The sequence below is a fragment of the Lithobates pipiens genome, unplaced genomic scaffold (genome assembly GCF_037356315.1).
Source record: "Lithobates pipiens isolate NorthernLeopardFrog02 unplaced genomic scaffold, aLitPip1_a1.2 Scaffold_10, whole genome shotgun sequence".
NCBI lineage: Eukaryota > Metazoa > Chordata > Amphibia > Anura > Ranidae > Lithobates > Lithobates pipiens.
In genome coordinates this window covers 43,732,466-43,876,644 of record NW_027507686.1, presented here as the reverse complement: position 1 = coordinate 43,876,644, position 144,179 = coordinate 43,732,466, and positions in this window count along the sequence as shown.

Below are 144,179 nucleotides of genomic sequence, written 5' to 3'. Positions count from 1 at the left end.
ATTCATACAGCCTCACACAATTCCTGGTAGAAAGAATCACCAGTAGGGGGCTTTGGTGCATGTAAATAGCCTAGGCCCTGGAACAGCAGGGTCATTGTCCTGTGGGAGAAGACATAACCTGAAGGCTGTGGCCCTCTGGCTCACTTAGCTGAAGTTTAAAGGAGGCCATGGGGGCCCCAGCTCAGGGAAAACTCATGTCCAAAGTTTGCAGGAAGTCCACAGAAGATCTGATCTGGAGGCACACAGTACAGAATCTCTCTGGTACTGCAGGAGAGCATTCAAGTACCCAGGGCACAGTGACTACAAGCCTGAAAGATATCCTAGAGACTGTCCTTTTTAACCCTTGAAGAGACTGCCCCAGGCTTGCTGGCTCAGGTTTGCTCTTGCATTGAGTCCCCTGAGCTGGAGTTCACTTATCACTGGCCTCAAGAGGGGTTTACCCTGAAAAGACAGACATAGTCAGAGAGTGTCCTCTAATACATGTATACTATATTTTGAGTATCCCAAGGCACCCTAACCAAGTTCATCAAACAATAAATCTAAAAAAAGACACTTGCTGCCTGGTTCTTGTGTAGATAGGCTGGGAAGCTACTGTGTGCCTGACTGCTTGTGCCAACTACGGAATAGAATTTGGGACAAACAGCGGGACCCATCAGGAGTCTGTGCTCTACAGTAGCACTTGTATAACTTTCCTCTTGAAGCCTTGCCAGGAACTTATGTTAACCTCTTGGCGCCAAGTGCATGCAAATATGAGGCCCCTCTTGCATGCATTAGTGCAAATAGTATAAAAAATAAATGCAATCAGCACAAAAAGATATGTGTCTAAAAAATGCAGCTGAACACTTAACAAATATTCACAACATTTATGTAAAATGACAATATAACAAAGCTCTATGTCTATGACTCTATGTTTAATCCTCTTTTTGCACTGCACTGTTTTGTCATATTAGTGCAAATAGAGTTGTGCCAAGAGCACACACCCTGCACGTTCCCACCGCTTGTGATCGGGAGCTTTTTGATCAGGTAATCACCGTGACAGCCAATCACGGCAGTCACATGACCATAAGCCCCACCTCCTGGCAATGGAAACCCCTTAAAGGGAGGGCAGGTGCTGGCTCCAAGGAGTTAAATATCTAAACAGAGTAATGTCATTAGGGGACAGTGGGGTTCCTTTCACCCGGAATGGGTACAGTGGTGTGAAAAAGTGTTTGCCCCCTTCCTCATTTCCTGTTCCTTTGCATGTTTGTCACACTTAAGTGTTTCGGAACATCAAACCAATTTAAACAATAGTCAAGGACAACACAAGTAAACACAAAATGCAATTTGTAAATGAAGGTGTTTATTACTAAAGGTGAAAAAAAATCCAAACTATCATGGCCCTGTGTGAAAAAGTGATTGCCCCCTAAACCTAATAACTGGTTGGGCCACCCTTAGCAGCAACAACTGCAACCAAGCATTTGCGATAACGTGCAATGAGGCTTTTACAGCGTCCTGGAGGAATTTTGGCCCACTCATCTTTGCAGAATTGTCCTAATTCAGTTACATTAGAGGGTTTTCGAGCATGAACGGCCTTTTTAAGGTAATACCACAACATCTCAATAGGATTCAGGTCAGGACTTTGGCTAGGCCACTCCAAAGTCTTCATTTTGTTTTTCTTCAGCCATTCGGTGGTGGACTTGCTGGTGTGTTTAGGATCATTGTCCTGCTGCAGAACCCAAGTTCGTTTCAGCTTGAGTACACAAACAGATGGTCGGACATTCTCCTTCAGGATCTCTTGGTAGACAGCAGAATTCATAGTTCCTTTTATCACGGCAAGTCTTCCAGGTCCTGAAGCAGCAAAACAGCCCCAGACCATCACACTACCACCACCATATTTTACTGTTGGTATAATGTTCTTTTTATGAAATGCAGTGTTCCTTCTACGCCAGATATACTTGGACACACACCTTCCAAAGAGTTCCACTTTGTCTCATCGGTCCACAGAATGTTGTCCCAAAAGTCTTGGGGATCATCAAGATGTGTTGTGGAGAAATTGAGACGAGCTTTGATGTTCTTTTTGCTCAGCAGTGGTTTTCTCCTTGGAACTCTGCCATGCAGGCCATTTTTGCCCAGTCTTTTCCTGATGGTGGAGGCATGAACGCTGACCTTAACTGAGGCAAGTGAGGCCTGCAGTTCCTTGGACGTTGTTGTGGGGTCTTTTGTGACCTCTTGGATGAGTCGTCGCTGCGCTCTTGGGGTAATTTTGGGCGGCCGGCCACTCCTGGGAAGGTTCACCACTGTTCCATGTCTTCGCCATTTGTGGATAATGGCTCTCACTGTGGTTCGCTGGATTCCCAAAGCTTTGGAAATGGCTTTATAACCCTTTCCAGACTGATAGATCTCAATTACTTTCTTTCTCAATTGTTCCTGAATTTCTTTGGGTCTCGGCATGATGTGTAGCTTATAAGGATCTTCTGGTGGACCTTACTGTGTCAAGCAGCTCCTATTTAAGTGATGCCTTGATTGTGAACAGGTGTGGCAATAATCAGGCCTGGGTGTGGCTAGAGAAATTGAACTCAGGTGTGGACAACCACAGTTATAGTATGTTTTAACAAGGGGGGCAATCACTTTTTCACACAGGGCCATGATGGTTTGGATTTTTTTTCACCTTTAATAATAAACACCTTCATTTACAAATTGCATTTTGTGTTTACTTGTGTTGTCCTTGACTATTGTTTAAATTGGTTTGATGTTCCGAAACACTTAAGTGTGACAAACATGCAAAGGAACAAGAAATGAGGAAGGGGGCAAACACTTTTTCACACCACTGTAAATGCTCACTTTGTCTAGGGCACTTTTAAATGTAGTTTTTCCTTATCTTATCTCTCGCTCCCACAGGATTCCTCCATGCTGGGTGACCAGTCCCCCATAGCCTCATTTCCTTCATCTGCCATCTGTTGGTTGCATGTACTATACAAGACCAGTAGACCTGCATTGTAATTGAGGACACTAAGGGCCTGCACCCAACACAGAGCATTGGTGGAAGAGGAGAGCACTCGCTACAGTAGATCAAGGTATAAGATAAGGTAAGTAAAAGTGCTTTTTATAGGTACTCTAAATAAAATGGACATTTAACCCTTGCAGCACGAGGGGAGCTCCACTGCATTTTTTTTTTTATATTTTTTACAAAGTTTAGCTTTAAAGTAGATGTAAACTCTAACTTTCTTTTGGTGGTATTTGATCACCTTTGCGTTTTTTATTTTTTGTGCTATAAACAAAAAAAGCAACAATTTTGAAAAAAATGCATTCTTTTTTACTTTTTGCTATAATAAATATCCCCAAAAAATATATAAAAAGTTTTTCCTGGTGCCTCCATGGCAGCATACCTGTGACAAGCTCCGCCTTGGCTCCTCCCTCAGGACTAGTGAATATTATAAAAGAAAAGGTTAGTACAGCCCCCGCATTCTCCTTTTTTTCCTCATACCTCATGGCAGTGAATCCTGGTCGGCGTCCTTACCTTCTGCATTCGGCAGCGTCCGTCCGGGTTCAAGCCTCTCCCGGACGCAGTTCCTTCTCTTGGGCAGCTAAACGCGCTTATAAGGTTGGAAGTCCCTTCTGTAGGATCTTTTGGGACAAGCAGTTTGTCTCTTAAGTAAGAGCTTTACCTGCAGTATGGGCATTCAGGCTCCAGTCTATGGCAGCAGAGGTGGCAGCTTTGCTCTGTCCCTGAGACTTGTTGTTCCCCTCCTGTCTCATCTGTCCTTTCTCTCTCTCTCTTTTGCGCTCTGTTCCCCTGGTCCCCATAGTTTTAGGAGACCCCCTTCCCTTCCCACGTGCGTTTGTTATCCTCAGCCTCACTAGGGGCCCGCGCGCGGCGAGTCTGTGTCATTTTATAATAGATCGGCGTTCCCGCCGTCGTCTGCGCATGCGCCGGCGGGTCGTATGTTTCGACGGCCAGTCTCGACGTTCGGCGCATGCGCGGTAGCGTCGGAGGATTCGACGGCCATTTTTACTGAGGGCGAATGGTTCTTTTTGCCCTCAGAGTGTCAGGGGAGGAGCTCAAGCGTGACATCACTTCCCCTCCTCCTATTTATTTCCCCAGCAGCACAAGTGAAATGCCTGTGGTCAACAAGAGAATTACACTCTAGAGTTCCAGGCTATACCCACCCCTGTTAAGGTAAGGCATGTCTTAATGCATTTGTCTTCTTATTCATGTGAGCATGCGAATATATATATATGTATAGCTCTGATGGAACAACTTGTTCGTTAAAAGTGTATTAATTTATTAATTGATTTATTAATTTATTAAATTATTTAAAAATTTCTCTTTTCATCGGAGCCTCCTAAAAAAAATTAAAAAAAATAAAAAAAATAAAAAAATTTTTTTGGGATGTTTTAAAAAAAAAAAAAAAAAATACAGCACACAGTAACAGTGGGGGGAAGTCGTTACTTATGTAGGCAGATTCCCTTTTTTTCCGTGAATCAGCGCACGACCGGTTGACGCCTTTTCCTCTGACTCTTTCCTAGCCGTTACCTCTGCTTAGCCGCCTAACATGAGCCTTTCGCCGCCCGCTCAAGATCCTACTCTACTCCCAAGGTAAGGACCTACGCCCAGGTAAGTTTAAAAAAAAAAAAAAAAAGAGTGCACTAAGGACGATACTTTTTGTATTTCAGTCCTGTACGCCAGAAGACGTCTAAGAAGACCTCAAGGCGATATGAGGATGACGATGATGATTCCTGTCACAGCAGGGACAGGTCGCCCAGACATGGGCATTACAGAAGTGGCAGGAAAGCTTCAGCCAAGAGGCGCCGTCATTCGCGCTCCCCGAGACCTAGACCTAATAAATGTCAGGCCTGCGGAGGCACCCCACTTCCGGACAAACTAATTTGTCGAGATTGCCTTAGAGACTATGCAGCAGACAGAGAGTCTGAGGGCCTACAGGTGGCAGATCTCCTTAAAAAGGCAGTAAAAGACTCCCTTGCGGAATTGGTCGCCACAAGGCCAACGCAACAACCGGCATCCCCTCCTCAGGAACAGATGGCCGAGGCCTCCATTCCCGTTCCATCCACGAGTGGAAGTGGTCGTCCGTTCCCTCCCTCCTCCTCTAAGCATCAGGACGAAATGGCCATTTCAGAGGATTCTTCAGATGACACAGATGCCTCTGGCTTTGCCTTCGCCATGGTCCAGCCCTATGTGCAGGCTGTTAAACAAGCAATCGGTTGGGAGGATTCCAACACGGAGGTCAGGAAGTCCAAATCATACTTCCCCTTCCTTAAGCGCCAGATCTCCTTCTTCCCTCTTATGGAGGAAATCAGGGAAGTGATCGAGGAAGAATGGGGGAGGACAGACAAAAGACTTTCCATCAATCGATTGGGAAAATTATACCCTTTCTCCGAGGCAGATTCCAAAATGCTGGACGGCCCTCCGGTGGTAGATGCCGCAGTGGTAAGGCTGGCCAAGAATGTCACTTTGCCCCTAGATGATTCAACCTCCTTCAAGGACCCTCTGGACAGGAGGATGGACCTCGACCTTAAGAAGGCCTATCAGATGGCAGGATATGCCTGTAAACCTGCAATAGCTCTGACATCAGTGTCCAATGCATTACGCGTCTGGACAGATAATATAGAGTCGGCAATCCAACAAGATGTCCCTAAAGAAGATATAATCAGGGCATTGGATGAGCTGAAGCTCTCAGCTGACTTCATTGGGGAGGCCGCGATCGATTCGATTCGTTGCTCCGCAAGGGCAATGCTTCACACAGTAATGGCCAAAAGGGCACTGTGGCTAAAACCATGGGCAGCGGACGTTGCCTCGAAGCAAAATTGGTGCAAGATACCCTTTGACGGTAAAGCCTTGTTCGGGGAAAAACTTGACAAAGCCATCTCTCGGGTCACTGGCGGAAAGTCAGGCCTACTTCCTCAAGACAGGCGCTCCAGACGTTTCAGATCATCTGCACCAAGGTTCCAATTTTCCAAAAATAGGGACTACCGACAATCCAGACAAGGGAAAGGCTTCAGGCAAAACTGGAAAAGCACACAGTCTACATTTCTCAAGTCCAGGAGGCAGAGGCCAGTACCTACCCCACAGGATCCATCGAAATCCTTTTGACGCCAGGCCAGCCCAAGTGATCCCTGTGGGGGCCAGGTTGAAACAGTTCTCAAAGATCTGGGAACAAAAATGCAGGGATCCTTGGGTTGTTGCAACAGTCAAACACGGTCATTTCTGGTCCTTCCTAAACAAACCCCCCAAAGACTTTTTTTCTCCGACAAGGGTATCAAGATCTCCTCAAAAAGCGGAAGCTCTGAAGCAATTTCTTCTTTCCCTACAGGAACAACGAGCAGTAGTTCCAGTGCCTCCATCCGAGAGATTTTTAGGTTTCTATTCCACCCTGTTTCTAGTCCCCAAAAGAAACGGAGGGTGGAGACCCGTGATAGACCTAAAGAGGCTAAATCGCTATATCTTTCTGGAAAAGTTCAAGATGGAGTCTCTTCAGACGATTATTCACGTAGTCCAACCAGGGGATTGGATGTTGTCAATAGACCTGCAAGACGCTTACTTACACATACCCATACTCCCTACGTTCCAGAAATACCTGAGATATGCGGTGGGGCAAGTACATCTCCAATTTCGGAGCCTTCCATTTGGCCTCTGCACGTCACCCAGAGTCTTTACAAAAACCCTGATCGCCATCATAGCACCTCTGAGAGAATTGGGGCTCCGGGTGTATCACTATCTGGACGACCTTCTACTCCTGGCGAAGGACCCAACCCAGTTATTAGAACACAGGAATATCCTGTTAACAACACTAGTGGATTTTGGATGGAAGATAAACTACGAGAAAAGTCTTCTCTCTCCGACTCAAGAGATGGTCTATCTGGGAGCCCTGTTCAATACAATGAACGGATCGGTGTCTCTCCCACCTCAGAAGGTATCTTCCATTGTCCAACAGATGAAGAAGGTGAGCTCCAGATCCTACCTGACAGCCTCAAATTGTTTGAGCCTGATAGGTCGGATGTCATCATGCATCCCTATGGTCCCCTGGGCCCACTGGCATTTGAGACATTTTCAGCTGGAGTTCTTAAGAATGTGGAACAAACGATATCTATCCCAACCCATACACCTGACGACCCGGATGCTCAGGAGTCTACATTGGTGGATGAAGAGACAGTCGCTTCTGAAGTCTCGCCCGCTAGGGCATGTCGACTGGATCATAATTACTACCGATGCCAGCGCAGCTGGTTGGGGAGCACATTCCAACAAGACCTCAGTACAAGGGAGATGGTCCTTCAATGCAGCTGGCATGGTGTCCAATGTCCTGGAGCTCAGCGCGGCCTATCTTGCACTGCTAGCCCTGGAGTTCGAGATTTCGGGCAAACCAGTTCTCCTCAGGATGGACAACAGGGCCGCGGTATCTTATGTGCACCGTCAAGGGGGAACGCGCAGCAGATCTCTCCTGAACGAGGTGGAGCCCATATTCCTCTGGGCCGAAAGGAATCTGAAGGACCTGAGGGCAGTCTATCTGCCCGGCCATCTCAACTCAAGGGCAGACGGTCTTTCCCGCAGGTTCACAGACACCAACGAGTGGTCCTTACACCCGGAAATCTTCAACTGGATAATGATCCAGTGGGGGCCCCTCGAGCTAGACCTCTTTGCGACAGCATCCAACACCAAACTTCCAAGGTTTATCTCGAGATTTCCGCACCCCCAGGCGGAGGCAACAGATGCCCTATCAGCCCCTTGGGCATGCGATCGGGCCTACGCTTTTCCTCCACGGCCCCTCATACCGAGGTTCCTGTCAAGACTCGTGAGGGAGACATCGACGGTGATAGCCGTTCTACCATACTGGCCAAGAAGGCCTTGGTTCCCTACGGCAATGGATCTGAGCACCAGTCCTCCAGTCAAGGTTCCAATAGTACCCCTCCTCCTGTCGCAAGGATGTCACACCCACCCAGATCCCCGCAGGCTGGACCTTCACATCTGGCAACTGAAAGGAAAAGGTTCCAATCCCTGGGGTGCTCCGACAAAGTGATCGCAACCCTGCTCAAAGCGAGAAAACCATCCACGAACAACAAATATGATAAAGTATGGAACAAGTTCAGGACCTTCATGCTTGATAGAAACTGTGATCCAGGTTCCCCTTCGTCATCTCAAATTCTTGAGTTCTTGCAGGCAGGCCTGGACCTAGGGCTTGCATTAGGTACATTGAAGGTACAGGTGTCAGCGATCTCGGCAGCAACCAGTAGAAGATGGGCGGAGGATCCATTGTTAATCCAATTCTTTAAGGCCGTCAGGAAGATCAGACCACCAACCAAACAATCTTTTCCCACTTGGGACCTTACGGTCATCCTGGAGTCCTTAGCCAATCCACCCTTTGCCCCTTCGAACTCAATATCACTCTGGAATCTAACTTTAAAATTAGCCTTTCTGATAGCCATAACCTCCGGCAGACGGGTGTCAGAGCTCCAAGCTTTGGGAGCAGATCATGATCACATTATATTTTACCCAGATAGAGTGGAACTCAGAACAGTACGAGGGTTCATTCCCAAGGTCGCTTCATCCTTGAGCATGTCAGAACCCTGGGCACTCCCAACATTTTCTGAACAGGACTCTGTTGCTCTTCATGAATTAGACATCGCCTCCACTCTGAAATGCTATCTGCAAGCCACAGCTTCATTCCGGGCTTCCATCAGACTGTTCATAATTCCCTGGGGAAAATACAAAGGAAAGGAGGCATCAGCTAGAACGATCGCCTCATGGATCGTCAAACTCATCCACAAGGTGTACAGGACAAAGGGACTAGAGGCCCCTTCGGCGGTCAGGGCGCACTCCACAAGAGCGGTTTCTGCCTCTTGGACGGCAAGAGCGAATGTGTCGATCGAAACTATTTGTCGGGCAGCGACCTGGTCGTCCCAACACACATTCCTGAAACATTACAGGGTGGACCCAGGAGCTCTCTCCTCAGTGGAATTTGGCAGACAGGCAGTCACTTCGGCCTTCGCCTCTTCTAAATAATAAATTCTTTAAATAAAACTCTAAGCATTATCCCACCCGTCTCAGCTAGTTATTTGTCACAGGTATGCTGCCATGGAGGCACCAGGAAAACAGAAAATTGTACCATACTTACCGTAATTTTCTTTTCCTGGTGCCTATCCATGGCAGCATACATTCCCACCCTCGGTATTCTATATTAACGAGAATGCGGGGGCTGTACTAACCTTTTCTTTTATAATATTCACTAGTCCTGAGGGAGGAGCCAAGGCGGAGCTTGTCACAGGTATGCTGCCATGGATAGGCACCAGGAAAAGAAAATTACGGTAAGTATGGTACAATTTTCTGTTTTTTTCCTCAGTTTAGGCCGATACGTACTCTTATACATATTTGTGGTGCGATTATTGATTGGTTGGCGCAAAAGTTATAGCGTTTACAAAATAGGGGATAGTTTTATGGCATTTTTATTAATATTTTTTTTTTACTAGTAATGGCAGCGGTCAGCAATTTTTATTGTGACTGCGACATTATGGTAGACACATCGGACAATTTTGACACATTTTTGGGACCATTGTCATTTATACAGCAATCAGTGCTATACAAATGCACTGATTCCTGTGTAAATGACACTGGCAGTGAAGGGGTTAACCAGGAGGTGGCAGTGTAGGGGTTAAGTGTGTCCTAGCGGTGTGTTTCTAACTGTGGGGGGCATGGCTGTGATTTACAGATCACTGATCTCTGCTCCAATCACAGGGAGCAGAGATCAGTGTCATTTGTTGTTAGGCAGAACGGGGAGATGCTGTTTACATTGGCATCTCCCCGTGAGACGATTGCAGGTATCCTCGCTGCGATCGAGTCCGCGTGACCCGCGGTTGGACTCACGGGGGTCCCGACCACCACTCCCGTGTGCCGCTGGTGGCACACACGTGATGGCATGGCGGCAATTTTAAATGGACATACCTGTAAGCCAATTTATCCGGTTGGGAAGCGGTTAACATTACAGCCTATAATATATTTTAATTATTGGGGTCACACATGCTTTAAAAATATTTTCATAGTATGGAGGGCATAGTGCAGAATACAACTACAATTTACATCACACTCTATCAACGTATTACCATTTAGGAACTCATCAACCATTGGTGATTGGCTGAACTTTGGTATAAGCAAATATTGTCTTAATATATTTGTCATGTGTATTCTCACTTGTGTTTTGGTGTGCCTTGTGTATTTATTCCAGATCTGTGCATCAATCCAGTGTTAAACCTTGCCTCTGTGCAGGAGCTTCTTGTAATAAAGACCAGTTGCTGCTTTCCCACCCCCTTGTGTAAGGTCACTGATCTTGTATCTGCCCCCTCTTTTAGTTTTCTGTAGGCAGCCTGTAGTAGGTGGGGTCTACTTGGCCCCTACCACAGCTCTACTCTCTGCAAAGGCTATTTACAGCACAGTGATGATGTCACTACCTCTTTACAAGGCATTATCTGCGTTTTGAAAGACATTTGGTACATACATTATATTGTCAAAATTATTGGGACACATGCCTTTACATGCACTTTAATAGATGTTCTATTGGGTTGAGGTCAGGACTCTGTGCAGGCCAGTCAAGTTCCTCCACCCCAAACTCACTCATCCATGTCTTTATGGACCTTGCTTTGGGCACTGGTGCACAGTCATGTTGGAACAGGAAGGGACCATCCCCAAAATGTTCCCACAAAGTTGGGAGCATGGAATTGTCCAAAATGTCTTGGTATGCTGACACCTTAAGAGTTCCCCTGAAAAACAACCCCACACCAGTGGCAGAATTATAGGGGTCACCAAGATTGCCATGGCGACTGGGCCCCTTGCTGCAGGGGGCCCTTGAGGGCCCCCTGTACTCTTCCATAGGAGGGGAGGCTGAGAGGAGCTCCCCGAACATCAGCCAAACTGAAATCGGCACTGTGCGGGAGCTCCTCACATTAGAGTAAAGTGTGTGCTCTTTGTCTCCCCCTACAGTGCAGTACCCGGCAGGAAGAGCCAAGGTAAATGTCTGCCGTTTTTTTTTATAAGACTAGCTACTGTATTTGTTTATATGTGTGTGTGTGAACATGCATGTATGTGTGTGTGTGTGTGTGTGTGTGTGTGTGAGCATGCATGTATGTGTGTGTGTGTGTGTGAGCATGCTTGTATGTATGTGTGTGTGTGTGTGTGTGTGAGCATGCTTGTATGTGTGTGTGTGTGTGTGAGCATGCTTGTATGTGTGTGTGTGAGCATGCTTGTGTGTGTGCGTGTGAGCATGCTTGTATGTGTGTAAGCATGCTTGTATGACAATTGTCAGTTAAAGCAACGCAGTGCCGAATCGAAAAAAATAGCCCGGTCATTCAGCAGCCAAATCTTCCGGGGCTGAAGTGGTAAAAAGGAAAGGTAATTTTTAATTACATTCAATTACAATATGAATTGTATTACAATTGTACAAATTATATAATTTTTTTTCTTTATTTGCTATTTTTTTCCCCACTAAAGTGCAGTTACCCTTTGAATTTAAATTGTTTCGGCTTTATTCTGTACGATTTGTGCATGCTTTTAACTTAGTCCTCCCCCTTTTTAGATCTGGGAGGACCTGTTGATATGGTAATAGATCATGCTTCCCAAAACCAAACTAATATCCTGTCCTACCTGTTAACAACCTTCCACAACACGCGGACCAATTTATTTGTACAAGACAATAAAATACTATAATCCCTGTACGTTAGTTGTATCTGTAAAAACTCTCCATAAATATTCTTTACTGTAGATCATCCCACCCTTTTCTGTGATGGTAAATAAATGTTACCTTAGTAAATAATTAACCGAGCCATCTATTTCACAGGCTTATCACTTCTATTAAAAGCATAAATTAGTAATCTGCCAACCGCTGTAGTTAAAACAACTCTTGTGCCTAATTGCTGGCTCTTCGTATGCAGAGTCATGAGTTGCTTGTACTGTTTGCTGCAGGCTTCTCTTTATACTGGGGAAAAATCTCATAAATAACCATAGTCTTAAACATCAGAGAGGTGCTGAAAATTTTAACATCAATTATTGCCACCTCAGGACCCTTTGATAAATCCCTCCCAATAATAATGATAAATCTTTAGTCAAGGAACTAACTATTAAAAAAGGCCCTGTTTGTCTAAGGGTTTTATTTGCATGAATAATCTAGTAATACAGTTTACATGATGGAAGTAGGAGTTGATTGGCTGCTCGCAGAATAAAGAACTTGGTTTGGATTTTGAGTAATTAAAGCACCAATAACCCTAACATAAAAAAAAGACATAAAAGGAAAGTTGTAATACTGGCAAATACATATGTAAATTCATTCCTATGACAGAACAATGTTAAAAATATCCATTGTTGTGTAAATGAATGTAGGTGTAAGTTGTCTTAAAGCGGAGTTCCGCCCAAAACTGGAACTTCTGCTTTAAGCACTCCTCACCACCTGACATGCCACACTTGGCATGTAATTTTTTTGGGAGGGAGTGGGTACTTAGTTTAGAGTGGGACTTCCTGTCCCACTTCCTTCTTCCTGCTCTTGGCCGCCTAGGCGACTCCTCCTCTCCCCCTAGGCGGCTCTTCCCTGCCAGCAATTTTTTGGGACATGTGACAGGTCCCAGAAGATTGCCTGGCCACTAGCAGAACGCAGCTGTCCAAAATAAGAGAAGTGTGGTCAATTCCTTAGTGACAACTGATTCTTCTGATGGAAAATTGTAGATAAATACATCTCACCAGACAAGGTGGACCCATCTGTCATACGACAGTGGGTCAATAAGGTATAACCGTTATGCCCCAGTTGAAGGCCATTAGATCGAAACGCATTGGGATCTTTTCCCCACGTTGCTTTTACTTTTTATCATGCTTGTGATCACTTTTATACTGTTATCCTTCATAGATGTTTGTACATGTTTTACAAGATTAAACATCCTTAAATTTTATGCATCATATGGAGCTTTTTTCTGTTTTTTGTATTATGGTTTCAATGTGATAATTCATCACTGGTCACTGGCTCCTGGTACTTATTTTTTGAGATCCAAAGAATATCTGTTTTGAGGAACCCTTTGAGCCTTGGATATCTGGCTTGTCTTATCGTGTTCTACCTCCGTTGATTGGTCCAACATCTGTATCGAGAGCAGCTCCTCTACAGGCTTCATCTGCATTGGAGTGGTTTCCCCTGATGACATCTGGCTTTGGCCCATATAAGACTTATTGACCCACTGTCATATGACAGATGGGTCCACCTTGTCTGGTAAGAAGTATTTATCTACAATTTTCCATCAGAAGAATGCCTATCCTGTGTTGAATGTGCCTTACAGCCATGTCTGTGATTGCATCACTTCAGTTCTTACTAAGGAATTGACCACAGTTCTCTTGTTTTGGACATGTGCTTTATGAAGGATGAAGGATGATTGTATAAAAGTGATCACAAGCAGGATAAAAAGTAAAAGCAATGTGGGGAGAAGAGCCCGATGTGTTTTGACTTGATGGACTTCAACTGGAGCATAACGGTTACGCGTTATTGACCCACTGTCGTATGATAGATGGGTCCACCTTCTCTGGTAAGAAGTATTTACCAGAGAATTCAGAAGAATGCCTATGCTATGTTAAATGTGCCATACGTCTGTGATTGCATCACTTCAGTTGTCATTAAGAAATTGACCACAGTTCTCCTATTTTGGACATATGCTTTATGAAGCTTTTCACATTCTATCCCTCAGTGATTGGACTTTTATGTCATTGTTATTATGTGTTTTTGTTTTGTTTATTGATGTGTGTTCACAGCACTTGTCTATAACACCTATTCATACACACCTTTGCGGTGCTTATTTCAGCGCTACACTTTCTTTGATACTTTTTACCTTCATGCATTCTATGCATGGAGGTAAAAAACCTGTGTGCAGCTCCCGCAGCTGTCTCTCTCTCCTCATTCGCTGAAACATGGCCGCGGGAGCCAATGGCTTCCACTGCTGTCCTTCACAGCCAGTGAGCCAATGAGGGGAGGGTGGGGGCGAGGTCGAGCCACAGCTCTATGTGTCTTATGGACTCATAGAGCGGGGTTTGGGGCAAGCATGCACCAGTGCCCCATTGCAAGAAGCTTGCAATTGGGGACACTGGTCAAGGTTGAGTTGCCAGGAGCGCCGGCGAGAGACCCGAGGAGAAGAGGATCGCGGGCTGCTCTGTGCAAAACCATTACATAGAGCAGGTAAATATGATATGATGTTTGTTATATAAGAAAAAAAAACACACAAACAAAAAAAAAAAACTAAGCTTGAGCACTGGTTGACATTGGTATAATTTGATATGTCAAATCAAATGTCAAATCAGCGGCAATTGCCAGCAATGGCACCGTCCTAATCAGTGCAATGCTACAGATTTCAAAAAGTAGTTTCTGTACTACTTTTTTGCGATTTACATTGACATTTGTACAGAAACCTTCATTTCCAACGGCTCAGTGTGAACCTGGACTGAATATCACTTTATGTTGTTTCAAGTTTAACCATAATATTGCAGCAGTACATATAACAACCAACATTAATTATAGGGTTATTATACCTCAAAGATTTTCATTTTAGTTGTTTTGTGTTTATTTTTGTGTTTTTTTTTTTTTTTTTTGATCAATAGATTTTTATTGATATTCAGCATATATCTCATACATTAAGTCAAAATACGTAAGGAATTTTTTCAAAATAGTAAAACAATAAAAAAACTAAGTAAACAAAAACAGGAAAAACTCTGCACACAGTATGATAAGCGCATCAGAATCAGTGACAGTTACATTGTAATCAAGGTATTACTCTACAAGTTAGGTTTAAAGCTCTTACACCAGGTTCCCCATGTTTTGTCAAACCTGTGGCATCTTAAGTTATTGATGGCTAGGAGGCGTTCATATGTGTGACATCTATTGACTAATGTGTGTACATCAGAAACATTAATGGCAGAGGTATCTTTCCAGTTTCGTAGGATGAGGTTTCTGGTAGCCAGCAAGACATGCGTAACAACTGGCCTATCGTCTGGGGGGAAGTCATTTATACCTATGTGCAGTAAAGCCAGAGCAGGATTGGGTGATGTCAATATACCCGTGAGGGACGAGATAAGGCGGAAAACATTATTCCACAAACTGGTTAGGCTCGGGCAGTCCCACATCATATGGAGCAGGTTGCCTGGTTTGCCACACTTTCTCCAACATAGCGGCGACAGACCTGGAGAGAACTTGGCTATTCTAAGGGGTGTGTGTAATGCCACCGGTTGAGAATTTAAAGAGTAATTTCCCAGTGCGAAACACAGTGGGAAGCTTGATGAATAGATCGGAAGGCTTGAGACCACTGTTCATTGGAGAAAGTGGTGGACAGATCTCTTTCCCACCTTTTAAGGTTCTGTGTTTTGCAAAAGGAGTTTTTATCATTGATGAGATTATAAAATAGAGTTATGCCTTTAATGGATTGTTGGGCATTAGAGTAGAAGTGCCAGGCTTTAGGAGGCATTATCAACTTAGGGATCGGGTGGGTCCTCAAATAGTGGGAGATACGAAGACATGAAAACCATAATGTGTTTGGAAGCTTAAATTCAGTCATAATGTGGTCAGCGGATTTCGGCTGACCATCCGTAAACAAATTTGACAAGGAAATGGCTCTCCCCGCCCTCAACTGAGTTGTTGAAAGCAGGGGGAGTTTCACCTCCAGTATTTCTATGGGAAAGTCATAAGGAACCGATTGTGAGTCGTTGCAGTTTAGTCGGAGGAGAAGCCTCCATGCCTGTAGAGATATCTGTGCCGAAGGCAACATGTTTCTCAAGGGCCATTGTTCCCACAAATCACTTAGGAGAAATAACCGGATGTCAGTCGTTTGTAGCAGTGCTTTTTCTAGGCCTACCCATAACGGGGGGTCTACCTGGTGAAACCAGTGACGTAGATGGTCAAGTTTAGTAGCCAAAAAGTAGTCTAACAAATCCGGGTAACCCATTCCCCCTACTCTTTTGTGTGGATGAAGGTTAAGGCGTGAACATCTGGCCCTCTTACCTGCCCAAGTAAATTTCCATACAAGCGTGGACATTTCACGAATGAAACGAAATGGAACTGGGATAGGTAATGAGCGAAAGAGGTAAAGTATTTGTGGTAAGATGGCCATCTTAAAGGCCGCTATACTGCCCATCCAGGACAGGTCTTTGTTTGCTAATTCCTTGAGTTGTTGGTTCATTTTGTTTATAAAAGGGCCAAAGTTTGCTGCGGCTAAAGTGGAGGTGTTATTAGATATATTGATACCTAGGTATTTAATGCTACCTTTACTCCAAGCGTATGGTAGAGTGGTTTGAAGATTAAGTTTTACTGCATGAGGAATCCCCAGATCCAGAATTAGTGATTTGTTAAAGTTCACCTTGTAGTAGGATATATTTCCGAAGGTAGTTAATACATCATGAGCATGAGGAAGAGATGTACTTGGGTCCGTCAGCATAAGTATAACATCATCGGCAAATAGATTGATGACATGTTTATGATGTCCCAACATAAACCCTTTAATGTGAGAGTGTGCCCGAATAGTTTCTGCCAAAGGTTCCATCATAAGATTGAAGATTGTAGGAGACAAGGGGCAACCTTGGCGTGTGCCATTAGAGATAGTGAATGGTTTGGACAGTATGCCCGAGGAGTATACCTGTGCTGACGGACACGAATATAGAGCCATTATTGCAGCCACAATAGATCCCCTGAGACCAAATCTAGTCAGAACCGCCTCCATATATTTCCAATGGACCCGGTCGAACGCCTTCTCTGCATCTATAGAAAGAAGCAGAGAAGGCGTTCTGGATTCAACAGCATGATGAACAATGTCAATGATAGGACGAGTAGCGTCAGAGGTCTGCCTCCCCCTCACAAAGCCCATCTGGTCGCGCTGAACAATATGCGGGAGTATGTGCATCATGCGTTTTGCTAACAGCTTAGCATAGATTTTAATGTCTGAATTAAGTAACGATATGGGTATAAAATTGGCTGGTGTGTTGGGGTCTTTCCCAGGTTTGGGGAGGGTCACAATATGAGCTCTCAGCATCTCAGGAGGAAAACATGATCCATCAGTCGCTTTTTGGAAGGTTTCCAACAGGTAAGGGGTCACAATCTCTTTAAATACTTTGTAATATTCATTACCAAATCCATCCGGTCCCGGGGATTTGCCATTGGGAGAGGACATTATAATTTGGAAGATTTCCTGAGCTGAAAATGGGGCATTAAGCAGGGAGAGTTGATCTTCCGTTATGGAGGGGAGTTGGACCTGCTTAAGGAAATTTTGAATATCTGTCATCTTGGGTTGGGAAATTGTATCGTCTCTATGTAAGTTGTACAGGGACTCATAGTATTCAGCAAATTGGTTCGCTATATCTTGTGGGTTGGTAATTTTGTGTTGTTTGGTGGGGTGTAGAATATAAGCTATTCTAGTTTTTAAGCGTGCTTGTCTAATTCTGTTAGCCAAGTATTTCCCTGCTCTATTGGCATTGGCATAGGAGTGAAGCTTCAGTCTACGTAGATGTTTATCGTATTGGTGTGTGAGTAGATCCCTCAGGGTTTCCCGAACTTTAGAGACTTCTACAGCTAAGGATGGCGATGGGGAAGCTTTGTTTTGGGCTTCCAGTTTGCGAAGCGTATCTAATGTGTTTTGTAGATTTTGCATATATTTCCTTTTTTCCCTGGCTCCTAGTTGGATTAGGATACCCCTCATGAATGCTTTATGAGCATTCCAGAGTGTGAAAGGGTTTGTGTCAGGAGAGTTGTTCACCTGAAAAAATTCTTTGAGATGCTGAGAGATCACCGGGAGAAGTGTGGGATTCTGGATAATTCTAACATTGCAGCGCCAGATGGGTGAGGAGGGGGGGACACCCCCTTCGCCAATAGCCAGTGTTATGGCTGCATGGTCAGACCATCTTATATCGTGTATTTGAGCATCCAACACACGTTGAAGCAACCACTTGTCTGTGAGAAAGAAGTCTATGCGCGAGTACGAGCAATGTCTTGTAGAGAAGAAGGTGTAGTCTTTTTCAGACGCGTGTAAACACCTCCAGGTGTCGAACAGTTCATGGGTATGTAGAAGAGGTTGTAAGACATTTGACCTGTGCAGGCCAATAGATGTAGTGTCCAGGTTGGAGTCTGCAATTAGATTAAAGTCTCCACCAATAATGACTTGGCCATGGAGCATGGAGTAAACTTTCTTAAACACTTTCCGTATAAAACGATGTTGATGTGAATTTGGTGCGTAAAGAGTCACAATGGTAAATGGTCTGGAGTTTACATCTCCAGTGAGTATGATGTATCTCCCCCCATCGTCTATGAAAGACTCCTTCAGGTGAAAGGCAATGGTGTTCCTCAGTGCCAATAATACACCGCCTCTTTTGCTGGTCGGGTTGCATGCCAAAAAAACATGCGGATAATCCCTGTGGGTGCATGTAGGGGTTTTGTGTTTTTGGAAGTGGGTTTCCTGCACACACAGTATGTCGGCTTTATGTTTATTTGCTTCCTTCCATAGGGAGAATCTTTTGGCAGGATGATTTAGACCCCTAACGTTCAGTGACAAGCATTTAATAGTCATGGATACAGAGTAGGTAGGTGTACGTGAGAAGCATGTTGTTATTACTCACTATACCACATGTATTCCCTCTGAGACAAATCCGCACAAGGAACTCGAGAGTCGTCTGAGTTTCAGTGTCATATATGTGACGGTAAGGTAGGTTACTGTGTGCAATAAACAAGAGAGAAAAACAAAACATAATTAAAAAATAACGTACAATAGTCATAAAAAAGGGATCTCAAAACCGATCCACGGGCAGACGTAGCTGCTAACTTGTAATCGGGGGTGAAAGGAGAATAGGCTCCAATTCGCCGGAGAGAATGAATAACTTTAGAGAAGAGATTATGAGCTTCCACCGGCATTTTTCTTGCCGTGACGTTTGTGTGACACCACTTGCCATTCTGCAGGAATAGGTCTGGGATCTTGGGTAGGCGAAATCTGCATGTGTGGTTCGGGCAGGATCCCCCATTCCCTCAGCACAGCTATACCTTCATTTAGCGTCGTGATGGTTTTTGATACACCGTTATGTGTCACAACCAATGTAGCAGGGTACTTCCATTTGTGGAGGATTTTGTGATTCCTCAAGGCCTTGGTCACCGTAGCCAGGTTACGCCGTCTTTCCAAGGTATGTCTGGAGAGATCAGGCAGCAGCAGCATGTCAGCGTATTGTGTTGGCAAGGTGGCAGCACTGCGTGCAGCTTGGAGAATGTGCTCCTTAACGTGGAAGAAGTGAATCCTCATTAGTATGTCCCTCGGGGTCCCCTCAGGGAGATAGGAGGGTTTAGGAAACCTGTGAATTCTGTCTATTATCAAATCTTGTACAGACAGGTCAGGAACCAGGGTTGAGAAAAGTGTTTGGGCATACTGTAGAAGTTGCGATGGGGAGATCGACTCAGGGACACCCCTCAATTTTAGGTTGTTCCGTCTGGATCTGTCCTCAAGGTCTGCGACTTTATCCCTGAGCCATGCGATTTCTTCCCCGTGGGCCCTATGTGCTTCCACCATGACATTATTAGAGGTTGCATGCTCTTCTAGCTGGTGTTCAACTCTGTCCACCCTATATCCTATAGCTTGCACTTCAGAGCGACATTGGTTAATCGCTTGTACCATGTCGGCGTGTAAAGCTGATCTGAGAGAAAGTAACATTTCCTTCAGCACTGTATCTGACACAGGCCTATCCTCTGTTGGGAACTCCGCTATGGGGTCTGGTAGATGTGCGGCCTGTGGTGTGTGGGTGCTCTGCTGACCGCTTACCTCCATGTCAAGGCCTGAGGCTGGAGAGCTCATCCGCGGCTTAGATTTAACCGGACTCCGGGTTGAAGGGCTGGACGAGCCTGAGGTGGAGCTGCTGTGCCCTCCGGGCTGCGTAGTGGATGCTGCCTGCCCTTCCCGGTCCGTGCTGCGCCTCGCGGCCTGGTGCGGAGGGCGCCGTGAGTTCGCGCCGCCGCCATCTTGTGGTAGGTCTCGCGGCCTGGTCACAAAAAAATCTTTCAGTTTCTGGGGTTGCGGCGTGGATTTCCTCCGCCGCAACATCCCCTCGGTGTTCGGGTGCTCGATCGCTGCGGTTTGGGTAGAAATTGATGCCAGTGTGCTCCGTGTGAGGCGAATCTCTCCGGTGGACGAGCGGAGCTGCAGGCTCAGGCGTCCATCACAGCGCTCGGTCGGCCATGCCCCCATTGTTTTGTGTTTATGACCCCAGGACTGAGGAGAAGAATAAGTAAAGAATGAGTAAGCAAAGAGCAGCAGCATTCCGATGTGTGTCCAGAATAATTTTATTGTTTTTTTTTTACATTCAATACAAAATTTCAACACTTTTTAGGATTCAGGATGCCCCCTTCATTAGGGCTGCAAAGTTGAAAAAAAAATGTACCTATCAGATAAATAGGGTCAATATCCTACTCTCCATTGAGTTAAAAATATGGACAATAAAACAAACCAACAAACCTAATGTGTTTCATAATATTAAACCTGAATTCCAGGTATTGATATTTTTGCATCCTTACATTGGTCAGGCTTGAACCAATTTAAGCCTTGAAATTGTTTTCAGGTCTCGGGGGAACCCACACTAAAATCATTATACCTACAGCTCATGATATATTAGTGTAATGCATAGTTTAACTAGAGTTTTAAGTAAAAGAATGGGGCATGCTTAAATGGGAGTTCCGTCCACATTTTTCACTCCTCACCATGCAGCACTAATGTGCATCCTTAAAATGAATTGGCAATTTATTTATATATTTTTTCTGTTCACTTACCTGATTTATGCCTATATCTAATTTCACTTCCTCCTCTAGGGGGCAGTGGCTGCAGACGTCATTTCCGGTTTTGCATTGGCTCCTGGGAGATCTTGGTCAGCTTGGCATGGCGTCTATGGAAATTATTGGCCAGCTTGGCATTGCACACCTCCAGTAACATTTAACATTGGCATCTATGGAAATTTTTGGTCAGCTTGGCATCGCACGGCTCCAGTAACATTTAACATTGGCGTCTATGGAAAATCTTGGACAGCTTGACATGGTGCATGCACTGGATCCAGGAAGGAGACTTTGGCTTCAGATGCCCACACTGGAGATGGCCGCGCTATGCAGAAACTTCACAAAGTAAGAAAACAATGCTGCACAGATAGAAAACTGGGCATAGCTGTCAGCATACCTTACTTACTTTGCCCAAGGCATTAGTATTCTAGTGGTATATTTATCTTAAAATTTATATTTCGGCCAGAACTTCGCTTTAACCCTACACAATCTATATGACCCAAATATATTCAGTAATAATAGTGAAATATAATAATAATAATAATAATAATAATAATAATAATAATAATCTGAAAACAATCAAACAGTAAAACTTAGTTGACCCCTTATATTGGTGGTCAGTGTAGGCAAAAAGTCAATCTGACACTTTCTCCTCAAGGCATCCGTATCAACTTCTGGAGGAACCCCAGGGTTCCATAGAACCCTGGTTGACAAAGGCTGCTGTAGATCATTTATTCTTGAAGTATCTATTTACCTATAGGGCTAAGATTTTTTTTCTGTTAGAGCAAATTGGACCATGATTTCTAAGGTTTTATTTTATTTTATTTTTTTACCTTCTTGTTTAGTTGTTTGTTTAAGGTTTTGAGGCTGAAATTCATTTATTTTTGTATTATGGTTGAATTTGATGGACATGTGTCCTTTTCTATCCTTGTCCAGGTACCCATTATAGCGATCGCAAACATCGCATGTGATTCTAGCACCACAGTTGGCGATCACATGCAATGTCTGTGCGATGCGAGTTCAGCCATGCAGTTGTATGGCTGAAATCGCATTGGATTTACAGTAAAAAAGGTCCAGGGACTTTTTTTTCTTTGCACTGGAATCGGATCGCATGTGTGCTTTCACCCATGCAATCTGATTCCTGTCCGAATCCACAGTTCGCACTGCAATCTGATATTGGGGTGTCATTGTATTAATACCTGCAGCGGATCGCAGAGGGCAGTGTGAACTGCCTGTGGGAGAGATGCGATGCAGGAACCGGCGCTGGAATTGCGTATGTGTGAACCTAGGCTATAAGTTGTGTAGCTATGCAGCTAAGTTGCATCTTTGAGAACACTGACTGTAGAAAACAAATTTGACACATAAGTTGCAATATTTCTAAAAAATTTGAAAATTGCATAGCCATTGAAGACATTGAAAATCGCTAGGATTATGAAAGTCTGTGCACCTTTGCCCAGAGCAGAGCGTCCAAAGGTTCTGTGGTACAAGAGCCACTTTAACCCCCATCGGGGATTCAGTGATCCAACTATGCTAAAGTCTGGTACATATGGGCCAAATATCAGCCAGTATCAATAGAAACCATCGGCCCATGTGCACAGCAGTCTCTCTGGTAGAAGCCGGCTTAACAGCCGGCTTCTGTGGAAGGGGTATGCCAGAAAAACATCTGCCAATCAACAACTAATTAGCTCTTGCAGCCAATGACTGCGAGCTCTGACTGGTGTGTTCTGGCGGGAGAAAGGTCCCCGCAATAGCTCAGTGGGGAGATCACTGTTCTAAAATTGCATTAGTACAGTGATCTCTGCCCGAGCGCCTCTGGTTTCTTTCATTCAACCCATAAGGCTGAACAAAAAAAAAAAATATTACATTATACTATATTATATATAGTATATTATGTGTACCAGGTATTTGTTTTTATTTCCTGTTCTGTAAATCACCTAAAGGCATGCTTGACTTCATGTTTTGCTTTTTTTCCTTACCCTACTCATTGACCCGAAAACTTGTTGCTACTTCCCTACAATTCTTTATCATACTTTTGCTGTGGATTGACAGTCTTATATTCTCTTATCAAGACAGCTTATCGCCAGTGTTTTGCTGCTTTATATTCTTCTTTTGTACTTTTATGTTGTTATCTCTGGTGTCAATTTCTCCATCACCATTTCAGTAATGCGCGTCTTTCAGATTGATTGACACCTAATGACATTCAGCCTTCTTTCTGTGAGCCCAGAATGTGAAAACTCTGACCCCTGCCCTGAACTCACAGGAGAATGCTGCAGAGTGGGGGGCATGCAATCTGGTGGCACTGATCTCTGCAGCGTTTAGGGTCTGCCCATCATCTAAGGAGAAAACGTAAGTGCTACTGCATCAGCTAAACAACCCTTTGCTGCAAAACTCTGCAAAGTTGGACCACATATCACAGGGATCCTCAAACTACAGCCCTCCAGCTTTTGCGAAACTACACATCCCATGAGGCATTGTAAAACTCTGACATTTACAGACATGACTAGGGATGATGGGAATTGTAGTTCCTGAACAACTGGAGGGCCATAGTTTGAAGACCTGTGGCATATCACATACATAAAGCAATGGCCTGGCTCTCCTCCGGTCTGGTACGCCTCCTCCTGATCTGTGCACCATTAAACAGTACTCTAACCACACCCCTCAAATAGTGCACTAATCAACAGCACTGCTTAGGTAGTGAGAGTGTTGTTGATTGGTTCTTTGCTGAGGGCATGGAGAGGAATTGGACCACAAATGTGATCAGGGTGCTGCTTTGTGAAAGTGAACAGATGTCCAATTTTCCATATTTGTGTTGCACAGAGTATTTAAACCTTTGTTGCAGCACTTATCAGTTAAATAAAGAGTAAAAGAAGATTTATTTTGTGCAGCTTGGATCCATTACAATAATAAATCATGAGGGTTCAACTGGGCTTTAAATAATCTTATATATATATCAGAGCTTGGCACGCTATTTATTGTAAGTTGTATCAGATACTTTACTGCCTTCAGATGCAGAGAAGTAATCTGTAGGCTTTATTTAAAGCAAGTGTTAAGAAAGGGAGGGAGGTAGGAAAAGAAAGAAGGGAGGGAGAGAAGAAGGAGAGAAGGGGTGGGAGGGAGAGAAGGAGAGAAGGGAGGGAGAGAAGAAGGGAAGAAGAAAGGGAGGTAGAGAAGAAGGAAGGGAGGGAGAGAAGAAGGAAAGCAGGAAGGGAAGGAGAGAAGAAGGAAAGCAGGAAGGGAGGGAGAGAAGAAGGGAAGAAGAAAGGGAGGGAGGGAGAGAAGAATGAAGAGAGGGAGAGAAGAAGGAGAGAAAGAAGTTAGGGAGAGAAGAAAAAAGGAAGGAAGGGAGGGAGAGAAGGAAAGAAGGAAGGGAGGGAGAGAAGAAGGAAATAAAGAAGGGAGGGAGAGAAGAAGGAGTGAAGGAAGGGAGGGAGAGAAGGAAGGGAGGGAGAGAAGGAGAGAAGAAAGGGAGGGAGAGAAGAAGGAAAGCAGGAAGGGAGGGAGAGAAGAAGGGAAGAAGAAAGGGAGGGGGGAGAGAAGAATGAAGAGAGGGAGAGAAGAAGGAGAGAAAGAAGGTAGGGAGAGAAGAAAAAAAGGAAGGAATGGAGGGAGAGAAGGAAAGAAGGAAGGGAGGGAGAGAAGAAGGAAATAAGGAAGGGAGGGAGAGAAGAAGGAGTGAAGGAAGGGAGGGAGAGAAGAAGGAGAGAAGGAAGGGAGGGAGAGAAGGAGAGAAGGAAGGGAGGGAGAGAAGAAGGAAAGAATGAAGGGATGGAGAGAAGGAAGGGAGGGAGAGAAGAAGGAGAGAAGGGAGGGAGTGAGAGAAGAAGGGAGAGAAGAAGGAAGGGGGGTAGAGAAGAAGGAGAGAGGGAGAGAAGAAGGAAGGGAGGTAGAGAAGAAGGAGAGAAGGAAGGGAGGGAGATAAGAAGGAAAGGAGGGAGAGAAGAAGGAAAGAAAGAAAGGGAGGAAGAGAAGAAGGAAAGAATGAAAGGGAGGAAGGGAAGAAGGAAAGAATGAAAGGGAGGAAGAGAGGAAGGCAGGGAGAGAAGAAGGAAATAATGAAAGGGAGGAAGAGAAGAAGGAAAGAAGTAATGGAGGGAGAGAAGAAGGAAGGGAGGGAGAGAAGAAGGAAAGAAAGAAATGGAGGAAGAGAAGACGGGAAGAAGAAGGGGAGGGAGAGAAGAAGGAAAGAAAGAAGAGAGAGAGAAGAAGGAAGGGAGGGAGAGAAGAAGGAGAGAAGGAAGGAAGGGAGAGAAGAAGGAAAGAAGGAAAGAAGAAAGCTACTGATTAAAGGATAAGTTCACCATTTGAAAAATAATAATAATAAATGCAGGTATAACAATGTGTATTTATATATTTTTTTTCTAAGGAGCCTGTAGAGCAACGCATCTGCAATTATCAATTTGCAGGTGCAATGTCCGGCTTCTGCAGACACTCAACAAAGCTGTCTGCTCATACCTCATAGCAACTGCGAATGAATGATGTGGGCCATGTGGGCTGTGCTACTTTCAACAGTGGGTGTGGAGACATTGCATGTGATTCACACCCACAATGCTGTGCTGATCACATGCAATGTCTGTGCAATGCAAATTCAGTCATGCAGTTGTATGGCGGAACTCTCATTGGATTGATAAAAAAAAAAAAAGGTGTAGGAATCTTTTTTTCCCCCGTGCTGGAATCGGATCGCATGGGTGTTCACACCCATGCAATTTGATTCTTGTCCGAATTCACAGTTTGCACTTAGGGTTGACACCTTTTCTTCAAGTCAAACCCAAATACTTTGGGTGCCCCAAGAAGAGTAATAATGCAATAATGCTTATAGTGTGCCGCATCGAACAATGGGTGTGGCCAAATTTATTTTGCTGACATCAACACCCTGCTACCCAGTGATGTCGAACCTGCCCCCAGACAGCTGCCCGCAGCTCCCTGATGGCAACAGATTTGTGTGTGACTATCTTGGGTACTTGGGGAGCCACAGCCCAGTCCGAATAATGTGTCCCGGTTTCAGTCTGCCTGAAACCCAGACATATAATTCAAAACCTGGACTGTCTGGGTGAATCCTGAACAGGTGGCAACCATATTCACACTGTGATCTGTGAACTGATCTGGGGGTGTCATTAGCTTTGTATTGACACCCGCAGCGGTTCACAGAGAGCAGCGTGAACTGCCTGCAGGGGAGATGCGATGCGGGAACCGACACTGGAGTCGCGCTGGTTCCCACATCACAATAGTGTGAACCGGGGCTTAATTCTACTTGGCAAGCTACAACACACATACCACCATGGATTTTAAATGGAACCCCAATCCACTAAATAAAGACACCTCCAACACTGTATTTGCTGCATACCACAATGGCAAATAATGCAATATCAAATGTTGTGGTGAGCTAAGTCACCAATAAAAGTGTAGATGTGTTTTTAAGTCTGGTGTGGTGCACTGGCAGCCCATTCAAATTAATGGGCTGCCTTAATCCAATGCATGAAATAATGCATGAAATTTTGCACTGCCTTGGACCACAAGTGCAAATGAACCCTAATGCCACGTACACACGACTGGACTTTTCGACAGCAAAGGTCCGACAGAACAAATCCGCCTGAAAATTTGATTGTGTGTGGGCTCCATCAGACCTTTGCTGTCTAAAAATCAGACGAACTTTAGATATAACGCATTTTTTAAATCTTTCCGACGGACTCGAATCCGGTCGAAAAATCCATTTGTCTGTATGCTAGTGCGACGGACGAAAACCGACACTAGGGCAACTATTGGCTACTGGCTATGAACTTCCTTATTCTAGTCCGGTCGTACATCATCGCGTTTGAGTCCGTCGGACTTCGGTGTGATTGTGTGTGGCCATTCCTTCGGAAAGTCAGTCGGAACTCCGCCAAAAGTCTGTTGGGAAGACCGTTGGACCTAGTCTGCCGAAAAGTCCGGTCGTGTGTAAATAAGAGAAAAATGAAGCATAGTGGCTGCTGTCTTGGCATTCTTTATTTACTATATGTATATTAAATTAACCTTAAATTAACAGAATGCAAACTCATTATGGATCTAAAGATATCTGATATAATTTGTTGTGTAGTGATATCTCTTTAAAAGACATGACAATTTAATATTTTAATAGCGATAGTCCCACTCCAGTTACAAGCAAAGATCTGTCTGTTTTACTGTCCAGTACAAACATAATATTACTCAGCGTTATCCTTTTATTTATTTTTTTATTTTTTTATGAAATGAGATGGATTAGTCAAGTCATCCATCTTCCGTCTTGTTCCTATAAATCAATTGCATTTCCTGAAAACGTGCTCTATTGTAATAAATGCCCTTCAAAACAGCAGAATGTCAGCAGCTGCCAGGCAGATAAAGATTGTCCTCTGCCAAATCCATGCAGTGACAAAAAACCTTTATGGCTGGGTGTAAACATGCTATAATTTAATATGTAATGTTTTATTTGATCAGTAGCTTTTCTATTGCAGCTGGGAGTCAGTGATAGGGAGCTATGAAACAATGGTGAGCATCGGTTTCAGCAGGCATAGTAAAGCATTGTTTGTACTCTCTAATCTATCTATCTATCTATCTATCTATCTATCTATCTATCTATCTATCTATCTATCTATCTATCTATCTATCTATCTATCTATCTATCTATCGGATTCTGCATCTCAAGGGTTGCTTTGGATGCTATATTATGTTGAGAAATCATTTTGTTGAGAAATCATGGGATTTCCCTCTATACCCTCCCGTCAAATGTCTGCTCATTCATAACAAGGAATCACCTGCATTGCTGTATATGCAAAATCCTAAAGCAGATTCAAACAATAACTGAATGATATTTAGTTTACTTTATCAGCATGTATCATAAACAGTAATATTTTTGAATAAAATACTAGTTTTCTCCCTTTTTCATCCTTTGTTACATCTCTCCTACCTCCTGTAGGCTCTTTGCAGCCACTTTCCTCATGCCGACAACAGTGGACCATGTCTATGAAGGGTGTGTTGGAACAGCTACATGAAGCCCAAGTGGCAGGGTGACAATCCAGGAGCATGATTGAGAGGAAAGGAAAGGACATTATTGTCACCCTATAATAATAGGAAATGTCTGAACAAGAACCTTCATGGCAGGATCACCAGTTTTAGTATAGGGCAGTGAGGACGAACCTTGGCACCCCAGATGTTTTATTTCCCATGATGTCCATGCACTCTGCAGTGTAGTTGAACATCATGGGAAATGTAGTTTCAAAACATCTGGGGTGCCAAGGTTTGCCATCACTGGTATAGGGTATGGCATGGATATGGCCTGTTGTAGTCCCCCTGAGTGGTGGCCACTAGATGTCCCCTTAGCTTAGCTGCAATTGCCAGCCCTTCCCAGGGGGGCTCCCAGAATAAGGTTATATTAGGGCATAGAAACTTCCTGAGTAGGTTTCCATGGGGAGTGTGATTACTAGATGCCTCTGTGGGTGGACTGGACCAGATCAACATATAGGCAGTTGAGTCTTGTTCATTCCCTCATAAGTGGGAAGCCTTTGAGCAGTGGAAGGACTGTATGTCCTTATGGGACTACTCATCCTTCTACATTAGGTTGCTGGATTCTGGGACACTCCACCTGTAAGTAACAGGTTTTCTGACTCTTCTCTCATGCCAAATCTCTCTGCACTATGCAGGACTGTTTGGAAATTAAGCTGATTGCCGTCTCCTTCAAGGAACATAGCATGTAAATATCTCTGCTTCTATTGGTTCAGTAAAATGTTAAAAGACATTCCTGGTCCTAGACCCCTTCTTCTCTGAAACTCTACATGGGAACATCTTCTGGAAACAAAACTTGTACCCAAAGGGCAGCATGGGGTCTGTTGGTGTAAGACCTCTAGAAGATGTGCCGAGGACTGTCAAAAGGTACCGGTTTAGCCAATATGAGTCACCCTGCTGGAGTCCTCACATGCAGTGGGGAGTAAGATTGTTTCCCCTGAAGAGCTCCATGCCTATGATACACTATTAGAACAAGATTACTTTCCTGGGCCTGGGCGCAAATAAGTTAAAGAGTGCTTCTGCTTCTCTGTGACAAAACAGTAATTTAATAAAAGGTTCAAGTTTAAAAATGATAAATCTCTTTTAGTTTGTAGGTTTCACCCTCTGGAGACAAAGAAAAGTTTCCTCTGGTTTCAGAGGACCTAAGGTTTTCCTTAATGCCAGCCCCACCAGCATCCCATATTTATGTTCCCTTCATCCTTTCACTACTCTGTTTGGCTGCCAGGCAGAATCGCAATTTAGGGGCAAAACAGGACTTTGTGATGCATTGTATTCCATTACCACAATATGTGTTAACACATGCTATGCTGTGATGTTTTTTGATGGCACATAGAATTACCACCCTGCCAATCAATTCCTGTGCATTGACATGCTATTTAAAATGTGTGGGCTGCCTCACCGCAAAAGGTGTTAACATGTGTTAGTTAATGCAATACACAGAATCAGAGTAGAGTAAAGCCTAGCACACACTATCAATCTTTTTTTCATCCAACCCAGCAGAACAAAAATAAACTGAAGAGCTTGGGAAGAGATCCTGTACTAACAATCCAATGTTAGCACAGTGATCTATCCCGCAGATCTATTGTGTTCTGACAGGGGGGCACCCTCCCCTGCCAGAACACACCGGTCTTCGTTCTCAGCCATTGGCTGAGAGTGCTGATTGGGTGCCAATCAGCCGACCTTTTTTGATCACGACCCTTTGAGAGAAGCCAGATGTTCAGCCGGCTTCTGTCAGATTGGCTGCTGTACACACAGGCCGGTTTCTATTGAATCGCTGAATACCACCCGATATTCGGCCTATGTATACGCCCCTTTAATGTCCCCCCTACGAGTTTTCTTAGGATCAAGGACTGCCATGTGTCATTGTTGGTTGCTTGAGTGGCAGTTTCAAAGCACCAGCATCATCACATAGCAGAATAAGGAGTGAGTCCTGTTCTCCTTTACAGCCATTAGTCCCAGATACTTCTCTTTGGATGAACAGTGCAATGTGAAAGGGGAGTATGTGCTACTGTCGGGGCTGTCATTAAAGTGATTCTAAACCTTCCTTTTTTTAATAATAAACATGTCATACTTACTTGCTCTGTGAAATGATTTTGCACAGAGCAGCCCTGATCCTCTTCTGGGGTCCCCCGCAGGTGCTCTTGGCTCCTCCTCTTCAGCGAGTACCCTCTTCTTATGGGGGCAACCATGTGGGCTCAATCCTGAGCCAGGTTGCCTGCAATTATAGACACACAAAGTGTGACTTAACCCTGCCCTCTGATCCCTCGTCATAGGATGTGAAAGTGGGGAGAGAAGAGAGCCACTGCTCTTAGGCACAGTGCTGGATCGAGATTGGGCTCAGGTTAGTATTTATGGGGGCTGATCCTGATTACAGACGTTTTTTTACCCTAATGCAACAAATGCATTAAAGTAAGAAACTTTAACAATGAAGTATGGGCTATGGGGAAAAAAAAAAAAACATTATACTCACCTAGGAGGATGCAGCATCGATCCAATGCTGCATCTGTCCCCAGCAGGCTCTGCACAGAGAACTGAGCAATCAAAAACTATGATCACTCAGTTCTCCCCCTTGGCTTTGAGCAGAGAGCCGTGACTGTCAGTCACCAGCTCTCTGCTCTGCCCCTCAAGTGCTCATTGGAGCACTGGACTGTGGAAGGGAGGGAGCAGCTGGCTTAGGCTCTTGGCGGATCGCTAAGAGGCTGAGCCTGGTACTGGTTCAGGCTTCAAGATCTGTGACATCAGCCGACAGCACATAATTATTCAAAGAAGCACAAGTTAGTTTCTTTCTTTCCTTCCTTCTCTTTCTTTCTTTTTTTCTTCTCTATCCTGAAAAATGACACCCCCTTAATACATTAATACTTTCAGTACAAAAGACAAAAGCCTTAGATATTGCACTCAACATGATGATATAGGTTATGGAACACGCCAATGTTTTATTTTAGAAGTGCTATTTCTGTTTTATCTTATAGGCTGCTACCTTGAATAACTCTGTCAGCCAAGAGGGAAATACATGAGTAATACGTTTGCAGTATCTAGCTATTAAACTTGTTAGATTGTGGCTCAATAGGAGGCAATGGCCACTGTGATCAGCTCATGGGTTCTAAACCTTGGTTAGGATCATAAGAGAAAATTGATGAAAACATAAGATTCATAGTAACTTTGGATAGGAAAGATGTCTATGCAGGCTCTCCATCTTTTCACGTTATATACCTTTACAACGGGAATCAGCCATGCTGTGAACTTTTTTCTTTGTCTCTCTTTCCCTGTTTTATATTGATTCCAAAACAAGTCAGTAATTGTAGTAATAATTTATATAGCCATGGAATAAAAAAAAAAAAAAATGAATGAAAATACAAAGCTTCTTGAGATGATCTAAAGGTGCCCCAACAGGTGTCATTAGGGTGAAAGTTGTATCTTTAGGGGCAGCCTCTAAGGTGAACATGTCAAACGATTCTTGCTTCGGGTTTTATCCCCTCAGCTACTATAGCTTGTGTGTACAGGACCTGTGCATCTATGATTTGAAGGGCCATGGGCTAATATTGGGTACACCTTGAGTGGAAAGTGATGTATTGTCACAAGTGGGAGTAAGCTTAGGACTGCTTCTAATTTAGTCGATAAGTATTGGGCCTCATTGACTCAGCATATAACAAATGTGGGACAAAATACATACAGTGATGTCTAGATCGGGGATATGGAATTAGCGGACATCCAGCTATTGCAGAACTATAAATCCCATGAGGCATAATAAGACTCTGACAGCCACAACCATGATACCCAGAGGCAGAGGCATGATGGGACTTTTTGTAATAGTAGTAGTAGTGCAACAGCTAGAGATCCGCTAATTGCATATCTATGGTCTAGATCAGGGATCCTCAAACTACGGCCCTCCAGCTGTTGTGGAACTACGCATCCCATGAGGCATTGTAAAACTCTGACATTCACAGAGATGACTAGGCATGATGGGAATTGTAGTTCCTGAACAACTGAAGGGCCATAGTTTGAAGACCCCTGGTCTAGATTATGGGTGTCTCACTAGAATTTTGAGATTAGTGAGCCCACCCAATGTCATGAAATGAGATATTATCCTCTAACATTTGAGATCTGTGATAGAATGAGACATGTGAATGCTTTCTGTTTTAAAGCCTAAGGTTGTCTAAAACCAAAGATAAAATATCAGCACAAGGGACATTACGTACCTTCAAGGAGATGTGTACTTTGTGCTTCTGTGTCCTCTCCTTTCCTCTTCTGATGTTTCCTCCACCTCTCCCGCCATCATCATCCTGTGCCGCAGGGCAGGGGTTAATGGAACTAAGGGCCTCTGACAAGCACCCATCAAGAGAACACAACTATGCCCACCATTTCTGCTCAGCTGCTCCATTAATAGAAGCCATAGCTACATGACATGACTGAAACACAATCTATGAATAGAGGATGGGCAAATGATCGATAGGGGCAAGGAACACATTTCAGTAAAAATAAGTAATATTATTTGTGCTGATTTTTTAACTTTCTGTTTTAGGTAAATGTAGGCTTTAAGAAAGCTATACTGTGCTCCACATTGATTTGCAAGGCTTTTTGATTGCTTTAGTCCCTTTTCACAGCAACCCGCATGGTTATACTGTCTTGTTAGGTCCCAAGCCCTTCTGCATACATGTTATGTTTTCTATACACTGCCCTGATGGCCAAAAAGCCAAAAACATCTGTATGCAGTTTAGAATAAATGACTCTGTAATATTATTCTATATTTGCACTAAATACCAAGGGCTCTGGATATGCATCTAGCTGATCGGATGGAAAGCAGTGGTTTACATGGCTAGCCCACTGGTCTATAGAGACACCAGGGGAAATCCCATCACTCATGAGACAGACCTAAGTTTATATAGAACTGACAATTTACATATAGTGTATACTATACATTCACATCAGTCCCTGCCCTCAAGGAGCTTACAATCTAAGGTCCCTAACTCACATTCACACATACACATACTACAACCAATTTACTTACCAGCATGGGAGGAAACCCACACTGGCACAGAGAACATGCAAACTCCAGACAGGCTGTGCCATGGTTGGGATTCAAACCAACAACTCTAGTACTGCCAGGTAGGATTGCTAGCCACTGTGCTGCAGAAACATCAAAATATGCTGTTTGTGTCTTCATAGGTTTTCTTTTTCCCCCTCATTTTCATTCTATTAGAGAAGCTGATTTCCCCGAAGATAATCTCTTTTTACATTCATTCGGTTCTTGAATTTGCACAGTTTTGTCACACAGCATAGCCTGCCTGGTGACCTTACTTTTCTCTATTAATGGTCAGAAACACAGCTGTGTCTGTGATACTCTCCTCTCAGGTGGTAAAATCACTCTGTAGCTCCAAGTCAGCAGTTGCTGGGTAATCCTGGAAAAAAGGCTTGTTTTACACCACCTGGTAATCATAACTTTACCTAAGATAAAATAACTGAAAGCTTGACTACTTTGTTAATGGAGCGACATCTGCTGGTTACATAGTTACATAGTTAGGTTGAAAAAAGACACAAGTCCATCTAGTTTAACCATAAAAAATATATATATCATAATATCCCATATACCCAATCCTATACCCACAGTTGATCCAGAGGAAGGTGAAAAAACCCCCCATAAAAGCAGGATCCAATTTGCTACAGCAGGGGAAAAAAATCCTTCCTGATCCCAGAGAGGCAATCAGATTTTCCCTGGATCAAATTTACTTCTAAATGTTAGTATCCAGTTATATTATGTACATTTAGGAAAGAATCCAGGCCTTTCTTAAAGCAATCTACTGAGCTGTCCAGAACCACCTCTGCAGGGAGTCTATTGCACATTTTCACAGCTCTTACTGTGAATAAACCTTTCTGTATTTGGAGATGAAATCTCTTTTCCTCTAGATGTAAAGAGTGCCCCCTTGTCCTCAGTGTTGACCGTAAAGTGAATAACTCAACACCAAGTTCACTATATGGACCCCTTATATATTTATACAAGGTGATCATATCCCCCCTTAATCTCTTCTTCTCAAGAGCGAATAAATGAATTTCCTCTAATCTTTCCTCATAGCTGAGCTCCTCCATGCCTCTTATCAGTTTGGTTGCTCTTCTCTGCACTTTCTCCAGTTCCCCGATATCCTTTATTAGAACTGGTGCCCAAAACTGAACTGCATGTTCCAGATGAGGTCTTACAAATGATTTGTACAGGGGAAAAATTATATCTCTCTCTCTGGAGTCCATACCTCTCTTAATAAAAGAAAGGACTTTGCTCGCTTTGGAAACTGCAGCTTGGTATTGCATGCTATTATTGAGCTTATGATCTACCAAAACCCCCAGATCCTTCTCCACCATTGATTCCCCCAGTTGCACTCCCACTAGTATGTATGATGCATGCATATTCTTAGCCCCCAAGTGCATCACTTTATTTATCAACATTAAATCTCATCTGCCACATAGTCGCCCAATTAGACAGAGCATTGAGGTTGGCTTGTAAATTGGAGACATCCTCTAAGGACGTTATTCCACTGCATAGCTTGGTGTCATCTGCAAAGACAGAAATGTTACTTTTAATCCCAGACCCAATATCATTTATAAGCATATTAAAAAGTAAGGGTCCCAGCACTGAACCTTGGGGTACACCACTGATAACCTTAGGCCATTCAGAGTAAGAATCATTAACCAATACTCTCTGAATTCTGTCTTTTAGCCAGTTTTCCAACCATTTACAAACTGATATTTCTAGGCCTGTAAACTTTACCTTACACATGAGCTGTGTGTGCGGAACTGTGTCAAACGCTTTTGCAAAATCCAAGTATACCAATTCCACAGCCACCCCTCTGTCCAAGGTTTTACTTACCTCCTCATAAAAAGAAATCAGGTTTGTTTGACAACTTCTTTCTTTCATGAATCCATGCTGTCTGTTTCCAGCAAGAACTGGTCTATTTGGCCTTTTATTACACTCTCCAGGATCTTTTCGACTATAGAAGTTAAACTAACAGGTTTATAGTTGCTTGCTGCAGACTTTGTTCCCTTTTTAAATTCAGGTACCACATTGGCCCTATGCCAATCCAGTGGTACCATTCCAGTCATTAATGAGTCCCTAAAAATTAGATACAATGGCTTTGAAATTACAGTGCTCAATTCTTTTAGGATCTGTGGGTGGATGCCATCTGGTCCAGGTGCTTTATACACCTTTATTCTGTCCAAATATTTCTGGACCATATCCCTTTTGAGCCATTGTGGATCATTTGGGGCTGTGTCACTACCACCCCCATTATGGACATGAGCTCCCCCATGCTCCTTTGTATACACAGAGCTGAAGAAAGTATTTAATACATTTGCCTTCTCTTTGTCCCCAGTCACCCACTCTAGATTATTTTGTAAAGGGCCTACATGCTCAGACCTGACCTTTTTAATATTAATATATATAGAATAATTTTTTGGGGTTTGCTGGTGTGAGCGTCTGTTTGCCAAGGTGGAGCCCAATTGGATTTGTCCTGCTGAGCTCATTAGGATCATTTATACCATGATGGTCCATCCTATTTGGTAACAGGCGCTTTTAAACAATGTCACGTAGTGGTGGAAACTCCTCTATTATGGTGGATTCTAATAAACACAATAAAGGAAAATGTATTTTATCCACATTTTGTGGGATGTATCATTTATGGATACAAGAGCATTAAATAATGACTGCACTTTTTTCTGTCTTCTCTTGCAACTATCACATTGGACTTTTTTTTGTGTTATTCACTTCTTCTTTAATTATTTGATCACTTGGTTGTTGGCAGTGGTAGCTGGTACTCAATATATTGGGGAGGCGGACAATAAACCTGCCTCCTTCCCCCCATGGGAGATGGACGGTCGGCGATCACTAATCCCTGCTTTAGACGAATGGTGGGCGATCAGTGCCCCCCCTGAATGGGAATGGGACAGCGGTGATCTGTGGCCTTACCCTAGGAGGCCGATGCTGCTCCTCGCTCCAGCTCGCTGAGGGAAGAGCCTGGGCTGTTGTTTCTCCTCCTGGTCAAACAAGTGTTGCTTCTCCTCTTGGCCAAACAGGAAGTGGCCAATCCGATCTCAGGACCCGCTTCCTGATTGGCCCGGAGGAGAAACAGGAAGACATTAACAAATATTCATTTGCAAATATCACACAGCTGGATGGGATTGGAGGACAGTGCTCTGCGCCCTGAGCCCACCCTTTTTTAAAGCCAATTAGAGCCTCAGGCTCTAATCAAGTGCTTCAAAAAATAAAATAAAAAACATTGAAATGTATGCATCCAGAGCCATGCATGTAGATTAGGGGCCAGGCACATGGATTAGGGGGGCGGCGCCCCTGCACCTCTAATGGCGGGGCTGCCACTGGTTGTAGGTGATTTATTCATATATATCGGGTATTTTGCATGCTTATTAGCTTTGAGTATTTATTATCTTTATTTTCAAATTTTTTGTTTATCAGCTGTTATTAGTGCTGCTTTTTGGTTTATATGTTCTCCTACTTCCTTGTGCAGGGTGATCAGTCTTGTCTCCGCCTCCTTCTGTAGGCTACAGCACAATGATGATGCCATAGCTACATTTGCAAGATAATATTTGGATTTTTAAAGGCATTTAGTGCACAAAGATTATATTTTTGCTTTTTGCCTATTGAGCAATATATGTATATAAAATAATTGTGCTCAGAGTTTAGCTTCAAAACATACAGTAAAGGTATACACATTCCCTGTTCTATTAAAAACTAAAGAGCAAAATTTTGCTGGAGTTTGACAAATAGTCCAAACATGCACATTTTATTAACCCCCCTAGCGGTAATCCCGAGTCAGACTCGGGTTGGGATTTTATTAACAGGAGCGGTAACCCCGAGCCAGACTCGGGATCGCAGCGCTGGATGCAGGGGAGGACACAGGGAGAGTTACTTACCTTGTCCCCTGGATCCAGCGATGTCCTCTGCGCTGTGTGATCGAGTTGTCCTCCGCTCGATTCACAGTGCCGAATGCCACCGAGCTCCGTTCCCTGCGACGTTACGCGCACGGGAGCGGAGAACGGTGGCAAATTCAAAAAAGTAAAAAGACACAAAACACACACAGCACTGTTATCTTACAGATTACAGTACTGTATTAAAAAATACACACCCCCTTTGTCCCTAGTGGTCTGTGCAGTGCCCTGCATGCACTTTTATATTATAAATACAGTTTTTTCTGCCTGAAATTTGGAGATTGTCCATAGCAACCAAAAACTGTCCCCTTTACAGTGTTTTAGGATTTGATTACATTATTGAATAATTTTTATTATTTATTATATTATAAACTTTATCATACCCGGGATGTCTGCTAGACTCTGGTTTGAACAGATTTAAGAGAGTTATTCCTAAGAACTACAGGACTACAATATAAAACTCCAAATTTCCATGCAAAATAATTGTACCGCTTTCAGCACCTAAAACAAGACTGAATCATACCGCCAGGGAGGTTAAAGTGACCCTGTCTTTAACTATACAAAAAGTTTAAAGCAAGAATACTCGTCTTTCCTGCTTCCTTTGACATCGAACAACTCTCTGATCCACCACTCCAAGAAATCTACTGAGGTTGAAAAGCAAGCTGACACTTTTGGGAATGTCAGTGAGTAGAGAAAAGTGAGTATGCTTTGTGATTATTTTACAGGCTTGCTTCCAAGCTTTTTGCATAGTTGCATAGCTAACTGTGGCCTCACAATTTTAAACCTTATATAATTTAAATACCCAAACTATATATGTGTTGGAAATTTTAATTGCAGGATTTGTTTATTCATTGAAAATTTCAATAAGAAAAAGAAAAAGAAAAAAAATAGGAAATGCAGTATGGAAATGAAAGTGGATGAGGAACCATCCCCTGAAATTCTGGCTCGTGTTGCCTTTGCACACATCTGGCTCTGTGGACACCAGGTTAATTCAAAACCAGCAAGACTATAGAGAATTCATCATTAAGCTACAATATGAATACATAAGTAGCAACACATAAAAAAAGACATACCTTTTTACGACTGCCTTCCAAGCAAAATTCAAACAATAGCTTAGGAATTTACTGCCAGCTTCAGAACATTGTCTGTTTTCAATGTATTTATTTTGAGAAAGGACTTTTTAAATTTGAGTCTTGTGGTTTCGGTCTCTCTCAAAGGCTTTAGTAAACATAATTAAAATGTTTTGGCTGTCTCTCAGCTCAAGGCAATTGTAAAACTTTCAGTCCCTTTATACGTTACCAATGAATTTATTTTGGGAAGCCAAGAATAAAATGCATTCTTGTCATGGGCAAATGCTCTATTCAAGACCAATCAATCAAAGGCAGGTAAATTAAAAAAAAAAAAGTGACAAATTATATAAAAAAAAACCTCTTGATCATTAATGTTCTTTGGTATTATTATCAGAAGTGAATCCGCTAATTAAACAGCTTTTAATTATGATAGAAGAAAACAAAACATTATGACGTTCATGGATTATTCACTAATAAAAATTGACACCCATGATCAATAGTTATATTAAAGGATCAGTCCTTTCAAAAGTGATGTTTCCAATGGAGTCTGGTGGGCTGAGTAACATTACATAACATTTTGCATGATATGGGGACACTGGGGAGAACTTGTTGCCATGATTTCTGTATTGGTTCCTTACCACCTTGGAGTGCCCCCACTTTGATGTTGCATTCTCCATTTTATAAATGTAAAATCTGTTGAAAAGACAGAGGCCCCCTTCATCCAGTGGGAAAAAAGAGATCCTTCCAATCTAGTGGGAAGAGTTAACCCCTCTTATTCCAGTGGGAAGCGTGAGACCCTCTTAATCCACTGGAAAAAGTGGGACCCTGTTAATGCAATGAGAAAATTCTTGCATGTATGGATTAGAATCCACACTCAAGTGTAGGCTAGGCTGCAACCTTCCCTGGGATTCCCCAATGGAGCACCAAGAAAATTAAAGGTATATAAAATAGGGAATAGGTGGCGCTGCCTATGAACTAAAAAGTGATAATAATAAACCACCCTTCGCGGGTAGGTATTAAAGGTGACATAGAAAATCCCCCTTATCAGGTAAGTGATAAGAACCACAATATCTTGGGGTCTTATTTAATGCTCCAGGTTTTCCAAAAAACCTGTGTTGTGATCATAAATTACTAATAACTGCATATATATCAAAACACTCAACATAAACTATAATATTTATAAATATAGCCACATTCAAAGGTGATCGAATGAAGTCCACCTCATAGCTCCTGTACACACGGTCGGAGATTTCCACAACCAAATCCGTTGGATTTTGCCAGTCGGATTTTGTCCGTCGGATCTTGTCCGAAACTGTTGCATACACACGGTCGGACAAAGTTGGCGAAAAATCCGATCTTTCAGAACGTGATGACGTAATTTCGTTACGATGGGACTACATTCAGGCTAGTAGCCAATAGCTTTGATGTAGGAATTTGATCTGAGCATGCGTGACACTTGGTCCGATCAAAATTCTCTTTACATGATCGGAGTATGTCCGATCGGCCCAGTTGGTCGGGAAATATTTCCAACATGTTGGAAAATTGGGTCCGACGGATATTTGGACGGAATCAGTCCGATGCATACCACACACAGTCGGATTATCCGATGACACGGTCCGATAGGACACATTCCGACGGATTCTCCGACCGTGTGTACAAGGGCAAAGAGATATTAGATCACTCTTCAAAGTGGTTTAGGTGTTCAGAGTGTTTTTCAACTCAGTGAAAGGTGACGTTGTAGATCCCCCTTATCAGGTATGTGATAAGAACCACAATATCCTGGGGCCTTATTTGCTAAACCCAAGATAAAAAAGAAAAAAAAAAACGACATTGCGCATACCAATCCTTAACCTCCCTGGTGGTATGATTATTTCAGATTTTAGGTGCTGAAAGCGGTACAATTTTGCATGGAAATTTGGCGTTTTATATTGTATGACTGCAATTCTTAGCCCTTGTACACACGGTCGGAGATTCCGTCGGAATGTTTCCTATCGGACCGTTTTGTCGGATATTCCGACTGTGTGTGGTCTGCATCGGACTGTTTCCATCGGAATATCCGACGGACCAATTTTTCCAACTTGCCGGTAAAATTTTCCGACAAAATGCTCCTATCGGACATACTCCAATCATGTGTAGCCTACTCCGATGGACAAAGTGCCACGCATTCTCAGATCAAATTCCTAGACCAAAGCTATTGGCTACTAGCCTGAACGTAGTCCCGTCTTAACTAAATAACATCATCACGTTATGTACAATCGGATTTTCCGACAACTTAGTCCGACCGTGTGTATGCAACATCACTTCCGGACCTCTTCCGGAATTAATCCGTCGGAATTACTCCGGCGAATTTGGTTGTTGGAATCTCCGACCGTGTGTACAAGGGTTTAGGAATAACTCACTTAAATCTGTCCAAACCAGAGTCTAGTAAACATCCCGGGTATGATAAAGTTTGAAACACAAAATCATAAATTATAATATAATAAATAACTATAAATAATTAGAACAAATAATAATATAATAATAATAAAAATGATTCAATGATGTAATCAAATCAAAAACACAGAAATTTGCTCATTTGCAGAATTGTCGCTGTCGTTAGATTTCATGTTTGATGATGAATTTCCCCACAAATCGCTATCGCTCAATTCTGTGTTCTAATTTATTATCGCTGTTTTCATGCTGGTCTAAAACCACTTTTGACATTAATGGACACTTTTTGGTTCCTATGGACAATCTCCAAATTCCAGGCAGAAAAAAAACAGTATATATAATATAAAAGTGCATGCAGGGCACTGGACACACCACTAGAGACAAAGGGGACGTGCCATTTTTTTATAAAGTATTGTAATCTGTAAGAGTATGTGTACTGTATGTGTACTGTGTTTTTACTTTTTTGAATTTGGCACCGTTCTCCGTCCCCATGTGTCGCAACGCTCGCAGGGAATGGAGCCCGGCGAAACTCTGCAATGTGTGAATCGAGCGAGGAGACAGCTTGAACACACAGAGGGGAGACATCGCAGGATCCAGGGGACAAGGTAAGTAACTTTCCCTGTATCATGCGATACGATCCTGAGTCTGACTCGGGGTTACCACTAATGGTACTGAAATTCATCCCCGAGCCAGACTCGGGAATACCCCCAGGGAGGTTAAAAGTTGTGACTGCTTTACTTTTAATTTCTCAGGATTTTTTCATTATTTTAACCTGGTTATCCTGCAAATAACACTCTTCCTGTCCCTGGATGGCTACACTCACTAACTCAACCTCTATAGAGGGAGCCATGGTTATCACTCAGACTGGACTTCAAAAAAATTAATGGAGGAGCATGTTTTGACTCTTTCTCTGTCATCAATTTTGTTGAGTCCTCAATAAAGACTGAGGCTGATTATGGGGTGCTGGCTTTTTCTGTAGATTTCAGGTCTTCCTCTTCCTATTTCCTTTACATGGGAGGTGATAGGATTAGTACTTTGCAGAAAGAAGATAACTTAATTTGTGCTTTTAGAACAGCTCACATGAAGTGACCTGGGCACTGCAAGCCTGGCCAGATCAACAGGCATTTTCTATATTTATCGAAAATATTCTTCTCTTGAAAGAAAATGAAGCCTCCAGATCCAAGGACTGGAATGCTGCAATTTATTAATTTCTCATTCTTGGCTTTAGATTGCTTTTAAGTTTATTCTTTTCTTGACTATCTTTTTAAATGGGTCAAGTATACAGTAGATGTGAACAAAGTATATTGGAAAAAAGTCATAAAACAGTGGAGTATTGATGTATTGGATTTTTTTTTAAATAGGCACTTTTTATAGCTTTCAAAAACACACTTGACCTCTAAAAGATACTTCTCACCATTAACACTGTCATATTTGTTAGCAATGCTACATGTTTATGAGATTTGTAAATTCCCCTGGCTCTGTTTTGATCTTGGAGGATCAATAGGTTGTCAATGAGAACGTTCAAGCCTGTTGAGAATGTTGAGAATGTTGCCTTGAGTTCTGCCTGTGGTGTCTCCAGAAGCAGGCAGTCCACCATAGACATCACTCTCTAAATCCCCTATTGTCTATCATCATATTAGATCAGTTTTATTTGTATTAAATAGTATGAAAAAAATGAAAAGCATAAATCTCAGCAACCAAGGGAATGGCTGACCCCGAATAAGTGATCTACAAAGCTTGTAAATAAGCAAGCCTGAAAATAATGTCTTGGATAAATGCCAGATTCTATGTATTTGTCTTCAAAATGCTTTTTTATTAAAATCCAGCTCATGACTATGCTTTTTTGTTGTTGTTGTTCTTTTACTTTTTTTTATTTTGGGCAGTAATAAGAATTTTTTTGTAGGGAAGTGTGCAAACCTCTTTTACACCAAGTGAGATCCCCTCACTCCCTATGTGGTTACAGGATGTCATGTTACATCTCTCCAACAGGGTGAAAGACAGAAACAAAACTGACAGAGGTTATAATCAGGAGTGTTGCTTGACTGAATGCCCAGTGTTTCCTTTGTTGTAGTTGTTGGCCTCATTCTAATTAAGATCCTATAAACAAGCATACTTCAACCTGTGCTAAATCATTGTTTTAATTTTTTATGTAATTTGTAATCAAAAAGTAGAAATCCTGATAGCTATTCATAGGCGGGAAGAATAACAAAACCTGATATTAACACATGTAATGCCACCTACACACGACCGGACTTTTTGAACGAATCCGGCGGACAATTCGATCGTGTGTGGGCTCCATCGGACCTTTGCTGTCCAAAAATCTGATGGACTTTAGAAATAGAACATGTTTCAATTTTTTTTGTTGGAACTCCGCTGGACCCAGTTCCTATTGAGAAATCCGCTCGTGTGTATGCTAGTCCGACAGACAAAAACCGACGCTAGGGCAGCTATTGGCTACTGGCTATGAACTTCCTTATTCTAGTCCGGTCGTACGTCATCACGTTCGAATCTGTCGGACTTTGGTGTGATTGTGTGTGGCCAAGTCATTCGGAAAGAACTCCGCCAAAAGTCTGTTGGAAAGACCGTCGGACCTAGTCCGTTGAAAAGTCCGCTCGTGTGTACTTGGCATAAGGCTCCTTTCACACGAGAGGTACGGTCAGGTCCGGCTGTTTAGTTTTTCATATGGACCTGATTGGACCCTTCATTCACCTCTATGAGCAGTCAGATGTAAACTGACTTGTGTCCGTCTACACCCAGATACCTCTGGGTCCAAACCGATCCGGCAAAAAAAGATTGGAAGCAGATCTGTTCTGTCTGACCGGATCGGATTGTAAGGCAGTTGGGTGTAAACAAACAGCCGCTCCATTTACATCCAGATGCCAATAGACTAGAGCAGGCTGTGTCTGTGCCCCATTCTTTAGTGGTGGTGTGGTCACGGACCTGCCAGCTGGCTGCTCCACATAGCTCAATGGGGGATCCATCTGCTAGACATGTACGCCATCAATAAATACGTTTAGTTTCGTTCCATTTCGTTTTGTACAAAAATTAATTAGTATTTCGTAATTTGTGTCCGAAATTAAATTTGGATTCATGCAAAATACGAATTTCCATTAGATTCGTAAACTTTTCGTAAAATAACGAAAGTTCGTTATGATGAATTTATCATTATGACGGGTTCCCACCATCCCTGTGCTGTGCTGACTTCCTCTGATTGGTGAACAAAACACCAGTCACGTTTCTGTTGTAACGGAATTTGGATCCGAAATTTCGAAATTCGTTAATGAAATTTTGTATAAAATTCATGAGCATAGAAATTCCCATAGGGTTCCCACCATCCCTGTGCTGAGTTCCCGGGTCTGTACACCTGCTGTGTGTCCATTATGAGGGGTTTCCACCATCCCTGTGCTGAGTTCCCGGGTCTGCGTTTACACCCGCTGTGCCCATTATGAGGGGCTCCCACCATTCCTGTACTGTGCTGACTTCCTGGGGTTTTAACTTTTAGGTTCGTTAACTTTTCGTAACAATTAAGAATTTTCATTGTGATGAATTTATCATAATGAGGGTTTCTCACCATCCCTGTGCTGTGCTGACTTCCTGGGGTTTTAACTTTTAGGTTTGTTAGCTTTTCGTAAGAATTGCAAATTTTCGTTATGAATTTGGATCCGAAATTCGTAAACAAAATTTCATATTTCGTACAGAATTCGTAAGCATAAAAATGTGTGTTTCGGATTCGTACGAATGTACGAATTTCCGGAAATTCATATGAATTTTGGATTCATACAAAACTAATTGCACACGTCTACCATCTGCTGATCCCCATCTGAGGTGAGTGAAGCAGCCGACTGACAGGTCCATGTCCACTTCAATTATGCAGACAGAACAATACCGGATCCAACTAGTGTGAAAGGGGCCTAATGCCTCGTACACACGATCGGACTTTCCGACAACAAAACCGTGGAATTTTGTTTGAAGGGTGTTGGCTCAAACTTGTCTTGTATACACATGGTCACACAAATGTTGGCCAACAATTACGGACATAGTAATGTACAACTAGACGTACTATGTGGTTTTTCAGCTCTTTAGCGCCATACTTCAGGCTCCTTCTGCTAATTCCGTGTTAGTAGAAGTTTGGTGATTGTTGATTCATGCTTTTGAGTTTGTTTCTGAACGGCCGTTCGTCAACCAGACATGTTGCAGAATCTGAGGAGATAACGTGTTATTTATTATTGGCCTTGGAGTTATTGCTTTGACATAATTTTTTTGGTTGAATAATGATTTGATTTGGTATATTTTCTATATTTTTGGATGCATAGAATGCACTTTTTGGTTAAGTTCTATTGGCAGATAGCATGTATAATTGTATTTGTTAGAGTCCAGAAGAACTTCAGGGCAAGCAGGAATGTACGTTTCTGGCCCGTCAACTGACATAGGCAAACGGCTACTTCTGTGAGGGCCAAAAGTGAGAAGGTCGCACTGGGGGGGGGATAAAAAAAAAAAAAAAAATAGGGGGGGATCAGGAGAGGCAAAAAAATAAGGATAAGATAATGAAGAAAAAATAAATAAAATAAAATAAAATAAAATAAAATAAAATAAAATAAATAGGGGGGGGGGGAGCAGTAGCCGAATAGGTGAAAGCCCCTGTAAAGGTTAATGAGCAATGTAAAAATCACATGGGATTAATGACTCAGGGGCAGTCTGGTCTGGCTCGCCTATGAGCGGGGGATGCAGTGGGACTTGCATGCGATCTGTCCTCCCGGTCCCTTGGCTGTAGTGGCCTAGGTGAAGATGATCTGCGTCTTCTGATGTGAAATTCCTCCCTTTCAGGAATGGTATCCATTGAGGAGGCTCTCTGGAGCTGGGTAGGACGGAAAGCCTTGTACCAATCTGGAAGATCAACAAGTGGAATTTGAAGCGTGTCGCAGAACCTCGCCAGTTCCTCAGGGACCCTCAGGATTGCAGTGCGACCTGCCGCTGTAGCAGTTAGGCCAAATGGGAACCTCCATTTATATTGGATCCCTTTACGGCGAAGGATATCCAGCAGGGGGCGCAGGTCCCTTCTATTCTTGAGGGTTACAGGTGATAAGTCCTGAAAAATGTTAATCTCAGAACCCTGGTATAGGAGATGGCGTCTGTCCCTGGCTCTTTTCAGAATGTCCTCCTTGACTCTGTAATTCACTAGGCAACATACAACATCCCTGGGGGGATCAGTGTCCCTGCCCCTGGGTCTCAAGGCCCTGTGCAGTCTCTCATACTCAAGAGGTGATTCCGAAGGTCTGCCTAGTAGATCATTAAAAAGTTGAATGGTGACCTGAGCCAGTTGTGCCTGCTCAACAGATTCGGGGATACCTCTTACCCGTATGTTGTGACGGCGTCCTCTGTTGTCAAGGTCCTCCATGTACCGATTGACATCCCTTAACTGTGTATTATATGATAGGGAGGAGTGCTGGAGCTGTGAAATGGCGGTGTCATGGCGGGCTGTTGTTTCCTCCACTTCCGCCATTCGGGCGTGCATGGCGTGGATGTCTCGTCTGAGGTCTGTAATTACCGCCGTTAGCGAATTCTTGATGTCCGCAGCCACATCCCTGAGGTCAGCCATGGTAAGGGTATTCCTGCCCGGCGGGCTTTCCGCTGTGTGTGAGCGCGCAGTGGATGGCGGGCTCCTGTCGGGAGAAGGCTCCTCTGCGTAGGCCTGAGGTGAGGCCTTGGCCTCGCGTGAGCGGGGCCGAAAAAGTTCCGGGATGCCGCGGCCGATCGGAGCGTCGGATCCCCTCGGGGATCTAGAGCGGGACTGGGAGCCTTGTCCCCTTGATTTCCCCATCGTGAGCGAAAGGTAGGCTGCTAAATAGTGGGCTTGAGGACTCCCGCGGACGGAGCTGTTTTAGAACGCAGCCATCTCGTCCCGGCACCAAGCCACGCCCCTCATAATTGTATTTGTTTTCTTTTTTTAATGCACAATAAAAAAATGTGGAGAATAATTTTTGGTTATGTGTTTTACTTCAAATGTCAATTTGGGAGTAGGCAGTTACATGTTAAAAAATACAATGTAAAATTGACAAGGGACGCCAACATAGTTGTATCTTTGTTCTTAAAAACGAGAGGATAATGGTGTTGTGGTAACTTGCACAAATAAAAAAAAAATAATAATATTATTCTTGATATCACTAGAAAAAAAAGCCTTTGAAAATGTGTTTGCAATAACTCCACCAGTATCACCAGCAAAGCAGCTTCATTATTATCCCATTAAAGAAGAAGAGAATTGTGCGCTGCATTTGGAGATTTCATAATTTGCCACGTCACGTATGTTAATTCTCCATTACAAATGCTAGTTTATAAGACCGACTGCTTATGAGCATGCATGTTTGTACTGTGGACTTTTGTCTGACGGACTTGTGTACACATGATCGGAAAGTCCAACAACACACATTTGTTGGCGGAAAATTTTAGAGCATGCTAGCCAACATTTGCAGAAGTCCAACTAGAAATGTCTGATGGAGCATACACATGGCCGGACTTACCACCAACAAGCTTACATCCAACATTTCCCATCAGAAAGTCCGATCGTGTGTAGGTGGCATAAGTCTCAAAGTAATGCGATAGAAAATATTAGCCTGTGAATTACAACTAGGGACCATAGACCAGAGGCTTTTGTTACATAGTATAACAACCACAATAAGCAAAGAAAAAATGTGTATCAAAAAAAGCAAACAGTAAGAGAAGGGAAAAAGAAAAGAAAAATAAATATAGTAATGGGGTATGAGGGAGAATAAGGGTCAGGCAGCAAGGAAACACTGGGGGAGAAGTAGTAGCAAGTACCAGGTAGTTTAGGAAAGGCTTTCAAAATTTTCAAAAGGGTCCCAAACCCTTTCATGAATAGGAAGTGTGTTTCTCCATTAGTATAATATCTTGAATACAGAAATGGCACTCTAGCGTAGATGGGCTTTGAACATGTCACCAATGAAAGGTAATCAGACATCTTGTGGCCATTAACGCACATATCGTGCCTTGAAAAAGTATTCATACCCCTTGAAATGATCCACATTTTGTTATGTTACAACCAAAAACCTAAATGTATTTTATTGGGATTTTATGTGATATACCAATAAAGCGGCACATAATTGTGTAGTGGAAGGAAAATGATAAATGGTTTTGAAATGTCTTTACAAATAAATATGTGAAGGGTGTGGTGTGCATTTATTTGGCCCCTCTGAGTCAATACTTTGTAGAACCACCTTTTGCTGCAATTACAGCTGCAAGTCTTTTTGCTGATGTCTCTACCAGCTTTACACATCTAGAGAGGGACATTTTTGCCCATTCTTCTTTGCAAAGTAGCTCAAGCTCTGTCAGATTGGATGGGGAGCATTTGTGAACAGCAATTTTCAAGTCTTGCCACAGATTCTCAAATGGATTTAGTTCTGGACTTTGACTGGGCCATTCTAACACATGAATATGCTTTGATCTAAACCAATCTGTTGTAGCTCTGGCTGTATGTTTAAAGTTGTTATCTTGCTGGAAGGTGAACTTCCACGCCAGACTCAAGTCTTCTGCAGACTCTAATAGGTTTTCTTCTAAGATTGCCCTGTATTTGGCTTCATCCATCTTCCCATCAACTCTGACCAGCTTCCCTGTTCCTGCTGAGGAAAAGCATGACCACAACATGATGCTGCCACCACCATGTTTCACGGTGGGGATGGTGTGTTTGGGGTGATGTGCAGTGTTCATTTTCTGACACACAAAGTGTTTTGCTTTTTGGCCAAAACATTCAATTTTAGCCTCATCTGATCAGAACACCTTCTGCTTGCTGTGTCCCCTACATAGTTTCTCGCAAACTGCAAATGGGACTTCTTATGGCTTTCTATCAACAATGGCTTTCTTCTTACCACTCTTCCATAAAGGCCAGATTTGTGAAGTGCACGACTAATAGTGGAGTGCACGACTAAATCTTCATTATAAATAGTTAAGCCAAAGGGGTTCCAAAGATACCAGCAAAAAAGAGTGGGGTAAGTTGATGCATTACGGCAATGTCTAGATGTAAAAAGCTATGTTGCTTGTATGCGTTTCAAAGACAAATCTTTAATTAGTCTCTGGAGTCTACCTTTAACCAACTTACATATCCTTTCAAATCACTTTAGATGACCTACAATACAGTATGCTGCTAACATGAAACAATATTACACAGAAGTCAGAGGTAGCACAAATAAAACTAGATTGAGAGTAGGCCACTTACAGTGAAGTTTAATTAAATTATACAATGACTTTAAGTAAATTACAGCCCGGTACATAATAGAATCCATTCGGACGTACCCTTTGAGTGTTACATAAAGCTAATTTAATCTAATTCACATGCATCCCTTTTAAATCTTTATTGGTTTCACTAAGTATCAAAAACAACTTGCCTAGCATTGATAGTGTGGCAATGTAGCCCCATTAAAGGAATTAAAGACCTATTTAAGGTTAAACACATTACATTAGAGTAGATACTGTTCTTGGGTTAAAGAAGCATTCTGAGGAAGCTGGCTATTAACTAATTTTCATTTGGTCCGGTTAAATGTAAAATTAAAACATAGTCATTGTAAATGTCTCCTCCACAGTCACATGCGCTAATCAATTAGACACAATCTATTTTGGAATCAGTCATTTTAGCCTTTCGGCGTTTCAATAAAAGGTGAGATTTGAATATACACTGGATTGTATAATGTGAAACTTCAACCACCCCAGAATGAATTATTAGACATGTGTGGTTAGTTTCCTACGAATCGAAAATTCGGACGAATTTCCAAAAATTTGTTAATTCGGGAGCATCCGAAATACAAATTTCTATGCTTCCCAATTGTATACGAAATATGAAATTTCACTGACGGATTTCGAATCCAAAATCCGTTACAACGGAAACATGACTGGTGTTTTGTTGACCAATCAAAGGTTTTCTTCTGCTGCTGAGTGAGGGTTGGGAAAATTAGCTTTTTTCATAATGAGCACAGCAGGGGTGCAAACCCAGGAAGTCAGCACAGCACAGGGATGGTGGGAGCCCCTCATAATGAGCACAACAGGAGTACAGCCCCAGGAGGAAGTCAGCACAGCACAGGAATAGTGGGAGTCCCTCAGAATGAACATAATGAGTCCAACGACTGCTATATTGAGAAAGGTATTTTTTGCTTTTTTAATTCATCATAACAAACTTTCGCAATTGTTATGAAAAGTTAAACGAAAATTCGTATTTTGTATGAATCCAAATTGAATTTCGGACACGAATTACGAATTAACGGCTAATATGAAACAGAACAAAACAAATTTATTGACGGTGCACATGTCTATGAATTACTAGTAAATGAGTAAAATAAATGAAGATTTTCTTTAAAAAAATGTTTAAGGTGATTTTATTTTTTGCACGACATTCAAAACATGTATCTGGTGCATACACCAAAAATTGTCATTGTCTGAAAATTAATACATTATCCGTTCATAAATCTGAACCCCAGGCAGATATAAAAAAGACACAAATGTTGTATTCATTAATATATCCTTAGATGTGTTTTATTTTATACAAGCAGTGTAGTTAGCTGATTTTGACCTGATATCAGGTCACCAGACTGGTGAAAGAGAGAAGAGACAATCAGTTGTAGTACAGTAAAAAAGGCATGCTGATAGAAGTAAACAGCAGAGTAGACCTCAGGACCAGATGGACAGAAATGCAAATATTACATGTATTTCATTTTTGTATTTAGCTATTTACCTGGGGTTCAGCTTTCGAAATGTGTATCTTTCAAACCTAGACCTGGATAGCATAGTATGGATGTAAACCCACTCCACTAAAAAAAACCAAAAAAAAAAAACCCTGCAAGACAAAGGCATAATGAGGTAGTATGCATATATATATATATATATATATATATATATATATATACTATGCATACTAGCTCATTATGAAATACTCACCTTAGATCGAAGCCCCCGCATCGGTCCCCATACACATCACTCAGTAGTTATTTCCAGATATCGCGGGCTCCGGCGCTGTGATTGGCTGGAGGTGCGGTGACGTTACTCCCGCGCATGCACGCAGGAGCTGCCGGTAACAGCATGTTGCCTGAAGCAACGCCACATGCTGATACAGGGGATATCTCCTAAACCATGCAGGTTTAATAAGGTTTAATAAGGCTTACCTGTAGTAAAAAGTGGATTGTAAGGGTTTACAACGACTTTAAGGCTGTGATGTTATACAGGGGATGCCCCTACTGTTTATTGGTTTGGATCCCCATCACCATTTTCATATGGTACAGCTGCAGGTTGTACTACAATGACAACTATGCAGTTTCTAATCCATGGCAATTTCAGAATGCTTCCAAAAGACTACATAGAGTGGAGTTGACTTACTAAAAGCAAGTAGGCTGTTCACTTTGCAGGGGAGGTTTTCTTGATGCGGTGTACACACGGCATAAAAAAAGTCAGACAGAATCCTTTCATCGGATATTCCGATCGTGTGTGGGCTTTAGCGGACTTTTTTTCCCCGAAAATTCTGACAGGCCTAGAAATTGAACATGTTTTAAATCTTTCCGACTGAATCAATTCCTATCGGGAAAACCGTTCGTCTGTATGCTGTTCCGATGGACCAAAAACGATGCAAGGGCAGCTATTATCTACTGGTTATTGAACTTCCCTTTTCTAGTCCCATCGTACGTGTAGTACGTCACCGCATTCTAAATGATCGGACTTTGATATGATCGTGTGTAGGCAAGTAGGTTTCAGCGGAACTCCGTCAGAGAAACTGCCAGAGTTTATTCTGACGAAAAAATCGGTCGTGTGTACACATCATTACAAGGGGCATGTTCTCTGAGCTTAGTGAATGTGGTGAAATTTCACTTTGCCCAATCGTGCAAGGAAAATACTTTAAAACAATTGGAAAGAAAATTGAATGATGGAAATCAGCTGAGCTCACTTCACTCAATAACCTCGGGGGGAAGGGGGGATTCCCTAGAAAAGTGCAACTTTGCTTGCAAAGAGAAAAAGAGAACAGTCTAATTGTCTTTACTAAATCAATCCCTGTGAATTCAAACAGCACAGGTTCTCTGTCACATGTACATGTCAAGAGCACCTCAAGATTTTAACAAAATTCCACCTGAACACTTCAGCCACCATTTAGGTGTCATCATGAAATGTATCAAGGCCACTAAATGGCGCTTTTCTAGATCAGTTTCTGCCATTTTGGTGTCAATACAGTCTGTTGATTTTACTACAGTTGCATACTGCCTCTGGCCTCCATCTTGGAATGCACAACAGCCAATATTAAATGAGACTTAACTTGCTTTACTGTATTCACAGTTTGTGTTTGCTGTTACCAGTTAAAGAAAATTGTGTATGATGTTAGTTTGGGAAGAGAGTTTTGCAACCCTTGTTTCTTTTTTTTACTTATATTGATTTATTAAAGTGGCAGTAAACCTCGGCAGTTAAGAAAAAAAATCCTCTGTGCGTCAATGATATAATGTGCTAGTAGACATCCCCTGCTAGCATATTCTGAAATACTTACCTTGGAACAAGTCCCTCCAAGACTTCCTTCCAGGTTTGCAGACTCCAGCAGCTTGAATGGCCAAGCCACGATGACATCACTCCCATGCATGGGAAGCTTGGCCAGGGCACAGCAATGAAAGAATGGCATACCCGTGTCATTCATTCAGAGCGCATACACCGGTGACATCACCGGCTGCCAAAAGAGCATATATCTCCTAAACCAGGGGTCTTCAAACTACGGCCCTCCAGCTGTTGCAGAACTGCACATCCCATGAGGCATTGTAAAACTCTGACATTCACAGACATGACTGGGCATGATGGGAATTGTAGTTCCTGAACAACTGTAGGACCATAGTTTGAAGATCCCTGTCCTAAACTGTGCATATTTAGGAAATATTTATTTTACCTACAAGTAAACCTTATTGTAGACTTACCTGTGAGTAAAAATCACAAAGCGGACTTTACTACTGCTTTAAACTATAAAGTCTGTCTCTCCCTCCTGTCCTTCCTTTGTGTATTTATTCAACATGTATATACTCCAGTGCAGATGCAGGAACTGCCATCATCTTATCTTCATTATATTTTTGGATGTGAGTTTATAGTTAGAAACATAAAATCCATTCAATATCTTCTGCTTGTTTAATGTTTACTATCTCTAATAAGATTTTTAGCTCTTGTAAGCAGCAGATCACTATGTGACCAGGGCATTGGTCACTTGGTCACTACCAATGGAGAACTCCAGCATTTAAGCAGAGCTACTGATTGGCCATCTCTTTCAAAATTCCACAGTCCTACCTCCTCAGCAGCCAACACTTGATTATTGACTAATAAAATGATGGGTAGAAGGGTGCTTTGGATAACAGGACTAAACAGAGATAATAGTCCGTAGGGATGGTAGTGTAGATCAGGCAAACAGATGGCTTGGATGGCACTTGAGCAGCACTCCAAGAGGTGAAGCAATTCTCTGGTAATAGAAAACAAACAGAAGGCGCTTCTAAGTGGAGTAATCACAAGACTATTTTATTGCCAAGGATAGAAACAAAATTATTAGAAGTAAGGAAGGGAAAGAAAGGCTCATCATATCCGTATGACAAGGGGATGTAAAGTCCAGCAAGAGACAGTCCTCAGGGTGGTCCAGTGTACAGCCAATTGTCATAAGTCCCAGCTGACCAGCAGAGGGAAGCCGCAGGGAGAAACCACCTATAACGGGGATATGCAATTAGCGGACCTCCAGCTGTTGCAAAACTACAAGTCCCATCATACTCTGCCTCTGGGTCTCATGCTTGTGGCTGTCAGAGTCTTGCTATGCCTCATGGGACTTGTAGTTCTGCAACAGCTGGATGTCCACTAATTGCATATCCCTGACCTAGAGAATCAGCCACGCTGCCTGGACCAGCGTGGAACGCAGGGCCCAGGAGTGATGTCAACAGGAAGAGGGCTGGCGATTACTAAACTTAGATTAAACTACTGTTTGTGGACTATTGACTAAAGCTGACTTATGCTCGCAGTAGGTGGATCTTTTTTTTTTTTATGCTCAGCCAGTGGGCTGAATAATAAAAACAAATGGATTCCTCCATCTAAAAAATTAAAGTGGATAGAAGAATCCTCTGGGACTTTCTGCTGTCAGAATACATACTGATCAGTGAAATCAGGAAAAAGTTCTCTGACAAGCCTGTTCGAACAGAAGTCAATCTGTAGACTTCTGTTGAGCAAGAGAAGCCACATATGGATTAAAATATGGCTGGTCCCTGCTGAACTTGCCTAATTTTGATCCATCTATTATGAGAAGAAGATTGTCACAAATGTTTAAAAACAATTGGGAAAGTTGGTTTGGCAGACTAAAATTCTGCTTTAGTTATATACGCCTAGATTTTTTGTATTCCATGTTGTTAATACACGGTGACTGGAATACCTGAAGATTTCAAAAACCTAAAAGCATATCAATCAACAGAGCAAATTTTATTTATGTGACCCATTATTACAGCACCAACCCCACTCCCTCTTAAATCTCACTATCCATCAAATAGAGAAAGCACGACCATCAACACTAAATCCTCTTTTTAAGTTTTCATTGATCCTCGCCTCAGAACAAGATTATCAAAATGGTCCTACATTGAGATAATGCCGGGGGGATTTGGATTAATCCCAACTATTCATTTTAGATTACATCTAAAGGTTTTTTGGGGGTCTTATATCAAGAGATATTGATAACATCATAAAAAACTAATGTCATTCTTTAATTAAAAAAGTAATCACTTTTGTTATTGCTTAGAGGTAAAACAGAAAAACAATCACGGGTTTAATTCCAGTAGCTGAAATGTGACAAGTAAAGCATAACCTTAATTCCCTATTCACTGTTATCCTGTTAAAGTTATTACATTTCATTTAATCGTAGTCATATTTATTGTCAGATTTGTACAGAACACCAGACCCAGCTGCAATAGATGGACACGTCACTATCAATATGTGTAAATAGTTGTGGATGAATAACATGGCCGTGCTGAAGGAGGTGGCAAATAATTCAGCAAAAAGTCTAACTGTGGCATTTGAAAGATGATGAATTGGCACTGCCTGTGTTAAATGTGTTTCAAACCTAATAGAGTAAAGGGTATACACAAGCACTTTGTCATTTTTGTTCACCTCTTAGCTCTTATGATACTAAGGTTTATTCTAAAATACGAAGAGCAAAGTGCAGTATCCATAGAATCCAATCAGCATTTATCTTTTAGTGATCTGATTTTGGTAAAACAACTCTAAACTGGCTGTTATGGATTACTGCGCTTTTCACATTATGCTGCCTTATTTAAAGCAGAACTCCAGATTTGGTACACAGATGAAATATACATATGGGACCTGTTTACCTGCTAAAGAATTTGTATATGTGGTCACCCAGCCCTGAAAATTACACAGCTCTACCACACAGTACAACTAGGTGGATGACATCACTTACAGCTAAAGGACAACTTTACTTTGAGAACAAGTTGTCCTTGAATTAATCCCCCACCCTCTTTGTGCAACCTGCCTGATAAAATACATTACTTTCCTTACCAGATAGCAAGGATAATTTGGCACAAATTTGTGGCAGTGTTGAATTGTAAGCTGCACATTTTCGCTGGCCATTTGGACACTTGCAGAACACTTGAAGCACAAATTCTAGTTGGCACTTTTCCAATCTGTAGCAAGTTTGTCTCTAGCAAGAACAAAGTTGCAGTGGTGAGTCTACAGCAAGATCTCTGCAAGGCTACAGCATGGAAATTCAGCCACAGTGACCCCCTGTGGTGGGATGACTATTTCACAACATAACTGAACCAGAACTTGCAGCAGACTTGCAGAATGTTTGCAAAGAAAGTTGATCTAGTGTCATTCATGCAATGTGGACTTGCTGCAATTGTGCAACAAAACTATGAAGCCTGGCAAGCCTAGCAATAGCTTAGCAAACAAGTCATTTTCAAACTTACAGCACAATTGCTTGCTATAAGGGTTCCTCCTCATTGCAATAATTTTCAGTGTGCTGCCCTACCTGACACTGTACAGCCTTTACAAGGAAAATATCCTAGCTTGATCCTTTTATGTTGCTCAAGTAACCTGCAGCTGCATGTATTATTAACGATGAGCTGTACTTCATTGGACCGCTGAAGGCCACTGTGAGTAAGGTTCAAGCTTCTTACTTCACAGAGAGTTCCAGCTCACAGGACAACAATCTAGTCAACTGATAATGGTTATCACTTTTGTCAGTGTCATGCTGTCATCATGTTTTTTTTGTTATGGAAACTTCCCATTCACAGTATCTGCTATAGCAATTATGACCTTAAACACTTTAAAGTGGTTTTAAAGTTAGAAAGGTTTTTATCTTAATGCATTCTATACATTAAGATAAAAAGCCTTCTGTGTGCAGCAGCCTCCCTCAGCTCCCCTAATACTTACCTGAGCCCCCTCTCTTTTTAGCAATGTTGTAGGATTGTCTCAGCTGCCCGGGACTCCCCTCCATATTGGCTGAAACAGCAGCACAGCGACATTGGCTCCCACTGCTCTCACTCAGTCAGTCAGCCAACGAGGAGAGAAAGGGGGTGGGCTGGGTGGCAGCTCTGTGTCTGAATGGATATATGGAGCTGCAGCTCAGCTTTGGTGCCCCCATAGCAAGCTGCTTGCTGTGGGGGCACTTGTCAGGAGGGAGGGGCCAGGAGAGCCAAATAGGGACCTGAGAAGAGGAGGATCTAGGCTGCTCTGTGCAAATGCACTGCAAAGGGCAGGTAAGTATAACATAAGAGAAGGTAAAATTGTACCGCTCCTAAAAGGTCAGAAAATAAAGCACCGTACTGCTGTCAATTGCCAGGTGCCTGCCTGGTCCGTTACCCAAAGTTACATACGGCAAAAAGATAAAAGTGGCGGCACTTCCAGCATTAAAAATCCAAGTTTATTGAAGAATATCTAAAATCCTGGACAAGACCAATGATAGAAGCTGTGTTTGTGCATGTCTTGTGCAGGATTTGAAATATTCTTCAATAAACATGGATTTTTAATGCTGGAAGTGCCACCAGTTTTCTCTTTTTGCCTTAGGTAAATATAAAATGTTTGTTATTTTTAAATAAAAAACCGAGACTTTAAAACCACTTTAAGACCACCCCATACTGTTACAGCCCTCCTGTATAGAATTGAGTGTATATGTATATATCTTTTCATGTAACAACACTGAAGAAATTACATTTTGCTACAATGTAAAGTAGTAGTAGTGTAAAGTAGTGTATATCAGAGTGTATAACAGTGCCATTTTGCTGTCCCCTCAAAATAACTCAACACACAGCCATTAATGTCTAAACCACTGGCAACAAAAGTGAGTACATCCCTAAGTGAAAATGTCCAAATTGGGCCCAAAGTTTCAATATTTCGTTTGGCCACCATTATTTTCCAGCACTGCCTTAACCCTCTTGGGCATGGAGTTCACAAGAGCTTCACAGGATGACATCATGGAACTGGTGGATGTTAGAGACCGCGCGCTCCTCCAGTTTAAGGATGACCCAAAGATGCTCAATAGGGTTTAGGTCTGGAGACATGCTTGGCCAGTCCATCACCTTTATTCTCAGCTTCTTTAGCAAGGCAGTGGTCGTTTTGGAGGTGTGTTTGGAGTCGTTGTGTTAGAATACTGCCCTGCAGCCTAGTCTATGAAGGGAGGGGATCATGCTCTGCTTCAGTATGTCACAGTACATGTTGGCATTCATGGTTCCCCCAATAAACTGTAGCTCCTGAGTGCCGGCTGCACTCAAGCAGCCCCAGATCATGACACTCCCACCACCATGCTTGACTGTAGGCAAGACACACTTGTCTTTGTACTATTCACCTGGTTGCCGCCACACACGTTTGACACCATCTGAACCAAGTATGTTTATCTTGGTCTCATCAGACCACAGAACATGATTACAGTAATCCATGTCCTTAGTCTGCTTGTCTTTAGCAAGCTGTTTGCGGGCTTTCTTGCACATCATGTTTAGAAGAGGCTTCCTTCTGGGACAACAGCCATGCAGACCAATTTGATGCAGTGTGCGGCCTATGGTCTGAACACTAACACGCTGACCCCCACCCCTTCAACCTCTGCAGCAGTGCTGGCACTCATATGTCTATTTCTCAAAGACAACCTCTAGATATGACACTGAGCATATGCACTCAACTTAAAGTAAATAAAAGTACAGAGCTAAAAACACAGCTCAGAATAAGTGTTCATGTGAAATTCAAAACGAATTTTTAGAATGTGTAGAAAAAATCATTAGTAAATAAATTCACACTGATAATAAATCTGTGCATTAAAAACAAGAGAAACATGAATTCACAAATAAAGGGAACCTAATGTGCAGTGAGTCTAAAAATATGAACCAAACGTGTATAATATCCCCATGGCATCAAGAGTGAGAACAATTTGTGAAGAAAGTTGCAAGTAGAGAACATACCGCCAATTAGATGAAGGCTTACCAGAACACTTGGACCCAATAGGGCATATGCCCAATGAGTTAAATAGGCTTGTTGTGATGTATGTCAAAGGTAAGGGCATCAATGCAGGCGACCTCTGATATATAAGTCAGGTGTTACCTCAGATCTTCTGATGGCTCTCAAAGGTGGTGACCTCCAGACTAGATGCTTATGGCAGAATGGGTAAATTATCCCGTGCATTCATATGTATAATTAGGCAGGAGAACAAAATGCTACATAGTGTAATTCCATAACAAATATGGGGTATTTATAAAAATTATAAAAACTCACATTTGAGAAGATAAAACAGCGTTTTGGTACATGTATAGTGGCAGCAGTGGAGCTCGACTGACGCGTTTCATCTAAGAAGACATCATCTGGGGCGCTAGCCCACTGCAGCCATTGTGTTTATATAAAAAGTTTGACTCCAATGATGAACTCACTACTCATTGAGTTTCCTTTATTTGTGAATTCATGTTTCTCTTGTTTTTTATGCACAGATTCATCAGTGTGAATTTATTCATTAATGTTTTTTTCCACACATTCTAAAAATGTGTTTTGAGATTCACATGAACACTTATGGTCACAATTTATTCCGAGCTGTGTTTACACACACAAATCCCAGTGCTGGCACTCATGAACATGATCGCATCGGGTCCCCTGCCGTTCAGTGGGCATGCGCGCCCTCTGGTGTCCAAAAAGGGGAAGGATGTACCCGTATGGGGTTTCGCACAGGAGAGCCATTCTGTCACAGTATATCTGCCTGAGCCTGCCAGTTGGGAGTTAAGCAGTCCGGCATTTTTTGAGTCATGAACTCTCTCCCTCACCGATCCTCAAAGTGGTTACATCATTGAACTATTAGAGTTTGCCACTAAACATAACTATTTCTGGTTCAACCATTGTTTCAATCTTCAGCAGTAAGGTGTGGCTATGGGGACTAATTTTGCCCCCGGCCTTACCAATCTGTTTATGGCCAAATGGGAGGAGGATGTCATCTTTTCCCGAGATAGACCATCACTAGTTCTGTGGGCTAGGTACATGGGCAACATCCTCCTCCTATGGGATGGCAGTGCAGATTCCTTGGATCAATTTTTCCCTTTTTTTTTTTTCATAAACATTTTATTGAATCAAGAAAAAGGGAGGTACAAAGAAAAACAGTCGCATCCAATGTCATTTACATATATATAGCAACAGTAAATCTGGGCCAGGCCCATGGCTTATACATACATCGACATAAGACAAAAAAATGATGCATTGACTCAAGGGAAAGTTATCGTAAACATAGCAACATAAAGGAAAACCTCAGGTGTAAACACTTCTGATATCTCAGTCTTATGCCGGACCTGAGGTGAGTGGTTACCACTCTAGTCATAAAAGAGGATAGACTGTATAGCAGGGTAAGACGGGAGGGGGGGTGGAAGAAAAAAAAAAAAAAAAAAAAAAAAAAGAAAGAAAGTAAAGAAAGTCTCAAAGTTATGGAGGAAGACTGGAGCAAGTACAGAGGGAAGGGGGGATAGGGGTAGGGCAAGTAGGTTGTGCTACATAGGGGGACGTGGGTAAAGAGAGGTCTGAAGTGTATTTCCCTAGGGTGGAATGATGGAAAGAGGGGGAGGAGAGAGAGTGAGAACCTCACCAGCTGCCCTCTCCTAGGCTTTAGCAGAAAAGACATCCCCAAGGGATGACAACGAAGTAAATTTTGCTTACGGTCAGCAAGACACGTTACGTGTGGTTGACTCCATGGTATCAAGATACATCTGGGAGGCCTTAAAGGACGACCAATCACCCCAAATTGTGGCAAATAAAGCCGTCTTGTCCAGTGAGGTGTAAATCAGCTCCTCCATTTCTGCCGTCTTGTTGATACGATGGAACCATTCAGTTAAGGTCGGCACAGAAGCTGTTCGCCAATGGATCGGTACACACATTCTAGCCGCATTAATCATATGTAACGCGAGCGATCTGTGATACTGTTTTCTGGGAATCTCAGAGAGGTGTAGGAGATATTGCGCCGGGGAGAAGTCTAAAGGGAGAGAGGATACCCTCGTAAGCACACCATGTACATTACGCCAGAATGGTTGTAGAGAGGGACAGCTCCACCATATATGAAGGAACGTGCCTGTCTCCTCCCCGCATCGCCAGCACTCTTTCGGCACCTCCGGTGCGAATCTGTGGATCATCTCCGGTGTTCTATACCAACGTGTCCTCACTTTGTACCCATTCTCCTGTACCGAGACATTTAAAGACCCTTTGTGTAGGTAGAGGTTAATCTTATCCCAGTCTTTCTCCTCTAATGTAACCTCAAGAGCCTCCTCCCAGTAAGCCCGCTCCGTTGCCAAACTTACCGGAGTCTTCCCCTGTAGGGTCCCATAGAGAATGGAGATAAGGTGTTTCTGGGGGAGGCGCTTGAGCAGAGAGACTCCAGCACTGTCGGGTTTCTGCCAAACCCGCCTCTGCGTATCGGATGATCTAGAAGATGGCTTATTTGAATATAAGGCCAGAAAGGAAAGGCGCCCGTATGGGAAAGGTTTCACTTTTTTGAATAGGAACAATCAAGATATCCCTCCGTCCTATGAATTTAGCCGGAATAAAATGTATTTTTTAGATCTTGAAATTGACAGTTTATATTCCAAATCTATTTCAAACCAACTCATCATCATGGTTTTATCCCCATGGATAGTTTCCATCATAGATCTTGGCTTTGATCAGTCCTGTGCAGCCAAATTCTGTGGTTACGGAGAAACCACATGGATACCAAGACCTTTAAAACACAAGCCATGGTTCTTAGACAGAGGTTCCTTGATAAGGGTTATGACCAATTCGAAGTAGACTCAGAGTTGCAGAACAACTTAAGAGTGGATAGGGGTTCATTATTGGTTGATAAACCCTAATGAGATAACTTTAAATGGTCAATGATAACCTTGTTCTCTATACAACACAAAAAAATTAAAATGATCATTAATAAACATTGGAACATATTAAAAAGTGACCATATTTACCAGATCAGGCCAAAGTAATTTACAGGGGTGTTTCCTCTTTATAGAGCAGAATTATGCCTAATGTCATTTATCCACCGATTCATGCTTAATTTTTTCACAATCTGGTGGGTTACTATTCCTGTAAAAAGTGTGGTGTTTGCCAACACAACACACGGGGCAGGTGAAAAACTATGGAATTTGAATCCGCCATCATGACTATATCCCATAGTTTGTAGACGCTTTAACATTTGCATAAACCAATCAATATACAACACCTATTGGGAATTTTTTAACCAAAACAATGTAGCAGAATACATATTGGCCTACATTTTTTAAAGAAATTCGATTTTTTTTTATTTTATTGCATGTGTTTTATAGCAGAAAGTTACGTTTTTTTTTTTTTTCAAAATTGTCAGCCCTTTTTTGTTTATAGTGCAAAAAAATAAAAATTACAGTGGTGATCAAAGACCACCAAAAGAAATCTCTATTTGTGGGAATAAAATTACATACACTTTATTTGGATATAGTGCTGCATTGCAAAAAAATGGCCTAGTCATAAAGGAGGGTAAATCTTCTGCCATGACAGACAAAATGAAACTGAGTTTTAAAATATGGTAGCTTTCTTGAAGGGGGAATAATGCTTTAATTTATGATTTAGAACATTTGGAGATAAAGCTTAACACTTTAAAATCATTTTAATAAAAAGAAAGAAAAAATTGCCATGTCAGACAAATATTTAAAGAAAAAGATGGTACAACAAAATGATAAATGGGATTAAAAATGGAAGCACTTAAAGTAGAACGAAACTTTCAGTAAGAAAAAAAAACAGCGATTAGGTAATTTTTTATGACTTACCTACTTGTTTGCAATCTTCTACTGAAGTTATACTTGGCTGTGTATGCATGACTCAGCATACTTTCTTGGCACAGTGCCAGTGTCACCCCCACAAGCCAACCAAAAAGTAAAAAACGTGCCACTCAGGAGAAGCCCAGGGAAAAGATGTCAGCAGTCGGTGAGATCTATCAGTCAAATGAAGTATTCTATACTGTAGCATTTTTTAGTTTTGTTTTTACAAAGTTTCTCTTGACTTGGTTACTGTGCAGATACCAAATTACTCATAGTGAGGTTGATTCAAACAGAGTCACTGGTCCACAAAAATGCCTTTCAGCATCCTGGCAATATTTTAATGGTTACCTATAGGGGGAACTCAAGCCCAGTGTCAAAATAATTTTTTTCTGTTTACATTTGGGAAACGTTAACCTTAACTTCCTGGATGCCTTAGCAAAGTTGTCACAATCCATGGCAGGCATCACGTTCTGTCTCTGTGACAATGGTCACCAGGACAAATAAGGTAAGTCTACACAGCGGGACAGCAAAACAACTTGACATGGTTCTAATTTTTTACTTTCATATCCAAAGCCCCAAAAAGGTTTGGCTATACATACACATTATAAATAATGCATTTTTAAATCTCACAAGATTTTAGCTTTAATTAGTTCATTAAAATTCAGAAAACATGGCAACTTTTTTTATTTTTAATGAGAGAAATTAAAAAAATATATGCAAAAATAAAATGCAGTAAAAAAAATGTATTCCTAGGCAAAAATTTTAAAGGCTGCCTCTTATTTGTCTGTTATATTTCTGATATTCTTAGAAGTGAGATGCAGGATAATGCCCGGTAAATTTTATGTTCTGAGCTTATTGATCACACTCTATCATTTCTGAAAAGATGAAAATTTTACCTTTTTCAGAATGGACTGATGCTGAATTCAAGCCAGTACTCCTCCTGTGTCCACTAAAAAGACTCCAATTACCCACTGTGCTAATTACCTGGCACGGGAAATTGCACATAATACAGCAAATAACAAGCCCCTGATCAGTAATCAGCATGGACTACAATGTATCATGCAACATATTGTGCAGGATGTTCAACACTCAACATTCTATGAGTATTTTATTGTAGAATATGAAAGCAAAGAACTTGAATTCTCTGATTATGTTTGTGCCCATTTGTATATGTACCACACTACTGCAATAATGTACCAAACCAGGGGAAGGATTTTAGGAATACTTGGCTACCTTAAATGTATCTTAACCCAAGAACAAACATTTAGTAATTCCAGCTTACCATTCTTGTGGTGGCGGCATTTGTTTTACATTTTATTCTATTTTTGCGCTAGAGTGACAATGCTTACACAAATGGAGTATCTACGATCAGTGTTCAATGGTGTTGGAGCTTACACAGGGCTATTGACCCTCATGTGACAGGCTGTAAGCCTGGTTATTGGCAGTTTAGGCCCAAGCCGTAAATAAAGGGGGGGGGGGGGTGTCACCGAGGTGTGTTAGAAAAGTGAATGAATATTCGCTGGACACTGATCTGCCCAGGTGTGTTAGAAAAATGAATGAATATTCGCTGAACACTGAACTGCCTCCAATCAGGTGCTCAGGTCTGTTACTGTGGTACAATGGGAACATTTTATGGGCACAGTGGCATCATTTGATAAGCACAGTGGGAGCACTTGATGGCATAGTGGGATCATATGATGGCATAGTGGGATCATATGATGGCACAGTGGGAGCATTTGACGGGTACAGTGGCCGCATTTGATGGCACAGTTGCATCCTTTGATGGGCACAGTGGCAGCGTTTAATGGCCAAGTGGCAGCGTTTGATTGCACAGTGGCAGCATTTGATGGGCACAGTGGCTGCGTTTGTTGAGCACAGTGACTGCGTTTGATGGGCACAGTGGCAGCGTTTAATGGTGCAGTGGCAGGGGGAGTGCTTTGACTAAAGGAAAACAGAGATCTCCATTTTCCTTTCTGGCAGAACAGCGGTCTGCCTTGTTTATATAGGCAGACCGCCTTCTGCCTCTCTACGAATGATCACCAAATATTTTTTTTGGTTCCTATGCAGCGGGCATCATGATTGATGATGGATCTACATTGGGGGGACAATGTTTTTATTTTTTAATAAAGGAATTGCCAAAAACGTGTGTACTGTTTTTATTCACTTTTTACACTTTTTTTGGTGAATGGGTAGGGACTTTCAGATTCCAATAAGCCTCCCACTTGCAGATACATGCCACCACCGCCCAGGGTTGTGGTGAAGAGGCCATTGTCTCCATCAACCTAGGGTGCCCCCTTCATCAAAGCACCCCCTATGTTGAGAGCATATGGCCTGATATGGTTGGGGGGGGGGGATCGTTTATCCCCTCCCTTTTCTGACCTGCCGGTAAGGGCCTGGTATGGATGGGGGGGTAAACCACGCTTTTGTTTACATTTCAGCTCTTCCCGACCCACTCCTTAAGAACCAGCAATTCGTCACATAGAATTTGAATCGGTATAAAAAATTGGAATTAGTTAGAAAACAAATATAAGAAACAAAATTCAATGAATTTCAATGAAATTGGTTACTATTTCATTCGGAGATTCGGATACATCCGAATCTGGGAATAATCAAAATGTCCTATATATTCAGATTGTAACAAATAGCACATGTCTACAATATACTTTATCACAAAAAATGAAAGGTACTGTACAAACACCCAACAAGCTACAGCCTAAAATAGTATAATAATATGTATTGTATATCCAAATCACATATTACAGTATAATATTACTTGTCTGGTGCCCACCCCTCAAACAAGCCCTCCAGCAACCCACGGCAACCGCAGAAACCCTGCGCCCCTACCTTCACAAAATTAAGTTGTCTCCCACTAGCAGAGGCTCTTTCTCCACTTCCACAAAAGCCCCTCACTCTCTAGCACCCAACCCACACAACCAGAGCTGAGATGGATGACCTATGTGAAATTAATCCAGGTCACTCACAGTAAACAACACAATGGGAATGATAAGGGGAGCCAGATAGCATCACACCAGGCAACCCACGGCAGCTAATAGCTAAGGGGACTACACTTGTCCCAGGACTATTGCAAGACTATTAGCCCTTGTACACACGGTCGGACATTCCGACAACAAAATCCGTCGGATTTTGTCCGAAACTGGTGTTGTATACACACGGTCGGACAAAGTTGTCGGAAAATCCGATCGTTCGCAATGTGATGACGTTATTTAGTTACGACGGGGCTACGTTCAGCCTAGTAGCCAATAGCTTAGGTCTAGGAATTTGATTTGAGCATGCGTGGCACTTTGTCCGATCGGAATTCTCTACAAACAATCAGACAAAGTCCGATCGGATCATGTTGTCGGAAATTTTTTATATCCAGCTCTCAAAATTTGTTGGTTGGACATTCCAACGGAAAAAGTCAGATGAAGCCCACACACGGTTGGATTATCCGACAACACGGTCCGATCGGACATTCTGACGGAAAAGGGCTTGGAGTATGACCAGTGATGATAATCTAAGCTATACACCAAGTCCTAAGAGAAACACCTGTCAACAGCATGCTAAAAGGTACTAACAGGTAGTAATAGTTGGATGGATGGATGGATGTTGCAGGCAGTTCCTCAAGAACGGTACTCTGAATGATGAACCAGTGCTTGTAGGTATGCTGCTAGAATCATGCTGTTGAATGAAAAAGCATACTGATGAATGAATGGTATGAAAACCTGTAGTCTTGAGTGCATACAATGATTGCTTGTTTGGAAAGTAGTTGCTTGCAGGTCTGCTGCTCAGCACGCCTGTGACTGATGATCACAAGAATAAATTGGGGGTTTGATAGCCTGAGAAAGTTGTTAAGATAGCTGTGCAGCCCAAAGGCATGTGGCTTGTTCCATGTTGATATAACTAATCAAGTCCATGCTGCCAGTAAAGCGCATATGCATACTCATGGCGGAATGGACTGGATAGACTAATGGCATGTCAAGGGCAGGGCCAGTGAATACAGCCCTCAGATGTGCCCCTGGTCCATCCTGTGCATAGCACAAAGTCCCATACATGTGTAGAGGCGCAGCTAATTTGACCAATGCACATGGAACCTCAATGGGGCCGATTGGTACTCACAGTTCAATGTTGCTTAAACCGACATACCCACTGATAGCCACCATATGTGCACTTGCAGGGGCTGTTATCCACCACATGCTGGGCAGCTAATATGCTACTAATACTGTTGCTGTGGCACAAATAGGGCTCCAATGCCAATAGACTGCATCCACCATGCTAGTATAATGACCATGCAGCACCAAGAAGGAGGAGCGTCACCCCACATGGCGCATTTCGCCCCGCCAACTGACTGGAGCTTATTTAGGACATATGGCTGGTCGGTGGATCACTTCTTCCAGGAAAGGGGCCAGGAACGATTGGCTTGAGTAGCCAGACATGAAATTCAAGATTAATTTTGTAAGAACTGAGTAACACCAACTCATATGCCTCAGGGTTACTGTCTCTTTTTACTTCAAAGGGTCCAATATACTTTACCTCAGACCCAGCTTACAAGAAGACATGCAAGCTTCATAGTAGCTGTGAACAACCAGACTTTGCCCTTGCCTTTAGAAATAGCTCTCCTACCCTAATTTGATATATTTTTTACTATCTTCTGAGCTTTTTTCATGAGTTCTCTGAGTATTTGACAGTTAGCCCTTGTACACACGGTCGGAGATTCCGTCGGAATGTGTCCTATCGGACCGTTTTGTCGGATATTCCGACTGTGTGTGGTATGCATCGGACTGTTTCCGTCGGAATATCCGTTGGACCAAATTTTCCAACTTGCTGGAAATATTTTCAGACAAACTGCTCCGATTGGACATACTCCGATCATGTGTAGAGATCAGACAAAGTGCCACGCATGCTCAGATCAAATTCCTACATCAAAGCTATTGGCTACTAACCTGAATGTAGTCCCATCGTAATGAAATGACGTCATCACGTTCTGAAAGATCGGATTTTCTGACAACTTTGTCCGACCGTGTGTATGCAACAGTTTCAGACAAGATCTGTCGGACAAAATCCGACGGACAAAATCCGACGAATTTGGTTGTCGGAATCTCCGACCGTGTGTACAAGGGCTTAGACTGAAGAAAGGTCAGCTTATCTTGGACTGAGGGCAATGCTGTTTCAGGAATTGTCAGGGCTGGGCTCAGCCCTTCCTTCTCTTAGCTGGCTTCTCCGCTGTCAGCTAATTGCCAGCTCCTATCTCTCCACAGTTACTCAGCTGTTAATGATATCCTGCTCGTTAGTCCTGCCTACTTAAGCCATCCAGTCCAGAGGTTCTCTGCCTTTGCCTTGGTCAACATCACAGAAACTATCGCCTGCATTCCTGTTCAAGACTTGCTTTGTTCACATCCTTTCTGGGTCCAGATCCTGTTTGATGTTCCACTACATTGATCCCTGACTGGCTTGGCTGACTATCCATTTTGTTTAATGAACTTTGGCTATGTTTTGACTACCTTTGTTCTTTTTACTTTTATTATTAAACAAGTGTGATTTAACTGTACTTCTGTCTTGGCCTGATGTCATGGTTTCGGACAGTAGGTGAAGGCCATGCAGTCAATCCACTTGTTGATAATATTTTTTTCCAGATTGGATGAACTGTATCACCGCATGGATCAGTTTTCCATGGTGTTACAAATGCTCCTGAGTCACAGGGCTCACCTGGAATCTCCCAATGTGGCCCCCCAGGTACAATCTATATTACAGGCTGACCCTGCTGCTGCTCCAGTCTCTATGTAGGCACCCACCTTGAATATCACCACTCTAAGAGATATGTCTGGTACCACTCTGCTTCCCCAGCAAATTTGGGGGCGATGCAGTCCAATGCAGAGGGTTTCTCAACCAGGTTGAGATATACTTTGAGATGCTGCCCCAGGCATCTCCCACAGACAGAAGCAAAGTAGGTTTCATGATATCTTTGCTTTCTGAGAGAGCCTTGGCCTGGGAAAACCCTCTATGGGAGATGCAAAAACCTGTTGTCTTGAGTTACCCTGAGTTTGTGGCTTTGTTTAAAAAGGTAATTGACGTTCCTGCACGCTCCACTTCTGCTGCCAAGTGCCTCATGTCCATCTAACAAAGTACGAGAGCTGTTGCCGACTACGCCATTGAATTCCGTAGTATGGCAGCAAAGATTGCGTGGAAAAATGAGGCCCTCGTGGCTGATTTTTCTCATGGTCTCTCGGATACCATCAAGGATGAGATAGCAGCCCGAGATATAGCCACTGAGCTGGAGAAGTTGATCACGTTTGCCATCCTCATTGGCTCCAGACTCAGAGAAAGACTCTCTTTTAAGGAGCACTTGTGGAACTGTACGTTTGTCTCTGAGATTTGCAGTCCCACCTGTGCCTCCCTCCCCTCCCATACCTCCTGGTACCGAGTTGGTCAGTATTGAACCCATGCACTTGGGTTTCACTGCGGATATGGTTTTAGTGGTGAAATTCAGACTGAAGGGGATCAATAAAGTTGTTCTCAGTAAGGTGGTAGTTCAGTTGGTCGTAAACCAGGCGTTTAAGGAGTTTGGAGGAAAAGGGGAGCAAGGAGATGGGATGTAGGAGGGCATCTAGTTCCAGTTTGGATAAGGGGAGGATGCAGCCAAAATAAATTTCTCAGTCACGGGACTGATGTAGTGGAAGGTCGTCAGCACCCATAGTGTAAATCTACTCTGACAGTTGTCACCAAAACAGGTACCTACTTTGGAAAAAAAATTCTCACTTTCTGTTTCATTGAGAGCAATAACATTTTGGATGTCCCATATGCTTTCTTTCCTGGTTACAGTTATAACCAGGATGTTTAAAAATAATAATCTCTCTCAATTCTCTATCGAGGAAAAAACATGTCTTTGACTTTAGATACACTTTAAATAGAAAAAACAAAACAAAACGTTAGGTTCTATTATTTATTTATTTTTTGCTGTTAGGGGGCCAATAAACATTCAAAGTGCATTAGAAATGGCGTTATCTAAATTAAAGTAGCCTCTCACTGTACATAATAAAGTTTCAGTTCATGAAATGCTAACTTAGTTTGCTCACTGTTTGACTGCTTATTTAACTGACTGCCAATGTTAAGTGGGAGTTCTGGTAATCAAAAGGTCAAACACTTTCACCTTTGGAAATTAAATAAACACAGAGCAATATTAATCAGTGCTGAAGTCATTGTGTTAGGAAAAACTCAATGTACTTCAAGCATTTTAACAATATTTGAAGTAAAAAAAAAATAACTGAAAGGTTAATCAAATTCTGTCTGTGAGTGGAAAACCAACATAACCCTCTTATCACTTATATCCTGAAATGTCTGGTACAGCCTTTTAAAAAGACAATGGTTATGCATTAAAAAATTGTTTAAAAGGCAACATTCCTTTAAAGTAATTAATTACTGATATATATTAATAATATATACCCCATGGTTGATTTATTAAAGGCAAACGCGTTCCATCATCTAATCATGTGCAAGTAAAAACCCATACCAGACCCTTATCCGAGCAAGCAACCTGGCAGGCCACAGCAAAATGGGGGGATGAGAGAGCGCCCCCCTCCTGAACCATACCAGACCACATACCCTCAACATAGGGAGAGTGCTTTGGGGTCCCCCTCAAAACATCCTCATGTTGATGGGCCTCATCCTCACAACTCTTACCCGGTGGTTGTGGGGTTCTGTGGGCAGGGGGCTTATCGGAATCTTTAAGCACCCTTTAATAAGGCGGCCCCCAGGTCTTGGCCCCCCATGTGAATGGGTATTGGGTACATTGTACCCATACTTATTCACCAAAAAAAGTGTCAAAAAGTACAAAGGACCGTTTTTGACAATTCCTTTATTAAAAAATAATTTAAAAAAAGGTGTCCCGCAATTTTTTAATAAAGGAAATTTACCAAAACTGTCTCCTGTAATTTTTACTTTTTTTGACACTATTTTTGGTGAATGATTAGGGGTACAATGTACCTGATACCCATTCACATAGGGGGGTTTGCGGGATCTGGGGGTCTCCTTGTTAAAAGGGGCTTCCAGATTCTGATAAGCCCCCCGCTTGCAGACCCCCCACAACCACTGGGTAAGGGTGGAGGGGAAGAAGCCTGTGGCCCCATCAACATGGGGATAAGGTGTTTTGGGGGGACCCGAATGCACCACCCTGGTGTTGAGGGCATTTGGTCTGGTAAGGTTCAGGAGGGGGGGACAGGAATGGGCCCTACTGTTAAATATTATATCAAAAATTGTAATTACATGCCTCTGTTAAACAGGGGCAGAAAAATTGGGTCTTTAGTTTTGGTGGTGTCAGAACACTGTAACCCCTCACAGTTACTCTGCTCTACTGCTTACTTACTGTAGCTGCTGATCCAGGACTGATTTATTTTTATAAATGTGAGCCTATCAGTGGAGTCTGTGAACAGGCGCACTCTTCGATCCATTACAAACCCTCCAGCAGCACTGAATGTACATTCAGAAAGCATGCTGGTTGCAAGACAGGCCAGTAGCTCATTTGTATAAGTTCTGGCCAGTGGTCCAACCTCAAGACTCAGTAACCCAGTGGATGCTCTGTTGGAAAGGCCACCGAGTCTACCTTAGATATTCCTGCACCATATAATGCAGATGCTGGTGATGGTTGCTTGGAGCTTGGCGCTGAGAACTGAAACATTGTTTAAAGGCATTGGTCAGCCAGCCACCTTCTCCACCGCTCTTCCTCTGGATCAAAGAGTGCGCCTGTCCACATACTCAATTGAAAGGCTCACATTTATAAAAATGAATCAGTCCTGGATCGGCAGCTATCAAGCACCTGATGCTGATGTAACTGATTGAATTTGCTTTGGATCTGGGATCCCTTAAAGACTGCCTATGCTGCCTATCCTATTCCTCCTCAATCATGATGATCCTAGCTTCCAACAATATTTTTGGTTTAGGGCACCACCACCACCCAAGGCCCAGTGTTTCTGCCCCTGTTTAACAGGGGCATATAATTACAATTTTTTAAATAATATTTAACAGCAGGGCCCGTTCCTGCATCCAACAAAAGTAACTGTGAGGGGTTACCATGTTCTGTCGCCACCAACACCTAAGGTCCAATGTTTCTGCCCCTGTTTAACAGGGGCATGTAATTACAATTTTTCAAATAATATTTAACAGCAGAGACCGTTCCTGCGCCCAACAAAAGAAACTGTGAGAGGTCACCATGTTCTGCCACCACCAACATCTAATGCCGCGTACAAACGATCAAACAATCCAGTGGAAAAGTCCAGCAAACTCAAGTCCGCCAAACAATCCCCCCATGTGTAGCCTCCGGCATACTTTTTTGACCCGACAGTACGGCGGACTTAGAATTTCGGTTTTTCCAAAATTCTGTCCGTCGGACTCGCATTTCGGCGGACAATCCGGCCGTGTGTATGCCAGTCCGCCGTACTTTAGAAATGAGCGGACTTTTCCCACCCGGAGAAAAGTCCGCTCATTTCGAGCGGGTCTCCAGGTAGGCGGGGCCCGCGAAGAGGATGTCGCTGGCCCCGCCGCCTGGTATGGACTTAAAGGGGAACCCCAACGCCGAAAAAAAATCGGCGTGGGGGTCCCCCAAAGTCGACAACAGACCCTTGTCCGAGCACGCTACCCGGCCGGCCAGGAAAGGGGGGGCGAGCGAGCGCCCCCCCCTCCTGAGCCGTACCAGGCCGCGTGCCCTCAACATGGGGGGTGCCTTGGGGAAGGTGGGGCCCCGCGGCCCCTCCACCCCAAAGCACCTTGTCCCCATGTTGATGAGGACAAGGGCCTCTTCCCGACAACCCTGGCCGTTGGTTCGCGGGGTCTGCGGGCGAGGGGCTAATCGGAATCCGGGAGCCCCCTTTAATAAGGGGGCCCCCGGATACCGGCACCCCCACCCTATGTGAATGAGTATGGGGTACAATGTACCCCTACCCATTCACCTGTAAAATAAAAGTACAAAAAAAACACAACACACAAGATAAAATAATTTATTGCACAGCTCCGGGGGTCTTCCGTCTTCGGGGATCTTCTCGCCGGACTCCTCCGCTATCTTCTTGTAGCTCTTTTGCTAGCGGAGGAGTCCGGCTTTCTTCCTCACCGCCGGCCTCTTCTTCCGACTTCGGGGGTCTTGTCCCCCTCTTCGGTTCTTCTGCCGGGCCACCGCGCCTTCTTATAGCTCTTTTACAGGCGGTGGCCCGGTCTTCTGTCGCCGCCGCCGCCGCCTTCCGTTCTTCTTCTTCTTCTTCTCCTTCTTCTCCTGGAGATGTTGACTCGACGCTCTCTCTGGCCACAATGCCAGGGACGCGTTGCGCGGCCACTTATATAGGGACAAGTGGCGGTGTCACATGGCTTTATGTCACATGGGTTGGTGCCACATGGTGACCCCGCCCCTTACGATGTCACAGTCCCCATGTGACATCAACCCATGTGACCAACCCATGTGACATAAAGCCATGTGACACCGCCCCTTGTCCCTATATAAGTGGCCGCGCAGCGCGTCCCTGGCATTGTGGCCGGAGAGAGCGTCGAGTCAACATCTCCAGGAGAAGAAGAAGAACGGAAGGCGGCGGCGGCGGTGGCGGCGCCGGCGACAGAAGACCGGGCCACCGCCTGTAAAAGAGCTATAAGAAGGCGCGGTGGCCCGGCAGAAGAACCGAAGAGGGAGACAAGACCCCTGAAGTCGGAAGAAGAGGCCGGCGGTGAGGAAGAAAGCCGGACTCCTCCGCTAGCAAAAGAGCTACAAGAAGATAGCGGAGGAGTCCGGCGAGAAGACCCCCGAAGACGGAAGACCCCCGGAGCTGTGCAATAAATTATTTTATCTTGTGTGTTGTGTTTTTTTTTGTACTTTTATTTTACAGGTGAATGGGTAGGGGTACATTGTACCCCATACTCATTCACATAGGGTGGGGGGCCGGTATCCGGGGGCCCCCTTATTAAAGGGGGCTCCCGGATTCCGATAAGCCCCTCGCCCGCAGACCCCGACAACCAACGGCCAGGGTTGTCGGGAAGAGGCCCTTGTCCTCATCAACATGGGGACAAGGTGCTTTGGGGTGGAGGGGCCGCGGGGCCCCCCCTTCCCCAAGGCACCCCCCCATGTTGAGGGCACGCGGCCTGGTACGGCTCAGAAGGGGGGGGCGCTCGCTCGCCCCCCCCTTTCCTGGCCGGCCGGGTAGCGTGCTTGGACAAGGGTCTGTTGTGGACTTTGGGGGACCCCCACGCCGATTTTTTTTCGGCGTTGGGGTTCCCCTTTAAGTCCATACCAGGCGGCGGGGCCAGCGACGTCTCCCTCGCGGGCCCCGCCTACCTGGAGACGCGCTCGAAATGAGCGGACTTTCCTCCGCGTGTGTGGGCGAGTCCGTTCATTTCGAAAGTACGACAGACTTAGTACGGCGGACTTAGTACGCCGTATTAGTCCGCTGAAAAAGTGCCGTGTGTGGGCAAGTAGCCCGTTCGGAAATTTCGACGGACAGTCTGGCGGACGTCCGCCAGACTAAGTACGTCGGACAGACGGCTACGTGTGTACGCGGCTTTAGGCACAATTTTTTAGCAGAGTATATAATGCAGTCCGCATAGTATATATATATATATATATATACTGCAGTTCAGAGCATATAGTGCATTCAGTGTAGTACATATAATGCAGTGCAGGGTATATAGTGCAGTGTACAATATATAATATAGTGTATTGAAATGAAGTCCTATGACAGAATTAAGAAAAAAACGGCATGGTTTCCCCCATCCATACCAGGCCTGTTGGGTCTGGTATGGATTTTGGGGGGACCCCCACGCCATTTTTATATGATTTTGTATGTATATTGCCGGGATCTGGCAATACATTACAGCCGTGATCAGTTTTACGTTACATTTTTTCGTTTAGAAATTTAATTTTGCTATGGTACTGTTCTAAACACGGGGAAAATGCACTACTTTACAGGCAGACTAAGGGGACCCCCAGGCACGATATTTAACCACTTGCTTACTGGGCACTTAAACCCCCCTCCTGTCCAGACCAATTTTCAACTTTCAGCACTGATGCATTTTGGATGACAATTGCGTGATCATGCTACACTGTACCCAAATGACATTTTTATGATTTTTTTCCCCACAAATAGAGCTTTCTTTTGGTGGTATTCGATCTCAAATGTTTATTTTTTTTATGTTTTGTTATAAAATTTTGCGAAAAGGTAATTTTTCTCCTTCATTGATGTACGCAGATGAGGCAGCGGTGATGGGCACTGATTGGTGGCAGTGATGGGCAATGATGGGTGGCATTGATGGGCACTGATTGGTGGCAATAATGGGCAATGATTGGTTACACTTATAGGCAGCACTGCTAGGTGGCACTTATTGGCACCACTGGTGGGCATTGATAGGTAGCACTGGTGGGCACTGGCAGGTGTCACTGGCAGGGGGTACTGGTGGGCACAGATGAGGTATAATTGCCTCTTCCTCTTCGGGACCGATGTCCCTTGCAGATAAGGCGGTGAAAAAAATTATTACCAAGCTTTTGTTTACATCATGTATTCAGCTGTCATTGGCTGACAGCTGATCACATGGTAAGGGGCTGGGACTGGCCCCTTATTTGGATCTGTGATCAACTGAGTCTCAGTGACTCGGTGATCACAGTGCACGCCACGCGCGCCGGCCTCCTTGAAATTTAGGTCTGCGCTGTGGTCATCATTTGGCTATAGCGCGGATGGCAAGTGGTAAAGGAATAATTCATTTTTATTGTTTCACTTTAAGCATTCTTAAAATCACTGCTCCTGAAAAATGTCAGTTTTAAAAAAGTTTTTTTGCATTGATACATGACCCGGGTCCCAAAACACTTTTTATGGCAATAACTTGCCTATAAGCCTTTAAAATGAGCACTTTTGATTTTTCACGTTCATGTCCCATAGACTTTAATGGTGTTCGCATGTTCGCACAAAGTTTTGTATTCTGGTGCGAGTTCTGGTGCAAACCGAACCAAACAAACCTTTAACATTATACACCACTCTGAGACAAACTTAACCCCCTTACGGCTTCAAGCCTTAGACTCAGAGAAGACATTTGATAGAATTAAGTGGGGTTTTCTATGGATTCTCCGGCAACATCCTCTCCATCAATTAGAATTGTACTCATTCCCCTCAGTGTGGGTATACACTTTTTAACATATGATCTAAACTATCTAATTACAAATGGCACCTGCCAGAGATGTTCTCTTTCCCCCTTAATCTTTGATCCTATTGTGAAGTCCCTCACAGAGACCATTAGCAGTGATCTACAGATAAAGCTTTTCACATTAAATAACAGATCCCATAAAATAAATTTATGTGCAGATGATGTACTGCTAATTCTCACTAATCCAGCTAATATCCTGGTGAAGGTAAATCATGTACTGCAACTGTGTAAATGACACAACTTAACAAACCCTAAAAACTACACTCCCTTATGGAGTAATACTGAGATCTCATACTTTCATATACAACTTACCACTAAAACAACCACTTACTTAAAGAAACCTGTAGGAAACCTACAGGGATTCAACTGGTAAGACTGCAGGGAGTTATGGAATGAGTTCAGGATTTCTTACTTAAAAAGGGAGTCCGCCGGGACTCCGCGTTTTTTTTTTTTTTAAAAGCCAGCAGCTACAAATACTGCAGCTGCTGACTTTTAAAATAGTGACACTTACCTGTCCAGCGCGCCCACGATGTCGGCACCCGAAGCCGATCTCTCGATCGTCTCTCGGGTGCTGCCGCCGCCATCTTGGGTATGGGAATCAGGAAGTTTTACAATCATTTCCCGGTTCCCTACTGCGCATGCGCGAGTCGCACTGCGCAATAAGGATGGACGCTCTGCCTCTGGGATCTGTGTGTTTCCCAGCAGGCAGCTGGGGACTTTCGGAAAGGGGCGTAATCTACGCCCCTTTCTGCAGAGAGCTATCCCGGAAGTGGGTGCAGATACCTGTACTGTACAGGTATCTGCACCCCCTCCCCCCTGAAAGGTGACAATTGTGGCGCCGGAGGGGGGGAGGGTTCCGATGAGCGGAAGGTCCACTTTAGAGTGGACCTCCGCTTTAAGCTGCAGGCCACCTCATAACCCTCTAAAGCGTAAAGGCAGAGGTTTTTTTTTTATCTTAATGCATTCTATGCATTAAAATAAAAAGCCTTCTGGGCACAGCAGCCCCCCCAGCCTCCCCTAATCCTTACCTAATACTTACCTGAGCAGCGATGCCCACAAGTCCCTTGGCCATCCAAGAGTCTCCCCCCTAATTGGCTGAGACACAGAAGTTATTCAATCAGGGGAGAGAGGGGAAGGGGCTAAAAGGCAGCTCTGTGTCTGAATGGCGACACAGAGTAGCAGCTCAGCTCAGGTTCCCCCATGGCAAGCTTCAATGAAGGACCCAAGAAGAAGATGATCTGGGCTGCCCTATGCAAAACCACTGCAACAGGGCAGGTAAGTATATGTTTGTTATTAAAAAAAAAAAAAAAAAAAAAAAAAACAAGACTTTACAATCACTTTAAAACTTGGAATTCCCATTGGATCAGAATATGTTCATCTTGTTTGGAGGTGTGGGGCTCAATGCCAAAAAAATAAAAAATTGTGAATTGAGCTCCAGCCTAAGGTCCTTTTCACTCGAAGGGTTTGATCTGGTGTGGTTGTCCATTTTTCAGCCAGACCTGATCGGACCCTCCATTCGCATTCGGATGTAAATGGAACTTTTGTCCATTTACACCCCGCAATCTCTGGATCTGATCTGATTCGGCAAAAAACCCAAAGGGGACTTGCTCCCCTCTGTCTGGCTGCATTGGGTCGGAGGTCAGTCAGATTGGACCGAAGGTAGTTGGTTATAAACAAACAGCCAGAATGTTTACATCAGCTGTCCATAGAGCAAATCAGGCTGTTTCCCTGTCCTATGCATTAGCAAAGTGGTCACTAGGCTATCATTCCAGCCACACCGCTCAGCTCATTGGGGGATCAGTGAACAGATCCCCTGCTTAGCAAAACTGTATAAGGCCTGTGCGAAAAGAGGTCTTAACTTGTGCAAGTTTCTCCCCATAGATGTGTAGATAGGTGACTATATGAATAGACTTGTTGTTCTGGACCCTGCTCTAATACTCAGAACTGAGACCCAGGAAATGGCTGATCAGAGATATGTTTAGCTATACAGAAGGCTCATGATGACCAAAGAGGGCCTTTGTGGGGCAGTTAATGAATTATTGGCTATTTAATAGCATGTTACATCAATCTTTGTTTATTAAGAAGCAATATGGTTGCTTTTATTGTTCAACTTCAAAAGTTAGTAAATTCCGATGGTATTCATTTTTTTTTTATTTAAAGGCTTGCTCACTTTTTTTGTTGATTTTAAAATTTACAATTTTAATTATGCAAATTACATACAGTAATTAATACTGTCATTTTATAATAAAAAAAGTATTCCCTGTTCCATTGATGCAACATCACTAACTTTATCTTGGCTCTAAAAACAGATGCTATTGTCTCCAGTTGGCATTACCCAACTGCATAGATGGTTTTGCTAAGTGTTTATTTGTTGAACATATTGATCATTTCAGGCCATATCTAGGCTCATTGTTCTTAGCTGTACACAATACAGCAGCTTGTCTTTCTGAAAACATTCAGGCTATTGAAGATTTGAACTACAATCCTATCCTTTGAAGGATATCATAATGTGGGCAGCTTGGCGTCAGGAAGAGAGACAGAGAGTGAAAAAAAAAAACAGATCATACTATCAAAACGGGAGCTTATTGAATTTGCTACGAAGAGCCTTAGAAAAGGAATTTTATTTTGTTCTGCACATTTCATGCTCTAATACCTAATCACATGTGCTGTCTTATTGTACACAATGAAAAGGCTTTTTAGAAAGGATAATTTGACTAAATCCATTTCTAGGTGACAAAAATCAGGTGCTTTCCTTTTGAAAGCTGTTTTGCATATATAATGTGGTGATTTAAGTATAGTTTATTGCTGTCATGGAGGTACCGACTAGATCTTTGCTGCAAGTTGCTGATAAAACGCTGTTTTGAAGTCGGCCTGTCACAATGGTACTTATAGCCGTCTTAATATACCCAAGGGAGGCAAATCCAAATTAACCTATTACCTCAATTTTTCAACAATAATAAGGTGAAAATGAATATGCAGCAGTCATAGAAGATAAAACATGATACAAAAGAATAGACGGAAAAAAAATCACACAGAAAGTTGAGTGGGTACAATGATTAAAGGATTTCTCACTTGGCAGTCTATTGCAAGTTGAATGGAGAGAGTTTGAAATTATTTCTTTTTTTTCACTGTCTGCAAAGTAATTTAGCAAAGAGAAGAAAGAACATGTTACGACTATAAATTGTGTTCTTGAAGGCAGAATATTTGACAATAATTTAAAGGATCACTCCTCCTTCCTGATAAAATTGGTGTTTTGCAATTAATATTTATTATTAGAGGTGTTCTTTAATGCCCTTATAGATCCTAAAAGTACTTACTGTATTGTTGAGCAGTAAGAACATGCACTAATATACAGATAATAAACACTACTTTCAAAATCTATGATTTTATTGTTCTCTTTTCTCAAACATCAAATTTATCAGAAAACCTGTGCAGAGTTTTTAAGCTAAACTCCAGGCAGATATAAAAAAGACAGGGTAGGGTAGGTGGGGGGTACCTCCTCTATACTCCCCTCCTCGTTGGGTGTCAAGTGTGAATCACATGAGAGGCCTACTCTGGGGTGAGTTCTTCTGGGCTATGCTAGGCATCTTAGACAGTGTCACTGCCTTACACATGGGGTACTTGTACTTGAACAGATGACTGGACTCTAGTTAACTCTCTTGATCTTAATATACACCACCATGGTCACTGTTGCTTTTAGGAGGGACATGTAGAGCCAATGTCCTCTCCACCTCTCCAGCGTATGTCCGTTATCTCACTTCCTGTAACGGAATGGGGTTCCACTGTGCACGTAACACTGACTCCATGTATAGCTCCCTGGTCCTAAACTGGGGCTACTATTTCGTTTTTGGCTGGGCTGTAAGCAGCTTAGACTGATTGCATAGTTTGTATCTGGCCTTTCCCTAAGCTCAGTTTGGTTGTGCATAACTTACTATTGCCATGGTGTCATGGGTACCATACGTCATAGTATGAGATTTCACACAGGAGTTATGAATATTTATATTTCTTCCTGCCAGCCCAGTAGGAGGTTCATGGCCACTGGTGCATTCTGGGAGAGGATATCTATCTATCTATCTATCTATCTATCTATATATATATGGTGTGTGCCATGTGCTCGCTCTCTTGCCTCTGGCTGAGGCCTGGGGAGGTGCTGCTGAAGTGAGCTCTGTGTGTAGGCCCAGAAGCCTGTCTGGGGCCTACTAATGCTGAAGTGGTCTTCAGACTATCTTGCGTGGTGTAGAGGAAGCCAAGCCAAGGTGAGAAGATCCATGGGAAGACCCTTGCTGGAGAGGGCCAGGATGAAGGCTGGTCTCTCAGAAGGGTCTGGTGACTCGTGTGGAAGATGCACCAGAATGTAATAATGTGCTTGCTGTGTTGCCAGGTTGACCTAAAGATTCCAACACTGGGAAGCTGGATCTTGTTCTACATCTACCAATGTGTTTGCAGATTCGTTTAAAGATCCTGACACTGAGAAGCTGTAATTTTTTGGGCTCTGAGGAGTCTGTACGTGATCTGCCGTAGTATCTGAGACCCCTAACACTGTCTCTTATTACCTTCTTTCCAAGTTCAACATTAAAGCTTTGAAAACACCAAAAGTGACTGGCACCACATTTTTGTTCACAACTCCCCATTATAGACATGGATTCAGTCCTGGGGTAAATGCTAGCTCACTCCCTGCCTCTGGAGGTTTAATCTTGCTTTTAGAGGACCCAGGGGGGCACTACACATGTGTACCATACACTTAACTCTTCCTTGGGCTGAGGACCTACGTGGTGTTGATCTGCTCCCATTGCTATGGGAGAGAATCCGCTCATGGAGAGAGTGCTGACAACAATTTCTCCAGCAAAAAGCTTTGCCTCCACATGAACACACCTTCATTTAACCTTCATTACCCTTGGTAACCACTTGCTGTTTTCTGTATTGTGTTAACTCTGGTACTGCTGTCTTCGGTGTTTCAACTGACCCAACTGTAAACTATGTGTGCTGTGGTACATGTATTAAACCTCTTTAGTAATTTCAGATTAGGCAAAGACAAAGTTTCAAAAACTTTAGTTAAATATTTTGGCATGGCAATCAACAAAAGCAACAGTCTTTCCCTAATCGTATCCCTAACTCTGAATAGTGGCTGCCCCTGCATACCTGCATAGGTTGAAAATCCATACACGGCATAGTCCATAATGGCAGATCTCCAGAACTGGTTTCTTTAGGTTGGGATACAGGTGCCAGCAATCCCCCCTACATGGTGGATGTGACAGCAGGCAGGCTTGCTTGCTTTTTAAGGTGGAACTGCTCTCACTTCTGTTTTCTCTGTAAGCTTCTGGAGATAACATGCATTGGCTTGTCTGTATCCTTCCTTATGTATCCTTCCTTCAGCCCCGGAAGATTTTACCCCCTTTCTGACCAGAGCACTTTTTGAGATTCGGCACTGAGTCGCTTTAACTGACAATTGCGCGGTTGTGCAACATTATACCCAAACAAAATTGATGTCCTTTTTTTCCTACAAATGGAGCGTTCTTTTGGTGGTATTTGATCATCTCTGCGGTTTTTATTTTTTGTGCTATAAACAAAAGAAGAGGGACAATTTTGAAAAAAAAAACACAATATTTTGTACTTTTTGCTATAATAAATGACCCCATTTTTTTTTAAAAAAAGCACATTTTTTCTCAGTTTAGGCCAATATGTATTCTTCTACATATTTTTGGTAATACAAATCACAATAAGTGTACATTGATTGATTTGCACAAAAGTTATAGCATCAAAAAAATAAGGGATAGATTTATGGCATTTTTTTATTTTTTTTACTAGTAATGACGGAAATCTGTGTTTTTTTTTATCATGACTGCAACATTATGACAGACACATCAGACAATTTTGACACATTTTTGTGACCCTTGGCATTTATACAGCGATCAGTGCTATAAAAATGCATTGATTACTGTAAAAATGTCACTGGCAGCAAAGGGGTTAACACTAGGGGGCGATCAAGGGGTTAATTGTTTTCCCTAGTGTGTGTTCTAACTAGGGGGTATGGGACTGACTAGGAGAGATGACAGATCGCTGTTCATACTTTGTATGAACAGACGATCTGTCACTTCTCCCCTCAGAGAACACAGAAAACACAGAGATTCCGGTTCTCGCCATGTCACAGGAGCCCGGCAGTCATCCAGATTGTTGGGCACTTGCATTGGCTCCAGGGGCGAGCTGCGGGCGCGCACCCCTAGTGGCCACCAGATGGAACGACGGAACATAACGGCAATTTGCGCAGCCGAGCCATGTTGCTGCAGTACAACTGCAACGGCTGGTCGGCAAGCGGTTAACAGACGTTAATGAAAGTCATGATGAAGTTGCCCCAAAGTAGTGCGGGAACATTTTTCTAAGTCTAAACGACGAGTTGCACCAATTACAATGGTTCACGACTTGTCATGCGAAAAGTCGCGGCAGTGTGAATGAGAGCTTAAACTAAATGGATTCTTTTACAACACTCAGAGTGCGAGTTCAGGGGTGCGCTACACACAGAGTGAGAATTCAGGGGTGCACTACACACAGAGTGCCGAGTTCAGGGGTCCGCTACACACAGAGTGCCAAGTTCAGGGGTGCACTACACACAGAGTGCCGAGTTCAGGGGTGCGCTACACACAGAGTGCCAAGTTCAGGGGTGCACTAAACACAGGGTGTCGAGTTGCATCTCCCATCCACATCTTACTTTCACCCCTCTTCAGCTCTGGCCTCTGCATGCAACCTTCCCGCCTTCTTAAAAGCTCCATCTTATTTTTGTTGCTGTATTAAACTGAAGCACCCAGCCAGCTCTAGTACCTCCCTGCATACTCTAGGTGGCACCTCCTCCCTTGCTTGCAGATCATCTAGTGGGAGTGTCAGCATCCACAAACGACCTCAGGCACTTACATCTCCCTTGATCCCTTCCTGCACTCTGCATATCTGTTGGAGATAAACTATCACTGGTAAACACAGAAGCTGGACTTCTGTATTTACCAGTGATAGTGGTGAGCAGGGAGCAGAGGGCCTGAGCCAGAGGTAGTGGAACTGAGTTCCACCAAGTTCTAGCTGAAAAAAAGCCCTGGGTGTGGGTATGGTGTGTGGTGGCAGGCTTGAGCGACCGGGGGGGTGTCTGTGGTCAGTCTGTCTGCTGCCCCCCCCCCCGACCAGTGGAGCACCAGTCACCACTGGTTTCAGCTGATAACCTTTCATGCTACTTCTGTAGCATTTTATCAGTTACATTGTTCAGGATGTTGATGTTATGAACAAGAGGACGGAGGAGATCCGAGAAGTCCTGTCCTATGTCTATTGTCTTGATGCAGTATATTAAGTGAGTGTTGTCATCCTAGTACAGGAAGTGTATTACTGGCAGGATCACCAGATGAATCTAAAGGGAAAAAAATCCTGGAAAAAAACCCACAAAAAAAACAAAAAAACAGCCGCCACATTTACAGACTGGTATCCTGTAATATATTACAATTTTGTTTTTGGGTTCAGATATGTTTTAATGTACATAAATTCAAAATCTTAGGTGCATACAGTGTGAACAAAAACCCCTATGTAAGCAAGTCAAGTCAGTCTAAGCAATGCATCAACAAAGGCAATAACATTGTCAGGAAATATTTCCTTCTTTGGTAATATTAGTACGAGTTAGTTCATTAACCTCAAATGCTCAAAAAGGTGAGGAAATGGCAACCGCTCCAATAAAGGATCTATGAACCTGAAATAAAGGGCCTATGTGAATTACATGGATGCACAATTATTGTATATCATTAGCAATGCATATTATTCCTGTTTGGTGACAGTTTAATTGTACTGGGTAATAAACTTGTGATTAAATGAATCTGATTAATAACCCATAAAAACCCCAGTGACTAAGCACACTTGCAGGGGTAATACTAAGTACAATATTGCCAATGGAGTCAGTTTCCATCACAATTAGTAAGTCACATTTCTGAGTACAAATGATAATGTTTTATATATTATATGGTAACTAGTTTAATGACACAGAACATATGCTGCATTTTTATTGAAAGGTTTCCTCCAATAGAGCATATGCAGTATATTTTGCAGTTAGACTCATTCAAAGGATATTACATATTTGCTCCTATTTTCATACTGGCATCCATGTTGTGCACCTGACTGGTACAGGCTAGAAAAAAACAATAAAATTATCATTCAGTCTCCATACTGCCTGAATTAACCTTTTATACTCAATTGAGGAAAGTGGGAAAATAGTGCAGGGCCTGTAGGTTTATCTTACTGGTATTCCTATCCTAAAGTATTGATGTTGATATAAATGACCTGGTTCCTGGGCAGGAAGCTTCCACAGCCCAGAGGATCTCCATGGCCTCTTTGGCTTGTAGTGTGTAGCACCCTCTACATACATAGGGGCTAGAGGTAAGATTTTTGGAGAGTGCAGGTCTGTTTGTTTTGATCTACGTGGGCTGGAAGTGGCTCTGGGTGGGCTGGTGACTCACAGACAGCATCACTTCACCTCCCTTTTCCTTCTAGAGGATACTATAAGAGAAGCGGGAAGAGAGGTGAAGTTGTTGGGGTGTATCAGGGAGTCCTGACCAATCCCTAATTAGGATTGGCAGGGGGCGGGCCTCCTTGATATACCCAGAGCCAGCTCAGCTGTGGAGGAGTTGTTGGGTGGAAGAACTGAGGATGAAGTGCTAGCCTGTCGGGGTCTTTGAGAGTGTTCCCCATTCTGGGGGATAGACCTTGGGCCTGGGACTCGGGTGCAGGATGGATCCCTTCAAGAACGCATAAAGGATCTGAACAGGAGGCACAGATACGAGTCAGAGAGAGGACAGAAGGAGCTAGTACTGCCAGACAAGTCTTCAGGAGGGAAAAGCTGGTGTGTGCAGCCAGGAGCGCTAGTGAGTAACATGTGCTATCGGGACTCAGCACATACTGTACACCCATCACATGTCATGCCAATCTCAGAGCTCCCAAATCTGTACGTACTGGCCAACAGTTTTCATGTTCCCTGATCTATGATTTACCCAATACCTGTACATCTTTTCCCTGCATTTCTTATTAGTGGCCTTGTTCACACTAAACTCTGTCATGTGAAAAGGTGTGAGTAAGGCTACCTCTCACTTCAGATTTCTGCCTTTAATATAGCAGTGGGACACCTAAATACGACTCTACGCTTTTCTGCCAATCCAATTTTTTTTTTAAAGAGAAACTGTGAAGAGATAGATCTTCTGGTTGCCATTGCTGCTCTCTTTTCTTGTGAAAATTCTAGTTGCCTTGCTTTCATTCCAAACTACTGTATTGGCATGGAACATGTATGCATATCAGAAGACCTGCCTTGATTACATGCTTGATCATTGACCCAGAGATGGGGATCAGGATGGTAGACAGGAATTAGGAAGATCATCAATTGCAGTTTTCTTATTCCTGACAGCAGAGGTTTGCTTGGGTAAAGGAAGACTTCCTGAGAAGAATCATTTACATAACCAAAATACTAGTTCTTCTGATCTTTGGTCTTCAGATCTTTATTTCTGAAAAGTATCAGTGGCCAACTGACCAATCATCATCTTCCTTTAAGATGATACTGTATGAACAAGGTCTAGATTTATGAATCTACAGTAGCTGATGGTAGCACCAGTAGATGGTGAACCTGATTGCACCTCTTGCCCTTAGCCATGTGGTGCAGCAGAAGATGTAAGAAAACTCTATAACCTGAAGCCAAATGCAGTTCCGATATTGTAATAAAGTCCCGAACTGAAAGGTAGACAAGCCAAAAAAAAAAAAAAGTAACAAGCATTATTAAGTGCTATTATAATATAAGCTGCACTGTAATGCTTAATGTAATTTGTATGTTTATTGCTATAAATAGTATGTAAAGGTGCAGACTAATTATAGCATTGCATTCCAAATGTTAACCATGACAGAATATTTGTCATGGTGACCATGCTAAACAATGTGTATTTTGGCCTAGTTTGAACAATCTTTATTGTTGTATTTTTGACAGCTGTGGCAAACCCATCATTAAGCGATAAGCAATGCATAGAACTGGAATATTTTAGACATATTTTTGCTGGCATCATTTGCATAAGTGAATTCTCAACAGTTGTTTTCAGTTTTAAAAATGATTTACATATGTATGTACTATGTAAATAAGCATATGCATACAAGCAAAATGATCAATAATTAATTACATATTTTAAAAATAATCTATTAGCATCCATACTACTCAAGAGTAATTCTTTAAAAAATAAACTCTCTTCTTTTGGACCACATGGAAAGTTAGGGATCAACAACGTGGCTTTGGCCCTTTTGCCAATATTACCTATACTGTAGGTATAGGCCTAACTCTCTCTCTCTCTCTCTCTCTCTCTCTCTCTCTATATATATATATATATATATATATATATATATATATATATATAAAAATGTGCTTGTAATCCAAAACACTCGTATATCGAAGCAAATTTCCCCATATGAAATTATGGAAACTCAGATGACTCGTTCCACAACCATTTATTCATAAGTCCTCAGTCTATAGTCCATATAAAAATATTATTGCAATGCTACTTCAAGGCAACATCCGGCAAGGCCTGGGTAATCTTCCTGTAATGTTGGATCCAAATCACATCACATTAATTAAGATGAGGATTTGAAGGGCTCGTGCTCGCTCAAAAAAAGAAGCTGTTTTTACAGGCATTTGAGCTTTTATTTCAGCTCAAATAAGCTTGTGTTTTTTTGTGCTTGTGTGCAGTTTGTTATTGAGCTTCTTTGAGCTCCTTTGAGCTTTTTTGAGCATACTGTAAGTATTTTTTTTTCACAAACGCTCCATAAAGTCTATGGGCACAATTCAGATAGAAGTCAGCTTGAAGTAGTACAGAAAACTTTTCAGAGTGATTTCAGTAGTGCTAATTAAGGCAGCTCTCATTGACTAAAATGGGATTTCTCTTATTTTTATACTCAGTTGTGACGTGACACTACTTGTATTGCAAGATCTTGCTCGTTTATCAAGTTAAAATTTGCTCATCTTGCAAAACACTCACAGACCAAGTTACTCGCAATCCAAGGTTTTACTATATATATGCAGTATCTCACAAATGAGTACACCCCTCACATTTTAGTAAATATTTTATTCTAACTTTTCATGTGACAACACTGAAGAAATTACGCTTTGCTACATTGTAAAGTAGTGAGTGTACAGCTTATGTAACAGTGTAAATTTGCTGTTCTCTCAAAATTACCCAACACAGCCGTTAATGTCTAAACCACTGGCAACAAAAGGGAGTACACCCCTAAAAGATATAAGAAAATATAAAAATGTGAGGGTGTATTCACGTTTGTGAAATCTTTCTTGATCTACCTGACCTTGGCTTGGTATCAAGAGATCCCCAAATTTTCCACTTCTTATTAAGTGATTAAACAGTACTGACTGAAATATTCAAGGCTTTGAATATCTTTTTATATCCTTTTCCATCTTTGTAAAGTTTAACTACCTTCTTATGCAGGTCTTTTGACTGTTCTTTTCTACCTCCTCATGGCTCAGTGTCTAGCCTGCTTAGTGCATCCATGTGAGAGCTAACAAACTCATTGACTATTTATACACAGGCACTAATTGTGATTTAAAAAGCCACAAATGTGGGAAATTAACCTTTAATTGCCATTTTAACTTGTGTGTGCCACCTTCTGTGTCTGTTCCAAGGCCAAACATTCCAGGACATGTAAACTTTTTATCAAGGACATTTGGGTGATTTCTGTTATAATTATTATTTAAAAAGGATCCAAAAAAGTATGTTATAATAAATGGCTTCATGTGATTGCTATCCTTAAATATGCTTTTTGGAATAATCAGTCATATTTTCAATGTTAATGCCCAATTTAACTTTTTTTGCCAGGGTATGCAAACTTTTGAGCACAACTGTGTATATGTTCTAAAAATATATATTTTTTTTTATGTACAAGCAGTGGTCTTTAAACTGTGACCTGGGTGTTCAGATATGGACCTTTGCTTGTCTTTATCTGGCCCTTGGGTCACTATTCCACCAACTAACACCAATAAAGTGGAACCATTTCCCCTACTGACACCATTAATGGGGCACTATTTCTCCCATTAAAACCAATGATGGGGCACTGATGTCCCACATTTTTTACACCCACCACCCACAGTCTGGCCCCCTAAAGCTTGAAGGACAGTAAATTGCCACTTTGTTTAGAAAGTTTGGAGATGCCTGACATATAGTATTTCTAGCATATATATATATATATATATATATATATATATATATATATATATATATATATATAGATATATAGATATATATATATATATATATATATATAGATATATAGATATATAGATATATATATATATATATATTGGTTTTACAATATAGTGGTACATAGAGTTTGTTTACATGCCACAACTACCACTGACTTTGTGGTTATGTCTGTTGCAATAAAAGGGCATTTTGGGTACCCTCTCCTCTGTCTCAAGGCCCACCTGCTTCTTCTGGGAGCCCAAGATAAAAAAAAGGCATATTAAGATGGAGAAGGGGAGAGAAGGAACATCCATCTTTCCTTTTTAGCTACTTCCCGACCAGCGCACGTCGATGTACGTCGGTAGAATGGCACGGGCAGGCATATTGACGTACAGGTACATCCAATCTTAAATGCCACCCTGCTGGTCGGGACCCCCGTGAGTCTGGTTGCGGGTCCCGCAGACTCGATCGCCGTGGGCATACCCACGATCGTCTCACGGGGCAGCTGAACTGGGAGATGCCGTTGTAAACAGCATCTCCCCGTTCTGCCTAGCAACAAGTGATGCTGATCTCTGCTCCATGTGATTGGAGCAGAGATCAGTGTTTACTAAAAGAAAGCCCAGCCCCCAACAGTTAGTAACACACCCCTAGGAACACTTAACCCCTACACTGCCACCCACTGGTTAACCCCTTCACTGCCAGTGTCATTTACACAGGAATCACTGCATTTGTATAGCAGTGATTGCTATATAAATGACAATGGTCCCAAAAATGTGTCAAAAATGTCTGATGTGTCTGCCATAATGTCGCAGTCACAAAAAAATCGCTGATCCCCACCATTACTAGTAAAAAATAAATTATTAATAAAAATGCCATAAAACTATCCCCTATTTTGCAAACCCTATAACTTTTGCACAAACCAATCAATAATCGCTTATTGTGATTTTTTTTACCACAAATATGTAGAAGAATACGTATCGGCCTAAACTGTGGGAAAAAAATGTTTTTTTATATATTTTTGGGGGATATTTATTATAACAAAAAGTAAAAAATAATGCGTTTTTTTCAAAAATGTCGTTCTATTTTTGTTTATCGCGCAAAAAATAAAAACCGCAGGGGTGATCAAATACCACCAAAAGAAAGCTCTATTTGTGGGGAAAAAAATACATCAATTTTGTTTGGGAGCCACATTGCACGACCGCGCAATTGTCAGTTAAAGCGACGCATTTCCGAATCGCAAAAAGTGGTCTGGTCTTTGGCCAGCAAAATGGTCCAAGGCTGAAGTGGTTAATGTGAACCCGAAAGTGCTCAGCTTTGAGAATCTCCGGGTTGAGTATTGTCAGTTCCAAGCTAGAAGAGCTTAGAGGAACAGCTGATCAACACTGTGTCCTTGGTCAGAAATGGTCGAGTTGACCACCTGATGCCTCCATAAAGTATATGCTCTATCACCTAGAGGGCTTGTAACCTGTTTGGAATAAAATGAAGTAAAAAAAAACCTTTAAATCAGCCAAAAATAATAAAATGCTATAAAAAAGGACAATCATTCTAAGGCAACTCTATGGTGAAGGCTATTAAAGCATTTTCCTCTGGATTTTTTTGAGAATCAAAGTTTGTTTCCATGTCACAGGCACATGTAGCTTTGAGTCTTGACATATTGGGTATCCATTTACTTGACTCCGTCTCATCCTTTATATTTTACAGAAAGTTGGGAATTTTATTGTGGTTGATAAAAATATTGCAAACATCATGTGACAGTAATATACAGCTAATTAATACATGAAATATATGTTTTTCCGACCCATCCATTCCTCATCTTAAGTGTTAGAAATTGTCCAGTGATAATTGTAATGTTCCAAAGCACACTGAGAATGTCATACAATTCCTTCAAATGCATTCAGCTAGTCTGACAATTTGTATCCTTTTATGGAGAGGACAAGGAAGATAAAATTAGCTGCATGCCTGTCTAATTTCAAAAGGTCCATCAAACATAAATACATCAAGCCATTAACATACAAGAAGTGGTTTGCAGTTTGCTCTGATAAATTGAAGCACATCAGTGCATCTTATCTCAGTCTTTGATGTTTTCATCATACTTATTTTATTTATTACAGATATTTACAGTATATAGTGAAATAAATCAATCAAATAAAGTACCGCACCATGACCTTTCGATGGAGTTGGCGATACTAGGAGTAAATCATATTACAAACATTACGCTGTTTAATTTTTTTTATGCTTATGAATTATGATATCCACACTGCAACATTTTTATACATAGACCCCAAGTGTATCTTTAAAAGCCACCAGTATAAGTACCTGAACCTGGCTGACTTGGTATTATGCCGCGTACACATGAGCAGACTTTTCAACGGACTAGGTCCGGCGGTCTTTCCGACGGACTTTCCGAATGAACGGACTTGGCCACACACAATCACACCAAAGTCCGACGGATTTGAATGTGATGACGTACGACCGGACTAGAATAAGGAAGTTCATAGCCAGTAGGCAATAGCTGCCCTAGTGTCGGTTTTCATCCATCGGACTAGCATACACAACACCCGATTTCTCCATAGAAACTGGGTCCGACGGAGTTCCTGCGAAAAAATTTGAAACATGTTCTATTTCTAAAGTCCGTCAGATTTTTGGACAGCAAAGGTTCGATGGAGCCCACACACAATCGAATTGTCCGACAGATCTGTTGGACCTTTGCTGCCGAAAAGTCAGGTCGTGTGTACGTGGCATAAGCCTCTTGCAATTCTCTGCACAACAGAACTCAGACTGGGAAGGGAGAAGTAGCATAGCGATCCAATCAGTTGTTTGGCAGTGCTCATGTGGTAGCATTAGACATGTTGATAGGAGAAGAAACCAAGTGACAGACAGATAAGCTCATCATTCTGCTGCTTCGCCTTTCACTACCTAATAATCAGATGTGGAAATGGACAAGGCCTATTTGTATTACTTTACAGCAGTGGATAAAGTCAGTTCTCCAGAATAGTTGTGCTATCTGTCAAAGTTAAGCACAGGTTTAATCAGGGGCGTTGCTAGGTCTGCAAAAGATCTGCAGCTAGAGCCCATAGTAGTGTTCACCAACCTTTCTGCAGGCTCGGGGAGCAAAGGCTGGTGTTGGCGCTTCAATCATCATGGCACCATGGTTGATATAATGTCAGGGTGATTGAAGCGCATTGTTTCTATTGTTACATTCTAATATATAATGAAGTGGTTCAACTTGCCATAATACAGAATCAGTGGGAGCCCTGAGTGTGTCACTTGCCACCGTCGCCTGTAGCCAGATGCAGCGTGTCACTTGCCACCGTCGCCAGATGCAGCTTGTTACTTGCCACGTCACCTGCCACTAGATGTGGATTGCCACTGTCACCTGGCACCAGATGTGGATTGTCACTTACGACATCACCTGCCGCCATTTGCAAATTGCCAAATCACTTGCCACATCACTTGCCACCATTTGCAGATTGTCCCTTGCCACCTCACCTGCCATCTGATGCAGGTGGTCAATTGCCGCATCACCTGCCACCAGATGTGGGTTGTCACTTGCCAACTGATGTGGGTTGCCAGCTAGTGCCACCAAATGTGCATTGTCGCTGCATTGGTGACAGGCTGGCAGCAATGGTCCATTTCGTTTAGTGAGGGCAGGAGAGTGGTGATGCGGGGAGAGATGACGATATATATATATATATATATATATATATATATATATATATATATATATATATATATATGGGGGAGGGAGCAGCGAGATTGCATCATATATATATATATATATATATCTACATATATATATATATATATCTACATATATATATATATATATATTCACCTTCACCCATTCTTCAAACTACGGCCCTCCAGTAGTTCAGGAATTACAATTCCCATCATGCCTAGTCATGTATGTGAATGTCAGAGTTTTACAATGCCTCATGGGGTGTGTAGTTCCGCAACAGCTGGAGAGTCATAGTTTGAAGATTCCTGATCACTCTAGCATGCCTTGAAAACAGGAGTTCACCTTTAAAAGAAAAAGCTAGCCCAATGAAATCATATGCATTTGAGGGGGGAGACACGAGCATTGGAGAATGGAGTGTGGAGTTCCTCTTTAAAAGCAAAAGCTAGCCCAAGGAAATCATATGCATTAGAGGCGGGAGGTTAAATGCCCTTTTAGGTGGAGCTAGAGGAGCGAGAGTCTTTTTACATAATTTTAACAAGGTACATGTCACACGTTGGCAACGTAGCATGCTAACCTGTGTGCAAATCTCCTTAAAGAATACATAAAGGTGAACCAGCATAAAAAATTAAAAAAATGTCAAGTTTAGAGGTGCACCCGTTTAACCCATGCAATTGCATTAGCTTTGCTTGACATTTACTAAGATTTTGGCCACACAGTGAACAAACGCATCTGAATGAGTGCAAGAGCCACTTGCACATGCCCACTGCTTACACTGATCTCATGCAGTTCTAAACGTACTTGCAGGCACAGCAGACTTTCTCTTAAAAAGTTACTTTCTCATTCTATTTTGGGCATATGTGTTACTTGGGCAGTTGTTACTAAACTTCCTCATATCACCCCATAATATTGGCACCTCCATCTTCTGTTAATATTGAATTGAAGATACCGTGCGCCATGTCCATATTGGTGCACAAATTGTGTTCTCCCGTGCGCCAAGATCACTATAGTAAATGGGGGATTTGAGTTCTGTTCCCGGCGCACTGTTTCGTAAATTTGAAAATGTACGTTGCGCCTCACCGTGCGCCTCTACTGATGGTGCACGGGTTTTGTAAATCAGCCCCTGTGTGTGTTATTAGGGTACCATTTTGAAATAATGCTGTTTTAGTTAAGCCAACGGTGATTCAAAGGGGCGTTCCAAACATTTTTTTTTAAAAGTCAGCAGCTACAAACACTGTAGCTGCTGACTTTTAATAAGGACACTTAACCTGTCCAGCGATCCCGCGATGTCGGCCTCCCCATCCATCGGATCGGCTGCCGGCGCCTCCATCTTAATGAAGGGAAACAGGCAGTGGAGCCTTGCAGCTTCACTGCCTGTTTCCTACTGCGCATGTGCAAGTCAAGTGGTGCTTTGTGAATGGCCTCATTGTTTTCTGTGACACACATAGATACAAAGTGAGTAAAGTTGAATAAAGACACCAGTCCATCCAGCTGAACCTGAGTGAGTGTCTACAATTGTCCCTATCCCTGTACATTGCACACTCACATCGGTCTCTACCCTCAAGGAGCCCACAATCCAAGGTCCCCATTCATATACTAGGGCCAGAAGCCAATTAACCTACCTGCATGTCTTTGGAGTGTGGGAGGAAACCCACGCAGGCACAGGGAGAACATGCAAACTCCAGGCAGATAGTGTTGTGGTTGGGAATCAAACCAGAGACCCTTTTTACTGCTAGGTGAGAGTGCTAACCACTACACCACTGTGGCTTCCCATGTCTTAGAAGGCAACGGGACACTCACCGAAGAGGAGGAAGCGCCGCAGAATAGAAAGAGGCAGATTAGGAAGACTGCCGAGCAACAGCGGTTTCAGGTAAGTGAAAAAAAAATTTATATATTTTTTTTTATTTTTTAAGATTATTAATGCATTTTTTTTTCGGGTGGCCCTCCACTTTAAGGAGTCATTGTATTCTGAAATGTGTCAATTCAAACATTTAGAATCTAAAAAAACGAAAATTCGAAAAATTCCAAATACGAATCCCGAATATAAATCCCAAATATGAATTCCTAATACAAATCAAACAAATCAACCAAATTTAACAAAACAAAATAACTAGATTAACTAATCATAACAATTTTTTTGTCACGCACATGTCTATTCTTAAGGTTCATATACTTGTACTTATATACCAGCAATGACTCCTATATTAAAATTCAGTTGGTTTCCTTTGGGATCTTAAAAGCAGACCGGACAAATATATAAAAAAATACGAAACCTAATGTAACATTTTTACAACTTAAATATTAAATTAAAATGAATTTTAAATGTAATGTCTCATTTTAAAAGTTCAGTTGCATACTTGCCATTTTTCGTTCTTCTAGCATCACGGCGACTAGTAAAACGACAGGGCCACTTTACCGTTATAGTTTCAACTGAATACTTTTTGAAGCTGCGATAAACTTAAATGATTATAAAGCAATTATTTTGGACAAACACATTATACAACTTGGTTTTCTCAGTTGTGTTAAGGTCTAATCTGTTATGACACTTACATTTTAATCTGGCATAGATTCATATCGCTTTCAAGAAAACGCCATTCCTGCAAGAAAATTGTTTTTCACATCGAGAGTCCTACCTTGTAATTTAGTTGCAGAGTCTGCTTGAGCTGTTTGTTCCTCTCGAATTGCAAAAATGCGAGTCTGGACGGGCTTGGGTGCTTTCAATGCTTGCTTTTCCCAGCTTAGTCTAATAAAATGTATGTATTGTATTATTTCAGTATAAAATGCTTTCGTATGGTAAGAGGCAATTGAACCTGCTGGTTTCGAACTCAAGAAGATAAAATGTATAGGAGCGCAATCCGCCATAAATTTGTTTGGAGGACACACTAAAGAATGAACTTATTAACTAGCGTAATGGATTGGTTCTGGAAGAGCATTGGTAGTGCTCAGAATATATTGCTATTTTTATAAGTGTGTGGCCCCGAACCGAAGCAATAAAGATTTCAGTGGTGTACAAATTATAAATCGTTATCTGGAACTCTTAGGAGCATGCTCTCTTTTTTCCAAATATGGATATACATTAATGTAAGTGCTTAGTAGAGATTCAAGAAGGAAAGGTTAATATGTGTATATACTATATATAACACACACTATATATATATATATATATATATATAGAGAGAGAGAGAGAGAGAGAGAGAGAGAGAGAGAGAGAGAGAGAGAGAGAGAGACACTATATTGTCAACAGTTTTGGAACACCTGCCTTTACACACACATGAACTTTAATGACATCTCAGTCTTAGTCCGTAGGGTTCAATATTGAGTTGGTCCACCCAGTGCAGCTATAACAGCTTCAACTCTTCTGGGAAAAAAGGCAATATTCTGGCGCAAGATCAGTAGCTGAGTTAGCATACAGGAAGGTCCAAGATAATAACAATTACTGCATTTATTGGCATATAACACACACCTTTTCACCCTGAAAATCGGGTGCAAATGGCATGTGCATGTTATAGGCTGATACTTCAATTTCAGCTGCCTTGGAGGGGTCAGGGAGGGGGGACGGGATGAGCACCGTCTGATTACATACAGTGAGAATCTCCTTTTTACTTGGCACCCTCTATAATAGGAAGTCCCATCTCCTGGGCCACCATTGGACCACTGTTCTGTCTCACTATATGAAATTTGTTGGCGCTCGTCCTGTCCCCCCCTGCCCCTTTTAGGCTGCACTGATGGCTATGTTGAGGCTGCTGCATTGAAGGCAATGGTGAGGCTGCTGCATTGATGGCAATGGTGAGGCTGCTGCATTGATGGCAATGGTGAGGCTGCTGCATTGATGGCAATGGTGAGGCTGCTGCATTGAAGGCAATGGTGAGGCTGCTGCATTAATGGCAATGGTAAGGCTGCTGCATTGAAGGCAATGGTGAGGCTGCTGCATTGATGGCAATGGTTAGGCTGCTGCATTGAAGGCAATGGTGAGGCTGCTGCATTGATGGCAATGGTAAGGCTGCTGTATTGATGGCAATGGTAAGGCTGCTGCATTGAAGGTAATGGTGAGGCTGCTGCATTGATGGCAATGGTGAGGCTGCTGCATTGAAGGCATTGGTGAGGCTGCTGCATTGATAGCGGTGGTGAGGCTGCTGCATTGATGGCAATGGTAAGGCTGCTGCATTGAAGGTAATGGTGAGGCTGCTGCATTGATGGCAATGGTGAGGCTGCTGCATTGAAGGCATTGGTGAGGCTGCTGCATTGATAGCGGTGGTGAGGCTGCTGCATTGATGGCAATGGTAAGGCTGCTGCATTGAAGGCAATGGTGAGGCTGCTGCATTGATGGCAATGGTGAGGCTGCTGCATTGAAGGCATTGGTGAGGCTGCTGCATTGAAGGCATTGGTGAGGCTGCTGCATTGATAGCAGTGGGGAGGCTGCTGCATTGATGGCAATGGGGAGGCTGCTGCATTGATGACAATGGTGAGGCTGCTGCATTAATGGCAATGGTGAGGCTGCTGCATCGATAGCATTGGTGAGGCTGCTGCATTGAAGGCAATGGTGAGGCTGCTGCATTAATGGCAATGGTGATGCTGCTGCATTGATGGCAATGGTGAGGCTGCTGCATTGATGTGGACTGATGAGGCTTCATTGATGGCACTTGTGAGGCTGCAGATGGGCACTGATCCTTATTTTGCTTCAAAGTTCCTTATTTAAAATTTTGTGTTTTTTTCCTGAAACTTTAAATGAATGTGCGTGTTATACACCTGTGCGTGTTATACACTGATAAATATGGTAGTTCATGTAGTATATACATAAACAGTCAAATAATTTATGTTCTTATGGAAAGGAGTTGATGAGATTAGATAAATAGTGGCAGCTATCCTTAGAGTAAGTTAGCTCTGTGTGAGAAACAAGAAGGAGGGGGGAGAAGGAAGCGCCAGCTCAGTGCAGAGATTTAACAGTCTATTTAATAATAGGTTAAAATGCACTTACACAATGCAAGTAAGTTCCATTTCAGTAGGTGGAAGATAGGAGGGGGGATACAGTCCTTCCACCTACTGAGCTTGCCACTTACTTGCATTGTGTAAGTGCATTTTAACCTATTATTAAAAAGACTGTTAAAACTCTGCACTGAGCTGGCGCTTCCTTCGCTCCCCGCAACTCTTCTGGGAAGGCTGTCCACAAGGATTAGGAGTCTGTCTATGGGAACTTTTGACCATTTATTCAGAAGCACATTTGTGAGGTCAGGCACTGATGTTGGATGAGAAGGCCTGGCTCGCAGTCTCTGTTCTAATTCATCCCAAAGGTGTTCTATTGGGTTGAGATCAGGCCAGTCAAGTTCCTCCACCCCAAACTCGCTCATCCATTTATGGACCTTGCTTTGTGCATTGGTGCGCAGTCATGTTGGAACAGGAAGGGGCCATCCCCAAACTGTTCACACAAAGTTTGGAGCATGAAATTGTCCAAAATGTCTTAGTATGCTGGTGCCTTCACTGGAACTAAGGGGCCAAGTTCAACCCCTGAAAAATAACCCCACACCATAATTCCCCCTCCCACCAAATGATTTGGACCACTGCACAAAGCAAGGTCCATAAAGACATAAATGAGCAAGTGTGGGGTGGAGGAACTTCACTGTCCTGCACAGAGTCCTGACCTTAACCAGACAGAACATTTTTGGAATAAAATAGAACAGAAATTGCTAGCCAAGCCATTCTCAAGAAATTAAAAGAATAGATTTAAATGGAGACTAAAGTTGTCTTAAAGTTTTGATCTTCCAGTAAATGTAAAAAAAAAACAATGGTATGCATATGGTTGACAGCTGACATTCCAGACATTTCCAGGTGTAACTGTAGCACAGTGGTCTTGCACATAGCACTTTGCTGGTATTGTGTTGGCTTGAGAACCTCTTAACCACTTTAGCCCAGGAGGATTTTACCCCCTTCCTGACCAGAGCACTTTTTGCGATTCGGCACTGCGTTTAACTGACAATTGCGCGGTCGTGCAATGCTATACCCCAACAAAATTGATGTCCTTTTTTTCCCACAAATAGAGCTTTCTTTTGGTGGTATTTGATCACCCTGACGGTGTTTATTTTTTGCGCTACGAACAAAAAAAGAGCGTCAATTTTGAAAAATATGCAATATTTTTTACTTTTTGCTATAATAACTATCCCCCAAAAGTATGTAAAAAAAACAATTTTTTTCCTCAGTTTAGGCCGATATGTATTCTTTTACATATTTTTGGTAAAAAAAAATCTCAATAAGTATATATTGATTGGTTTGCGCAGGAGGAACCTGAATAAAGGTATTTCTTAGGCTATATTCACACTTCAGCGTTTTGAATTGCGGGCAATGATGTGTGAATGACAAAATGCAGAACTCGCGTTTGAGATGCCATTCATTTGAATGACACCTCAAATCGTGGTGCGTGTCTACCGTGTTTTACGTGCGATATATCGTGCTGCAATTGCTGCAACCCCCATCGCGGGACGTATGTCGCCCAGATATAGTTCAGGAGCTACTTTGGGGTGACATGTGTCCCACGATGCGGGTTTTTTCGCAGGCCGTGTTTCTTTCATGTCAAAACTGCAGATTTTGTCATTGTTTTCTGCATTTAAAGTTATTGTAAAGTGTTAAAAATAATAAACATGTTATACTTACCTGCTCTTTGTAATGGTTTTGCACAGAGCACCCCTTAATTAATCCCCTTCTCGGTTCCCCCATCAGCACTCCCATACCACCCAAATTTTTGAGATGGGAATAAGGGACATCTATTAGCAAAAGTATATATGCATAGGACACGCCCCCTGTTACGCCCCCTCAAAAGAGCATTATACTTAAAAAAAAAAAAATATATATATATATATGTATATATATATTTTTTTTTTTTTTTTTTTTTACCACTACTATTCCTTCATACTGACTTTTTTAAATTTACAAGTGTAGCAATTTAGAAATTGGATGAAAGCTTTAACACTGGGAAACACTTTTTAAAAGCTAACAAGTGCATTTTATATATTACTATATCATTGGCGGCCCGTCCATAATGAGTCTCTAATAGGCTTAAAAAAAGGGTGGGCTCGGGGGCGCAGAGCACTGCGCTCTGAGCCCACCCAGGTGTGTGACAATAGCGAACACTTTTTGAAAGATAAAAAATGCATTTTATATGCAACTATATATATCAGATATATATCAGATAAAAATGAGGGACATATGAGAAGGAAAGAGGGACGGAGGGACCAAATCAGGGACAGTGCCTCAAAATCAGGGACGGTTGGGAGCTATGATTTTATATGACTATGGACTACAAGCCCCATTAAGATTTGTCTAGACTGTATATTATACAGAAGGACCACAAGATCCAGCACTATATATCATACACTAGAGAACTACAAGTCCGAAAATGTCTTGTAATCATTGTTCTTTATACATTGGGGGGGGGGGCACAGGTTCCAGAATGTTGTGTACACACTGTGTATTATATGCTATAGAATTATACGTTCCAGCGTGTCTTTTTTCATTTTTTTTTTAAGTTTTCCCTTAATTCCTTTTGGTTCACTTTTTATATTTTTAACTGTCTGTAATAAATATTTATTTCATGGGTATTGTAGATTTACCTCTTTTTAGTTTTTACTAAGAAGACAATAGGGTTGATTTAGGCTGGATTCACAACTATGCATTTTTAGTGCATTTTGCATTTTGCAGATTTGCACAACAGAACGTGTTCCATAGGAAACCATGTTAAATGTAGTATAGGGTAAATCTGCAAAATGCAAAAAGCACTAAAAATGCATAGGTGTGGATCCAGCCTTACTGAAACTGAAGAGTGCAAATCTGGTGCAGCTCTGCATAGAAACTTCCAGGTTTTTTTTTTTTTTCACAAAGCTTAATTGAGAAAACTGAAGTTAGAAGCTGATTGGCTATCATGCACAGCTGCACTGGATTTTGCCCTCTACAGTTTTAGTAAATTAAAGCAGCGTTCCAGGCAAAAGGAGAACTCTGTCTCAAACAATTGACCACCTACCCCTCGATTTTTGGATATTTTGTTTTTCTTTTTAGTACTTTTTTGTATTTTTTCTTTGGGACTTTCGTCCTATGTCGCCGTAACGAAGTACGCCACTTCACCTGCGGTTGCAGCTGCCCTCTGCGACATTTGTGAGTCCCAGAAGATGATGTAAAAATTTAGAAAGTGTTGCGTGACTCGCACATGTGCAGTAGGAAACCGGTTGTGAAGCCTGAAGTCTTCACTGCTGGTTTCCCTTACTTGCAGTGCGGATGCCTGCACCCCAAGCCAATGGACGGATCAGCTTGGGGTGCAGATACCGAGGGCTCCCTGGACAGTGTCCTTATATTAAAAGTCAGCAGCTACAGTATTTGCAGCTGCTGACTTTTATTTTTTTTATTATTTCCCCTAGGCTTTAACTCCAATGCATATCCTCAGGTTATGGAGATAGTATAATGACAAATGATGTCACTTGATAAAATGCCTATGTGTCTGTTGACTCTGTTCAAATGTCGCCAAATACCAATTACACCGTGTATATTCTCTATATCTCTCCTTACCTGCCCCTCTTCAATTCTACAGTAATGCCTCGTACACACGATTGGAATTTTGGTCAGAAAAAGCTCTGATGGTTTTTCCTGATGGAATTCCAACTGGATTTCACTCAAGCTGTCTTGCGTACACACGGTCACACCAAATTCCAACCGTCAAGAACACGGTGGCATACAACACGTACGACGGTACTAAGGTACTAAAAAAAAGAAGTTCGATAGCCAGTAGCCAATAGCTTCCATCTCGTAGTTGATTCTGAGCATGCGTGAGTTTTCACGCGTCGGAATTGCATACACACGAACAGATTTTTGCATAGGAACTTTTTCCGACCGAAAAATTGAGAACATGCTCTCAATCTTTTGCTGGCCGAAATTCGGCCAGCAAAAGTCTGATGGAGCATACACACGGTCACATTTTCTGACCAAAAGCTCTCATCGGTCTTTTGCTGGCCGAATTTTCGATCGTTTGTATGCGACATTAGCCTTGTGGGTGAAATGTATCAGAGGTGGAGGACCCAGGTGGAGACCTTCTGTTTATGTTGCCCACATACATAAAAAAGTTTTGAGCTTTTGAATTTTTTTCCTACTCCATGTCTTCCTTTGGATTTGTACAGTGTTGCATAAGATGAGCCCCTGTTGGTATTCAGCACCCAATCTTTCATGAGCGTGACCCAATTCTGGGCTTGGGAGCAGCATCCCAGACTTTTAACAAGGAAGCCATGAGAGCTGTTACAAATCAAACTGCCCTCATGGGGGTAGTGCTACAAAATATACATTATATCTATTTAATTGATAAATCTGTAGTAGAATAGCTGTAAAATAAGATGAAAAAATAAATAAAATGAAAACTGATATAAATGACTGTGCAAAAGGGCCTAATTGGGATTGGGTTATATAATTTTAAGAAATAACAGTTATTAGTGGTAGGCGTTCAGGAACTAGAGATTAGTCGGAAGTAAATGAGATCATGAGTATGCTATCTAAATATTTAATGTATGCTAACTAAAAATTAATTAAAAGAAAATATTATGTGTTTTAAAATACGTTTGGGTAATGTCTTCATCACTGAGCTACCCTTTATTTTCTTTGTAATAATGTTATTATTTTATAATAAAATGTTATGTATTTAGGTAGAGATTTCTATTTCTTTAACTATTTTAAGACCAGGGCTTTTTCTGACATGTGTTGTTTACAAGTAAAAATCTGTATTTTTTTGCTAGAAAATTCGTTAGAACTCCCAAGCATTATATATATATATATATATATATATATATATATATATATATATATATATATTTTTTTTTTTGCAGAGACCCTAGAGAATAAAATGGCAGTAATTGCAATATTTTAAGTCACACTGTATTTGCGCAGCGGTCTTTCAAACACAGTTTTTTGGGAAAAAATACACTTAAATTAATTTAAAAAGAAACAGTAAAGTTAGCCTAATATTTTTGTATAATATGAAAGATGATGTTACACTGAGTAAATAGATACCTAACATGGCATGCTTCAAAATTGTGCATGCTCGTGGAATGGTGACAAACTATGGTACCTAAAAATCTCCATAGGTGACACTTTACATTTGTTACAGGTTACCAGTTTAAAGTTACAGAGGTCTTGAACTAGAAATATTGCTCTTGCTCTAATGATCGCCGCAATATCTTCCATGTGTGGATTGAACACCATTTACATATGCGTACATACTGTATTTTTCTTATTTATTTTACTTTTTATTTTTACTCTGTTTGTTTACTTTATTTTTTTTTAGCACTTTTATTTTCATTACGAGGAATGTAAACATCCCTTGTACAGGGCAGGACTTTCACTTTCGGGCCCTACCTTCTATACATTACCGTATTTATCGGCGTATAACACACGTCCCAAGTTTAGGAGGAAATTTTAAGGAAAAAACTTTTAGGAGGGAAGTTTAAGGAAAAAAACTTACATTTAAATGGCCTTGCCCATCCATCTGCAGCCTTGTCAGTGTCATTTGCAGCCTTGTCTTTGCAGTCTTGAAGTTTAAAAATGGCGCCGCCGAGATACAGAGTCCTGTGTATCTCGTCGGCTCTCGGGTCCTCTCGCAGTCCCAAGAGTACTCGGCTCGGCTCACAGTCACGCCCAGTCCCTGTGTTATGTCCATCATAGGGCATGACTGGGCGTGACTGTGAGCGGAGACGAGTACACTAGGCTATGTATCTCAGTGGGGCACCCTTTTGGGCGGGGCCCATGGGCTTGAGCCCAGTCAAGCCCAATGGTAAGTCCAGCCCTGCCCTTGTAATAGAAATATGCATTACAGGTCCTCTTTATTGAGAGGTCTGGGGTCAAAAATGTCCTTTTGACATTAAGAAAAAAAAATCCCTTTAAGCCTGAGACGTCAGATGTTGCTCCAGTCCTCCAAGGGCATAGAGCAAAGTGAGGGCCATCTTGCCCTTACTTGACTTCCTGCCCAGCCACGGATCGACCGGATCGATCACTTCTGGGTTTCCTGATGGCTCCTGTAAACCTGAAAGACACCAGGAAATAGTGGGGGGGAGAGGGCTGGGGCACCTTTTCTGCACCTATAAAAGTTCACCCACAGTGAATGTGCTGCTTGGACTACTTTTATCAAAAAGCTGGCCACCTGCTATAAATAAAGATGCTGGGGTTATGCCAGCTAACTAATGCCATAACCCTGTTATTTAACATCAAAGTAATGATGTATATTTACAGTTAGACAGTCGGCAAGTTTTACTGTGAGGGAAAAAAGGCTAACATTTGGTAACTTGAACCTTCAGCTCCCTTCACATATTTTCTATGGGATTAAGGTCTGGAGGCTAGCTAGGCTACTTCAAGACCTTAATGTGCTTCTTCTTGAGTCATTCAAGCTATTACCTTTTCTATCAATTGACCCTTGCTTTTTAGATTGTAAGCTCTAATGAGCAGGGTCCTCTGTCTGCCTTTATTTTGTTAAGCGCTGCGCAAACTGTTGGCGCTATATAAAACCAGTATAATAATAATTCCTTTGTTGCCTTGGCCATGTATTTTGAATCATTGTCATGCTGAAATATCCATGCATGACTCTTTTTCAATGCCATGGCTGAGGGAAGGAGGTTCTCACCCAAGATTTGATGGTAAATGGCTCCGTCCATTGTCCCTCTGATGCGGTGAAGCTGCCCTGCCTCCTTAGCAAAAATACACCCCCAAAGCATAATGTTTCCACCTCCATGTTTCATGATGGGAATGGTGTTCTTGGGGTCCAAACATGGAGAGTTGAGTTGATGCCAAAGAGATCGATTTTGGTCTCATCTGACCTCAACACTTTCACCCAGTTCTCTTAATCTGTTCATTAGCAAACTTAAGATGGACCTGTACATGTGTTTTCTTGAGTAGGGGGACATTGCAGGTGCTGCAGGATTTCAGTTCTTCGCGGCAAAGTGTGTTACCAATTGTTTTCTTGGTGACTATGGTGCCAGCTGCCTTGAGATTATTGACAAGATTCTCCTGTGTAGTTCTGGGCTGATTCCTCACCTTTCTCATGCTCATTAAAATTCCACGAGGTGAGACCTTGCATGGAGCCCCAGACTGCGGGAGATTGACAGTTATTTTGTGTTTCATCCATTTGCAAATAATCGCACCAACTGTTGTCACCCTTTCACCAAGCTGCTTGGTGATGGCCCTGTAGCCCATTCCAGCCTTGTGTAGGTTTACAATCTTTTCCCTGACATCCTTGGAAAGCTCTTTGGTCTGGAGCAAGTGCTCCTAATCTCAGATAGTTACCCATATAGAAGACACCTGGGAGCCAGACATCTTGCTGATTGATAGGGGATCAAATGCTTATTTTCCTCATTAAAATGCAAATCAATTTATAACTTTTTTGAAATGCGTTTTTCTGGATATTTTGGTTGTTATTTTGTCTCTCACTGTTAAAATAAATCTACCATTAAAATTATGATTATTAGAGTTTACTAAAGTTATGAAAATTCTTGTAAGACACTTCCAAATATTTATTCTGTCTTACAAGAATTTTCGTAACTTTAGTAAACTCTAAAAATCATAATTTTAATGGTAGATTTATTTTATATGTAGTGTATTTGTATTTTCGAATGACAACTGTACTGATTAAACAAAAATCGTACAATCTGGAATCATACGGGAAACATTTCTATGCTTGTCCCTTTGGATAATCTTGCATGAATTGTCATGAACAGGGCTCAAAAACTGTGTACTAACAATCAGATTATCATACGATTGCTTCAAAAGCATTTTTTTTGTATGATTTTCTGATTGTCTGTTTTATTTTTACATTTTTTTTCTTACTGTTGTCTTCCTTCCATGCTCACTCCACCACTCACTAAACAAAAACTGGATCCGGCCTGTGTGAAAGGGGCTTAAGATGCTGCACCCAGAAGAAGTCTGTGTGAAGATCTTCTGGTTCACACCAGAACATGGTGCTGGAAAGGTTTTCTGTATTTACAGAAAACCCCCCTTGGACCTCTCACTATTACTATTACTATTAGCTCACTATTACTATCGCAGAAGGGAAAATTTGGCCAGTGGAGTAAATATTGCTGTCTGATCTGCCAAATCACTAGCAGATTTTCCATTGTTCACTTATTAGTAAGGAGTCCTTGAGTGGATCCTAAGTGAGTAAAACATTGACCCTTGCTTATAAAGGGTTCCAAAGTCCTTACTGCACTAATGGAAGTATCACAGTGGTTAGTATGTATTAATTGAAAGATCCGAGTACCAACTGACAAAAGAATGGAGCCACACACCTACTGTCAGCCAAGTTAACCATCATATGACAAACCGCTTCAGAGGGTCTGCCCCATGCTATGCCCTCTAATGCGTTTCACCCTCTCTCAGGCTTAACTGCAGAGGTCCTCTATAACTAAGCCCAAGGGAGGGTGAAACACATTAGAAGGGCATGGCATTAGAACAGATACGCTGAAGCGTTTCTTCATATAAAGGTTTACCTGGCTGGCAGTTAGTGTGTCCCTGTTCTTCTGTCAGTTTGTATAGATCAGGGGTCACCAAACATTCTAAACAAAGGGCAAGTTTACTGTCCTTCAAACTTTGGGGGGGGGGGGGGGGGTGGGGGGAGGCAGGCTGTGGCCAGTGAGAGTAGAAAATGAACTGCTATTAGTGGGAGTAAATTAAATGGAGAGTATCGCCTCATGTAAAGATTGTAACTCAAAAATAACAAAGTACCATCATACAAGTTAATATATAGAGAAAGGGGATGAGGGTGGTAAAAATAGGGCAGTTGCTGAAGCTGACCCTATATCTATTCCCAGGCTCAACAAATTGTGATGGACTGTCTCGGTACTAATAACAGACAATATAGATAATATAAAAATTATTTATTACATATAAAAAAGGGATACATACATAATACATAAAAACAGCAATTCTTAGAAGAAATTATATTTCAAGAAACAAATACTTAGGGTTCCCCCAAACAAAATATCTGTTGAAGTAAATCTCGAATTTGACTTTTCCGCTACTAGTTTTGCGGTGTTTTTACCGCTTCTTCAGGAGGAATAATCTATGAAATAGATATTTGAGTAAGGCACAAGTCAAATGCATTACATTCAAAAGTAATTGTAATTCAGCAAATAGTATATAAAAGCTAAAAATCAAGTTGCTCACCTGACTGGACAATAGCAATATGTGGGACCATAAACCCGAACTAAAAGTTCCCGCTGCGGCGAACAAGGGGGGTGTGTGTCGGTATGAGTCTAAATAAAAAGAATAATAAGTGATAATGGAACGAAGAAAATATAATATAAAATGGATCACTTTCCAATCAATACAGACCAGATAAAGGAAGAGAGGAAAGGGAAGAGAAGGCAAGGGAGGGGGGAAGGAGGGAGAAATCAGTGGGAGTAAACAGTTCCCCATCTTTGGTATTAGGGGGAGGAATAGTGCCCATCATTGGTGTCAATGGGAGGAATAGCACCTCATCGCTGGTGTCAGTGGATGGAACAGTGCCCCATCAATGACATCAGTGGGAAGAATAGAGTGGCAGGAACTATGGCCCACTTGTTGACAGTAGGGGAATAATGCCTCAAGGGCCGAATAAGAGAAAGCAAAGGGCCACATCTGGCCACAGTTTGGAGACCACTTGCATAGATCATAGAGCTAAGCAAGCTCCGTTTTGAGGTTCAGCACCTAGTTAAATGTTTTGGAGTCTCCAGGTGATATTTGCACGGGGACGTTAAGCGGTACTTCTTTACAGGTTCACAGAAAAAGACACAAATGGTTTTAAAGAGGAGATCTCATGGATCTTTTTTTTTTTTCACAATAACGTTTATTGAAAATATGAAACAGGAACATAACAATAGTATTTAGCAATTGAGATATATAATCTAACAATTGGTAGGTAAAGAATATATCCACGTGAGATGTCTGAAATGAAAAAGTGAAATCTGATATACAAGATGCACTCAAAGTCATTTAACATTACGTATTTAGAACTATAAATCTCATATGTCATCCTATATGTCCATAAACCAGATTATAATTTCTCTTACTTATGTAAAAAACCTTGATTTAAACCTTACCATAAATGGCGATTAGTCACTTATGTAGCATCCCAATGTTCTTCAAACATTTAATGTTTTAAATATTTCTGAATTTATAAAGGTACACCAAGGCCTCCACCTTTGTTGAAACTGTGCAGTATTTTCCCCTTTTGTAGCAATAATTTCTTCTATATCGTAAATGTAATGGACTTTTGCAAGCCAATCTTTGACTGATGGAACTACCTATGAGTTCCAATGAAGAGGGATCAAACTCTTTGCTGCGTTGAGCAAGTGTCTGATAAGGGACTTTTTGTAGGCTCTATATGATAGATTATTTATGTGAAGGAGACACCATGCTACTCCAAGCTCTTTTTTGTAGCCAGTAATGTGTTTTGTCCAGTGCCTCAACTGGGACCAAAAAGATTGTATATGTGGGCAGCTCCACCATATGTGTAAAAAGGAACCAACCTCCGTTCCGCATCTCCAACATATGTCAGACACTTGAGATGACAAATTTTTCTTCCTTGTTGGTGTGATGTACCATTGTGAACAAATTTTATATGCTGTATCCTGCATACGAGTACTCAGGGAGCATTTGTGGGCAAAAACATTCGCCTTTTCCCATTGTGTCTCCGAAATCTGCTCCCCTAGGTCTCTTTCCCAAATCAATTTATATCTATCTGGGGCGTCTGCCAATGGCCGGTTCAGCCAGTTATATATCAGAGATGTGGTTTTCCTGAGTGGTTTTCCAGCAGCACAAATGCGTTCAAAATTTGTTAGCGGCCTAAAGAGGGCGTTTTTATTTTTGTTATGTAAGATAAAGTGCCTTATTTGTAGATAAGACAAATAGTCTAATGAGTGCAATTCTGTCTCACCGCTCAGTTCCAAAAATGGTTTGAGGTTATTGTTCATGGATCTTTGGTTCACGGTTCTCTTCGGAGTCCAGGGACTTTAATGACACCCATGACTTTTCCTTTATTATTTTCCTGTATTTATACCTTTAACCTTATAAATGTCCACAGTCAGATAATATCAGTGAAATATACATCTCCAGCTTCCAACCTACATGATATCCAGAATGGAAGCTCTAGTATTAATTTAAATGCTGACTCCACACACTGCATGTAGAGATTCAAAGAGATGAGTGTTGCATTCCTTCATATTAATATGACTTTTATCGTTTATTTAATATAGTATTGATTCATGTTGCAATTAGATTAATGCTTTTTTAAAAGCAGCAGAACTGCATTAAAAGTAAAATGGACACTGAATTCACCATTGAGCCATTAAAACAGACCAATATTGTTGGCACTGGGATTATTTTCTAATAAATTACTCTTTTTTTTTTAAAGAAAAGTATATTATCAGCAAAATATATTATATGACAAAATACTTCTTCATAAAAAAAGACTAGACAGCAATGTACCTCATTTTTAGGAACACACAATTTAAGGAGAACATGGAAAAAAATGTATAATTGCTTTATAGTACTTTACAGTGGAAGTACTGAAAACGTGCATAGTGCACTACTACAGGTGTCCAAAGATTATTTTTTAAGCAGAGCTCCAGGCAGATATAAAAACACATCAAATACCGTTATGTGTTCATAAACAATAATTAAAAGTATTTAATACAGCAGCTCTGTCTCAGTAATTACCTTCTTGTATTCATTGCACAGCAGCACTCAGGCTGGGAATGAGATGGGCTGGGAATCAGAAAGTGCTGAGAACATGTTTGCAGAAGATCGAAGCAAAGTGATGACCTCATTCATTTTCTGTTATACCTTCATTGTTTAGTCACAGGTAGGGGTGTGTCCTGGCCCAGTTTGCAAGTCTTAAAGTGTTATTACCCATAACCCACGCCATTAAAAACTACCATTAAATGGTGTATTAAATGCTGATTGTACTCACTTAGTCACTATGGGATCTGTTTTCTGTATTCTGCAAAAAAACTGGTTGATCCTGATGTTCCCAGTCTCCTCCTCCTGTCCATGTCCCCACTGCAGTTGAGGATTTTACAGAGCAGTGTTGGCGGCTATTGTAGTGTACATGGTCAGTTTTCAGAGTATTTTCCACCCTGAGCATTTCCTCCTTACCACATCTGAGCAGCCAATATCACACATGTGGGCATGTACACAGTGGTAAAGGACAGCTTACTCCCTCCCTCCTCCTCCATGCCCACTAACCAGATAAACGCAATGGGGGTGGAAGATTACATTTTGATTGATGGAGGCTTCACTTCTCTCTATTCTAAGACATAGGCTGGATGGGCATGACACACCCTGTGACTTGCAGAAATACGCCCACCCCTTATTAAAAGAGTTGTTAAGGCAGAAGGATTTTTTATCTTAATGCATTCTATGCACAGCAGCCTCCCCAGCACCCCTGAATACTTACCTGAGCCCCATCTCTGTCCAGCGATGTCTACGAGTCCTTCAGCCATCTGGGACTCTGCCTCCTGATTGGCTGAGACACAGGAGTGGTGCCGTTGGCTCCCGTGGCTGTCAAAACCAGTAAGCCAATAAGGAGAGAGAGGGGGCAGGCCCAAACGACAGCTCCATGTCTGAATGGACACACGGAGCTTCAGCTCAGCTCAGGTGCCCCCATAGCAAGATACTTGGCCCCTTCATTCTATAGGATCCTTCTTCTAGGCCCCTACATACTATACAACCCCCTACATTCTATAGGGTCCTTCTTATAGGCCCCCTACATACCATACAACCCCTTACATTCTATAGGGTTCTTCCCACTGGGGGCCCCCTTCATTCCATAGGGTCCTTCTGATAGGGCCCCTACATCTCAAATCTTCATTCCTTAGGACCCCTTCTTCCCACAAGAGCCTCTTCATTCCATGGGCCCCCTGGTTATCTTGTATTTTCTAGCCCCCCTCTACCCCCTGGTGTCCCTCTGTCACCTGCCCGAAGCCTGTCTCTGCATTATATATTTTAAAATAAACAACTAATGCGCACACCTATTTTTGATCAACCGCAGTAGTGAGCAACTGCCAACATCAAACAGGTTACCACAAACCCACAGATAAATTGAATATGTAGCAAAGGATGTGACGCTAACCAAAATAACATCAAAAATTAATTTGGTACAAATAATGATTCAAATAATATGCAAAATCAAACATAGCTAAAAGTACATCAAAATTGTCAATTAATATTGAAATGTGCATAAAAATATTTCCAGCAAAAAATTATTATATTAACCATGTTCATAATTAAAACCATTATATCCATGTCCATGGTATTAAAGTGCAAAAAGAGTGAAAAAAAATGGGGTTTTAATTATAAGCATGGTTAATGTATGAATTTTTTGCTGAAAATATTTTTATGCACATTTCAATATTAATTGACAGTTTTGATGAACTTTTAGTTACCGTATATACTCGAGTATAGGCCGACCCGAGTATAAGCCGAGGCCCCCAATTTACCCCCAAAAACTGGGAAACCTATTGACTCGTGTATAAGCCGAGGGTGAGATATGCCTGTCCATCCCTGTGTGTGTGTCCATCCATCCATCCATCCCTGTGTGTGTGTGTGTGTCCATCCATCCCTGTGTGTGTGTGTGTCCATCCATCCATCAATCCCTGTGTGTGTGTCCATCCATCCATCCATCCCTGTGTGTGTGTGTGTGTCCATCCATCCATCCATCCCTGTGTGTGTGTCCATCCATCCATCCATCCCTGTGTGTGTGTGTGTGTGTGTGTGTGTGTGTGTGTGTGTGTGTGTGTGTGTGTGTGTGTGTGTGTGTGTGTGTGGCCTTGTGTGTCCAGCCTACCTGTGTCCCGAGCGTCCGTCCGGTCCCGAGCCTCCGTCCGGTCCCGTCCCGTCCCGAGCCTCCGTCCGGTCCCGTCCCGTCCCGAGCCTCCGTCCGGTCCCGTCCCGTCCCGAGCCTCCGTCCGGTCCTGTCCCGTCCCGAGACTCCGTCCGGTCCCGTCCCGTCCCGAGCCGAGCCTCCGTCCGGTCCCGTCCCAGGATCACCGCTCTTCGTCGGCGCCCATTCCCCTGTTCAAATGCCGCGCCTCCCTGTCTGTGATAGGCGGAACACAATTTCCCAGCAGCCTGTGTTCCGCCTATCACGGACATCGTCTCATCCTCGTCCGTAGTACGAAGATGAGACGATGTCCGTGATAGGCGGAACACAGGCTGCTGGGAAATTCAGTGTTCCGCCTATCACAGGCGAAGGCGGAGCCGGAGGCGCGGCTTTTGAATTATAGAATGGCCGCTGTCTGTCTGCTCGACACGCTGATCGAGCAGGCAGACAGCGATGACTCGAGTATAAGCCGAGGGGGGCACTTTCAGCCTCAAAAAAGAGGCTGAAAATCTCGGCTTATACTCGAGTATATACGGTATGTTGGATTTTGCATATTATTTGAATCATTATTTTCACCAAATGGATTTTTTATGTTATTTTATTTAACGCCACATCATTTGCTATATACAGTAAATATATACAGCTATATACTAGATAGAGTGTGTATATATATATATATATATATATATATATATATTTGTGGTTGAACTGGATGGACTTGTGTCTTTTTTCAACCTGACTAACTATGTAACTATATATATATATATATATATATATATATATATATATATATATATATATATAGCTTTATGCCATATACCGTATATATATATATATATATATATATATATATATATATATATATATATATATATATATATATATATATATATATATATACAGCTATATGCTATATACTGTGTATATATATATATATATATATATATATATATATATATATATATATATATATATATATATATATATATATATATATATATATATATATGCTATATACCATATTCAATGGCTGTGCTGGGCCGGCCGGTTACCTGGACGGGTTCCTGCAGCATCGTCATCCCCGGCCTCCTTCGTCTGCTCCGAGGACTTCTCTGCCTGTCGGCTGCTCTCAGGACATCACACGGTGGCCCCGGCTCATTTAAACTCACAGTGACTGCTACCGCGGAGACCACCGGAGATAGCCGAGTTTTGTTGGCTGAAGCTGAAGAGCTGTCAGAGAGGAGGGGGGCGATGGAAGCCGAGCGGTGATGGAAAAGGACGAGTGTTGGCCGGAGGTGGCCGAAGATGTGTGCAGTGTTCTGAAAGCACTGAGTGGGGGCGGAAAGAGCTGAAGTGCACTGCGCTGCACTTGGAAGCTCGATACCTAGCCATGGGCAGCATAGCAGTGCTCAAATGAATGGCTGCGCGAGTAGCACAGCCATTAATTTGGCATGCTGTCACTGAAACCAGCCCACTGAGCCATCGACCCATCGGGAAACTCCCGATGGCCAGTACATGCCTGTTTGCAAGGTCAGCTGGCTTGCCAGACAGACTAGTCACATGAAACTCTCAGACACGACCAATTACTACTCCTCTGACCTCCATCGTCTCCATCGTTTCCAACAAAAAAATAAAAGTAAGGAAACTTTTTGAAGACCCCTTGTACATTGACATAACTTCTTGGACCCCAGTCCAGAGAGTATGGTCAACTGCTGCCTTGACACCATTCTCAGGCAACTTAAAGCGGGATTCCACCCTAAAGTGGAACCTCCGCTGATCGGATCCCTCCCCCCCTCCGGTGTCACAATTGACACCTTTCAGGGGGGAGGGGGGTGGAGATACCTGTCAAAGACAGGTATTTTCACCCACTTCCGGGCATAGACTCCTGTGGGAGTCTACGCCATTTCCTGCCCTGCCGCACTGTCTGCTGGGACACACACGGGTCCCAGTGACAGCGCGGAGATTTCCTATTGCGCGGTGCGGCTCGCGCATGCGCAGTAGGGAACCGGGAAGTGAAGCCGATTTGCTTCACTTCCTGATTCCCTCACCTAGAATGGTGGCGACAGCAGCCGAGAGCCGAGCGATCGATCGGCCTCGGCTGCCGGCATCGCTGGAACCCGGGACAGGTGAGTGTCCATTTATTAAAAGTCAGCAGCTGTAGTATTTATAGCTGCTGGCTTTTAATATTTTTTTTTTTTGGTGGAATCCCTCTTTAACTCTTAAGTAATACAAAGAAGTTGAATCCATCACTATTTTACATCAGATAATTGCAGATTTTTCAGCCTTTTGAACTTATAGAAAACAATGACTTTCCCAAGTCTTATCTCTGTGAGGTATTAATGCTGAATGTAGGAAATCTGAAAGAAAACAAGGATACCAGATCAAGGAAGTAAACATTTTTTGGAGAGTCTAAACCAAAGGCAACCTGATACAGTTGAATATCAGAAAAAAAATACATATTAAAAGAGAAGTATGGGTTTAAAAAACATGTACATATATATAAATAATATTTATATATATATATATATATATATATATATATATATATATATATATATATATATATATATATATATATATATATATATATATATATATATATATATATATATATATATTGTAATGTTCGGGGGACCAGGTAGATCGCAGGACACAGGCTTTTCATACAACAAAGGGTTTATTAACTTAAATAGCTTTACAGCAGCCCAAAAACAAAAGGAAAAAGGTTTGTAGTCTCACCGACTTGCAAAGTCCAGAACAGCTGTCTTTATCAGAAACAGAGCTTGATCTTGATGGCAGGTAGCTTCCCCTGCCAGGAGCCTTCCAAACAGGACACTGCTGTCCACTTCAGTTGCTGCAGTCCAAAATAAACACCATCCACTATCCACCATGTCTTCTCCACTCCTCCACACCCATCTACCACTTCCTGTCTTGTTTTTTAAAGACACTTCCTTAACAGGTGGGTTAATCAATTTTATTCCCTTAAAGAGACCACAACCCAAACAGAGGGGAAATATAGCGTCCTTCCAGGACCCAGCCACGGTGTCCTGTACATATCCCCCCCCGTGCCCCAACGCCAAGGAGGTGGAGGCAACAGTGGAGCTCAAACAATGGACTCGGGAGAGGGCATCTGCATTTTGATGCAGTCTCCCGGGCCTATGCTCCACTACAAATTTAAATTCCTGGAGTGCCAGGAACCACTGGGTAACCCTGCCATTAGTCCCTTTTCCCTGTCTCAGCCATGTTAAAGGGGCATGGTCAGAAATCAACCTAAACTTCCTTCCCAAAAGGTAATATCTGAGGGATTCCAGAGCCCACTTAATGGCCAGACACTCTCGTTCAATTATGGCATAGTTTTTCTCCGCTGGTGTTAACTTCCTGCTGAGGAAGACTATCGGGTGTTCCTCGCCATGAATAACCTGTGACAACACCACTCCCAATCCTACATCGGAAGCATCAGTCTGGACAACAAACTCTTTTGAAAAATTAGGTGCTACCAGGACAGGGTGTTGGCACAGCGCCGACTTGAGCTCCAAAAAAGCCTTCTCAGCGTCTGCATTCCACTCCACCATGACCGATTTCCGACCCTTAGTCAGATCGGTCAACGGAGCAGCCAACGTGGCAAAGTTGGGTACAAACCTCCTGTAGTATCCCACCATGCCCAGGAATGCACGTACCTGCTTTTTTGTGAGGGGGCGGGGCCAATTCTGTATAGCCTCTATCTTGTTCACCTGCGGTTTCACTACCCCTCTACCCACGATATAACCCAGGTATTTCACCTCCTCCATTCCCAAAGCACATTTTTCAGGGTTTATTGTAAACCCCTCCTTCCAAAGAGAGTCCAGCACTGCCTGCACTTTGGGCAAATGTGATTCCCAGTCTTTGCTAAAAATTACTATATCGTCCAAGTATACTGAGGCATACTTCCGGTGAGGTCGTAAAATCCTATCCATTGCTCTCTGGAACGTGGCTGGAGCAGTTTGCAATCCAAAAGGCATCCTTTTGTACTGAAAACTCCCCTCTGGGGTAGAAAAAGCAATTTTCTCTCTAGCAGCCTTAGGCCGCGTACACACGCGGGGACTGTTCGCCCAACTTTGTCCGTCAAACAGTTTCGGCAAACAGTCCGCTCAAACTTAGCATGGACGGACATGGCCACACACGACGGACGAACAGTTTGCTGAAACCGTGCGCGATGACGTGAACGGCACGTACGACGGGACGAAAAATACGACGTCCTATACACTGCATTATAGCTTTCGGCGTGAAAATCCTTTCTGAGCATGCGCGCAACTTTGTTTGACGAACAAGCCTACACACGAGCGGACTGTTCGCTGAAACAAGGTTTCAGCGGACAGTTTTTCGGAAATTCCGAAAAAACCTTGTCCGTCAAACTGTCCGCTGAAACTGTCCGCTGAAAGCCCACACACGAGCGGACTGTCCGCCCAAACACTGTTCAGCGGACAAAGTTGGGCGAACAGTCCGCCCGTGTGTACGCGGCCTTAGTCAACGGTATTTGCCAATACCCCTTGGTAAGGTCTAACGTAGTGATATACCTGGCTGGACCTAGTCTCTCGATAAGCTCATCTACCCGGGGCATGGGGTAGGCATCAAACCGGGAAACTTCATTAAGTTTCCGGAAATCATTGCAAAATCGCAGAGTCCCGTTGGGCTTCGGCACCAACACAATCGGGCTCGACCACTCACTCTGCGATTCCTCAATAATCCCTAGGTCTAACATCTTTTTTACTTCCTCTGAAACGGCCTTCCTTTGAGCCTCTGGGATGCGGTAGGGCCGGACAAAAACTTTGACTCCTGGTTCTGTGACAATATCATGCTCTATGACACTAGTGAGCCCTGGCAAGTCTGAACATTTTTCTTTATTTCTCTGCAAGAACTCCTTTGCCTGCTGACTTTGGGTTTTAGACAGGGTATTTGCTACTTGCACACTCTCCACCCCAACCCGAGGCTCAAGTTTTGTACTAGTCAGGGAGGTCACTGGTTCCCTGTCTGTCCAGGGCTTTAACAAGTTTACATGATATATCTGGAAGGGTTTCCTCTTGCCTGGCTGGTGGACTCTATAATATACCTCTCCCACTTTTTCTACAACCTCGAAAGGGCCTTGCCATCGGGCCAAGAACTTACTTTCCACAGTGGGAATCAACACTGCTACTCGATCCCCCACTTGGAAGTTCCTAATTTTGGCTGCCCTATTATAGACCCGTCGTTGAGCCTCCTGGGCTTTTTGTAAATGTTCCTTAACTAGCGGCATCACAGTTCGGATCCTCTCCTGCATTTGAGAGACATATTCAAGAACACTTTTTTGCTGAATTGGTTCACTTTCCCATTCTTCTTTAACAAAGTCCAGTAATCCACGAGGTCTCCGCCCATATACCAATTCAAAGGGCGAAAACCCAGTGGAGGCCTGGGGCACTTCTCGGATAGCAAACAGGAGAGCTGGTAACAGGCAGTCCCAGTCTTTCCCATCCCTTTGTACCACTCTCTTGAGCATAGACTTAAGGGTCTTATTAAAACGTTCTACCAATCCATCTGTTTGGGGATGGTAGACCGATGTGCGCAGCTGTTTAATTCGGAACAGTTTGCATACATCAGCCATAACCTTCGACATAAACGGGGTGCCCTGGTCTGTGAGAATTTCCTTGGGAAAACCTGTCCGTGTAAACAACTGGAATAACTCCCGTGCAATAGCCTTAGAGGAGGTATTCCGCAGGGGTAGCGCCTCAGGATATCGAGTGGCATAGTCGAGGATCACCAGTATGTAAGAATGACCTCGAGCCGACTTTACCAAGGGACCCACTATATCCATGGCTATCCTCTCGAATGGGACCTCAATTATGGGTAGAGGGACCAACGGGCTCCGGAAATGGGTCGCCGGAGCGGTCAACTGACAGGTGGGACCTTACCTCTGCTTTCAAGCCTGGCCAGTAAAACCGGTCGGCGATCCGTGCCTCCGTCTTTTCAACTCCCAGGTGTCCCCCTAAAACATCATCATGGGCCAGGTCCAGGACCTTGCGTCTATACTGCTGGGGTACCAATAATTGTTCTACCACATTTTCTCTCACTTTAGTGACCCGATAAAGCAATTCATTACATATTGAAAAATGTGGCCACCGCTCATTAGCACCTGGCTCTTGGGGCTCCCCATTTATTACTACAACCTGTTCCCGTGCCCTGGCCAAAGTGGGGTCCTGCATCTGGGCAGTACCAAATGCCCCCTGGGGAACACCCAAATCTGGCAAGTCAGGGGTAGAGGCCATTTCCTCATCCTCTTCCCCCAGCATTACCTGGAGCGGGGAAGGTTCCCCCCCCTCAGTGTTCAGGTAGGTCTGAGACCCCCACATATTGACATCCTTAACAGTATCAGCACTATTTTCATCATTATTAACCAAAGTCTTGGCGTTTTTATCAACTGGGTCCATATTACGAACATGTGGCATCTCAGGGTTATTACCCTCAACAACAGGAACAGAGGGACTAGTTTCTTCCCAGTCTCTGGACCTTTCAGGTAGTTCTCCTTGTCTCCAAAGTTTTGCAAATAACGGACAGTCACATCCTATGATAACGTCATGTACCAAGTTTTTTACCACCCCCACCTCTTGAGTACTAGTGCCACATGCTGTGGAGATGGACACCGAGATGAGAGGGTACTCTCTAGTGTCCCCATGAATGCACACAACCCGCATAATTGTGCTTACCGGACCGATCTTCCCAATTACTCTAGGGTGAACCAGGGTTACCATGCTTCCAGAGTCCAGCAAAGCCTGTGCAGGGTGGTGGTTCACTTGGACTTCACACTCAAACTTCCCCTCTCCAAGGTCAAGATGTGTTGTACACGCTTTATGGGCATAAAAAGACTCCCTCCGAAGAACCCCGCATTCCATGGGTTCTTCCTGCAATGGGCAGTGGGCCCGGGTATGGCCCCAGGCATGACATCGCCAACATTGTACATCCCCTCCTCTCTGATCAGGAACAGGTCGCTGAGGGGGTAACGGGTGTGACTCTTGGCCTTCCGGGGTGTTGGTTCCAGGGCTCCTGGGGACATCCTTTCGAAGGGCAGCAGTTGGTCGGAAGGGCCGTGGCAGACTGGGCCCTTGACGCTTGGTGGGGCCAAGCAGATCCTCCACCACCGTATATCGTTCCACCATCTCAACAAGGCAGTTCGCGGTTTTGGGGTCTCCATGGCTGACCCACCGTTGAAGGTCATCTGGCAGTGACCTTAAGTATCGGTCCAGCACGACCCGCTCCACAATTTGGGGGCCAGACAACACTTCGGGCTGCAGCCATTTTTTTACTAGTTGCACCAGGTCATGCATTTGAGATCGCGGTGGCCGGTTTGAACGATACTTCCATTGGTGCACTCGTTGGGCCCGAACGGCCGTAGTCACCCCCAACCGAGCCAGTATTTCTGCCTTTAGTTTTTGATAATTTTTAGCATCTTCTGGTGGTAGGTCAAAATAGGCTTTTTGAGAATCTCCGGTGAGGAAAGGAGCAATTAAGCCGGCCCACTGGTCCTGGGGCCACCCTTCTCTCTCTGCCGTCCTCTCAAATGTTGCCAGAAACGCCTCTACGTCATCACTCAGGGACAACTTCTGCAAAAAATGGCTTGCCCTTATGGTCACCTGGTTGCCAGGGGCAACGGCCACTTGTTCACGGCCCTGAGAAATCTGCTGCACTGCTTCTTTTAAGGCCGCCATCTGAGCCTGCATAACCTCTTGTTGGGTCGCTAGCTGGGCTGCTAACTGGGCCACCAACTCGTTGTGGTGCATTTTTTGTACCTCCAGCTGGGTTGCTAAGCGCTGATTAGCTTCCTCATGGCGAGTCTGCGCTTGTATATTAGCTAAGGACAGCTGTTTAATTAGCTCCTCCATTGTTTCAGCTTTCAACAGTTGTGCAGCTTTAACCCAGGACATAAATTCACTGTACTGTCCCTTTAAATGTCAGTTCAAATCCAATGCAAAAAAATAAAAAATAGCAAGAAAAACGCCTGTTACTTTGTCCTGCCCGCATTCGAGCACCACTTGTAATGTTCGGGGGACCAGGTAGATCGCAGGACACAGGCTTTTCATACAACTAAGGGTTTATTAACTTAAATAGCTTTACAGCAGCCCAAAAACAAAAGGAAAAAGGTTTGTAGTCTCACCGACTTGCAAAGTCCAGAACAGAACAGAAACAGAGCTTGATCTTGATGGCAGGTAGCTTCCCCTGCCAGGAGCCTTCCAAACAGGACACTGCTGTCCACTTCAGTTGCTGCAGTCCAAAATAAACACCATCCACCATCCACCATCCACCATGTCTTCTCCACTCCTCCACACCCATCTACCACTTCCTGTCTTGTTTTTTAAAGACACTTCCTTAACAGGTGGGTTAATCAATTTTATTCCCTTAAAGAGACCACAACCCAAACAGAGGGGAAATATAGCGTCCTTCCGGGACCCAGCCACGGCGTCCTGTACAATATATATATACTGTATATACACACCAAGGTGGATGCAGCATTGGTCTGCTGCTGCATCTGTCCCCCACTGCTTCAAGGCTGAGAACTGAGCAAGCAAAGACTGCTAGTTGCTAAATTCTCAGTTTTCACTTCTCAGTCTTCACTGACAGTCACTGGCTCTCTGCTGTGGAGGAGGTAGGGGCGGCTGGTTCAGTTTCCTAGCGGCTCACTGAGAGGCTAAACCAGCTGCTAATCCAGACATCAGGGTGGATTCCGGTTTTTAAAGTCGAAATCTTTCTAGAGCCTGGACTGACTGAGAGACGTCAGCCGTAAGCAGGATTTAGCCCACTGTTGGCTGAAAATGGGTCACAGGAGTGTAGAACGAACTGCACTCCTGTGATCCATAGTAGAAGTAGGGCCAAATAATCTTTGCTCGTACTTCTCCTTTAAGTGGGACAAAACAACATGCATGCATGATCGTGTGCACACCTGTAACAGAATCTCAGAACTATCTACCCGGTTTCCCCAGCTTACTCTTAAATAGTTGTCATCCCTCTTTATAGTTACCTGATAAAGAGTTTAGATCCTGATACATGGGTATGCTGCCTGTTAGGATTTTTTTTTACTAACCTTAGCATGCTCTGGTTTTTCAAAACGTTGCTGCCTGGTCTGACATTTTGCCTGTTATTTGACTCTGACTCCTGTCTTAACCTCTGGATAGGTTGCCTGTAAAATTTAATTTAACCCATGTCTGCTCCTGGCTAGCATCTGTTTTCTGATTGGGCTCTGATGCTGACTTGCCTTCATTTATTGATTGAAACCTTTAGTCTTATTCTGCCCAGTTGTAATATCTTCTATAACCAAATAGATGTAAAATGTTGCAAGTCTGCATTAAAGATGGCTTTTCTAATCCATTCCCAATGAGTGCACACATACAGTATATGTTCCCTCAAGGAAGTGAGCTTTTTCCATGGGGCTGCATATATGTGTATCTCCCTTTGTGCTTGGAGCGTGCCGCTCCCAGCATAGAGACTGGGCTATCACCAAGAGCCCTGGGTCTCGTATTAATGATTGGGACCTGGGAAGCTCTCTTCTGGGTTACCTGTTCGCTGTGATAGCCTTTGATTGGCTATCACAGTGTTCATTCACTGTGAGCCCGCCTCTGTGTTTACTTCCTCTTCTGAATGAAGAGGAAGATACGCTGTATGTTGCTCTTCTTTCAGAAGAGAAAAATGTAAACAAACCAAAGTGTGTAAAAAAAAAAAAATCTATATAAATATAATTAAATTAAAAAAAAGAAAGAAAAAAATAACAATATCAATGTTTGCCAGGGTTAGTGTTAGGGTCAAGGTCAGAGTTAAAGGTTTGGGGCAGCATTTTTTGCGTAGAATAAAAGGAAAAAATTAAAATTAGTATCACTGTCAGTTTTTCAATGCGTTTTAGGCAGGAATAAAAAAAATCCAAAATGTGCACCATTGTTTCTGGGCTATACTACTGGTATAAACAACTAGCATGTAAACATGTGGTATTGCTGCTAGGATCATTTATTTTGGGTTGTTTTTTGGTGGTATATTATGATAATAGCAAGAAATATGCAAGTACATTTTTTTTACAATTTTGGGCTAGTTTTCCTTTGATAATACAAAAAAAATCCCCCAAAAAACAGTAGATATCCATTACCATTCACCACCAAAAGAAAGACAAATTTGTTCTGAAAAAAACAAGGTATAATCCAACTGGATACACAAAGTAGTAGTAACAATATGTACAGTATTGCTTAGCCCTTGTACACACGGTCAGAGATTCCGTCGGAATGTGTCCGATCGGAGCGTTTTGTCGGATATTCCGACTGTGTGTGGTCTGCATCGGACTGTTTCCGCCGGAATATCCATCGGACCAACTTTTCCAACTTGCTGGAAATATTTTCCGACAAAATGCTCCGATCGGACATACTCCGATCATGTGTAGAGAATTCCGATCGGATTCCTACACCAAAGCTATTGGCTACTAGCGTGAACATAGTCCAGTCGTAACGAAATAACATCATCACGTCGGATTTTCCGACAACTTTGTCCGACCGTGTGTATACAACAGTTTCGGACAAAATCTGACGGATTTGGTTGTCGGAATCTCCGACCGTGTGTACAAGGGCTAACACATATCAAAGTTGCAAAATTGAGCTTAGGCATTAACCCTTAGGTGCAAAGGAGTTAAGATTGTAGGTTGATTGGGGCATTTTCCTTAAGCTGAGACCAGGCTCCCTGACTGGGATGATCAATCTAAATAAAGTAGGTGGAGGAAGGCGCATGACCTCACAAGAAGCACCTAAAAAGTATAACAACCTCTACAGTATGTGGTATACCAAAGGCTGTAGGAATCCTTCTAAAGCACACCACCTGATTGCCCCAAATAGTAAATATAAAATATGAAGAATTTTGTCTTTGGCAGCTTCAAAAATATCAAAATGTTATTTTATTTTTAAAATAAAAGTCAAAAAGACAATTGAAATAAACACACTCCACATTCCCTTTAAAGCTTACAGAGTTTCTGGACAGACCACACAAAAAGCAATCCCTAAATTAGCCATCACTGTATAAAGATATTGTGCATGGAACACACTTAACAGACAACACAAGCTTTCCATTACCAATGAATAGTGCCTTCACGTCTGTTATCCGTCTCTGTCTTTAAAATGGTGGGCATGAAATCAATAGCCCCCGATGAATGTGTAACCTCTGTATGTTCTAAATAATGCAAAATAGTAATTTTCTCCATAGGCCACAAAATTGATTTCAGTCTTGGCTTTTCTGTTTCTAAGAACAGCCTATTTTCAGTTTAGTTTTTAGAAGTTTCTAGTGAAGTGTTAATAGGAGCAGAATGAATACTAATGTGACTTTTGTACATGTTCCTTAAAGGATTCTCAAATGCTTTTAGTACGGAGGGATTATTTTGGCAAATTGAAAGAGGTGAGCTTCTAAACATGCTACATTGCAAAAAATATTTTTTTTTGGAAAAGAAGGGGAGACCAGTCTCAGACCATTAGAGCAGTGGTCATCAACCCTGTCCTCAGGGCCCACTAACAGGCCAGGTTTGCAAGATAACTGAAATACATCACAGGTAATATAATTTGCTGCTCAGTGATTGCAGTATTCTAGTCTGCAAGGCCCCAAGGTAATACATAAACCCCCGGTCTGTTAGTGGGCCCTGAGGACAGGGTTGATGACCACTGCATTAGAGTCATCGGCACTCTAAAGTCTGGACTGTGTATTAACAGTGCAAAAACAAGAGAGACTAAAAAATATGGGATTTTATGGGCACTGTATCAATGAGTATATGTAATGTAATGTAAAAATGAAATATAGTAATTAAACAATAATGTTAAGAACATCATAAAACATCCACAATAGTAACCCCAATTTTGGATGAACCCATACCCACCCCCTAAACATAGGTAAGGAGCCTCCAAAATGTAAACAGTGGTGAATCTGTAACATAATGACAAACCTCACCAAACACTGGTAGTAAGCATATGGAGCTATATCTGTAGAAGGGTGAGTAGCTTCACGCTAGATAGAATGAACACAGAGTTTTATTATAACAAATTTCAAATATATTATAAAGTACATACATATTACAGGTGGTAGATAATCATAAATACTTACAGAAAACATGTGTGAATCAGGTAGAACGAGGGGCAGAGCCACTGGTAAGCATGACCCCCCCCCATAGGCAGATATGGAGATACACCTAGGTAGATGGTGCATAGAACAATATATTATCTATCTGTAAAAAATAATAATAATGTAGATGCATATGTGGCTGTATATATGTGTAAACTCTGCAAGAGTTTTGACCACGGCTGTACACTTTACCTGCTTCATCCTCTTCTTTACATTTATTTTTTGCTGTTTTTCTCATGTAAACGTTTTAAATCATTAAGGTAAAAAAAAAAAAAAAAAACTCTCACTAGCTAATTGCTTCCCCCATCCTAAATACTTACGTGTATCCATCCGGCTCTGTGCCTATCTGCAGCAGCACTGCTCTTTCTCCTTGGGCTCAAGGGGCAGAATAATAATAGCAGGAGTTATTGGCTCCTGCTGCTATCAATCAAACCCAGTGAAGAGGGAATGTGGGGTGGGCCCAAGCCACGCGTTGGACACACAGAGCCCAGCTCAGGAGCGATCCTAAACGTCTGTCCTCTATAGCAAACTGCTTGCTCTAAGGGGAAGGCACAGGAAAGTAGGAGCAGGTAGCGCCAGCAGAGGACCCTAGAACAAGAGGTTCAGAGCTTCTCTGTGCCATACCAGTGCACAGAGCAGGCAAGTATAAACCTCTTTTATTATTTTATGTAACTGGGAGCAAATTACAGCACCTGATTTGCAGACTTTTCTCCTGTTGTCCCAGACTGTTCTGTAGTGCTGGGCTCGGGTTACTGATATCATATTCCTGAGCCTAAAAAAAAGCATTGTGGGAGCTGTAGTTTTCTGAACAGGCATTGCTAATCTTCAGAAATGACCACAGACTGCACATCCCAGCAAACCATCTGCTCCAGGGGAGAATTGTGGGAGACACTTTAAAGGGATCTGCCGACCAGGCCCTAGCTCTCTTTCTTTATGGATCCCATCGTGTGAGCACTATCTCACTGCTGTGTGAGGAGATCATGGCCTACCATATGGTACACAACCTACAGCTCCAGCCCCAGAGTGACAGGACGTTGCTCGCTTCCAGAAGGACCCCTTGCAGCAGCACTGAATGCCACGGAGCCAGTCGGTCAGTCAGCAGACTGATCGTCATTTCTGCCCATCTACATTAAAGAGAATCGTTTGATCGTCCTCCAGGAGACTGCTGAATGCTATCAGGATTGGTGAAAGGGCATTTGCCCACAGATCCTATTGCCAGTCATTAATAATACACTCTGAACACTGTACAGAAGAAAAAAAACACCTGGATTACAAAGAGGATTGCTTTAAATCAAAACCAACTATTTTGCCTTGTTCACCTTCACTTTGGTCAAGCTGGTCAGCATGAAGTGCTCTAGAATTTCCTGGTAGAGGGCTGCACTGACTTTGGACTTGATAAAACACAGTGGACCAACACTAGCAGATGACAAATCACCACTGACTGTGGAAACTTCACACTGGACCTCATGCAACTTGGATTATGTGCCTCTCCACTCTTCCTCCAGACTCTGGGACCTTGATTTCCAAATGAAACGCAAAATTATCCACAGTCCATGATTATTTGGGTAGACATTTTATCTGCTGGTGTTGGTCCACTGTGTTTTATCAAGTCCAGAATCAGAGCAGCCCTCTACCAGGAAATTCTAGAGCACTTCATGTGGAGCACAGTGGACCAACACTAGTTGGTCCACTGTCAAGCCCTCTACCAGGAAATTCTAGAGCACTTCATGTGGCCCTGTGCCGACCAGCTTTATGCTTATTTAATTTTCCAGCAGGACTTGGCACCTTCCCACAAGTACCAAAAGTACCAATACCTGGTTTAGTGATCATGGTAACACTGTGCTTGATTGGCCAGCAAACTAGCCTGACCTAAACTCCACAGAGAATATGTGGGTATTGTCAAGAGGAGAGACACCAGACCCAACAATGCAGATGAGCTAAAGGCCTCTATCACAGCAACCTGGGCTTCCATAACACCTCAAAAGTGCCACGGGCTAATGGCCTCCACACAACGCCACATTAATGCAGTAATTCATGCAAAAGGATTACCGGCCAAGTATTGGTGTAGTGCATACTATACTGTACATGGAAATATTTTTCAGTAAGTCAACATTTCTGTATTAACCTCTTCAGCCCTGGAAAATTTGGCTGCTCAATGACCAGGCCATGTTTTGCGATATGGCACTACGTCGATTTAACTGACAATTGTGCGGTTGTGCTATGCTGTTCCCAAACAAAATTGACGTCCTTTTTTTCCCACAAATAGAGCTTTCTTTTGGTGGTATTTGATTACCTCTGTGGTTTTTATTTTTTGTGCTACAAACAAAAGAAGAGCGAAAATTTTGAAAAAAACACAATGGGGGTTATTTAAGAAAAGGCAAATCCACTTTGCACTACAAGTGCAAACTACACTTGGAATTGCACTGAAAGTGCACTTGGAAGTGCAGTCATTGTAAATCTGGGTAAATATGAAATGAGGGGAAGCTCTATTGACTTTATCATCCAATCATGTGGAAGCTAAAATGCTGTTTTTTATTTTCTTTGCATGTCCCCCTCAGATCTACAGCTACTGCACTTTCAAGTGCACTTTCAGTGCAATTTCAAGTGCACTTTGCCCTTGTAGTTTGCACTTATAGTGAAAAGTGGATTTGCCTTTCATAAATAACCCCCAATATCTTTTACTTTTTGCTATAATAAATATCCCTTTTTTTTTGCAATAATGTAAATTGCACCTATGACAAAAGTCACCAGTGCGAAGGGACAGAATACACTCCAATCGTGTAATATTGTTAAAAATCAATAGCCTTTATTGCTAAAAAACTAGCTAAAAAACTAGCAGACACAGCTGCATAGGACATAAAAAACAGCTGGTAAGCTTAAAAAAAACACAGCAACACCCGTACATCCGGGGTCACGTGGGGTGCCCCACGTGACTTGACTTGACTTTTGTCATAGTGCGCTCCACAGACCGGACTCTCCATTTCCAATCTGGATAAGATTTCTTGCTGCATCTGGAGGACTCCAGGAAGACGGAGGCTCGTTAGACCCTGCAGAGGGCTATATCTGCTGGCGTATAAGACCTTGCTCTTTAGGAGATCTGCTTTTCGATTGGAAGATCTCCCTCCCTCTCTTTTTGTCTCCTTCCCTTTTTCCTCGTTTGGGGAAGGTGGAAGGATTTTGGATCTTATTACGCCATTGGAATTATCATCTTTCACACTGCTAAAAAAAAAAAAAAAATCTATCATGGACTTAATTGTTATTTTTATTACTGCTAATGAAGAGTTTTTCATATAGAATTTCACATACAGATTTTTATTTACTGCTTGTTCACTCAGAATTAATTTTATTGCAATAGTGCACCCTTTGTGTTTTTTCATCTGCTAAACGGGACCACTCACGTTAAAAGCTCGACTTATTTGTATACAATTTTTGCACTATAGAGATATTTGATCGTTTTTGTTGCATTTATGTTTGAAACTCTAGCGCGCTATAACCCTACTTTTTTTTCCAATCATTTTTATTGAGGAAGAAAAGTTTTCTCATTTAACAATATCCGATTAACAGATACAAGGGTACAAGATATAATAAAAAAAAAAAATATCAAACATAATAAACATAGTAAACATAATGCCAAGTTGGAGAGCATCCTATATCCAAACCTTAAATGTGTCATAGCATTAACATAGTTTATATGAAGTAAACACGCATAATAGATGTTCAACAATAAACTGAAACCCAGGTGTATTGGTGATACCGCTCATCCAAAAAGTCCACATCTCATTGAAGTGCCAACTTCCTCTCATTAGTGTGCTAAACTGGTATGGCTATGGGCGAAGAGTGCCCCCGACAGGAACATACTGCACCCAACGCCCGAGGTCACTCTTTTGTTCCAATATTGATTCTCATACGTTAGTTATGTTAATCAGAGAGACATTGTACTTCCATATTAGTAATGTATAGAGTACTTATTACTGTCATAGCGCCACACCATTATACAGAGTGTAGTGATAAGAACCTCCTCACATATGTACCATTTAATGTTTTTTTTCTTAATTGTTCAATTGATCCTTGTTCTTTTTTTTAAACCATTTGAGCCACGGATGCCAAGTCGGGTATTTCAATTGATAGTTAGGGTCCTTTCACACGGGGCGGATCAGTGCTGATCCGCCCCGTGGTTATCCGTTTGCTCAGCGGGGATCACTCCGTCGATCCCCGCTGAGCAGGAAGATGACAGGTCCGTCTCTGCACACTGCGTGGGGACAGACCTGTCACAGTGCCGCTCTCCCCTATGGGAGATCGAATGACGACGGACCGCAGTGTCCGTCGTCACCCGATCCGATCCGCAGACGGATAGAAAAATAGCTTTTTCCTCCATCACACTTTTTCGGATCGGAGCGGCTCGGATGTCAGCGGACTTGTCACCACTGACCATAAAGCTCTATGGAGCATCCGTTCAGGTCCGCCTGAAAAACTGATAGGCGGGCCTGAACGGATCGTCAGTGTGAAAGGGGCCTTACCCTGGTAGGCAGCGAACATTAATTCATAGTTTATATGGAGATTAGTGGTTCTTATCACTTTAATGAGGGTTGAGGCTTCCTTGTTTTTCCACCTTCTAACTATTTCTAATCTAGCACTTATAAGGACACGGAAAACAACATTTCTGAAAAACCCTACTTTTTTTTTTTAAACTGAGATTTTGTAAGGTTACTGGGCAGGAGTTCTCATTTAATTCAAACACTGGAGTTTGGAGTCTTCTATCTCCATGTTTTAATAAAAAACAACAGCGCAATTAGTTTGAAGACTGCATTGAAATAGGAGATGAGGAAATTTTCCTGGGGAACATTATGAAAAGATATTAAATAACTCCAGTTGCCGTAGCAGAGCGCATAATCACATTGACGTATATATCTTTATTGCAGCTTTTCATTATGCTCCGTGTATTCCAGCCATGCAGTGAACAGATGCGATCACACGCACGCAATACTAGGATGAAGACAGATGCCAACCAACGGAATCCACATACAGAACGCACACAGCAGTAGCATCTGGATTGCTGGATGATCTTCATTAAACGACGAAGCTTGTGGCTATACTTTATACTCCAGAGATCTGCTATGATATGGGGATGTTATTTTTGTCTGAGCTGCTGCGGTTATTTTTTTTTTCTTTCCACTGTTAATCCCTCCAAATCAAATTAGGAAATGCAGAGCTTGAAATTAACTTTGTTTAACAACTACAGTACTTTGAAGGAAAAAATAAATATAAGGTATATTTAACCACTTCAGCCCTGGAAGATTTTACCCCCTTCCTTACCAGAGCACTTTTTGCGATTTGGCACTGGGTCGCTTTAACTGACAATTTTGCGGTCGTGCGACGTTGCACCCATACAAAATTGATGTGCTTTTTTCCCCACAAATAGAGCTTTCTTTTGGTGGTATTTGATAACCTCTGCATTTTTAATTTTTTGCTCTATAAACAAAAGAAGAGCGACAATTTTGAAAAAACACAATATTTTTTACTTTTTGCTATAATAAATATCCAATTTTTTTAAAACGATTTTTTTTCCTCAGTTTAGGCCGATACATATTCTTCTACATATTTTTGGTAAAAAAAAATCGCAATAAGCGTATATTGATTGGTTTGCGCAAAAGTTATAGCATCTACAAAATAGGGGATAGATTTATGGCATTTTTTTTTTTTACTAGTAAAGGCGGCGATCTGCGATTTTTTTTCGTGACTGCGACATTATGACGGACATATCGGACACTTTTGACACATTTTTGGGACCATTCACATTTGCACAGCGATCAGTGTTATAAAATTGCACTGATTACTGTGTAAACACTAGGGGGCGCTGCAGGGGGGGGCGCTGCAGGGGTTAATTATGTTCCCTGGGAGTGATTCTAACTGTGAGGGGAGGGGACTCACAAGGGGAGGAGACCGATCGGTGTTCCTCTGTACTGGGAACACATCATCGGTCTCCTCTCCTCTGACAGCATGTGGATCTGTCCATGGTCCTGCTGTGTTCCCGGGCAATCACGGGTGCCCGGCGGACATCGCGCCCGTGATCCCATTTGCGGGCATCATATTACTATGGGCGGGTAGGGAAGTGGTTAACGTATTAAACCCCAAACCATAAAAAGTAAGATATTGCAGATTTAGATTACTAGATGGATGTTTACATTAGTTTTCTTTTCTTTTTGTTTGCATTTTTACTGCCATTTTCTTCTGGTGATATGGCCAGTAATACACCTTTTGTATTAGAGTGCCCCTACCCTGGATGAAGGAGCACAGGCTGGAGAGCGACATAATCTGCAGGGAAGATGGACTAGCAGTTTTAGATACATTAACAAATTGAAGCAAAACTCCAGCTTTCACTTTATAAGCAGTAACAGCAACATTTGTTTTCCTTTTGGGATAAAGGTTTTACATGAATGAATAAAAGATGTTCCTTGTAAGCACCTTTATCAGTAGTAAATGATTTTTTCTCAACCCTGTAATCACTACATCTGCAGGGCAGCTTGTTATTTAGAAAAACAACACACTTACTGGCTGGATCACCAAATGAAAATAACAGAAAAAAGCCTAAAAAAGAAAACAAATACAGCCCTCACATCTAAGCCCTTGTACACACAGTCGGACATTCCGACAGAAAATGTCCGATCGGACCGTGTTGTCCTACAATCCGACTGTGTGTGGGCTCCATCGGACTGTTTCCATCGGAATATCAGGCTGACAAAGTTTCAGAGCTGGGCTATAAAATTTTCCGACAACATGATCCGATGGGACTTTGTCCGATCGTTTGTAGAGAATTCCGATCGGACAAAGTGCCACGCATGCTCAGATCAAATTCCTAGACCAAAGCTATTGGCTACTAGCCTGAACGTAGTCCCGTCGTAACGAAATAACGTCACCACGTTCTGAACGATCGGATTTTACAACAACTTTGTCCGACCGTGTGTATGCAACACCAGTTTCGGACAAAATCCATCTGACAAAATCCGACGGATTTGGTTGTTGGAATGTCTGACCGTGTCTACAAGGGCTAAGAATTGGTAATCTGCAACATAATAAATATTTGCTTTTGGGTTGAATACCGATTTAAGGTTGAAGTTTCATCTGCTTCATCATTTTGCCTTTTCCACCTCATCAGCAGGCTAATGATTTTTTTTTTTTTTTTATAAAATGTTCTCATTGTCATGAAAGGCATTATTTTAAATCCAGTGATGTCATCATTAGGTCTCTGTGCTTCTCTATGCAATGTGGGTGGGAAGGTCCAGCAGGGTGCTGTACATGGCTTCCTGGAAACATCACAGAACCTCAGTACTTCTCTCAAGAGTCCTCAGCCCAGATGCAAAAAATGGGCTGATTCTTGGAGGACGTTATGGAAATATTAAAATGTCTTGTTGAGTAGTCCAAGTTAGTCTGGAGAAATTAGCTTTTCTAAATACGTTGAATTTGCATGGAAAATTTTGGAATTCCTCTTTAAATATTTTTCTAATACTTACTTGCTCTCATAACTTTTATATACCATGTGTCAAGAATTGGGAATTCTAAGGATATTGGGGCAGTTGCTGAGGCTGTTCCCTTGATATCCACACCCAAAAATGTTTGTTAAGGGGACTATTGCGGTACTAAATAAATAATTCATAGAAGACTTTGTTATAAAAAAATTACAAATAATTTAATAAGAGCAAATACATTTTTAATCCATCAAAACTTCCATATTGTTAAAGTCATATACACCCCAATTTAATAAACTACCGACGGGTGGCCCCGTAAGGCTTCTATTGAAGAGGGGTATAGAAACGTTTCCTCTACCGGTTTCGCGGCGAACTGCTTCTTCAGGAGCATAGTCTACAGAATAAATAAAAATATTTGCAAATAATCAAATAGCAGCAAATAATATAATGACATAACAGAAGATTTACAATAATTTAAATAGTAAGGGGATCAGCTCACCCACAGAGGAGGAAGCAGTAGATCACAGGGCCCATCGGTTTCCTCCCACGGCAGATGCGGGGGATTGTAAAGGACTCTTCAAATTTAAACAGATATATATGATTTGAGAATTAAAATGAGAAAAGTTCTCCTCCTGAAGAAGCGGTTCGCCACGAAACCGGTAGAGGAAACGTTTCTATACCCCTCTTCAATAGAAACCTTACAGGGCCACCCGTCGGTAGTTTATTAAATTGTGGTGTATATGATTTTAACAATATGGAAGTTTTGATGGATTAAAAATGTTTTTGCTTTTATTAACTTATTTGTAATTTTTTATAACAAAGTCTTCTATGAATTATTTATTTAGTACCGCAATAGTCCCCTTAACAAACATTTTTGGGTGTGGATATCAAGGGAGCAGCCTCAGCAACTGCCCCGATATCCTTAGAATTCCCAATTCTTGACAATTATCAATTGGAATGATGGTACTGTTATATGTATTACGTATATTTTGTATTTGAGGCTATACTCAGTCTATGGTTTTATATGCCATGCCAATATAAAGAGTATATAGAGCCTGGGCAACTACATCACTACTGTTCCCTTCAGTCACATAATGGTTGAAGAAGGGACCACAGTTTGTGGTTGGAAGCAGAGGCATCCAACATGCCCGGGAGTGTTAAATGATGAACGGTCCTACCAAGCCTGCATCACTAACACAAAGGGAAGGTAGGAGACACATGCCACCAGAAAGATGAGTATGATAACATTTTCATTGCAGCAAACTTCAAGTAAGATATATTTAGATATTTTTTTGAAACTGACAGGGTCAGAAGTTCTTCACCAAGTTTTTGAAAAGAAAAGTATAACCAAAGCTTTTTTGGTCGTAATTCTCATGTGATTTACAGGAGTGACCTAACTTTTGCATCCTTGTGACCCAGAATCAGCTGACACTGGGCTAAAGTTTGCTGTCGGCTGACCATCTACAGCCACTTTAGTCTCTGAATATATCCTGGCAATAATGTTGGGATCCACACAGATCACTGACTAACAGTTGGCTCAGCCTCTCAGAGTGCCACTGAGAGCCTGAGCCAGCCGCTCTCATCACTTTACAGTCCAGCTTTCCAGTAAACACTGGAGGGGCAAAGCATAGCGTCGTGACTGACAGTCACTGCTCTGTGCTGACAGTAGACCTAAGAACTGAGTGATCAGCGCTCATGTGATCGCTCAGTTCTCAGGATTAGAGTTGGACTCATTCTGCAGCCAAGCTGCAGTGAGTATGATTCTTTTTTTAACTTCCCACACCTCTATTTTTAAACAATGAAGGTCAGCAGCTACAAACACTGTAGATGCGGACTTTGAAAAATCAGGTACTTACCAGTCTATGAATTCCAGGCTGATTCTTCTCACTACTGTGGGTCTCTGGCACTGCCAGCACAAGGGGATTTGTCCTACAGCCTCCCGAGACATGGTACATTTCCCAGCAGACTGTGGGTGGGGAAGAGGAGGAGGCAGGATATGCAAAATCATCCTGGCCTAAATGAGGACTGAAGAAGTGATTGTCAAACAGAAAAAGTACTTACTGCCCCCAAATAATCTGCAACTGTGTGCCAAATGAGGTTTAATAATAAATGTAAAGCTATGCACTTGGGGGCTAAGAATATGCATGCATTATACATACTAGGAGGAGAACAACTGGGGGAATCAATGGTGGAGAAGGATCTGGGTGTTTAGGTAGATCATAAACATAATAATAGCAAGCAATGCCAAAATTCAGTTTCAAAAATGAGCAAAATCCTTTCTTGTTTCAAGAGAAGTATGAACTCCACAGAGAGATATCATTTTGCCCCTGTAAAAATCATTAGTAAGACCTCATCAGGAATATGAAGTTCAGTTTTGGGCACGAGTTCACAAAAAGCATATTGGAGAACTGGAGAAAGTGTAGAGAAGGGCAACCAAACTGATAAGAGGCATGGAGGAGCTCAGGAAAGATTTACTTACTTTTTGAGTATAGTCCTGCTTTAAAGCAGAAGTAAATATAAGTAGTAGGAAACTGTGAGCAGGAAGCTTGTTATTGCAGAAGAGACATACTTTATTTTTTCCTACAATAACACACACCTACCTGCCTACTCACACTTTTCTACCAAATGTACACTGAGCTGCACATGCAGAGCTCAGCATGCATTTGCGGTACACTCCAGCTGTAGCAGAATGACTGGTTCCCATGTGCATGTGCAGAATTGATGTCATTCTCCACCGGCCAATCAAGAGACAAAAAAATCTGACATCCGGGCAGAAGATGACAGTGGTTGTGAGGGATGAAAGTACCACATTGTTGGAAGGTGGAGCTGTCTATATTGTGAGTTTAGTTCCATGTTAAGTCCATGAAAAGCTTACAAAAGGTACAGTACAATTTAAAGTGAATGTCAAGGGGCCGCTTCCTCACCATAACCCCTCCTTATCACCTCCTCCAACCTCATCTCCATAAGCCCTCCTTATCACTTCCCTATACCTCATTTCCATAACCCCTCCTTATCACCTCCCTGTACCTCATCTCCATAACCCCTCCCTATCATCTCCCCTACGTTATCTTCATAACCCCTCCTGATCTCATCCCCCTCCTCATCTCCATACCCCCTCCTTATGACCTCCTCCCACATCACCTCCATAGCCCCCATTATCATCTCCCCCGTCTCATCTCCATAACCCCTCCTAATCTCTTACTCCCTTCCCTTTTTCCATAAACCCTCTTTATGACCTCCTCGTACCTTATTTCCATAACCATCTCTTATCATCTCCCCCACCTCATTTCCATAACCCCTCCTAATTTCTTACTCCCTTCCCTTTTTCCATAAACCCTCTTTATGACCTCCTCGTACCTTATTTCCATAACCATCTCTTATCATCTCCCCCCACCTCATTTCCATAACCCCTCCTAATCTTTTCCACCCTTCCCATCTTTATAAAGTTCCCTGATCTTCTTCCCCCCTTTCTATTTCTATAACCCCTTCTAGTCTTTTTTTCCTTTCTCATCTCCATAAACTCACCTGACCTCCTACCCCCTCCTCCTCTTCATAACACCTCTTTATCACCTCCCCCCATTTCATCTCCATAACCACCCCTCCTCATCATGTTTTTTCCCCTGCTGTAGCAAATTGGAGCATGCTCTGCTGGTTTTTTTTTCGCCTTCCTCTGGATCAATTGTGGGCATAAAATTGGGTATTTGGATTGTACGATTATTTTTTTATTTTATTTATTTGTTTTTAAGGTTGAACTGGATGGACTTGTGTCTTTTTTCAACCTGACTAACTATGTAACTATGTAACTATGTCCCCCACCTCATCTACATAAGCCCTCCTAATACCCTCCCCTTTTTCATCTTCATAACTCCTCGTTATCATCTCCCTCCACCTCGTCTCCATAACCCCCCCCCCTAAACTGTTACTCCTTTCTCATCTCCATAATCCCTCCTGATTTTCTCCCTCCTCCTCATCTCCATAACACCTTTATTTGGAAATCCAACCAGAGCTTACACAGAGATGACTGTCTTTCCATCACCATGTGACAGCTCTGGGCCGATCACCAGGCATCAACTTTGTCAAATGTAGTGAGTCACATGCTCCTCCTTATCGGAAAGTATCTTATATTAATATATATATAATATTAATATTAATAGTGTGTGACAGCTGAATGGATTGACAGGGATCTGGGCTTTAAAGAGAACCTGCTTGCTGTGCACAGGTTTGTTCTACAAAAAAAAAAAAAAAATCATAACTCTTTTGCTGCCATGATAAGGAGCTAGAATTGTTATAAATGGAGTATAAGTTAATTAGAGCAATTTGCATCTGCTTCGCCAAAGTTCTATTAATGTCAAATAATTGTATGAAGGTTTAGTGACCTTTTTCACATTATGCAAGTTATAATAACTGTCATTTTTGCTAGACTGTAATGTAATAAAAATAGCTGCACAAAAAAGTAAGTAGTATATAGAATAAAATCTATTTATTATATACTTTTATTTATAAGCAAAGTAGCATAGTTTGCTTTCAAGTGAATTTTGCTTTTACACTCAAAAAAAAAAAAAACAATAGCTATGCCTTGTTGTTATTTTCTTATAGGAGCCATCCAAAGACTTTCCCAAAGTAGAGATCAATATATATTACTCCAAAAATAAAAGCACTGTCCTATGCCTTTTATCTTCAAAATCTAAAACTACTAATACTACTTATACAAAAAAATAAAAAATAAAAGCAGGAGCCATGTTAAAGCTGACAATACATGGTCAGATTTGCATTCAAATGTTCATGTGGAAATTTTGAAAAATCATTCACCAGAACATTCTTTTTTGACATTATTGAGTCAAATGAAAGCCCTTAAAATTTCACCCAGACATGCTATTTAAATTAAATCCCAGACACATTAAACAGATTTCATTATAATGTCTACAATTTTTCCCAGATAAAAACCACATTAACAGTTAGAATTTTGTTCATTCGAGAAACATTTTTATTCTACTCCTTCGAATGTTCTTGCCACTGTGGTCAAAAAAGATCCCTCTAATCATTAGAAAATCAGACAAAGGTTTTGAAAATGAAAATTTTTAATACAAAATTCTACTGGTGCATTACCAACTTTGTTCTTTAGACAAATAATCAGAGAAAACAACAGAGGCAGAGTCAGCAGGCTGCTGGTTAGGTTAAGCATAGTCCAGATTCCAGACATATAGCTAGGGATACAACCTACTCCCTACAACTCTACTTATGCAACGTACACACGACCAGACTTTTCAACGGACTTGGTCCGGAGGACAATCCAACAGACTTTGCAGCTGAAGGCCGCCAGACTTTCAAACGGACGGACTTGGCCACACATGTTCACTCCAAAAGTCAGACAGATTCAAACGTGATGATGTAGAATAAGGAAGTTCATAGCCAGTAGCCAATAGCTGCCCTAGCGTCGGTTTTACTACGTCAGACTAGCATACAGACGAATGGATTTTCTGCTAAAAGCCGAGTCCGGCGGAAAAATTTGAAGACATTCTTATTTCTAGGTCCGCCGGACTTTTGGGAAGAAATGGTCCGCTGGAGCCCGCACACGATCGAATTGTCCGACGGACTCTGGTCCGCCCGGAAAGTCTGATTGTGTGTACGCGGAATTAAGCTGTCCTGATTGTAGCAGATCTGTGCTGAAAAAACCTGAGCTGCAGTAGTGAGTAACAAGATTGCAAGTTTAAGACCCACACTTTCCATTAGCATATACGAAAATACCAAATAACTGCAACATCACTTCCGTTTCTAGCCACTTATGTTCCGGAAGGTTCACCCCCCTTCTTGACCAGGCCATTTTTTGCAATAAGGCACTGCGTTGCTTTTACTGACAATTGGGCGGTTGTGTGACGCTGTACTCAAATAAAATCAATGTCCATTTTTTCCCACAAATAGAGGCTTATTTTGGCGGTATTTGATCACCTATGCAGTTTTTATTTTCTGCACTTTAACCACCTCAGCCCTGGAAGAATTGACCCCCTTCCTGACCAGAGCACTTTTTGCAATTCGGCACTGCGTCGCTTTAACTGACAATTGCGTGGTTGTGCGACGTGGCTCCCAAACAAAACTGATGTCCTTTTTTTCTCACAAATAGAGATTTCAATTGGTGGTATTTGATCACCCCTGTGGTTTTACATTTTTGCGCTATAAACAAAAAAAGTGCATCAATTTTGAAAAAAAATCTTTTTTTTTTACATTTTGCTATAATAAATATCCCCCAAAAATATATGAAAAAAAAATGTATCCTCATTTTAGGCTGATACATATTCTTCTACATATTTTTGGTTAAAAAAATCACAATAAAAAGTTATAGTGTTTACAAAATAGGGGATAGTTTGGCATTTTTATTAATATTTTTTTTTACTAGTAATGGCAGCGATCAACTTTTATCATGACTGAGACATTATGGCAGACGCATCGGACATTTTTGACACATTTTTGGGACCATTGTCATTTCTAAAGCAATCAGCGCTATACAAATGCATTGATTCCTGTGTAAATGACACTGGCAGTGAAAGATTAACCAATAGGGGCAGTTAAGGGGTTAAGTATGTCATGGGGAGTGATTCTAACTGGGGGGGGTGCTACATTAGCATCTCCCCATTCTTCCTCTCCATGAGACGATCGCGGGTATCCCCACAGACATCGAGTCCGTGGGACCCGCAATCCCACTCATGGAGTTTCCCGCGGGCGCGCACGTGCAGGCCGCCTCCTAAAGGGCAACGTACAAGTACATTTGTTTGCTTGTACATGCCATTCTGCCACAGTATATCTGCGTGAGGCGGTCGGCAAGCGAATAAACAAAAATAGACAGACAATTTCGAAAAAAAATTAAAACAAAAAAAAATGTTTTACTTTCTGCTATAAAATATACCCAATAAAATTTTTTAAAAAATCAAATTTCTTCATCAATTTAGGCCAATTTGTATTCTACTTACTTTTGGTTTAAAAAATCGTATATTGATTGGTTTGTGCAAAAGTGATAGCATCTACAAACTATGGGATATATTTATGGAATTTTTTTTTCTTTACGAGTAATGGTGGTGATCAGTGATTTTTTTGTGGGACTGTGACATTGCAGTGGACAAATCTGAAACTAAGTGACACTTTTTAGGGACCAGTGACATCAATACAGTGATCAGTGCTAAAAAAAAATTCACTGTTACTGTATTAATGACATTGGCAGGGAAGGGGTTAACACCAGGGGCAATCAAAGGGTTAATTGTGTTCCCTGGGAGTGTTTTCTTACTGTACGGAGGGGGGATTTAACTGTAGGAAGACAGACATTTGTGTTCTTGCTTAGTAGAAACACACAATTTCTATCTTCCTTACTAGCAGAATGGCGATCTGCCTTGTTTACATAGGCAGGCCGCCGTTCTGCCTCTCTCAGAAGGATCGCCGGTTCCCGGTGGACGCCAGACCCACTGATTGGCTCAATCACAATCACTGCTCAATCACAATCACAGCGGAAGTGGGTCGCTGGCAGCGTGCATGCCCCAGGCCCAAAGAAAAAAAATCATGTTCAGGTTTATGCAGTTTATGTACATGGGGAGGTCCTTGATTTGGATGTGAATAGAAACCTATTTTAGGAGAATGGTCTTCAAACATGACCTAACAGGAAGATGGATAGGTTGCTTCCAAGACAATTAAGTCATTGAGCTTTTCAAAGATAGTAATTTTGAAAGATCTACAACAAATAGACCAGGAGCAGGACACCTTACCAAAACATAAATTTAGAAAAAGGCAAAAGGGGATTTTTAAGGCGTCAAAATCCTAACTACAAAAGATACAATAAAATATCCACCTTTTTTATTACAATATAAACATTGTTTAAATCAACACCTTCACAGTATTGAGAATAAAACCATCACAGAATGTCAATGTGGCTCAGATAAATGAGCAATAACGTTAACTCAACATGTTTCACCAATCATTTGCTTCCTCAGGAGAGTGGTTGTAAAGTCATGGAATTTGAGCAAAGCACATACTGTATATCTGTAGTGTTTACTTATCTCTCGCCAAAGTTATAATTGTTGTCTCTCTCTGGTGCTTTGTTCCTCTGTTATCAGCACGAGCCACTTCTGAGAAATTTTACTGACACATGAGATACATTTGTGTTGGGAGGCAGGGTAAGGGATAGCTCAGAATGGAGCTTGTCTATTCACAACACAGTTTTTCTGCTGTGTGGGGGGTAGTGCGCCTTTCCTCCAATAGGCTCTCACACACTGTAACTACAGTCTTTCCACCTTCTTCTCTGTGCTGCTGACAGATGAAGAAAGATTTTTAAACACAATCTGCACTTTTGAAATATTGAGATGGGAAGACTGCAGATAAACAGGTAAAACATATGTAGGAGGATTTGTTTCAGCTCTGTCTATCGCTTGAGGCTGTAAACTTCACTGGGTATATGCGAGGATATAGTTCAGGATCATTAGATGAATAATAACAAAAAGGAAAGTTATGCACCAATAGGATCGCCCATGGGAAAATCAGCAACCATAGGAGGGATTGTACCCACTTGTGCATTGACCACCCAGTTCAATATGCATAGGGAATCTAATGATTTTAAAATTTCAAGTCATGCCATCTGTATTAAAGATGGAAACCTCGCCCATAAGTGGGCCATATGCCTTCCTAAGATGAAAAAGGGGGAGACCCCACTCCCATGCACATAAGGTGTGAACAGAGTGTCACATATGGATTACCCCAGTGGCAAATGGAGCTTACCAAAGCATCCACTATGTGCAGGGGCCCTGTTGATGGATGAACATTAATTCTGTTACACTGGAACTAAGAAAAATGATCACTAGAAAATTTAATTGGGGCTAAGGAACATGAGCCCTAACTTTACAAGGTGCAACTAAGGAGCATGAGTACTGGACTATCAGTTTTGTCTAATGCTGTGTACACACAACCAGAATTTTCGACAGCAAAGATCCGACGGAACGAATCCATCAGACAATTTGATTGTGTGGGCTTCATCTGACCTTTCCTGTCAAAAAATATGACAGGCTTTAGAAATAGAACATGTTTCAAATCTTTCTGCTGGAACCAGTTCCTATCGAGAAAACCACTTGTCTGTATGCAGGTCCGACGGACAAACAACGACGCAAGGGCAGCTATTGGCTACTGGCTATTGAACTTCCTTTTTCTAGTCCCGTCGTACATAATCATGTTAAACAATCGGACTTTGATGTGATTGTGTGTAGGCAAGTCAGTTTCAGCAGAACTCCGTCGGAACGTCGTCGAAAAGTCCGTCGCAAAGTCCGTCAGAGTTCATTCCGACGGAAAGTCTGGTCGTGTGTACACGGCATTAGGAATTTGAGCTTTGAACAATTATCAGTAAAAATGTTTCCTCAACACTTAGCTGACAAATACCATATACATATTTCAAGCAATTACACAAGTTGAATGAAAGAAATGATAAGTAAACACAGTTGCATTTTTATAGTTTTGTTTAACGTTCTTGGGTTCTTCTTTAAAGAAAAGTTGCAAAGAAAGTGGAGGTGGCCTACTAAAAGTACAGTATTTCCCATGGTGCAATTAACAGAAATCTTTCTCTACTGTGATTTGATGTCAAAGTTGGCAGTCAAGTGACACAGTCATCTGCTTAACACAACCAGTGTCAAAACTGTAAGCGAAGTTGTGACAAGCATACGATAAAAAAGTTCTTGTAAATGTTCTAAAAATCTTTTTGTACCTAATTCAAGAAGTTCTCTCAAATGTATCAAGGCTATAAGTATCAAATAATGGATTGCTTGACTTATTTAGACAGAGAAAACATCTTTAAATATGTATATTGCACTATGCTACAATACAGATGAGGATGTTTAGATATTTTGTTCTATATAGGGTAAGGTAGGGTCATATATATACATATATACATATATACATATACACATATACACACACACACACATATATATATATATATATATATATATATATATAGTCAAGGCCCACCTGTCTCATTAGGAAAAACTGTCATGGAGTGCCAACCCTAAATATATAAATGAAAAGGGAAGGAAAGGGATAAGTGTTGTGGTCATCGCTTAAAGGATAAATCCAAATGAATAAGGATGATGAGTCTTCAAATGAAAAAGGATATCAATGAATATATTTCTATAGATAGTGGGACTCAATGTGGGAGTTTCAACATATGTCCGATGGATCCAACAGCTTCAATAAATAGATGTATTCTAGTGAACACAACAGGCACTGGTAACTTATGAGGTACCCCACTTTTAAATCCTGGAGGAAAAGGGAGCCATGAGGGACACTGCTCCTACTGCAAAGTCCATCCGACGTAGAACAACTCTGAGTCTCCTCAAGAGATCCTTGGGAGACCCAGAGTTGTACTTCGCATTAGGAGCAGTGTCCCTCCTGGCTCCCTTTTCCTCCAGGATTTACACGTGTACACATGTTGAAACCAAGTCCCACTATCTATAGGAATATATTCCTTGATATCCTTTTTCATTTGGATTAATCCTTTAAGCGATGACCACACTAGCTCTACAAATTAGGAGCGCTTTCCATGTTATGTGGACTCGACATATGGCATGTGTTATCCTTCTCGGTCTCCCCTTAATCCGGATGCCTCAGACGGTCTTTAGATTTCGAGCAAATCAAGAAGCAACCATGCCTTGAAGAAGTGGATATGTATATTAACTGCAAAACATGACAGATAGTAGACATGTGCATTCGTTTTCGTCCGAATGCATTTTCGTCCGAATTTCAGGTATTTTCGTTTTCGTTTTGACAAACGATAACGAAAGTGCAGATTCCGAAAAACGAAAGATCCGACATAAATAAATGCTTTTTTTCGTTTTCGTTGTTACAACAGTTCGATATAGAATAGGAGATTCGAAGTGGCCGTTCGATATAGAATAGGAGATTCGACGTGACTCCATATGTCTATTGAACCTGTGGTCGAATGTGCCTAAGTTTCGTTTACCTCTATTAGTCCTATTATATAGAAAAGCTTCGACAGAGAGTAAATATTCGACATAGAGAGAACAGAATCGACAGAGAGAAACGATACTGGAATTGGGTGGGGGAAGTAAATTAAAAAAAAATAATGATAATATTCGACGGGATCGTTGCACGTTTAAAATAATATTCGACGGGATCGTTGCACGTTTATAATAATATTCGACGGGATCGTTGCACGTTTATAATAATATTCGACGGGATCGTCGCAACTATACGACACTGCAATCGTACATTTCGGCAATCGAATGCTCCGCCTATAGGCTATATAGTTTAGCAGCTCCATCGAATCTTCTTTATCCATTCGACAGATACCATAAGCCTTCCAAGACAGATTCGACCGTAATTCATGTGGATTTTCGGACGAATGCAATTTTTGCACGAAAAACGAAATAAATAAAAACGAATTTCGGGAGTAACTAAATAAATAAAATTTACGGACGAAAACGAAAAAACGAAACGAAATATTCTAGTCTGCACATGTCTAACAGATAGCAATTGCTTTTATGTAACATACATACCTTTTTGTACATATATCACTGTTCTTTGATATAGTGGTGTAGGTTTTCTTCCTTCCTATATATGTATGTATTTTCTCCTCTTCCTTTTTTCAATAAATTAAATATTTTCATATCCTGTTGTAATATCATATACATCTGGAGGTGACCGTTCAACACCCAACACTTATCCTTTTCCTTGCCTTTTCATTTATTTTGTTCTATATCTTTGCATTATTTTGTAACATTAATATAACAATAATATGTCAATGTCAAGTTTGCGTTCAATTTCTTTGAGAACATAAAACAAAAACAAAAAAAGATTTTTATTTCACCGTAAAATATTTTTTTTCATCTTATGTATGCCCTGCTGGTACTTTATGAGAGCTTTTACAATTGGTTTACAATAATAAATATGTCTTGTGGGCTCATAGTAATTTAAACATAATCAGCATTTGTATTCATTTACAGAGGAGATTACAACTACGGTCCAAGCAAAGAGATTACCACATTTATTAATATGATTGTGTATTTAAAAGTAAGCTTTGCTGTTCCAACTTGCTCCTAAAAATGTTTCAAATAAGGTTACACAGTCATTCCATTTCCAATTAAGCAGTGGGAGATTCAATTACAAGCAGTAGGAATGGAGAAGATTGTGTCAATAAAGCAGCAGTTGGGTTAAGGGTGCTTGTGTGGTTTGCAAACAGAAACAGCTTGACTACTGAAAGAGCTAGCTTCAAAATTATAGAAAAGTCACTTACTGTAATTTATAACTCCTCTGAGACTTTTGATATTAAATGTTATTGGTAACTTACCACTTAGTGCTGGTAGTAACTATACACCTAAATTAAGAATGAAACATTTGAACTTCAGTGTACTCAACAGATACAGTTTTCTTCGTTCTCAAACATCTGTAATTTTTATCTTGATATTCGTGTTCTGCACTTGGCTAAGCTACTCTATTAGCTAAATCTCTAGTTTTTGCCATCTGTAAAAGATAAAATTACTTTTAGCTTTTGAGGCAATTATCCCTCAGCCCCACCCTCGTAATGATCATTTTGTTAACAGCAAATAGTTCTTTGAACCAAATAGCTAATTTTATGTTTGCTGCGTAACCTCTGAATGCCACTGTATTACCTTCTTTTAACAATATTCCCAGCCAACCATTGCACCTCTCCACATTAAGTCAAAGGAGTAAAGCTATCCACATAATATACCTTTAGATATCCCTGTTAGCAGAATGTGGGCTATTGTTTACTGATATGGAAAACTAGAGATTTAGCTAATGTCTTAGCCAGGTGCAGAACATGAATGAAATCCTGATGACGTTCATATTGGACGAAATGAGTAGAGTGGGATCTAGTGTCATGTCACTACACTTGCGGACCGCAGTGAGTTGTATACACCCATCTATAGACTTCATAAACTGCTTGTTTTACAAATTTTAAATGTGAATATTCTGACATATCTGGAATAAACGTTTTACTGTGTAGATATACTGTGCCATGAGGAGTTGTCTGCTCTTATTGTGATGCATGAAACCTGTGGATTTACCGACTCTGAGGGATATACAGGATCCATTTGCATGCTACTTTGGAGGAGAGGAGACCAGCTAGTGGAGTACTATTGTGCCTGCTTGACAATCTAGTGGTCCATACTTTGGGGTAAAAGGTCCAGTGTGTTGGTGATCGGTGGGGGCTTTACTACTATTCACCTGTAGTTTTGTCTGGTCATACATCTCAAGTGACCCCTAAGATATATGGACTTTTTATGAACTCATGTGCTGTTTACACACTAGTGTCTGAGGACAGTTATGAGCTTTTTTGTTTTATGTCTTTTAGCACTGCATATTTTTCTTTTAAGGTTTATATTGTTGGCAACATTTTATGCTAGCTACTTTTTAGAGCCTAAGTGCAATGAAAATTCTTCATAAATATTAGAAATGTTCAAGAGGTGACATTGTACCCAAACAAAATTGACGTCATTTTTTCCCTACAAATAGAGCTTTCTTTTGGTGGTATTTGATCATCTCTGCGGTTTTTATTTTTTGCGGTATAAACAAAAAAGAGCGACAATTTTGAAAAAAACACAATATTTTGTACTGTTTGCTATAATAAATATCTCCATTTAAAAAAAGAAATAAATTCTCAGTTTGGGCCGATATGTATTCTTCTACATATTTTCAGTAATAAAAATCGTAATAAGCATATATTGATTGGTTTGCACAAAAGTTATAGCGTCTATAAAATAGGGGATAGATTTATGGCATTTTTATTATTATTATTTTTTTTTTACTAGTAATGGCGGAAATCTGTGATTTTTATTGTGACTGCGACATTATAGCAGACACATCAGACAATTTTGACACATTTTTGCATTGATTACTGTCAGTGAAGGGGTTAACACTGGGGGGCGATCAAGGGGTTAATTGTGTTCCCTGCTACGCTTTCTAACTGAAGGGGGGATGGGCCTTGCTAGGGGAAGAGATAGATCAGTGTTCATACTTTGTATGAACACACGATCTGTCTCTTCTCCGTTCAGAGAACCGGGATTACACACAGAGATCACGGTTTTCGCCGTGTCGCTCGCATCGGCCCTGGGGGTGAGCAGCGTGCGTGCCCCTGGTGGGCACATAAAGAAGTGATGTAACATGACGGCGATTCGTGCAGCCGAGCCATGTTGCTGCCGTACAACTGCGGTGGCTGGTCGGCAAGCGGTTAACCACTTGCCACCTGCCCACAGTTCATCTATTACAAGCAGGCGGCAGCTGCAGGTACCGCAATATACTGAATAAGCTGAACATATGCACTGGCACGCCACCTGGGGCATGCAGCAGCACGAGTCCGTAATTGGTGGACACATGAGATAACAAATCATGGCGCTCAGTACTCGGCCACTGTGAGCGCTTGTGGTATCATATGGTGACCAATAATAGTGATCACATGATTATATGTAAACAAAACAGTCATCAATGGATTCCATGACTGTTTGCTTACTATTTTGATGCTGGGTTTGTTTGTTTTTTTGCTATATAAATAAAAAAATACAGAAAATGTTGAAAAAAACAACATATTTCTCAGCTGCTGTTTTTTTTGCAAACAAATAATCTTTCTTCATAAATTTAGTCTGCTATATTTCTTTGGTAGAAAATAACCTAAATCAGTGTATTATTTAGACTAGGTGAAAGTTATAGAGTCGACAAACTATGGTGTATATATATATTTGAAAATGAATCATTTCTGATGCACTAAAAGTCCTATTTCATTTCTTGTGGCCCTAAAATGTCAGGACAGTACAAATACTCCCACAATAACCCTTTTTCAGAAAGTAGACAGTCTAAGGTATTTAGTAAGAGACATGGCGGGTGTTTTGGAGTTGTTATTTTTGTCACAATTTTTTGGAAAATTAAAAAGATTAAATAAAATTTGGAATTTTTTTTCACATTTTTTTTTACATGCTGTTACTAGCATTTTATAAATATTTTTTCAGAGTGGTTTAGTGTCATCGCAGTGACACTGTACTATACTACTCTGGGGCGGGGGAGGTGATCAGATATTTTTTTTTACACTGTTATTGCTTATAACAGTTATGATCAGAATTTGCTTTAACTGTCATGAATGGCTTCCATTCATGACAGCTTGCTTACTATTGTGATCGGTGATTGGC